The sequence below is a fragment of the Gracilinanus agilis genome, chromosome 1 (genome assembly GCF_016433145.1).
Source record: "Gracilinanus agilis isolate LMUSP501 chromosome 1, AgileGrace, whole genome shotgun sequence".
Taxonomy (NCBI): Eukaryota; Metazoa; Chordata; class Mammalia; order Didelphimorphia; family Didelphidae; genus Gracilinanus; species Gracilinanus agilis.
In genome coordinates this window covers 692,048,060-692,192,238 of record NC_058130.1, presented here as the reverse complement: position 1 = coordinate 692,192,238, position 144,179 = coordinate 692,048,060, and the positions used below count along the sequence as shown (strand labels likewise).

At 36.8% G+C, this 144,179-nt stretch overlaps 1 pseudogene; it reads right to left on the bottom strand.

The window, feature by feature from the left end:
* Positions 1 to 57,110: 57,110 nt before the first annotated feature.
* On the bottom strand, positions 57,111 to 131,744 carry LOC123255698 (annotated as a pseudogene).
* Positions 131,745 to 144,179: the final 12,435 nt, after the last annotated feature.

Genomic DNA, 144,179 nt, shown 5'->3' with positions numbered 1-144,179 from the left:
TACCATAGTGTCTAGTATGCTTGTCTTTATCTTATATTAGATTATCATTTCCCTGAAGGCAAAGATCTAGTCTTCTTTCAAATTTGCATTTCCAGAACCTTGAAAAGTACAGTGACTAGAGAAAGAGATTAATAAGGACAATAACTAGACTTGTGATTGCATTGGTAAAGGGAAAGCCCAAATGAATTAATTATGCTTGGGTGCAAAGAAAGGCAAAAAAGAACCCTTATTCTCAAGGAGCTCAGAGTCTTGTAGGGGAGGTGACTTGCAAACAACTACATACATATACAATATATATGGGATAAATTGGAGATAATCTCAGAAGGCAGTCATTAAGATTAAGAGGGACCCTAAAAGGCTTCTTGCAGAAAGTAAGGCTTTAACTGAAACCCAAAGAAAGCTAGAGAAGCTAGGAGGTGGAGATGATGAGAAAGAAAATGCAAGTTCAGAGGACAGCCAGTGAAAATACTTAAGAGTTGAGCAAAGGAGTAACATGTACAAGGAATAGCAAGTAGGTCTGTGTCACTGAACTAAAGAGCATGTATATGAATGGAGGGGGAAGGAATTCTAAGAGAAATTTGAGCTATGCATTTAAAAAATCTATCAACAAAAATATATTATTTTTTAAAGAATATGAATCAAGGATAGTGGTTTTTTTTATCCAGAATCCTTTGCTATCTTCCAACATTCTTGATGTGTTTATTGTAATCTCAGGATAATATTCATACTCCTTCCTTTTCACTTCTCAGTTATAAAATTTTATCTTCTATTAATTCATTGTACATAGTCTCAGCAAGGATTCTCCTACTTCAAAATTGTATTATTCTACCCTTATTAATACTAGTCTCATGATCCCATGATGTCAGTTTCAGAAGATTTTGTTATTGTTGTTGCTTTTTTCCAATGCTCTTCTTAACTCTTCCCTACCACAACAAATGACATAACCCCTGACAATATCAGGTACAAAATTGAGGCCATCCAACATTAGCTACCCTGTTATCTATTTTTTAATACCTTTCTGTAATATTTCTTCTAGAGACAATGATTCTACTTTCATTCTTGATCTCATTCCTTCTATCTTCCTCTAATACCTAACTCCAGTTTTACAGTTATATTCTCTCTCTGTCTCTGTCTGTCTGTCTGTCTGTCTGTCTGTCTGTCTGTCTGTCTGTCTCTCTCTCTCTCTCTCTCTCTCTCTCTCACTCTTCCTCACCCATCTTGAATCCTCCCCTTACTGGCTCCTACCCATGTGATGACACTCACTTGAAATGATCGTTGATCTCATTGAAGTGGGTACTTCTTCCAGTGATGTGTAGTACAAGCCATCCATGCCTCCTCATTCTGTAGAACTCTTATCTTTGTCTTCCCATAAATCCTCTACAATGAGTACATATAGCATGCTGAGAATTCCTTAAAATAGAACTCTTGACATTCTGTGGTTATGAATGGAATACACAGGCTGCCTATAGGTTATTTCTTTCTTCCCACATAATTGGCTCACCTTCTTTTCTGAAAAAAGCTGATCCTCTTTTCTTAAATGCTTGTAAAATGCTAAAACATCCTCAATGCCAAGTGAAAAAAAATGTCTTCCTTTGAACCTCCTACCCCAGCCATATCACTCCTTCCTTAAATGCTTCTTATAATCATTCTCTACTCAGCCTCTTATAATCAGGCTTCTGATTCTACTTTTGTACTTAAAATATTTTTCCTAAGATTATCAATGTCCTTATAATTGCATAATCCAATACCATCATTTAATATCTATTTACCTATCTATCTCTTGCCCAAGTTTTAGTCTTCAATTAACACAATATAATACACTATACCATAATTTTGGGGTACAAACCCAACAATGGTATGGCTGGATCAAAGGGCAGGAATTTTTTTATAGCCCTTTGAGCATAGTTCCAAATTGCCAGCCAGAATGGTTGGATCAGTTCACAATTCCACCAGCAATGCATTAATGTCCCAATTTTGCCACATGCCCTCCAGCATTCATTACTCTCCCCTTCTTTCATTTTAGCCAATCTGCTAGGTGTGAGGTGATACCTCAGTGTTGTTTTGATTTGCATTTCTCTAATTATTAGAGATTTCTTTCTCATGTGCTTATTGATACTTTTGATTTCTTTACCTGAAAATTGCCTATTCATGTCTCTTGCCCATTTATCAATTGGGGAATGGCTTGATTTTTTATACAATTGATTTAACTCCTTGTATATTTGAGTAATTAGACCCCTGTCAGAGTTTTTTGTTATAAAGACTTTTTTCCCAATTTGTTGTTTCCCTTCTGATTTTGACTACATTGTTTTTGTTTGTACAAAAGGTTTTTAGTTTAATATAATCAAAACCATTTAATTTACATTTTGTAATTTTCTCTAACTCTTGCTTGGTTTTAAAATCTTTCCTTTCCCAGAGATATGACAAGTATACATCGGCATGGGGGGGTGAGGGGGGTAAAGGGGAAAGTAGGAGCATGAATCATGTAACCATGTTAAAAATGAATATTAATAAATGTTTAAAAAAGTAATAGAATAATAAATAACACCAGTAGGGCTACAAAATATGAAAATAACAAGAGGTACAGAATCTATGAATAATTAATAGACTATTAGAACTGTACTATTTATATAATATAAATCCAAAATAATATAAACACAATCATGAAAATAATAAAACAAAAGTATACAAAAAAAGCCTATAATAAAAACCTATCTTGTATCCCAAAAAACTTGAATAATTTCAGTAGTCATTGCACTAATATATTTGTTTCTTTTCCTTTCTGTCTGGCTCTTCATTTTTTTGCCAGTCACTTTTATAGATCTCATGGTGAGTGAGATTTTTCCTGGATTCTCATGGAAGCCAGTTAAGGAATCTCCTACAATATCATCATCCTTACCTGAAATGCATTCCCTCTTTACCTCTCTCTAATAGAGTTCCTCTCTTCCTTAATGTTACTGTGAATCACCATCTTTTGCATGAACCTTTCCTGGTGCTCTCAGTTCCTAGAGCTTTCCTTCCCAAACTATGAAATATTTTACTAATTTGCACATATTTGTATTTATTTGTCTATGTGTTGTTATCTCTCAAAATATATCTCTATCTCTTGACATATATCAATTTAGCTTGATCCTTCATCACTTCTCGTGATTATTACAATGGCCTCATATTGGTCTTCCTGCCTTCCTTCTTTCCCTACTCCAATTCATGCTTTACAGAACTATTTGATTTCTCTTAGCTCCTTTCCCTATTTATAGAACTGCCAGTCTGACCATTTCCTTTGATTTTCATAGGATTAATTCATGATTTCAAAATCTTTCTCCATCTCAGATCTCCTTCTCTGGATGGTATCCATTTTATTAGTCTCCTGCCTCAATGTAAAGAATTGTGAGAAGACTTTGGTGCATTATTTGAACCTAGCTCATTGTGACTGTCAAGCTGAACCATCTCTACATGCTACTTAGAGATCCTCAAGGACCTAGATTTTGTTGACCAGAAGCCCAGTCAGGTCCTAAGATTGATACAAGGAGTTTTTCCATAAGTATATATCTCAGGCAAACTATCTGAAAACTGGCTCTATATTGATCAGTCAGTTATTATTTCCTTGTGAGCACCGTTTTTTTTTTATTTCAGGAAATTGTACCTATTTACTCTTCCAATTTGAAAAGTCCATAATCTTTAATTTAACTAGAAATCAGATGACCTGATTTTGTATTCTGGTTGTTTCTTTTTAATTAGTTGGTCTTATTTGATTGTTTTTAATATATAAAAATATGTCTTTCCCTGTATGCAGGGTTCAGTGCCAAAGCTGAGCAAAGCAATTGGTCCCTGTTTGTTAGGCAATTGTCACGCATTGCTGAATAAATTGATATGCTAGGAAGCTCAAACCTATGTTTCCTCAGTCATTTCATCTTTCACCCACCATAACTAGTCTCCCATGTTTTTATTGGTAGTTATCTTTCATGCTCATCTATTATTATTCAATCATCTCCATGCTTATTCTATCTCTAGAGAAACTCCTGTATTAATCATATGCTGTCAAGTTTCACTGCCACCATCCTGGTACATATTCACTTGTAAGCACCTGCCTGGGTATTTTTAAAAGCCTTCATTTATCCCCCTGCCATATTATTCTTTTTTCTACAGAGACTTGGTAATGTCACTCCTCTGTTTAAAAAAATCTTCAGTTCCTCCATAAAATAACACTCAAATTCAACTGCCTGAAATTGCCATTCATAATATGGTGTCTCCCATTCTAGATATTCTCTGCTTTCGCCAAACTAAACTGTTCTTTGTTTTCTTCCAAAATTATAAGATTCATGTAGTCTCCCTCCCTTCTTGTCTCCCCACTCCTGGAGTTGACAAGCAATGCAACCTGGGTTGTACATGTATTATCACTCAAAACATATTCCATATTATTCATTTTTGTAAGTGAATAATCTTATAAAATCCCAGATCTTATACCTAAATAAAAAGACATAAATTGTATGTTTTCATCTGCATTTCTCCAACAGTTATTTCCCTAGAAGTGGATAGCATTCTTTTTCCTAAGTCCCTCAGGATTGTCCTGGATCATTGCACTGCTGTTAATAGTAAAATCTATCACATTTGATAGTCCCACAATATTTCAACTACTGTGTATAATGTTCTCCTGTTTCTGCTTATTTCATTCTCCATCAGTTCACATAAGTCTCTCCAGTTCTTTCTAAAATCATCCTGTTCCATCACCATCATATATCACAATTTGTTCAGCTATTCCTCAATTCAGGGACATCCCTTTAATTTCCAATTTTTTGCCACCATAAAAAGCACAGGTATAAATATTTTTGTACAAGTAGGTCCTTTCCCATTTTTTAAAAATCTCTTTGGGATACAGACCTAGTAGGGGTATTGCTGGATCAAAAGGTATGCTTTCTTTTAAAGCTCTTTGGGCATAAATCCAAATTGCCCTCCAGAATGGTCTGATCAGTTCACAATTCCACCAACAATGGAGTAGTGTCCCAATTTTGCCACATTCCCTCCAACATTTATTATTTTCCTTTACTGTCATATTGGATAATCTGATAGGTATAAGTTGGTACCTCAGAGTTGTTTTATTTTTGCATTTCTCTAATCAAGAGGGATTTAGAACATTTTTTTCACATGATTATTGATAACTTTTATTTCTTCATCTGAAAACTGCCTATTCATAACCTTTTACCATTTATCAATTGGGTAATGACTGTTCTTTGGTTTCTAAACACCTCTGGAACTCTGCCACTCCTATCCTTTTGTTCAGACTATTTCCTATAAGTAAAATGTCATTTCCTCTCTTCACTTGTTGAATTTTTCTTTAGCCTTGATCTAAATTCACATTATCCATAAGTCTCCATGAAATTCAAAATTTATATTCTCTGTCATACTTCATATAACATTTTGTTTTGCATTTCCTTTTAGATCTAAGTCTATGTTTGTGTCTTTGACTCTCTGTGTCTATTTCTCTGTCTCTCCTTAGATACACAGATGTTTTATATGTATTCAACATCTATATCTATATATATTTGTTCCATATACATGTAGTATTTTATATTTTAATCATTCATGTTTGTGTCTTATCCCACAGTAGACATTAAACTCCATGAAGGCAAGAACTCTGTCTTATCTAAACTTTGTGTAGAGGGCTAAAAATGATGGGTCTTTTGTCAACCTTATGAGCTTTCATGATGATAAGTTTTTTATTGTATCTCATTGATCTAGAGATGAAATGGTTGATCTAAAATATTTTAGGTGAAAGCCATTCCTTTGTGTTGTTACATATAAAGAGGGTCAGTTGAAGATTTGCACTTTCCTTTTCTTTTTTCCCCCTTTTTACAGAGAACAGAGAGCATCAAAATTAAGATCAAAGCTAAGTGCAGAGAATGGGACAGAAGGAAAAGCTTATTAATATACATAACTTTCAATCCACACACCTTCTTCTTCCTTCCCTCATCGACTCTCTCCCCCTATTCCACACAGTCCTTCAGTCTCACAGCATCACTATGCTGTGTGTACTCTCTTAAAAAAGAAATAAATAACAACAATAAAAAATCTCAGGGCTTTAGAGAAGCATCCCACTACTATGTCATTGAGTCCATTTTCCCCCTGGAAAATCATACAGGCTTCTAGGTTTATTGTACTACTTTAGACCCCAGATTTCCCCAAGGAGAAAAATAAGCTTGCAATGTTAGAAAATATTTTTCCACATATGTCTGCCATGTCAAAACTACTAACAATGGTAGGAGAGATAAGGTTCCATTTTGGCTCCAGCAAATTCTACTTCTCTCACTGCAGAAAGTTAGATACCAAGTCTATTGAACCCCGGGTCTTGACAGAGATAACACTGAGTTTGATGCTATGCAATATTTCCCCTTTTCTCTACATTGCTAGGATTCCCAAGCTCTCAAAAATGGAATTGTTCCAAAGGCAATTGCAGAGCTGAACCTGTTCAGGAAATACCCCATTTCTCTCTCAAAGGCCAAATACAGACATATAAATCAAGGAATTCTTCTCTCAGGCCATGTAGTTTGAAAGCACATGTAGTTCCTATGTATTTTTGTACTAAGGCAGCTATTAGCAGTTCTGAGAATAGGGATGGAAGCTATGTACCTGCCAAATACTTTTCCTTCTGGGACTCAAGTCTAGTCTTAGCCCTGATGCTCTCTGGTCTTAAAAGGGGAGAAAGGGACAAAAGGCTGGCTACTAGAGTAAGACAACTCATTCATCCTCAACTGATTTTCAACACAGTCTGAGCAATTGAATTCCCAATCAATAAGACTATAATCAAAGTCTCAAATTCATACCCTGTAAACTCATCAATGTGATTAGAGAATTGACCTATTTTTTTTAATGTCAGTGCTTAGCAAAGTTATTTCTATACTGTAAGTACTTAATATATGTATTTTAATTGAATTTTTAATGGTCTTAAATTTTGTTCCAGAACTGTTGCATTAAGCCAGAATATCCAGAATGCTATGCATAGCATGCAATTGATAATGAAGGACTGATGCCTAGGAGAGAGAATGAGTCTGAGGGTATTTGGAGTCCTCTGCATAGAGATGATTTTTAAGGCTATGAGAATGGATGAGCTCATCAAAATAGATGATATAGACAAGAATTAATTAATTACATTTATTAAGTTCTTACTGTGTACCAGACACTATACTAGGGGCTGAGGACACATATACAAAGAATGAAGCAATCCCTATTCTCAGATAGCTTATATGTGAGCAGGGAGCCCAGAATAGAGATTTTTATAAATAAATAAAACACTTTACATACATGATCTCACTTGATTGATGGAGACAGATTTGCCAAAGGTTATGTGGTTTCTACATTGTATAGCTAGGAGTTGGAACAAGCCACACAATTGTTTCAGTTGTGTCTGACTCCTTGTGACTTCATTTGGGGTTTTCTTGGCAAAGATACTAGAATAGTGTGCCATTTCCTTCTTCAACTCATTTTATAAATGAGGAAACTAAAGCAAACAGGATAAGTGAGTTGCCCAGGGTCACATATCTAGTAAATGCCTGAGGCTAGATTTGAATTCAGAAAGATGAATCTTTGTGATATCGGAAATTTGGAGGTCCAACCTCAAAATTAGTTCAAGGACCCCCAAATTTCCAATATCACATTTTCCTGATTCTAGACCTATTGCCCTATCCACTGTACCACCTAGCTTCCCTGATATCCCTGGGTGGGCAAGCCATTTGGTACAATGGAAAAAATTGCTGGATTTGGAGTCGAAGATTTGAAGTTGAAATCCTGAATTTGCTTTTCACTATTTGTGTGGTCTTTGAGAAATCATTTAATCTCTAGGGACTTAGTTCCTTTACCTATAAAATGAGAAAGTTGGTTAGGATCTCAAAAATTTCTTTCAATTTTATTTTTTTATTGTTTTTTTAAAACATTTATTAATATTTATTTTTAGAAAACTTAACATGGTTACATAATTCATACTTTCCCCTTTACCCCCCCAGCTCCCCCCATCATGGCTGATGTGTATTTCCACTGGTTTTAACATGTGTCATTGATCAAGACCAATTTCCAAATTGTTGATAGTTGCATTGGTGTGGTAGTTTCAAGTCTACATCCCCAATCATGTCCACCTCAACCCATGTGTTCAAGCAGTTGTTTTTCTTCTGTTTCCACTCCTGTAGTTCTTCCTCTGAATGTTCTTTTCATAAATCCCTCAGAATTGTCCTGGGTCATTGCATTGCTACTAGTACAGAAGTCCATTACATTCTATTTTACCGCAGTGTATTGGTCTCTGTGTAGAATGTTCTTCTGGCACTGCTCCTTTCGCTCTGCATCAATTCCTGGAGGTCTTTCCAGTTCACATGGAATTCCTCCAGTTTATTATTCTTTTGAGCACAATAGTATTCCATCACCAGCATATACCATAATTTGTTCAGCCATTCCCCAATTGAAGGGCATACCCTTATTTTCCAGTTTTTTGCCACCACAAAAAGTGCAGCTATAAATATTTTCGTACAAGTCTGTTTATATATGATCTCTTTGGGGTACAAACCCAACAATGGTATGGCTGGATCAAAGGGCAGGCATTCTTTCAAACTACCAAAAAACTTTTTACTGAATTAGGAAAAACTATAACAAAGTTCATCTGGAATAACAAAAGATCAAGAATATCAAGGGAAATAATGAAAAAAATTTCTTTCAATTTTAAACCAGTTTACATTTTTCAGGTTTTCTAATCCCAATCCTAGTGCTCTTTCTGCTTGTTTACTTTAAGATAACATCATGCTTTACTATATGGGTTATCCTTGGGGGGTTTTTGGACTCCTCCTCTCCCCCATTCTCTTTATTTTACTAATTTGGTGAGGAAAATTTTCCTTCCTAAATATCAAGGTATCACTCATCCAGCATGTGTCTCAAGTAGTATGAATCATGCCTTGGAACTTGGATTAATGCAGTAGTATTGCTAGAATTATTTCAAATTGGAATGGAAACATCATTTCTGAGGATGATTATAAAATTCACTTAAACAAGGAGGGGGGTGCCATTACAAGGACAAAAATTCTATAAGTCACAACGAAAATAATTCTGTAATCTATTGTCAGAAAGAAAAAGCGGGAGGACATTATCTACATGCAGGAGCCATCTCTTGGCTTTCAGGAACTGAAGGTTTTCAGTGATGGTTTTATTTGGAAAAGGTCACGGTTTCCCACAGTCAAGCCCCAAATGAGAACTCCAGTGTATTTTTACTTATCTTAATTTAGCCTCTTCAATGACTGACTTTCTGGATGAGAGGCTAAATGCTAAAGTCAAAAAAAGTAGGGGGCACATGGAGCCAAGGGACATCTGGTCTTGAATCCTTCCTCTGGTGTTGTGTCTGATAATGGATGAGTCACTTAACTCCTCAGAGTTTACTCATATGTAAAATGGGGACAACAACATTGACCTCATTGGGACATTACTTAAATGGATTTGTGATCTCATTGGTTTGGATATCTCTTCTAATAATACTAATTGTAATCGATCCATGCCTCCCCACATTATTTATGTTCTTTAGAAAATTTGCCATGGTGGAGGGAGAGGTTAAAGTTGGGGGTTGGAGGTGGGAAACATTCCATAAACTAAAGATCTTCTTTGCTTTCTCCTAATCTCAAAAGGATACCAATGAAGTATTTAGTCTGTTCACCTCTCATCTCTTAACATGTGACCAACCCATTTTATTTTCTGTTGTTTCCCTGATGACATCCCTAGCTGTCCAAATAATCTTCCTAAAGGTCAAGAGCAGCCATGTCACTCCCCTACTCAAGAATCTTTAATGATTCCTTTTTGACCCTTGGAGCAAATACAATTTGGCATTTGAAAGCATTTTTCTTTTTGGTTCCAGCCTAATATTCCAATATCCTGCATTGTTCTCCCTTAATATTCCCTGTGTCCCAGTCAAACTGTCTGACTTCTTATACTTCGAATTTGCCAGTTCATATCTCATCTCTATGCCTTTGCCCAAGAAGTTATTCCTTCCTTATCTCTGCCTCTGAATCCTAAGCTTCTTTCCAGCCTCCTCATGCACCATTTTCCTGATTCCTTCTAGTCATTTATGCTCTCACACTCAAGTTATCTAATATTTATTTATATGTTTAATCATGGTATCTGCTGGTAGATCTCAAGCTTTTGAGGCAGGGGATATTTATCGTTTTATTTTAACCCTTAACCTGATGGTGAGTTTTTCCATTTAATAGATGTCCGTTGAATTGAATTCATTGGTGACCTCATATGTCATTGTTACCTTTGTGAAAAGTCAGTGTCTAATGAATTTATAGAGCACTGATTTCTCCCCTGAGCTATGGTTCCACATTTCCAGCTACCGTGTGGAACATCTCTAGATTCTACCCCTTCCCACCAATATCTTAAACCCTAAGCTGACTTCATCATTTTACTCATAATTAGACATCATCTTCCTACCAACATGAGATTTAAATTAATATCCAATAACTCCAAGTATTATATTTTATAAAGTTTATTAATACTCAGTTGAAGTAGAAAGAAAATAAACTAAAAGAAATAGAAGTTCAAACCTAATTCTCTAACAAAAAGTAAACCCACAGGTATAGATTCTCCTTTCTGGCATAAAGCCTGCTTTCACAGAGAGATTAGGGGAGAAGAGAGAGAGGGGAGGGATCACACACAAACTTTATCTCCAAAAATGTGAGGGCTTAACCTGAGAATGAAAGTGGGAATTTAGAGTACTGGAGAGCAGATTCTAATTATACACTAGTCACCTAAAGAGTATATTATAGTAATAATAATGATAACAGTACATTTACTTGACACTAAGGTTTGCAATGTATTTTACAAATACCTTATTTTATCTTCACAACAGCCTGCGAAGGTTGTTATTATCCCCATTTTATAGATAAGAAAACTGAGATAGAGGACTAAAGCAAATTCTTTAGACTTTTGCAGCTTGTAAGCATCTGAGGACAGTTTTGAACTCAGGTCTTCTTGATTCCAGGTCCAGAACTTTACCTGCCTCACAGACATAGCACTGGACTTAGAATTTAAAAGACCTAATATTTATTCTATTACAAAAATGAATAATAATGGAAATAGGTTTTGAGTGATAATATATGTATAACTCACTGGAATTGCTTGTTAGTGCCAGAAGAAGGGAAGGAAGAGGGGAGGAAGAGAATATGAATCATGTAACAATGGAAAAGTATTTTTTAAAAATAAAATAAAATTACATTAAAAAAAGACATAATCTTGGATTCTGCCTCAAGCACTTTCTAGCTATATCACCCTAGGAACATTATTTATTTATTTGTTTGTTTATTTATTTGTTTTTAACTCCTACCTTCTGTCTAAGAATCAATATTGTATATTGGTTTCAAGGCAGAAGACTGGTAAGGGTTAGGCAATGGGGGTTAAGTGACTTGCCCAGGATCACACTGCTGGGAGGTGTCTGAGGTTAGATTTGAACCTAGGACCTTCTGTCTCTAGCCTGGCTCTTAATCTACAGAGCCACCTTGCTGACCCCCTTAGGAACATCATTTAAACCATATTAGCTTCAATTTCCTCATCTGTAAAACAGGGATAATCATAATAATAGCAATAATGCAAATGGCCATCTGTGAATGACAACTACTATCAATTGTAATAATGAAAATAAATGTAATATGTAATAATTAAAATGCTACATGTAATATTTAGAAATTGGTTTTGTTAAATAATATTAGTAAAAAAATTGCTGTGGTTGTCATTTATAAAATTAACTCAAATCACAAGGATGCTAGTAGCTTTTAAGAATATAATTATAGTAAAAGAAATAAGGAAGGAAGGAAGTAGAAAATTATTTCTTAGCCTACCACCCTAAAGTCTGATCCATGGAATTTCAGCTCGCTCCCCAACAAGGTTCTGATCTCCACAGGGAAGTCCAGTAGTCTCTTCAGAGCAAGTCTTACCAGCCCACCAGAGTGTCTTCTGCCCAAGCCACCAATGCTGAATGGAGTAGAAGAATCAATCCCAGAAAACTCACACCAAAGACCTTGATCTCCTCTATGGTCTCATTTTTATAGCCCTTCTCTTCACGTCCCTTCCTGTCTCTCTGAGCTGGTCTATCACATCTCAGGAACCAATTAAAGTCTCTCTGACCCAGACCCGTAACCCTTAGTTCTGGGTCATGCTCCTGGGGCTCTTAACCTGTGACCTCTGTTCGGAGCAGTCCAGCCATGATAATGGGATGGGTCAAATGAGAAGAAAGTTCACAACCCTGGGAGCAAGGGGTTCCCTTTACACACAATAAAGCAGGGATGCAGCACAACTCCAAGGGCCTCATGACAAAAAAGCTATCATGGAAGGAATAGACAAGAGTCTGAATGCAGATTGAAGCACACTATTTATCACTTTATTTTCTCTCTGAATTTTTCTCTAGTGTAAGTGCATTGTGTCTTCTTTCACAACATGGTGAATATGGAAATAAGTATTGCATGATAACACGTGTACAACCCATATCATATTACCTGCCTTCTTGGAAAGGGGGATAGAGATGGGAGAAAGGAAGAGAACATGGTTTACAAAATGTTAGAAAATGATTACTAAAAATTACATGAACAAGTAAGTAAAAAAAAATGTCAAATTACTTAAAAAATAAAATGGAGATGATCATAGAATTTACCTCACATCACAGGGTTCAGGACCAACTTAAATAATTTTTAAATTATTTTAAATTTAAGTAAAACACTCCAAACCTTAAAGTTCTCTGTTACTGTGACATGATCCTAGACTTCTCTTTTCTTTTGACATTTTTTCTTTATTCTCTGTTTGTAAGCTTAAATGAATTATATAGCTCTCCTTGCCCTCTGCATGATATTAATTTTCTTCCTTATATATTGGTCAAAAAAATTCTAAAGTGCCCATTATATGACAAGTACTATGTTAAGTGCTTCAGAGCCTGCTGTGTTCTATATCTTTGAGTTATATAACAATAGTGATAGGGTACTGGTATTAACAAAGATAAGTCAATGTTTCTGTAAGAATCTTGGGGGGGTTATTAAAGGAGATTTACAGTTTCTTGAAGATGATTCAGTCTGATTTCCTCTAGCTGTTTAATTCTTGATCCATCCCATCCAATAGTCATAGATACGTATATTGGGAGACAAGCTTTATAGGGCAACCATCCAACTGTATATCAGAATTTGTGAATTAGACATCCTCTATCCACTTGTTTTTTTCCTATGTGTTTGTGTGTATGTGAGACAGAGACAGAAAAAAAGAGACACAGAAAGACAGAAACACATACAGAGACAGTCAATTTTCTCAAATTATCAACAAACAATAGATAATACAAATTTTGTCTCTTTAGATCCTCACAACATAAAAATGTTTTTTATTTAGTTATGAGTATTGGCATGTTATAAGGATTAAAGGTAGGACCTTGTTAGATCCAGTTCAGATAGCCTTCTAAGAGCTGATTTTTACATTTTCAGTGTGAACATTTATACTTCAGAACTCAGAAAAAATGTTTAAAATTAGGGCTTAAGTTATTGTTTTGTTGATTGTCTAAAATTAACAAAATGAAATAGAAAATATTAATAATGCATATTAAACTCATGTATCATATGCGTTTTTTCTGAGAACTAATTGTTAATATTTACCTGACTACCAGCATTTTTTTTGGCCTGGTGTGCTGCAATAGAAGCTTTATTCATCCCATCTCCTTCAAGGTTGAAAGAACTGTTTTTAAAGAACTTTGCATATTTTCAAGTTTGTATGTCAACCCTTATTTTCTTTTCTCACTTGATCTCCTTAGTGCACTCAGTAACTTTCAGTATTTACAATAATTCTGTTTGTATTATACTCTTTTTTTTGTCTTATCTACTCTATTAAATTGTAAGTTGCTTGTGGGTAGGGATAGTATTCTGTTGTTCAGTCATTTTAATCCTATCCAACTCATTGTGACCCCATTTGGGGTTACCTTGGCAAAGATAATGGAAAAGTTTGCAATTTCCTTCTCCAGCTCATTTGACAGATGAAGAAACTGAGATAAACAGAATTTAGTGACTTCCCAGAGTTACCTAGCTAGTAAGTATCTGAGGCCATATTTGAACTCAGAAATGAATCTTCCTGACTCTAGACCAAGTATTCTATCCACTGCACCACCTAGCTGCCCTAGGGATAATATCTTACATATTTTTATGTCTTCCCATACTACCTAGCACAGGGTTTTGCTCCTAATTGTTTTTCCAAATAATTCCTAATAATGTCTGCTTTAAAAAGGTTGATGATATGAATAAATGAAGAAATATATAGAAAAAACTTTAATATATCAGTCTTTTTCTGAAAATCCTTAATAGTTATATATAGCATAAAAATTAGAATTCTTTAAACTAGGTTTTTCACTATCTGGTTTCAATGTTTCAAGTTTTTTCCTATAACATGTCAAGAATTTTCCATATTAGCCATGTCTTTCTCTTTATGCCTGGGACATGTTCTTCATTCCTCTCTATTGTGATCCCTTTTTTCATAGCCCAGCTCAGATGCCAATTCTTCTTTAAAGCTTTTATTAGAATTTTACCTGAAAATCCTTTGTCTAGTTCTCTTCTTGTGCATTCCTAATATTATATTTCTTTTTATATATATGCTATATTCATTCCATAAACCAAGTGTGAGTTTCTTGAGGGCAGACTGTGTCTGATTGCATCTTTCTTTCCTCAGCATTGAGCACTTTGCACATAGTAGGTGCTAAATATGAACTTATAGGGATTTTTTTTCTAGGCAGAGAAAATAAGGTAGAAATTTAGTGGTTATCTGACTCTGTGATCAATGTAGCTATTTCAGGTGACAAAGCAGATTTCCATGTCTGAATCATCTAGTGTAGGTGGCTTCCTGCACTGACCAGATTTTCTGGGTAATTGTGATGTTCTCAATTCACTTAGTGCTATTCAGACCCAGAACATGGCTAAGCAATCCATCAGTTTGATGGTTGGCCAGCCAATTTCTGAGCATTGGCTTGGAAAGCCAGCCATTCCAATTTAGTAATTAAGCCAGTAGCAAGGACTGGGCTACAAATAGCTCTGGGTCTGCATAGGGTCACTAGCTGGTGTTTTAATAAGAATTGTCATCATCAGCATCATTCTAACTTACCTTCGCTGATGGTCTCTTCCAATATCTCCTCATGCCATTCAGAGGGCACTGTGTTCTCATGGGCCATGCCAGACAAGAACAAGCTTTGGTAGGAAAGAACATTAGATTTACATCAGAAAACATATTAGATCCCAGTCATTTTACTGAGTCCCTGTGTGACTTTGGTTAGCCTAACTCATTTCTCTGGGCCTCAGTTTATTCATCTTTACAATCAAGAGGCTACATTTGAAGATTTTTGAGAATCTTTGCAGATATGAGTCCCAGGATCTATAATCTAGGATGTGGGCCCTAACCAACTTAAAAGATATCAAGATTGGTCTGGATAATGGATTCTGTCTTTCTGTCACCTGAGGTCCACCCTCACAAAATGGGTGTGATTCATCCTTTAGAAATAATTGACTGCTTATCTGTTGGTGATGGAATACTATTGTGCTCAAAGCAATAATGAACTGGAGGAATTCCATGTGAACTGAAAAGACCACTGGGAATTGATACAGAGTGAAAGAAGCAGAACCAGGAGAACATTATACACAGAGATCGATACACTGTGGCACAATTGAATATTACTGACTTTGCTATTAGCAGCAATGCAATGATCCAGGACAATTCTGAGGGGATTATGAGAAAGAAACCCTAATGCAAATATCAATAATATGGAATTTGGTCTTGATCAATGACACATGTAAAACCCAGTGGAATTGTGTGTGGGTTCTGGGAGGGGGTAGGAGGAAGGGAGGGTAGAATATGAATCCTATAACCATGGAGAAATGTTATAAATTAATAAATTAAATTAAAAATAAAAAAGAAAGAATTGCTGCTGATGAATTTCATTGTCCACAGTAACTCATAAATGCCACATCCACTAAATCTTAGAGGGATTTTATTCTGTGTCAGTTAAGGGGTCATCCATATGGTTGAAATCATGGCTTGTTAAACCAATTTAATCATTGCTCACATATAGAGAGCACTGTGAAAATTATAATGAACTTTTCCTACAATATATTTATGAAGTGTCTAACATGTATTTTCCTCATTTTATAAGAAAACAAGGAACTTGTTATCATAAAACTGAGAAAATTTAGCCAAGATCACCAAACTGGTAAACAGCATCGGGGAAGACCCAAACCCAGCTTTAGTGATGCTTTGTCAGGTCTTCTTTTCTGCCTATCACTTGGGCTTTGAGATGATTGTGGAGCTCAGAGGAATAAACTGATAAGTTTAAGTTAATTAAGTTTGAGTACAATAATTACAATTCAGCAATTCCTTTTTCAAAGGACTTCCTCAGAAGGGTTTGTCAATCAGTCATTCACTTAAAGCCTTTAGTCAAAAAGTGACCATCCATTTGTTAGGAATAAAATAGGATCTGGCCAGAGGTTTAAGTGTTTATTAATAAAATGAGAAGGTGAGAGATAAGAGAGAGAGAGAGAGAGAGATTTGGCCTTATTAATTTAAGGTAGATCTGATTCCAGGGTTCACCAAACACTAACACAAGGAGTCAGTCTGCTCAAGAACAGATGTAGAGACCCTGAAATCTGCAGCAACCTCGGTTTTTCTAACTTTTTTCCAGCCCATAAACACTTTTATCAGTCATTCTAAGTGGGCCAACTGTTGCCCTCCCTCCTTTGTTAGGGTTGCCCAGGGGGCATTCTACCTGCCTTGTTGTGCCCCACCTTAATCACTGGCTTTTCCACTGACACAAGGGGCACCAGAGCTTAGATTCTATCCTTGTTGTTAAGATCGCCTAATTTCCTTTGTACATTCTTGGCCCAAGACTTTTGATGAAATGGAATATAGTCTCTGTCACAGCAGCTCCCTACATTTTTGGATATGTGTGATGACATTTTTCCTTACCTAAAGACACAGGACCAGTCTTGTTTATAGTCTCCATCTTAAACAACTTTCTATTCTACTTGAGGATATATGAGATAAGCACAGAAAAATGTCACAAGGGAAAAAATGACAATGGTGAAGGAGGGATCTAGGTAAAGTAGCATTTCCAAAACATTTTATGAGGGGAAAAATCACTTTCATTTTGGGAAATCAGGGAAACCTTCAAGAAGAGAGAGGCCTGGAAAGAAAGTAATGATTCTGAAAGCATGATGGGAATGCACTGTAGTCACTGGGAACAACCTGGGTAAATAAGTTAGCAAATGGGAACAACAGACTGGCTGCCAAATTCTGGGAATGGCTAATTAGAACATTTGTTGGGATTTCTTTACTCATCTATTCATTCCTAATTCATTCAGAAAAGCATATTGAATGGATTCTGTGTGCAAGATCGGATCCTACATACAAAAGAAGATGCAAAAATGTGTATCAGAAAGTCCCTGCCCGCAAGAAGCTTATAATTTAGGAAGAGGAATAGCATATACATAAATAATATTATATTAAAAAAGAATTTTGTGGGGGCGCAGTAAGTCTCATTTGACAGAAAGTATTGTTTAGAGAAGAAAAATGAAATGAAAATGGAAAAATGGTTTGAATTTTCTTGTAGATGTCTTTAAATATCAGACTAAAGTAGCCTATATTTTACCTTAGAGATAATAGGAATCCATTGAAGATTTGTAAACAAGGAAATATTATCTGTGAGTTGTGTCTTAGGATCATGATTTTGCAGAAAATAATGTAAAGGGGGGCAGCTGGGTAGCTCAGTGGGTTGAGAGCCAGGCCTAGAGACGGGAGGTCCTAGGTTCAAATCCAGCCTCAGACACTTCCCAGCTGTGTGACCCTGAGGAGCAAGTCACTTGACCCCCATTGCCCACCCTTATCACTCTTCCACCTAGGAGCCAATACACTGAAGTTAAGGGTTAAAAAAAAAGTAAAAAAAGAAAAAGAAAATAATGTAAAGGAAAATAACACTGAAATACTTCAGAGCTTTGATCAATTCAATGACAAATTATCAAAATACATACAACACATGTGTGCATGTAATGAGCTCCCTCTTCTCTTTTCTTCATCTCATATCACATATGCCTTCTGCTACTATTTTTCCTCCTTTCCCTTGCCTCACATGATGAAGTAGTCTTACTCCTTATTCCTAGCCTCTCTATCTGCTGAAATGTTCTTATTCTATCTGATCTCTTCTAATAGATTTTCCTCTGTCAATTTCAACCTATTATTTAGTTTTAATTTTTCCCTGACTCCTACTCCCTATTCCTAAATTTTCTACTTTATTCCCAAATTCTTACAACCATGCTATGCCTCCCACTCTGGAAAAAAAAAGAAAATCTCCCTTCAATCCCCCTATCATCGTATATTTATTCTGTCCTTTGTGGCTAAATTCCCCTCAAAAGTCAATCTATAATGGTTGTTGCTACTTATTATTCTACTGATAATGTTCTCTTACTACACTTACCAATGATCTGATTTTCCAAATTCACTGGCTTTAATTTCAATCCTGATTCTCCTCCACCTCTCTGCAGCCTTTATCACTGTTGATCACCTCCTCCTTGATGCTCTCTTCTCACTTGTTTTTTGGGATACCACTTTCTCTTTGTTCTCTTCCTACTCTTTCTCAGTCTACTTTGCTAGATTCTCATCCAGATCATGCAGTCTAATCATAGATATCCTACGGTGTTTTATTCTGGGCACTCTTCTTTGCTCCTTCTATAACACTTTACTTGGTGGTCTCGTCCACTCCCACAGATTTAATGATCATCTCTGTGTTGATGATTCTCAAATCTACCTATCCTACCCAAAGTTCTCTGCTGATCTCTAATCTCATGTCTCCAATTGCTTTTCAGACATTTCAAATTGGATATTCAATAGATATCTGAAATGTAACACTTCCAAAATTGAATTTGTCATCTTTCCTCCAATGTCCTCCCTCTACTCTTACCTTTCCTGATATTTGAGGGCAAAACTATCTATCCTCCCTGTCTCTCAGGCTCACAACCTAAGAGTCACCTTCATTTCCTCACTATCTCTCACTTCCCATATTCCAGCCTGTTGCCAAGGCCTGTCATTTTCAACTCTGCAAAATCTTTTGAATATGTTCCCCTCTCAACTCTGATAATCCTACCCACACTAGTGCAGATCCTCATCATCTCATGCCTGGACTGTTGTAAAAGAATACTAGTTGGTATCCCTGTTTCAAATCTCTCCCCACTCAAATCTATATTTTTTCCCATTCAAGCACCAAAGTGATTTTCCTAAAGCACAAGTTATTATGTCAGTCACCCTCCTCCCCACACACACACTCCCCTTCAATAAACTCCAGGGGCTCTCCATTGCCACCAGGATTAAATTCAAAATTTTCTGTTTGATATTCAAAGTCCTTTTAGCCCCCTACTGTATTTCTACTTTTTTTTACACCTTATTCCCCACCAGGCAGGCTTTGATCCAGTAAAAATGGTATCCTTGCTGTTCTATAAATAAGACATTTTATATACCAAATCTGGGTATTTTCTCTGACTGTTCCTATTCCTGGAATGCTCTTCTTTCTCATCTCAGCCTCCTGCCTTCCTCGGTTTTCTTTTTATCCCTGGCTTCCTCATCTTTATAGGAAACCTTTCCAAATCCTTCTTAATTCTGCGCCTTCCCTCTTAATTATTTCCTACCTAACTCATATATAGCTTGCTTGTGTGTGTGTGTGTGTGTGTATATATATATATATATATATATATATATATTTGTTGTCTCTCTCACTAGATTGTGGGCTCCCTGAAGGCAGGGACTGTCATTTGCCTCTTTCTATGCCTGGCACAAAGTAAGAGCTTATTAAATGTTTATTGATTGACTAACATATCATCAATAGTAGATGAATATCCCCTCAAAGGAGATCTTTAATATAAATATAGATGAACAGTATTGGAGATGGATACTATCTGGAGGAGATTCCTTATTAATTTTTGAGTTGACAGATCCTATGATCCTGTGATTTTTCAAGGTTGTCATTGGCTTTAGTAAGACTTAATAGAGTCAAGGAAGCCTCAAATTATCAATGTACAGTTACAGTTTAGGACAAGGGAAAAAGTAATAGCCTTCTACTCAAGATACCTGAGTTTTTAACCCAGGGCTAATGCTTTCTGTGACCATGGCCTCCTTTTAATACATCTGGTTTATTTTCCTTATGTGACCAAATGAAATAAAATATGGAAAGAAATTTGCAAACCTTAAAAGAGCTATGTAACTTTTGTTATTATCATATGCAATATGACAGTAATTGTTTATGCTTCCTACCTTAGAGTGTTTACCTCTGTGGTTTTTCTTAAAGTGTTCCAAATGTTTTAGATATTATTTCATTTCATATTTCCCTTTCAGGATATAACCTCTATAACTCCAGAGGCCATTTTTTATAAAAAAATATTTCATTTCCCCAATGCTCAGAAAAATAGCACGCACATATTAGGGTCACAATAAATGCTTACCTGGCTTGAAAGGGGAACTAAGGGACTTGCCCAAGGTTTTACTTTGAGTTAATGTTAAGATAAATGAATGAATAGAAAATCATATCTTAAACACTAATAATGTGCATAGCACTATTACAACCTATTGTTATAGATATTACTTGGGCTATGATCAGAAACCAGGTCTCTTGGACTGCTAGTCTAAAGTTCTCTTCATCTCCCCATAAGTAAACTTTGCTTCTGGGAAAAGTCACAAGCATTCCTGCCATGGTAGACTTATCTCCTGAGTCTCCATTTCTGGACATACATACCCTTCCTCTATTCTTTGCTTCTATAAATTTTAATTTCTCTTAGCTATAATTTCAAGAGTACCTCAAAAATAGTTATTTTATTATTAGATTTGTTCCAGAAAATTAGTTTTACCTGAGGCCAACATATGGTATTGAAGATTTTTTGACTACCATAAAGAAACCTCCAATTTCATCATGTGGTAATATTCTAAGGTAGGATGCTAAGAATTTTGTTGAATGATATATTAAATGAAAAATGGGTGGATTGATGAATGTGAATGAATAAAGTCAGGTTCTACATAGTGAGAATTAGTGGAATAGTGTGATTAATACTGAAAGTACTTCTATCTCCATTGCCATGGAAATCTTAATTCTGCCATTAGTGACTCCTTCTTTTGAGTTAAAAAAGTTTTCAGAGTTAAAATACTAATGCCATTTATAAGGTGTTTATACATTTTGGGCATCTTTAGATATTCAAATGAAACATGTTCAGGCCTTCCGAATACTCAAAAACCCTCTGATCTTTCTATTCTTTTCATCAGTTATTCCATTTGTTTCCTCTCTTTCAGCGTAAAATGTAGAAAATGTCCACACAAAATCCTCTTCCCTGTCACTCATTCCTCTGTGACTCCTCTACCTCTTAGAGTAAAGATTTTGCTATCTCAGGTTTAACAATCTTGCTCTGAGAACAAATTTTGCTCAGAAAGCATTTTAGGGCACAAAAGATTTATTTTTCCTTCAAAGAATTCTTAGGATCTTTTGGTAAGTGACTGATAGCACTCTGCTGCAAGCCAAGGTTCAGAGAGACAACTAGAAAGTATTTTTCACTTAGGGCAAAAACAGGTCTAGGGGAGACAGCAAGGGGAACCAGAGAATGATGGGGAAGTGATGGTAGAGAGGAAGCATTAGGAAGAGATAGTCATACCCACTGGTATGGTCATATTGGGAGAAGAGTTGATTCATTCTTTTCTGCTTTTCTTCTGTCCTCCACTAACTCAGGTCTCTGCTTCTTTGTCATCTTCCAAGACTTGCTGACCCTAATCCAAATCTGGATGAGATGTAGGCCAGCATATGGCATAGTCCAAAGTATGCTAATGAATAATGATTCCTTTGGGGAGAAAATATGCTTTTGTTCCTATGTCAACACCTAGGCTAAAGGTCTGGCCACCTCACCAATACCCTAGTTATGGCTCTGTTGAAGTTCACTCAATAATTACATTATTTTGTTCAAGAAAGAAGAGGTGTTTGATGAGAACCTTTCTGGTCTTTTTGGACTCATTATATAAATGAAAATCTGTTTTCAAATGACATCTGTATATTGAGGATGCAATTAATCAACAACTTTAAAAGATGTGATACAGGGGAACTGAATTCAAATTCCATTTCTACCTCTATAACAACACAAATTATTTAATCTAGACAACAATGGTATTTTGTTATTGTTTTTGAACCAATATGTTGTGGGAGAAACACACCCAAGTTTGTGGCAGAGTCTCCCAGAATGAGAGGCTCAAACTCCATTCAATCCAGAAGAAAAGAAGAGCTTTTAGGTGGTGAAATAGTCTAATAACTGGTAGAATATCCTGGGGACTAATCAGATAACCTTAGGCTTGATGGATTAGCCCACGTATTATTAGTAGCTTCTCTATAGCTGATGAAATAGCAGCTCCCCAAGTAGGGAGTAGCAGCTCCCAAGATAATGGAATAACTCACGGAGTGAGGGAGTAGTGGCTCCATATTCCTGTGGAGTAGTAGCTCCATCAATGGAGTAATAGCTCCGTGACCCTCTGGATCAGGGTTTACATATTTATTAGGATCTGGGGGCTAGTCTTCTCCCATTGCAGGGAAGTGTGAACTGTCCCCAAAACCCTGGAAAATAGGCATGGTCAAATTCAGGTGGAGATGTGATTTGATGTTTGACAAGTCATAAGTGAACTTAGTTGGGGCCACCATAAAGGGAATAAGCATGTGCAGGTTTGGGGGATTCTTCTGAAATGCCAGAGCCCTTAGTGAGCATGTCCCACATTTCCCCATGGTCTCATCTGGCATCATTTGTCAATATGGGAGATGTCTCACTACCCTCTTAGAATTTAGAGAGGGGATACAGCCCAGTAGATGATCACTGTAGATAAGTAATAAGGCCTAACAGTTCAGAACAAAGGTAAGTAAGGAACAATATGAATAATTAATAATGTAGAACAGGCACAAAGCTGATGCCCAGGATGCAACATTACAGATCCAGTCCAGGTGATTGATGATACAGAATGGGTAACTGATCAACAGTACAGATTCTGCAATTCGTACTTGACTGATGCTCAAACTACAGATTTTGCAGTTTATGCTTAACTAGTGCTAGCTGGTGAGAAATACGAGATTCCAGAAAATGAGAGTATTGTTTCTATTACTGAGGCTCACTGTCCACTGCCTGTCTCCATTGATTTCAGTCATGCCTGACTCTTTGTTATCCCATTTGAGGTTCTCTTGGAAAAGATACTGGTCTCGTTTGCCATTTCCTTCTCTGCATTGTTTTATAGATGAGGAACTGAGGCAAACAGGCATAAGTAACTTGCCTAGGATCACACAGCTAATAAGTGTCTGAGGCCAGATTTGAACCCAGGTTTTCCTGATTCCTGTCTTGTTGCTCTATCCACCGCACCAGCTAGCTTACCATCAGGAATGTTATACAATCATCCAACTCCAGAAACGTGTGTGTGTGCATATATGTGCATGTGTGTATAATGTAATTGGTATATCACAATCAAAGGAAGATTACATTCTTCAGATGCCTGTGAGTTTATCTTGGAATCCAAAAGTATGAAGACAAATGGGGTCCCTGAGCATCTAGAGCTCAGCACTCCATTCAAACTGAAGGTTTCAGTTTCCCCATTTGTAAAAAAACAAACAGTATTGGACTAAATGACCTCTATGCTCTCAATCTATGAATCTGTTTTCATCCTGAGTTCTAATCATATTCAAAAGTGGATGCACCCAGATTATGAATCTGTATCTCTCCCAGTTCCTGCTGGGAATATCTTTTTTTTCTTGTAGTCATAGATTCAAAAATTATATTAAATTTAGCAATACATTTGACATAACAGATACTCCTGAACAAACACCCAAACCAATCTACTTACAGAGTATAGGATCCTGGAAAAGAGTTAGTTTATCTTTGGTTAAGAAGTGAACGAGTCAAGTCAACAAGCATTTTGCAAATGTCTAACATGTGCCAGGCTCTGTGCTAACTCACTAGAAATACAGAGAGGCAAAAGGAGCATCCCAAGTCTCAAGGAGCTCACAATCTAATGGAGGAAACAAGGAAAATAATTATGTACAAACTGTCTCTAGATCGGATAAATTGGAGATAATCTCAGAGGGATGTGTCATCAGGATTATCTTGACTAGAGGCAATGCAGCTTTCCAGGGGTGAAGATCAGAGCTGTTGCTGGTAGTCTGCCAATCCAGAGGAAGCACAGGGAACTCATCGGCTACAGGAGTGGGGTTGGAGAAGGGGAGGGAAAGAACATGATTCATATAACCATGGAAAAAAATATTCTTAATTAATTAATTAAACTGTTAAAAAAAAAAAAAACTGCTGACTCCTAATATTGTCAATAAAAGGCACCAAGAGTGCAAAGGCCTTTGAAAGGTCAGCAATAGTAATAGCCTTAAGTTACCCACCAAAGTGATCTTCTTTCACATTTCCTAGCTTAATCAGCACTTGTGTCACTAATGAAGAAACACCTATGTGAATGATATGAGCATCTTTTTCTTTTTTGTATCACTTTCACTGTCATGAGATTTCTCTCTATAAAAAAGGCGATCTTCTAAGAATCAGGGTCTCTGGTTCTGATGGGACAAGGATCTGGCTTTGTGAAGTGGGCCTTCTCTCAATAAACCTATTATTTAGCTTGGAGTTCTGTATTGGTGTAGTAAATTTTTGCCATACCTAAAGATGTAACTTGGGGCAATGGATAAAGAGCTGATTTAGGAACAAATCACATTTAGATTCAAATTTCTCCTCCGATATGTACAAGTTGCATTATTCTTGTTAATCTCAGTTTCTCAATGTTCTGGGCAGGTACTGACCTGCTTTAGTAAAGGGCTCTTCCTCATTTGAGACTTCCCTCTGTACAATGAAATCATAGCTCTAGTCCCTATCCTCACTCTTTAATCTACAATAGATACTTATTAAATGTCTATCAAACTGAATTGTATTTATATCCAACATGAGGCATAGATAGATCATAGGATAAAGATCTGGAAGAGACATCATTGTATTTTAATTTAGTCAAGTCCATCTCTTCATTGGGGGTTTTCTTGGCAAAGATACTGGAGTGGTTTGCCACTTCCTTCAACAAATCATTTTATAGATGAGGAAACTGAAGCAAAATGGGTTAAGAGACTTGCCTAGGGTCACACAGCTGGGGAGTATCTGAGGTCACTTTTGAATTCTGGCCTTTGGGACTCTAGGCCATTGTGCTGCCTGGCTGCTTCCTGGAAAAGACTTTAGAATTCATCTAATATTACCCAGTTATTTTGTAGGTAGGGAAACTGAAATTCAGAAGGGCTAAGTTACCGTTGCAAGGACATCCATGAAACAGCCAGGTTGGTACTCAAATACCAGGTCTTTTGAAATCAAATCCAGTTTTCTCTCCATTATTATTTATATCTATTATTTCAATTTTGTCATTATTCTTTTCAATTTTGAATGTTGGCTATTTCAATTGATGTAAATAGAGATATAGTATCAGACAAAAATGTGTCAGTACCTATAAGTGAATAATCCTTAATTTGTCTTGGCATCTATTTTCTCAAAAACTTCATCTTGGATATTTAGTTCAAGACTTGAGACATACTATTGTCCAGTGATCTTCCTGTTCTCAGATGAATTTAGAATCAGATCATCTTGTTGGAAGGCTCTTCAGAGGTCATGTAATTCAACAACCCACAAGATACAGGATCTTGAGGTGCCAATCCATCTCTTATTAAACATCTCTGGTGTTGGGTGTTCCCTACTACAAAGCTGTAACTCGTCTTCAGATAGTTCAAATGCAATATGTCTAAAATAGACCTCATTTTCTTTCCCTCTAAACAATTTGCTTGTCAGAACTTCCTTATCTATCGCTGTCTAGGGCACCACTATCTTCCTATTCACCTTTTTTCTACAACTTTAGTAATATCCCTAAATACTCATTCATTCATTCATTCACCCTACATTTCTAATCAGCTGAGAAATCTTGTCTTTTCTACCTTCATTATATCTCTTCTATACATCCACTTTTCTCCATTAAAAAACAACAGTCCTAGTGGAAAAGCTTTCATTATCTAATCCAATCCAATCTAATCCAATAAACATTTAATGTGCTACACACTGGGGATATAATTAATAAAAAGAAAGGCAGTCCTTTTGCTAAGGGATCATAGAGTCTAATGGGGAGGAACAACACACCAAAAGAGGTAGGAAGTGGAGGGGGAAAGGGGATGTTACAAATCTGGTCTGGATTCCTGCAACTGCTTTCTAAGAATTCTCCTACTTCATGTCTTTCACCACTCCAATTCACCCAGCTCTCAGGTGTCCAGGTGATTTCTGTTTGGTTTTTAAATCTCTTTATATAACCTTGTCTCTTTTTTTACCTTTCTAATCCTCAAAAACTCTACTTCCCTTCATGTACTCTACCACCTAATAACACTACCTTTCTTCCTGTTCTTCTCCCACAACACTCCATCGTGAGCTTTTGTATACTCTGTCCCTCCAAACTTAGAATATTCTTACTTACCTCTGCCTCCTGGATTTAGCTTAAATCTCAGTTTAAACAGAAGGCTTTTCCTGATCCCCTCAATTGCTAAAATCTTCCCCTTTTTTATTACTTTCCACCTACTATGTATGAATGAATTGTGCCTAGTTATTTACATGTTATCTTCCCCATTAGAATGTGAGTTCCTTGAGAATAGGTACTGTGTTTTTATCTTTTTGTAGTTCCAGTACTAAGCACAATGATTTGCCCATATTAAGCCATTAGTAAATTCTTGTTGGGTTTAGGTAGTCAGAGTTTTATCCCAGAGCAGGAAATGTAGAATGCACAAATGTACAATATTTTCTCTTGTTCAGCAGAATGGGTAACCCAGCGAAGAGAAAGTTCAGCTTCTAGACAGGGGTGGGGATAGTTTAAAATATAGTTTATTTGTTCCCTCCTGCCCTCTCTTTTTCTCTCCCCTAAAGAAATACCAAACACTACTCTTCTCTTTCTCTGGTTTCCTTCCCCTTTCCCTCTCTCATTTGCAGATAAATCAATCTCCCTAGCTCTTTTCTTTTCCCTCCCTGGCCCTTCTCTCTCTTTCTCTGCCTCCCTTTGTCTCTGTCTTTCTCTCTCTGTTTCTCTCTCTCTCAACCCTTCCCAGCACCCTCTCTCTGTAGTAACTTTCCTGCCATAAGTAGCAACACTTACCCCAAGCAATGATGTGGAATGTTACTTTCTCTCCAGGATGTTCTGTGGGATGGAAATCCATTGAAGCCTGTCTGATAGAACAGAAAGAGAATATGATTCCCCATACCAGGGACTGGACTAGATTCCCTCCAAAGTTCCTTCCAACTCTATGACTGTCATCCTAAATGATTATAGTAATCATTTCTCTCTTCCATTCATTGGTTTTTGTCTTGAGTGTTTTTTGTGTTCATTCTACATTATAAAATGAGTTGGTGCTTCTTGCTTTGGGAACTATAATTGTTAGTGCTACCATTTGGGACAGTCTCTTCCAGTGTTGTTGAACCTAGGGCATGCATGCCAGAGGGGGCTGCTCCCTTCCTCCTCTCCACCTCACCTGAAGACATTTTTCACATCACTTACTCCTCTGTCCAGCCTGGGGTAAGGAGGTGAATTACATGTGACATGAGGGTTGCACTTGAGAAGGCACTTGGTCTCTAAAAGGATCACCATCACTGGCCTATTCCATAATTAGACAACTCTGAGGGAGTTTCTTTAGACTGAAAAGGCAGAATGGTATAGAGAGCCAACCTCAAAGCCATGATGATCTGGGTTCGAATCCCTCCTAGACAGGTCACTTAAACTTTCAGTATTCTTTAAAGACTATGGGTTACAGAAAAGATTCTGCCTTGATTTAGTCTACAGATTTTCCTCAGTTTGGTTTCTCATATCAATCAAAGAAATCACAGGTCTACTCCCTACTCTTAGATTTATCTAAAAGTATTCCTTCTATAACTTCCACCCTTTATTTCGAATTCTCTCCTCCAAGCCCAGAAATAACAAGCCTCATCTCTCTTCAATAAGGCAGTTTTTCAAGTTTTTTTAGAGACAGTTGTCTGCTCCTTAATCTTTTCTAGTCCTCCCTAGTGTTTTTCTTTTCACTCTACTAAATATGAGAGACTATATTTTTATTAACAAAACAGGGAGCAGAGTCATGTGATTTAAAATCTGTTCTGCTTTTCACGGAAGACATAATGTATCAATTAAATGGTTGATTATGTAATGGATATATGATTTTCATATTCATAATGCAATAATCTATTACTGAGATTGTTTCATTTAAATGAAAAAGATCCTTTATGTGGGAGGTAAATAAATTAGTTTTACATCAGTAGGGTGGGGATGCATTTTCTATGAAGCATCTAAGTCTTAATTGGGTGACTTTGTGATTTCAGCATCTCAATTTTATGTAAAATGCATTGTTTGTGAGAAGGTTTTCATTTTCTGCAAAATAAAATGTTTAAGCTGAAAGCTGTCTCTAGCTCATATTCCTCATATTTGACTTGTTCTGCTAATAAGCTTTGACATCTATTATTCTACTGAATCCTAGCCGACTCCCTGAGATATATAAATCAAGGATTATTTGTACTTATTTCAGAAAAGGGAAACAGATACAGAGGACCTGCCCATTATCTCTCCACCTGAAAGTTACCTTTTTTTTTTCTTTATTCTGACTTGGGGAATTTACCCCATTTTGTCTACTTAGAAAGTAAGAAAGCTTGTCACATATTGAGTTATAGTTGATAGGATGAGATAGTTTGAAATTGGAAGAAATAATAAAGATCATCTAGTCTGACCTCTTCATTTTATAGAAGAAGATCCAGAACTAAGGTCCAAATGTTCAAGTGACTTATCCAAGGTCATGTAGGTACTGAACAGTAGAGCTGGGATTTGAACCTAAGTTTCTGATTCCAAATTCAGAACCTTTGTTTATTTAGGTACATGTTTTACTATGCCTTACAAGACCATAAGCCCCTTGAGGGCAATGACTGTGTCCAGTGAGGCATTCTCTACATCGTTCTCAGTGTCTATTATATAGTTCCTTATATATAATGATATGAGCTAATAATCTAGATAGCACTGCAGGTTTTCAAAGTGCTTTGCATATTTATCTAATTTAATCTTCATATCAAACTAGTTAAGTTAGATGTTATTATTATATATATGGAAATGGAATCTGAGGGTGGTTAAGTGGAATACCAGAGTCAGAGCTAGTACATGTCTGAGATGGGATTCAAACTCTGCCTATTCACTAAGCCACATAGCTTTCTAGGCTTCAGTAAGACATAGATGTTTCAGAAAGGGCCTTCAAGACCATCTAATCTCTTTCTCTCATTTTGCAGAGAATGGAAGTGGCTGGTCCAAGATTCCATAACTAGCTAATAATGGCAGAATTTGGACTACAACCTAGATCTTCTGCTTTCTAATTCAGAAGTAAGTGCTTCATTATCAGGAAGTTACCTAAATAAATCAATGAATTCCAAGATACAATCCTTATGCCTGTCAGTTCCTCTTCACTACACCATGTTCCCTCTCTAGAACGTGCTTGATAATTATTTGTTGAATGAGTTATTTAATGAATTTGTCTAAGGCCTTCCAATTATTTAGTGACAATTGACGTTTTTGAATCCCAGAAAGGAACCAAATCAGTATCAAATTCCATAAAGTGATAAAAATGAAAAAATATCACATAAAATTATAGAATCCTGTTTAAATAAATTATTGATTGTCCAATATGAAAAAAATTGGTTAAAAGTAAGGACATTGACTCTGGATATACCTATTTTTAAGGAAGTTTAGTACAAAAAAAGTATAAGAGCAGTAAAAGAACCTCAAAACCAACTCAGTCAATAAACAATATGAAACAGAGAGGAATGTGATACACAGGAAGGAACAATAGGCTTGGAGTCATCACTCTTGCATTCACATCTTGACTGTTACTTTGTACTTGTGTGACCTTCAGCAAGTCATTTACCCTCTTTTGCCTTCAATTTCTTCATTTCCAAAATGAGAGAGTTAAACTATATGACTTCTGAGCTCCCTTCCAGCTCTAAATCTAAGATTCTGTGATCTTTGTTAAAGAGAAAGAAATGACATCTCAGGACAATGCCATTTTGACAGTCAAGTTAATTCACATAACTTTATGGAAGAAGGTGGAAAGTTACAAAGAGTATGGCTTTATAGAACAACAAAAAAGCAGTCCCTGGAAAAATGAGTGTGCAAGTAGTTTAATGAGAATTAAACCTGAAATTATTCAAAGATGAAGCTAGAAGAAGGATAACAAATAACTGTCAAAGGAACAGATCTGCTCCCATATGTTTAAGGGGTGATTTTCATCAGAGACAATAATAATTTAGAATTACAGATATAGATGCTCTCTCTTCAGTACCCAAGAAGGAAATGGAAAATAATCCATTTAGGATTAGGATGATAACCCAATATAAACAAAAGAAATCTATGCTGAAAATAAAATAATTTTAAAAGTACACAAGGATTAACTTTCAAGATATCTGCTAAAAGAAAAGATTCCAAAAGAATGAAAATGAAGACAGAACAAAAGCACACGAATGAGAAAATACCAGACTCTTCTAACCCATAGACCACTTCTAGAAGATTTAGGAGACAATGGCCTATGGATATATTGATAATATCCTGAGTGAAAAACAGAAGAAAGTTAAGGCAAACTTTTGCAAATGGCTTTCCAAAATTTCATAGTCATAAAGCCGATAGAGAGTTATCAAGAAAATAAGATTCTACTGTGTCAATTATATGTAGTCTATAATTAGCATTTATGGAATTATACATGCAAGCTAGCAGGTGCAACCATTAGGAATTAGTAAAAGCATAGGAATAGTAGAATATGGCCAATTAAAAGCATATGTTTTATGTATCCAATTAAATTTCCATTTGAATGCTGCTAAAGATGTGTGTGAAAGCAGAAAGGAGGATGGGGGAGATAGTATCAGAGTAGGCTCATTTCCTTACCAAAGGCAGAGAATGAGAAATGGGAAGAACTCAAACAGAAAGTATCACTCTTATACTTTCCAAAGAATTTCAAGGAGATTTGCTTGGTTTCTAATAGCTAGTTTTTTCTCAGCCAGAGCCAAAAAGGGGGATTCTTGAGGAGGGAGGTTGTGATAATTGTAGTCATCAAACCTGTAGCAACCAGGACAAAACCTGGTGGTAGAAATAACCCTCTCATGTCACAAAGGAGAGAATAGGGATCCTGTAGCCCTATCACTAGACTTTCTGGCAGCCAACAAGGATCTTAGAGAGTATCTAGTTCAATTTTTTTTTACATGAGAATGAGATGAATGCCAGAAAGTGGAAATGAGTGCCCAAAGTTTACCCCTGGAATTCCCTTTCCCTTAGAGATTGTAGAGATTCTATTCTCAGACCAATGCTTATTCCCATTAATCTAGAGCAATATCTTTGTAAGATCATCTTCTTATGTATATACAATCTATTTCCATGTTGCATTGGACTAATGGGGATGAGTGCTGCCCTGTTGATAAGTTCTCTGCAATCTTTAAGATACCTATATTTATTTCTAGATAGATATAGATCTATAGACACAGAAATACTTGGATAGCTATATCAGTGAATATAGACCACTCCATATATGTGGATTTAATTAGCTATATCTATCTACACAAACATTTCCACATATGTATATCTAAAACACTTGAGACATTAATAATTGTAGTTTCACATTCATGGTATGTTATTGTGAATGTCAACCATTGGACGATAAGATTCCTATCCACTGATAGCATGGAATGAAAGAGATGGAATACAGTATCTGAGCTAGAGGGATCATAGACTATAAGTATATTGAATGTTAGAATTTGAAGGACCTTAGAATATCAAATATTAAAACAGAATATAGAATGTCAGAGCTCAAGGGACCTTGGAGGCAAGACTGTTAGTCCTCTAACATTAACTTCAAAAAGAGAGAAAGTTTATCTAGAGTAGGAAAGTAACTTGCTGAATCTTAGCAATATCTTCTTTGTGGCATATACTGCTAGGGAATCCCCTAAACAATAGGACATAAAATAGTGAAAGAAAAAATAGGGAAAATTTTCTTGGGATATAATGTAGGGAGTTGAGAAGTCTATAATTGTGGGAATGAGAATGAGAAAATGAGAATGAGAAAAACTGGCTCTATGGCAGATCAGTTTTATTACAGACAAAAAATTTATTCTATTCTCTCTACCTCAAAAGCCTTCTCCTTATTTCTCAAGGAAGCGGTTCCAGTACACCCTCTTCCAAAAAAGTCTTCTTTGATTATGTTCTCTAACCACTCCATTTTTTACCCACTCCAACCCCCCCCCCCCAACTCTGCTCTTACAGCAAGTACTCAGCCTGAGCCACACAGTTTTAGTGTTTACTTAAGTCACTTCCAGAATCTCTGTGTTGGAAGTGTTCTTAGGGCTACCTGATCTAATCAATACCTCACCCAAATTCTCCTCCCCAACATTCCCTCCAAACTTGTTCAAAGACCCACTTCCTCTAAGTCAGCCTGTGTAATTGTTGACTAGATTTGTTAGAATATTTTCCTCAGGTTAAGTCCAAATCTTCAGAATTGTTCACATTAAGGGGAACTAAATAAAATCATTCAATGTATTGACATATATTATACCATATACATTTTTCATTTTTAAAAGCTTTGAACAGGCCATACGTCATAATTGTACTTTAATCACTCTTTATATGATTTGTCAGTGATTTCATGTAATTTGATGCATTCTTTAATTCATCATTAAAGCATATCACACTGGATATGATGTGTAACTTTGATGTTTAGTCTATCCCTGGCCCCAAAACTAACCTTAATCATAGTCCAGATCTTTTCAATGGGGTTTAATTAATTAGCCTTGAGTTTTCAGCCTATTGAAACATATTTATCTTAATCTCTTATATAAATTTATCAATCTTTCATGAAGTATGATATGGCACAAGGTTCTGTTGAAGTATTTGGTATGTGTTTGGAATTTTCATCATTTTAAAATAATTCTGCTTATCAGAGGCTTTTTTTCCTACTGGAAATGGTTTTGATATAACCTTAGGTTATTAAATTAAACATAAATTAAATTTTAATATAAAAATATGAGCTTCATCAATGAAAATTAGCTCTTTTAAATCTCTATTAATTTATTTAGTCTTTGTTTTGTCTTCACCACGATCAATAATTCCTCTCCATTAAAGTGATAATTAACAGCTAGTTTGAAAAACTTGTCTTCTCATTGTTCTTCCAACTTCAAAATGCCTGTCACATTCATAGAAGAATCAATAACAACTCTTCCAACTTCAAATCCCTCTCAGTGTCTTTGCTGGTTTTCTCAGGATTAAACACAGTTTTGAAACAATAGTTTCTATTATTATTTTTCATTTTCAACCACACTTTACTTTGTTCTTCGATGAGATCATTCTAGTTTCACTATAGGTTTAAATGATCCTTCAATAGCTTGACCTCCTCATACCAATAGCTGCTATAATATTTGACAAGCTATTTTTGTGTATTCTTAAAGAGTCTGTTAGCTCTTTATTATTTTTTATTTATTTTTTTCATTCCTTGGAATACTTTCCTTTCTTCAAAACCGCAAGATTAAAATCAAAACAATGAAGGAACCTGTGTGTCTGGCATGGAATTCAGCATTTAAGTGACAGAACTAACCAACTTTTCTATTTTAATCTGCTCAAGTTCCATGTCACTAGGAACATATATACCTGGTCTTTACTACCATAAAATGAATCTTTAACAAATTTATTGCTTGACCATGGTCATTTACACATCATTATACCTCCCTTTCTTCCATTGTTCTAACTGAATGTTCTAATCCTTCAGTATTGGTCTTGTTTCCAAATAGATTGTAATCACCTTAAGGTAAGGATTATAGAATCAGAGATTCAGCAATAGAAAGGACCTTAAAGGGCATCTAGTCCAACACTCTCTTTTTGTGGAAACTTAAGGGCTAGAAAGGTAAAGTGACTTATATGTTGGGAAATAAATTTGCTAGAGCCCTGCGGGGGCTCTCTACTCTGACAACTCTGGGCTCTCTCCTGGGTGTTTTGATCTGGGAAGCGTTTCTCTTTTACTAAGGCTATTTTTCATTGGCTTTAAATTATTATTATTAAATCTTATCAAAATAATACTTGGAGTATTGGGATTATTAATTTTTAATCCAACAGTAGTAAATGGCAGCAGCCTATGATGTCAAATCCAATGTTCTTTCCTCTGAACACACTGTCATAGAATATATTATCTATTTTTTATAAACTCTTAACTTCTGTCTTAGAATTAATAATGAGTATCAGGTCCCAGGCAGAGGAATGGTAAGGGCTTGGAAATGGGGATTAAGTGACTAGGCCAGGGTCACAAAGCTAGGAAATGTCTGGGGCCAGATTTCCATTAGGTTCTCACATCTGCACGTCTAGCTAGCTACCTCTATATAATATATTTTAAATACACACTATATAAAAATGAAAAAAGACACATTGTAAGCATCAAAATAATTTTTATGTATGAAGATGCTGATGGATGCTGTTTTCTAATTGTTTTATATATTATATCCTGTCACCACAGTGATATTGGAAGCTTCGTTACACAATCATCATTATTGTTTTTTTCTATTAGTAAGATCACTCTACATACACATTTTTTAGAAAAAATAACTACTTACTTTGCATATATCTTGTATCTATTTACATACATATTATATTCTCCAATAGTATGTAAACTCCTAGAAGGTAGGAGTTATTTTTTTCTTTGTAACCCCAGTATTTAGTACAATGACAAACACATAGTAAATTTTTAATAAATACATTTAAGGGCTGCTAGGTAGCTCAGTGGATAGAGAGCCAGACCTAGAGATAGGATGTCCTAGATTCAAATTTGACCTCAGACACTTCCTAGCTGTGTGACCCTGAGTAAGTCACTTAACCTTAATTACCTGGTCCTTACTATTTTGCCTTGGAACTAATATTTAATAATGATTCTAAGTCAGATGGTTTAAAATAAATTAATACATTTTAGTAATTGATTGGAGCATAAATTATGTGTAGGGGAGTAGTATGAAATAACGCAGAAAAATGGTTGGAAATATAGAATAGGGGAGTCTTGTCTTTTATAATTTTTCAACATTCATTTTTTATTATCATGTGGTTGTTCTTTCCATTTAAATCCTTTGGGATGTTGTGATTATTATTGACTTGACAAAACGTAAGTGGACAGAAGCAGGGCTTCATTTTCTCATATCTTAGTCTTGTTTAAATCCCAAACCCCCCCAAAAACAAACGAATAAATAAATAATTCAATCAATCAATCCCAACTCCAGGGCCCCAGGGACAAATTATTTAAAGTTTAGGCTTGGAATCTATGCCCAAAGGGGTAAGAGTAAAAAGTGACTCAATATTTAATGTCAATGAGGAATGGGATAGATATTTATTTGTGATAAATAAAAGAAATGCTGATGTAAATAAGATGAGTGTTATGCACTGATGGAACTAAAAACAGAATTCAGTAACCTAAATCAGTGATGGGTAAACTTTTTAAAGAGAAGGCCAAAGGAAATGCTTATCTGTCAGTCTGTTTCTAAGGTAACTCTTGAAGTTTCATTGTACTACTCAATGCACTCGTCAGGTTGTGGCCAAATAGAATGTTTCTGGGGGGCCACATCTGGCCAGCAGGCTGTAGTTTGCCCATCACTGACCTAAATAGTTCTAGAACAGAACAGAATGGCCTGGACATGCATCAACTTCTGGGATTTGGAGCTTTCCACTCATCTCCTAAGGCAAAGAGATAGTGTATATTTGGGAATTGAGGTGAAGCTAAAAGTTAGAATGGGATAAAGAAGAGGTGAGTAAAGGATGTGCTCCTCCCTATCCCACCCCATTCTCCAATCATATGGAACACTTGGGCAGCAGAGATGGCAACAGGGATGATCTCCCCTCAACCTCCTACCTACTAGAGAGGTAAAAGCTAAAGAAAAAAGAAGAAAGGTACAAGACTTTTATTGATTTTTTAAATGGCAAATGCTAGCTCTGATGATTAGAGTCTTAATAACAAATATGTACTTTGTGTGGATTGTAGCAGAACTTATCCAAACTAAGCATCTAGGGGGTGGAATGGATAAGAAGACCTCAGTTCAATTCTTGTTTCAGACACTATTTATATAACCCTAGACAAGTAAATTAATAGCTTCACTTCAATTGTTTTATGTGTAAAATGGGGATCTTAACACCAACCTCTTAGTGTTGTTGTGAAGATCAAATGAGATAATTTGTAGAGCACTTTGCAAACCTTAAAGCACTTTATAAACATTATCATCATCATCATCGATGTCATCATTGTTATCATCCTCTACCACAACCTAACTGAAGTTGGGTGCAAATGGAATTCATTCCTTTAAGGTTTTTATATTACTACTAAATTCTCCAATGAATCTAACAACATTTAATTATCATCAAGACAAACTATTTTGCAGAACAGCCAAAAAGGTATGACCACATTTCATCTTGTTTCTGTACTGTCCAGACAACTCCTAATCACCCATAAGCAACCTCCTTTGATCACCAATCAGCTCCACCTCATAGATATGATGAACCTCCAGACCTTTCAAACTCCAAAGGTTGCATTTAAACCCTTACATGTGTTGGATTTGAGATGTATTAGGACACATTCATCTCAAAGCTGTTAAGATGAATGGTCACTGGCTGGACTCCCAGAAAGGAAACATGAAGAAGAAAAGGCAGCCAGAGGCTAAGGCATGAAGTTTCCTCATCGAGACTCCTGAATTATCTACCATGCCAGTCCAGGTACCATGATTCTGGGTTGGAGAAGGGCCATAACTTCCCTACCCATCACCATTGCTACCTGAAGGGTCAAAGGGAGATAGCAAGCCTAGAATTTTCTTACTTTTTATCTGATTTAACACAATGATCTACAGCTTCCAAAGGACAAAAGAGAACCTAGAGACAGACCACTGAGAATTTTATACACCTTAGCAAAGTGGAAAGTCCTAGTAACTCTGAATCACCCAATAACAGAAAACAACTAGAAAGTTTATCACTTCCAAAATGCCCAAATGCAGGCTCATTATATCCATGGAGTTCTTGGAAGTTTCTAGGGGAGTTCCAGACTCATTCTCTCCATTATTTCCCCAATAGGCCAATTCAATCTCTACTGTACAAAATAAAGATTTGAAAAAATAGTCATTTTGGCATGGAATTGGAAACCTGAATAACTAGGAGAATCAAGAAGGGATTTTTATAAAGGTAGCACTTGAGCCTTATAGGGAGCTAGGGATTTTGAGAGGAGGAGAAGAGGAGATAAAATTATTTTAGGTATTGGATTGGAAGGGCAGACTATACAATAATAACTAATGACAGACTTCATATGCCCAAAAGAAGAGTTTGTATTTTTTTCCTAAAGGTAATATAGAGCCATTGAGGTTTTGTAACTAAAGACATGACAGGGTAAGACCAGTGTTTTAGGAATATTAATTTCACAGTCTCTATAGTAGATTAAAGAGGGCAGAACTTGGAGGCAGGGAATAAAATTAGGTGGTTTTTACAATAGATGTTGAGAGCCTGAATTAGACTAGGGACCATGGAGAAGGGGACAAGGAGATAGATTTGAGAGATATTATGGAAGCAGAATCTACATTATTTGGCAATTCATTATAAAATGGAGGAATGAATTCAAGACTTAGGAGTGAGTGAGTTTGAGAACTTGTTGAGAGCCTTTGGATGTAGAAAGCCATTGGAGAAATAGGATCAAATTTAGGGCCTGTTATCTGGATTCCCTACGTAGCCAATCTAGGCTGAGGCAGTCTTTGTGTTTGGTTCTGGTCACCTGAGCCCCGAAAAGCTCTGGTACCAGCAGGTAGGTTAATCCAAAAACAACTTGATCTCTCCAAGAGGCTATTAGGAGTCATTTAGAGAAACAGAGTCTGTAACAAATATTTTATCTGGATCCCATTACAAAATCATCGGCAAGTAAAACTGGGTGTATGATTTTTCTGCACTGCATGTCAGGACGCAGACAGAATGGGCCATCTAAGATAAAAATCTGAGGCTCCTCCTTTTGACTCAGTTTTAGATCCCCACCTTTCTTAGAATTCTTATTGGAGAGCTTTGAAGTGGCAGACCAGCATCTACTGAGTTGATGATTCCTCTCCTTGATAACTGAGAAGCCTGAATCCTAACAAACATTACTTAGATTAGATTGCATATTTAGATTAGAACTGGTGCCTATAGCAGGACTCAATTGGTAAGCATCTCCATGGGGTATTTCTGCTCCCAGAGTTATCCCCTACTAAATTGGTGGTTGGAATTTGGCCATTTGTCTTTGCACCTTTACTCTTTAGACTTCAATGGGTTATGTGTGATTTGTTACCCCTTCACAACTGTGACTCTTTTTTGTGTTCTTTGTTGAAATCAGTATATAATAAACTCCCAATCCCACAGAATTCAGAACAGCATGGGCTAACCACTAGTCTAGTTGTTCTCATTTTCTTTCTCCTGCCTTAACTATCCTATGCCACCAATGCCACTCAGGACCCCAAAACCATATAGAGGCTGGCCCCCTATAAGAACTTGGTGAGAGAAAAATGATAGAGCCATTGAGGGAATCACGGATGTTATGAATAAGGGTGGACTAGGAAGAAAGGTATTGAGTTTTTCTTTAGATATGTTGGGTTTGAGGTATCTTTAGAACATCCAGATAGAGATATCCCAACTGGTGGTAGGTCACTTGACCAGTTTCAGACTCAGTTTCTCCATAAAAATAGCACAATAAAAGTACCTACCTAACAGGATTATTATAAGGATCAAATTTTATATTGCTTTGCAAAGCTTAAAGTACCATATAAATTCTATTATTATTTCTATAATTCCTATTGCTATTGCTACTGCTGCTGCTGCAGCTGCTACTACTACTGCTCTACTACTACTACCACCACTACTATTACTACTATTACTACTACTACTACTCTACTTCTACTACCACCACTACTACCACTACTACTAGTACCATTTCTACTACCACTACCATTACTGCTTAACCATTTCTTCCACTACCACTATTACTGCTACCATTACTACCTCTACTACTACTACTACTACTACTACCACCACCACCTCTACCACCACCACCACCACCATACTTCTACTACTGATATATGATTAGAGTTCTGGGTAAATAATAGAATTAAATACATAGATTTGGGGGTTACAAGTTAGAGGTGATGGCTGAACCCATAGAAGCTAATGTGATCACTGAAAGACAATTTAAAAAAAAGAGAGGACAACTCCCTTCTTCCACTTCCAGGACTTGGCTACTAGTCCTTCCTAGGAGACTAAGAAAAGAAGTTAGGAGATGAATAAGAAAAGAACAGTGGCAAGAAACCTAAGGAAGAGAGGAGTATCCAGGAGCTGTGTGAGTGATCAACAGTGTCAAATATTTCTGAGAGTTGAAGAAGGATGGAGACTGAGGAAAGGTCATTGCATTGAGCACTTATAAGTCATTAGTGACTTCAGAGATGGAATGACAAAGGACACACAAGAAGTATTAATGACTGAACCCAGGTCATGAGACTCCAAATCCAATTCTCTTTTTCTCTGCAGTTAGGATAGAAACAATACACAGTCAAAGGAACTGGGCACTGCTATTTGCAAGGATATAAGTGATGTACTTTCAAACTGCTAACCCACAACTTATCTTCTCATTTATGCTTGAAGAAAAGAAATCACTAAAGGTATGTAGAGGTATGAAGTGAATGGATTAATCAGATTGAGTTGAAACTAATGCACCAAGGGAGAAAATGACAATTTGAACAAAAGTAATACAGTTCTATAAAAACCCTCTTCAAAAGATCCCAGGGAAAAGGAAGGAAAAGATCTGCATCTCATCCCAAGCACGCTTAAATTATTAGTCTTTGTACAGCGTTGCTTTTGTGAGAGGACTGCCTTTTTTCCAATTGGTCCCTTTGCTTCCAGACATGGATTAGCAGCAGCAACTAAAGCAAATCAGTAGCTAAATTCATAATGTGAGTTAAAATCCTTCCATAGATAAAGGAAAGGTTCATAATTCTTCCCTCATGTCTCTTTCCCCACCATACTTCATCCAATACAACCTCGGCAACATGACATCAGACAACAATCTTCTCTCACCACTAATTGCTGGCCCCTTGTTATTGGGCTAACTCAAGACCTGCCTCCAGCCACAAATAGATATATGTAGAGACAAAAAGGGAATATGGAAGTAAAGAGGGTAAGTGGCCAGTGCAATATTAGTTAGCATTAGCATATGAGTGCATGGAACTTGATATCTACCCAAAGTCAATTTTATATTGCAAGGAGTCTGGACTATTTTTAGGGTGATAATATCACCAATATAATATAGAAAAGAAGAAAGAAGTCTGAAAGCAAATGGATGATGGTGCTGGTGACACCATCATCCTTCATTTAGAAGCAAAAAGTCAAGTCAAATCAATAGCATTTGTTAAATATGTTCTGTGTTCCAATCACTGGGGTTTCAAAAGTAAGCAAAAATAGTCCCTGCACTTATAATCTAATGGGGGAGAGAGCATGCAAGCTAACCATGCACATACACAATAAATTGGAGAGCACTTCAGAGGGAAGGAACTAGCATTGACCTATCCTATAAAACTAAATTTTAGCAGAAATGGAGGAGTGGGTTTCTAAGCCAGATCATTCAGAGCTGTCCATGGCTCCCATGTTTTCCACACTCCTGGCATATTTTGGGCCTCCCTGTGAAGTTCATTTGGCAGGATTACCTACCCAAAAAACATCTTTGTCAAATATCACTACAGAAAAATGCAATAACATTTGTTAATAATCTTGTCCATTCTGAGTTATGAAAGTAATTGTACTAGAGACCTGAGGAACATATATCACTAAGAGAATTTATCAGTGATAGAAAAAGTGCCTATAGACCTGTCTTCCTGCTGCTCTGTCTAAAGCTTTTATCCCCTTGAGGGCAAGTCAAATATTGGTCCAGCAATATGAAATGCAGTTTCAAAAGCTAATGTGATCTTAGCTTGCTTCAGCTGAAACACAATCATAGACTTAGAGTTGGAAAGGATCATAGAAGCTATCTAGTCCGACCCATTCAGTGAAAAGAAGCAACTTGCCCATAGTTATGCAGCTAGTAAGTAGTAGTGCTAGATTCAAAACCCAGGTTTTATGACCTAATTCTAGTATACTTTCTACCATACTGCATTGCCTTTCTGGGAGGAATATGCAGATCAAGATGGTATAGAGGAAAGAGTTCTAGATAAAAGGATCTGGGCTTAAATTGTCAGTATGCCATTTAATTCCCACTTGATCTTGAACCAGTATTTAACCATTCTGGAGTTTTGTCCCCTTATTTGTAAAAAGAAGAGGTAAGAATAAATGATCTCTATGGATTCTTCCAACACTAAACTCATAAAACCCTAAGTCCTATTGTGCTAGAGCAGAGGCCCAGGGAGGTGACAGTTCCACTATTGTCTTCCTGGTCAGACTTCATGTTAAATAGAATTCAGCTCTGGAAGCCATATTTTTTAAGAGGGGCACAAAAAAAGATGGAGCATGACTAGAAGATGGTAATGGTAATAGCTAGCATTTATCTAGTACTTTAAAGTATATGACTTCTCATTTCATCTTTACAACTCTGGAGGCAGGAGATATTATTACTTTCATTTTATAGATGAGAAAATTGAGACTCAAAGAGGTCGTGTTGAATTACCCAAGATTACAAAATGAGGAAGTGACCAAAGTAGGATTTGAATTCAGGTTTTCCTAACTTCAAGATCAGAGCTTTAACAACCATACCAGGAAGCGGATCCATAATTTTAAAGAGATTCAAATCCACGTTTCCTAAATTTGAAAGAATGGAGACTTTTAGCTCAGAGACAAAAATATTTCAAAGGGAGTGTGATCCCTGGCATCAGTATAGAAAGGACTACCATGTAAAAATCAAAGATTCAGACAAATAAAATGGAATTCAGAATCCAATGAATCCAGGTCATACTCAGAGTCTCTCCTACCAAATCCCCAATTAGTTTTACCTGGAAAGATTTTTGTCTCAATTGTTGTTGAGTCGTATCTGACTCTTTGTGAACCCTTTGTGGGGTTTCTTGGCAAAGATACTGGAGTGGTTTGCCATTTCTTTCTTCAGTTCATTTTACAGATGAAGAACTGAAGCAAACCTCCAAACATTATTACTGCTTCCCTGCTATTTGTATTTCAGTTCACCATTGCTCCCAACATCTTCTGCCATAGAGAACATCTGCAAAAGAAGGGAGGAGAATGTGTTTTTTAGGAAAACTTTAAACGTATCTTGTATGTTTCTATTTATATACCTATTATATTCTTCAATGGTATGTAAGCTCCTTGAGTGCGGGAGTTTTTTTTTTTTTTCCTTTTTCTTTGTATCCTCATTATTGGCACAGTAACAAGCACATAGTAAATTCTTAAATAAATTTTAGAAGCAGCAAGATGACTTGGTGGATAGAGAGGTCTAGAGATGGGAGGTCCTGGGTTCAAATACTTCCTACCTGTGTGATCTTGGGCAAGCCCCTTATCTCCAGTTGCATAGCTCTTACCATTCTTCTGCCTCAGAACTGATACTTAGTATTGATTCTAAGGCAGAAAATTTAGAAATGAATACATTTTAGTAATTGGCTTGAGCCCATTAATTATGTGTTGGGAAGTAGCATGAGATAAAGAGTAACTGGGGCTACAGAGAAAGAGGGCCTTGTATATCAGTAGAAGAAATTAAGAGTTTATTGGGTTTATTATATGTCTTGCAAAAAGACTCAATTCAGAAAACTCCAAATAGAAAACAAGGGTTATGCCTCTGGGAGAATGAAATTTAAAAAACAAAAACCAAAAAACTAGAACTAATGTAGACCCTCCATTATATGGCATATGTGCTTGTGCTTTGGGTTTGACCTGAAAGTCATCGTGACCTTGTGGTTTGCAGCGAATTTCCCAAACACTTAAAATTTATTATAAACAAAGGATTTATGAATGCCTGTCCTGTCTGGAAAGAGTGCGCTTCTTTTAAGAGCAGTACAGACAGAGTGATAAGGGTCTTGTAAGCACAGCATAGCTCAAACATCAGACTACCTTTAAGAAACAACTTTTAGAGATCATTTAGTCTAACCCTCCCATTTTAATGATGAATGAACTGAGGTTCAGAGAATAGATTAGCTCAATGGCAGACAGCTAACCTGAGAAAGAACGCTTTGTTGAATGAGGTGGTTAGATGCAATGGCCTTCAAGGTCCCTTCAAGCTTTGAAAAATGCATTTATGATTTTAAAATGTGGCTGGGTATTTATATATATAGGTTATGACCACAGAAGGTTTTTTGAAGGAAATGTACATACAGACCAGCCTATCTTTTTCTGTCATCAGGCACTGACTAAGAAGTTGCCTTTGCTGGGTGTATTGTGCTGAATTTCAATAGCTTAATTCATTTTCAGATGAAAATGGATGGTGGCAACTGTAACAGATTTCATTTTAAAACTCTGCTTAATTTGGAGTCATCAAGCTTTGGCTGGTTTGTTTTTCCCCCAGAGCTTCAAGGCAATAAAAAATGATGGCTTAACCTTTGAATATCCCTTTAGAGTATATGAAGAATTTTTTTAATAACCCTTAACTTCTGTGTATTGACTTATAGGTGGAAGAGTGGTAAGGGTAGGCAATGGGGGTCAAGTGACTTACCCAGGGTCACACAGCTGGGAAGTGTCTGAGGCCGTATTTGAACCTAGGACCTCCCGTCTCTAATGAAGAATTTTTATATCAGTCATATCATGACCATTCTGTTGAAGTGGACTGGATAGAGCTTATTACCCTTTGATAAATTGGGAAACTGAGGCTCAGATAAGGAAAGAGGAAGAGATGAGGAAAAAATCGTCCAAGAGATACAAGTTACAATCAGTCACATTTCTATAGCAATTTTGGGGATGGGGGGTTGGTGAGGATGAGAAGAGAATAGACTTCTTTTTAAATTCATTAATATAAGAGGTTACTAGTCTGGAAATTCCCTCTACCACTGTAGATGTTATGACCACTTTTCTGAGACTCAAGATGCCTAGAAAAGTAGATTTTTATTTCTACTTTACCAGTCCTCTGAAATATTGATTGATCTTTTAGTTGGTCAGTTTTTCAAAATTGATTTTATAATATTGACATTATAGTATAGATTATTGTCTTGGTGTTTTCTCAGTTCACACAATGCCCCTGAGGTCGAGTGATATGTCCAGGATCACAGTCAGAATAAAGTGAAATTTGCACCCAGGTCTTCCTAATTCTGAGGCTACTACTTCGTCCAATATATCACTTTGTCTTTCCTATAGCACTGTAAGCTTTTCAAAGTACACTCCTAACAACACTGTGAAGCATGCAGTACAATGCAGTACAAGAGGCCCTAGGAAGAAAAGTGATTTTTTTCCCCCAGGTAACATATCTGACAAGAAGAGGAAGTAGATTGAAATGTAGTTATTCAGACTTCCTAAACATGGTGCTTTCTATTATACAATGTCTTTTGTTTCTCCCATAGAAAATCCTATCTGGTTTCATCAGGATTTTGTTTTATTCTCTCCACTGGCCCATGGAACATATTGAAATAAGTCTTCCACTGTTCCAGGGTAAGAAGGGGAGAGGTAATTGGGTAAGAAAGTGGAGAAACTGAATCTGGCTCTTGTGTCCCCAAGACGCTCTGCATTCTGATTGTGACTCAGTAGGTGGCATTCTTTCCTAGTAGTTAGCCCTTGAAAGAGATGATGCTTCACTGAATTTGGGTAGGTTAAGGAGAGGGGGGAAATAAACTAAGAGTCAAAAGACTTGATTCAAGAGCAACTTGGCCTAATTAGCTGTGTGACCTCATGAAAGTGATTTTTTTTCCCTCTCTGAGACACTTAAATAGAATGATGTTGGAATAGATAAATTCTAAAATTCCTTCTAATATTTTAACCTTCTTAGTTCTAAGATCCTCCCATTTGGAGAAGTGGAGACATCAAGGGGACCTAGAATCAGGAAAAGCTGAGCTTTAATCCTGGCTCAGTTTCTAGCTGAATCATCCTGGGCAACCTCTCGCAGCCTCAGCTTCCTCGTTGGTAAAATAAGGTGACTGGATTTTGTGACATTTAAGAACCCTTCTTGCGCCAAATCTCTATTTCATAACATAATTTCTAAAACCCAAGGTCTACTCTAGGGCTCACATTCTGTGTTCTAATATTTTTGGATCTAAGGATTTCTTTCTGCTTTCACCTTCGTAGCTTAAAAAATCAGGACTTCAGTGGTAATCTCAGGTGACTCTCATTCTAAAGATGGGGAAAATGAAGCCCAAAGAAACCACACAAGCTGTAACTAACAGGACTGATTTTCAAATCTGCAGCCTCCAACTCCAAATGTCATTCTCTTTCTTGTCTAAAACATTGTCTCCCTATTCCACCATTCAAATGGCAAAACAAGCCCAATATAAGGGCAGAATGAAAAGTCATTTCTAGGGAATGATCCAAGGAACACCAGAAGGCTTCCCTGCCATTACAATCACTTAGTATGATTTATGTCTTTTGGGGATAACATATCCTAGTCTTTCTCTTTGGTCTTAAACCTGAGATCACAGAGGCCATCTCAATAAAAGCAGAGGCTTGAGGAACTAAGACTGAAGACTGGTCAGTTTTGACAGCAGAGATAAGATCAGGAATAAGAATCTTTGCCTTAGACTTGATGGTCTATTCATATGGAGTTAGTTAGCAGGATAACAGGAAGATTTAAAGATTCTGAAGCATCTTTTGTAGGGCAGAGGATAAGGGAGATATCCTTTCTTCTGTGGTAGCTGACATCTTTTTGTTGTTGTTGTTGTGAGTGTCTTGGACCCATCCTGGATCCTTGCCTTATTGATAAGAGTTAAATCATTCTTAGTTAATCATCATATATTATCCTAAAGTATAGTTTAAGAGTCCTTTCACTATTTTGGTTGTCCTCCTTTGAACACTTCCCAGCTTATAATGTAAGGGTTGAGATGAATTGATCAAACAATGTCAAAGCTAGAAGGAACCATAGAGAATATCTGGTCTAATCTATACTTATTTTGGAGGTATGCCTATTGCTCAAAAAATATCTCCAAGGGATCATATAACCACCTATGATTACTTTTTGATGTTCCTTCATTGCCACGACGGCATCATCCATCCCATTATATTTTTGGACAGCTCTAATTTTTTGAGAAAACTTTCCCTGTAACTTAAACTTTTGACTTCTAGTTCTGCTTCTTGCAATCAAGCAGAAAAAGTTCAACCCCTATGTTGACTGTCTTCTAAATATTTGAAAATAGCTATCATGTACAGTGGATAGAACTCTGGGTCTCAAGTGATACAAGCCCTGGGTTCAAATCCAGCCTCAGACACTTACACACTGTGTGACTTTAGGCAAATAACTTTACTTCTGTTTACCTCAGTTTCCTGAACTCCAAAATAGGGGTTAGCACCTACCTCCTAGGTTCATATGAGGATCAAATGAAATAAAATGTGTAGAGTGATTGGCACAGTGTCTGGTAAATAGAAAGAGTTGTTGCTGCTGCTGCTACTGTCGTCTCTTTTTCAGAAAAAGTATTCTAATCCTTCAACTATATTCATGAAGAATAGTCTAAAACTATGCTACGTAAGGCATCAATTTTTTTTGTTTATAAGATTTCATGTCAAAACAAATTCAATATTCATTTTCTTATATTTTGCAATCCTTGTTCCCTCTCTCCCATTCCTTCCTCCTCGAGAAGGTAGGTATAACTTATACATATATTGTCATATAATATATATCTCCATGTTCTTTATGTTGCATAAAAGAAGACATATTATTTGCATTAGAGAAAAATTCATGAAGGAAATAAAGTCAAGAATGGTATATATCCATTTGCATCCATACTCTGTTCTTTCTATGGTAGTAGATATCCATTTTTTTTTGTCAAGAGTCTCTTGGACTTGTCCTGGATCCTTGCCTTGTTGATAATAGTTGTCATTCAAAGTTGACCATTATATATTATCTCAAGGCATAGTTTTAAGTCCCTTCACTATTCTGGTTGTCTTCTTCTAGACACTTCTCAGCTTAAAAATATTTTTTACTTAAATAAACTACTCAGATCTCCAGTTGTGGCTAATCAAGAGAGAATACAAGAAGATTCTAACCTCCCTTGACCTGGACTTTATGCCTCTCAAATACAGGCTAAGATTGTATTAGATGTTTTGATTACTACGTCATATTAATTCACTCATTATCTCTTGTTGTTGTAGAAGAAATAGGAATAGAAGGAGATAGATGGGGTGACTGAGGATGAATTTCTCTTAAATCCAGGGCATGGGGGTGCTGTAAAGGAGAAACAAAATGAAATCTCTCACTCAGTGATTAAGTAGAGTATCTCCTGGCCCACTTTCAAGGCTTGTCCTTTACCAGGAAAAGAGCTCTAATAGCACTGCAGTCATTTTATTTATTAACACAATCCTTAAAAAATGAAATGTTTGTATATGTATGTATATGTATTGTACACATATGTATAAGTTCTAAAACTTTGTTGAGTTAAAATTGTCATTTTCAACTCAGTATCCTTTTAAAATGTCACTTTCATAATTTTAAATTGACAATGGATACCATAAAAGGTGTTTTTAATTACTCAATTTAAAATATTAAATTTTAAAAGTGGATTTTTTCATATTAACTTTATTGTTTTACAGGTTCTAAAATCACTATTTTTTCTCTCCAGACAGTCAATAAATATTTGTTGAACTTCCATGATTTCTTCTTAATGGTTCTTAGAATGATGTTAGGGACGTAAGATGCCTGCTTCCCCCAAAAGGAAATATTATGTGCTCTAGTGTTCTCTGCTCCAAGGAAATTGATTATAAAACCAGAGGCCAAAGGAGTAAATACAGAAACAGAAAGCATTTTTCGTGTCATAAAAAGAGCAGTAGGAACAGTGAGAAGACTTGGACTTTACCGTTTCTAGGTTCTGCCATTAATTTTATGTGTGACTATGGGCAAATTTTTCATTGGTCCTCAATTTCCTTCCCTTTAAAATGGTGGGGTTGAATTGGATGATCTCTAAATGTCATACTCAATACTAACATTTAAGATTAGGATATTATATATTCTAGGGGGTCTTTACTATTTTTATTCCTTAAGGCCTCTTCTAAATTTAACATTCTATGTTTTATAGTCCTTTTCAGTGCCAACATCTTAATATTTTCTCTTTTAGCTCTAACATATATTCCAGGGCTGAGGTGTCAAACTCTGGAGTTTCTGAGTAAGGTCTAAATCAGATTAAAATGTAATTGAACAATATTTAACAAAATGAGTTAATAGATTACAATATAGATAATGTTAATTTGTGGTTTTTAAGTCAATATGCTGCCAAAAGGATTAGTTTTCATTTGTATTTGATACCATTATTCTAAGGTCCCTTTCATGGTAACATTTTATGTTCTAAGGTTCTTTCTAGTTCTAACAACCTATTATTCTACCATCTTTTCCAGCTCTAATATCCTATGTTCCCTCTTTTAGCATTCTCTGTTCTAAGACTTCATTCAGTACAATAGTAGTAGAGTTCATTGAATGTGGGACCAGAATTGCAAATAAAGTACAAAACATTTCAAAGAAGGAATACTTCTTTCAAACAACCAAAGTAAAATTCAAAAGCACACTCATGCCAGATGGAAGTCTCTGTCCCTGTCAGTCAGTATGTTGACTACAGAGTTGGACTGTAGAAATCAGATTTAAAATCACTTCTGAGCAATTTAGATAAAGCTCAAGCAGACCAAGGCTAGCTAGGGGCACAATGGATAGAACATTGGTTTAGGATTAGAAAGCCTCATATTCTTGAGTTCAAATCCAGCCTTGGACACTTGCTAGCTGTCTAACCCTGGGTAAGTCACATAATGCTATTTGCCTCAATTCTCAATTCCTTGTCTGTAAAATGAGCTGGAGAAGGTAACAGCACACTGCTCCAGATCTTTTCCAAGAATATCACCCAATAGGATCCTGGAGAGTTGATCACAAATGAAACAAAAGAACGACAAAAAGCAAACCAAATGGATAGGTCTACTATCTGGAAACCAAGATTTCTTTCTCCTCTTCTCCAAAAGCAACTGAATATCAAATTAACATGAAAATAAATGAGATCAACATTGACTTGTGGGGAATTTCTTTCCCTTTTTGAGTCCTGTTTCAGGTGTAGCATTACAGGACTGTTAGATTTATGTTACTCTTGAATACCTCAATAAGCCAGGGTTTAATAATAGTTGTTGCTCTTGTTATTTACTTATTTTTAAGCCCTTACTTTCTATCTTAGAATCAGTACTGAGCATTGGTTCCAAGACAGAAAAGTGGTAAGGGCTAGGTAATTGGGGTTATGTGATTTACCTAAGGTCACCCATCAAGGAACTACTGGAGGTCAGACTTGAATTTAGGAACTCTAATTTCTAGGGCTGGCTCTTAACCCATTGAGCTACCTGACTGTTCCCAAAATGGTAAAGGCTAGACTGTTGAAGTTATGTGATTTGCCCAGAGTCACACAGTTAAGAAGTATTGGAGGCTAGATTTGAACTCAGGTCTTCCCAACTCCATGCTTGGCACTGTATCCACTGTGCTACCTAGGCATTTCTACCCCTTATTTTAAAGAGGAGGAAGTAAGACTTACAGAGAGGTGAAAAAAATTTGCTAGAGGTAAGACAAGTAAGTGATGAGTTGGGATTCGAGCCAAGAGACTGACTCCAAATTCCATAATCTTTCCTTGCTACCTTATAGTTCTGTAATTTCTCTGCAAATTAAATAGATGATTTTAATTCTTGTTCACTATATTCCCAACCAATCAACAAACACTTTTTATTAAAAATCTACTATCTGGGAGACCATAGGATAAAAAGTGGGGATACAAATGAAAAATGATCTGATATCTCCCTTTAATGGGCATACATTTACTTGGAGATAATGCATTTTCCTTTTAGTTCCTCCATTTATTTCTTACCATTCTTCAAAATTCAACTCAGGTATAACCCCTTCCATAAAGCACTCTCCAATTCTCTCTGTCAAAAACGATCTTTCCTTCTAACCTCCCTTGGTACATGGTTTGCTCATTTCTTGTGCATTTACTGAATTCTAATTTGTACTATCTCACTCTGCACAGAGTGTCTTCAAAACCTTTTCATCTCTCCTTAAACCTTTCATGGTTCCTCCTCCCCTGATGTTCTCAGCTGAGAACTTTACCTTAAACTTTACAGAAAATTTTGAGGTGATTTACCAGGAACTCCTTTTTCTTGCCTCTTCCCCATCTCTTATAATTCTGCCACTATCCTTTTCTTCACTTCTATTTCATATGATGACATGGCCTAACTCCTTACCAAGGCTAAGCTCTTTACTTGTTCAAATGATTCCTTCCCATACCCATTCCTTCAACTAATTGTCCCCCCTGTCATCCATACTTTTGCTTATTTTCAGTCTTTCTCTTTCTCCTGGCTCATTCTCTACTTCCTAGAAACATACCCAAATCTTCCCACCCTAGAAAAGAAAAAAAAACCTTTCACTTGACTTTCCTTCCCTGATAACTTCATTGTATATCTCTTTTTCCCTTTCTCACCAAACTCCTCATCATGACCCATCTACAAAAGTACCTCTGCTTTCTTTCTTCTCATTTCCTTTTTAACCCTTAAAAGCTTGCTTATGATTTCATCATTACACTAGAGCTGGTCTTTGTAAGATTAGCAATGATCCCTTAATTGCCAAATTCAATAGTCTTTTGTCAGTCCTCATCCTTCTTGACCTTTCTGTAGCCTTTGATGTTGTGATCTCTCCTTCCTCAATGCTCTCTTCTCTCTAAGTTTTGTTATAAAATAAAGATGTGTATATAGATGGATAGATGGAGAGGGAGGATGAACTAACTAAACTGGATACTACCACTGGTAATTGTGTGAATGCAGTAGAGTCCAGATAAGTGTCTAGGGCAAGATCAACTGAGGCTTGCCACCTAGCTAGATGATGTGACACCTCCCTCCTTTATAACAGTGCCCAGGCAGGATCCTTCAAGTCAATGGATGGTATCCCTTCAGGTCCCACCTGGGTTGATTGATATTGGATATTGGGCTCTATCAGCTTTGGAAACGGTTTATCTGACTGCGTATCTCCCTTCCCAGAGAAGCTATGAAATAACCACTCCAGGAAGGTACTTGAAGGGCTTTATCTATAATTAGCAAAGAGGGGTATTGGGAATGGATAGAGGAATTGGAAAACCCTAACTACTTTATGATAATAAACCTTCAGAGCTGTAGGCAGGTAATTGATTCTGATAGTTAGCTCCTCTGGCTCAATCTGGCCAAAGCCAAACCAGAGTAAGCAAGCTGCTGCTTGATGGCTTTCAGCTTCTTCTTTCTGCTAGATGTTATGCCTAAACAGCCTTCAGGTATACCACCCCTTTCCACCCACTTCTTCTTCTCCTGCCCACTTCCCGGATCCCTCCTGGGCCCTGGAAAACCTAGATATCTACAGATGATTTGATTTCCTAATATCTAGGGGCAGTAGAATCAGAAGAGTGATGGTCTGGGTACAGGTTGACAGTGCTAGTAAGGTACAAGACAGGAGGATCTTGCAAGGTTGATCCAAGCAAGTCACCAATCCCCAAAGACCAGGATCCACAGATCTCAAGTCCAAGGGAAGGAAAGGAACCCAAAAGCCAGGGCTGCCAGGGTATTTATACCCCCTGGGCCAACTGCTTTCTCCCCTGTCCTCATGGCCTCTGGGAACATTCCAAGATCCAACAGACCTCACCTGTCAATCAAGGATGAGACTCTGCTCCCAGAGTTTCAATATAACAGTTTTCAAGACATCATTCTCTCCTGATTATCTTCCAAGCTTTCAGTTTCTCCTTCTCAGTCTCCTTTGCTGGAACCTCTTCTAGGACATATTCTCTAACTATGAGTGTACCACAGGATCTGCCTGGGACCTTTTTTCTTTTCTCTCTATTCTTTTTCACTTGGTGATCCCATTAGCTCATTGCAATTAATTATCTATCTGTTGACAATTCTCAAATAAACCTATTCTGTCCTAATCTTTCTGTTGACCTCCACTCTTACATCTACCTTTTAAACATTTAGAACTGGATGTCCAGTAAATGTCTTAAACCCAATATGTGCCCCAAAAGAACTCATTATCATTCCCTCTAAACCTTCCCCTTCTTCTAGGTTCCCTATTATTGTAGAGCAGTGATGGGCAAACTATGAACCTCGGGCCAGTTACAGCCCCCTGAAATGTTCTATCCAACCACGTGACATTATTCCTAATATGATGAATACGATGAGTAGGATAAAATACAATGAAACTCCTTAGAAACAGACTGACAGATGAACATTTCCTTTCCTTTGGATCCCTCTTTATAAAGTTTGCCCATCACTGCTAGAGGATGATACTGTCCTCTCAGTGCCTCAGGCTGTCAATCTAGGAGTTATTTTGGATTCCTTACTATCTCTCATACCCCAATTCTAAGCCATTACCAAATGTTGCTTTCATCTTTTCACCATTTCCTTCCTCTGACATTGCCACCTCTCTAGTGCAGGTCCTCATCACCTCAAGCCTAGACTATTGCAGTAGCCTGCTGGTAGATCTGCCTGCCTCATGTCTCTCTCTATCCAATCTATTAATCCATCCTCTATTCAGCCACTAACTTGGTTTTCTTAAAGTGAAGTTCTGGTCATTTCTTTCCCTCTCACCCTCACTCACTCAGTAAAGTCCACTAGCCCCCTGGTACCTTCAGGATCAAATACAAAATAGTCTGTTTGGCATACAAGATCCTTCAAAACCTAGACCCTCCTATATTTCCATTTCTCCTTATGTGTACTCCCTGATACATATTCTTTGATCCAGTGACTCTGGTGTCCTGGCTCTTCCAGGAAGGAGACCTTCTATGTCTAGGCTACAGGTATTTCCTCTGGCTTATTCTTCATGCCTGGAATTCTCTCCCTCTGTTGTTGTTATTAAGAGTTATACACAATAACAACACAGAGAGGGTGACTCTCTGTGCTGAACTTCCTGGCTTTTTTAAAGTCCCAACTAAAATCCCATTTTTTACTGGAAGCCTTTCCAAAAATTTCTTTTTTCTTCTGTTAATAACATCCCAATTATCTTGTAGATAGCCTTTTTTGTATATATTTGTTTTATGTTGTCTTCTTATTAACTTGCAAGCTCCATGAGGTCAGGGACTGTCTTTTGCTGCTTTTTCTATCTCCAATGCTTAGTATAACCCTTGGAATTTAGTAGATTTTGAATAATTATTTATTGATTGATTTTATCTGCCTTACAGTCATATACTAGAATGTACACATACATTTAACATGTTATGATATATATATATATATGTACATATATATATACACGTGTGTATATTTATACTTACCCCCAGATTATATTTGTACATATATGTGTGTGTGTGTGTGTGTGTTTTATATTTATTTACCATTTCAGTAGCATCTCTCTTTCTCTACCACAATGGAAATAGTGTTCTCTCCTGGGCCCCTTCTTACTACTGTTTAGCACATTGACCTGCTCTGTTTCTGAGTTTCTAACCTTGGTCAAGTCATCCCTTCTTAGGCAGCCCTTAGTATCCCTCTTCACCTCCTTCTCAGGAGTCTCTCTAAATTACTGCTGAATTTAGTTCTAACGCCTGAATACCTTAGCTTTACTACACCAAGCTCAATTAATCTGACCCACCAGCCTCAATCTCTTCAGTTGCAGGGATTATACAGGTATGCAACCCTCATGCCGAACTATTCTATGGACTATTTATGGCACAGAGGTAGATAAAATTTCTGAGGGGGAAAGAGAGGGATGTAATATGGTTGCTTTAGTATATACCATTAACTGGTCCAGACAATGATTCTTTCTCACATCCCATTCAATTATTCTCCCATCTACCTCTCAGTATCTGCTGATCTTCACTTTTATTCTCCTCCCTAAGTGACACAATGAGTGGAGGACATGAAGCCAGAAAGACTTATCTTCTTGAGTACAAATCTGGTCTCAGAAACTTATTAACTCTTGGTGGGTGACCCCCACCAATCACCTAACCTTGTTTGCCTCAGTTTCCTCATCTGTAAAATGAGCTGGAAAAAGAAATGGTAAACCATTTCAGAATCTTTGTCAAGATAATAGCAAATAGGGGGCAGCTGGGTAGCTCAGTGGATTGAGAACCAGGCCTAGAGATGGGAGGTCTGAGGTTCAAATCTATCCTCAGACACTTCAAATAGCCCTGTGACCCTGGGCAAGTCACTTGACCCCCATTGCCTACCCTTACCACTTTTCTGCCTTGGCGCCAATATACAGCATTGACTCCAAGACAGAAGGTAAGGGTTTAAAAAAAAAGATAATTGAAAATAGATCATGAAGAGTCATGCATAACTGAAAATTGACTGAATAACAACAGCATGCTCTCCACACAGGACCTGAAGCCTAGAACTCTATAGAAGGGTCTTCCTAAATTCAAGACTTTACTTCTGGAGGAAGTTATGCTATTCATATTTGAAGTCTCTGTTCTAGAGTCTGCCCCGATGAATAATGACAAAATCTGTACAAACTAGCCTACTTGGCCTGTTATATACTGGCTGGACCTAGACACCAGACCATGCTTTAGCTTTAACATACCATCTCACCTTCCTGCCACAAATATTTATTCCTCCTCTTCCACTTCTTTCTCCAAAGAACAAAACTCTTCCCTAGGCACTCTTCCCCAATATATGCTATTTTCTCTTATTTTAACATAAGTTTCCTGAGGTCAGGGACTCTGTCTCTGTCTGTTCATCTATTACTAAATATTTGTATCCCCAGTTCTTAGCCCAAAGGCTGACATATAATGTCTAATTATTTTCCATTAATTTTCATTCATTCATTCATTCATTCCATTCTCACTTTTAAATTTCATCCACTGGAATAATAATAAAAATAGCATTCATATAGTGCTTTAAGATTTTCAGATCTTTTAAATTTATTACTTCATTTGCTCTTCAAAAGAGCCTTGAGACAGAGGTACTATTATTACCCTCTTTTTTACAGATAAGGAAGTTGAGGCTGATATAGATTAAATGATTTACTCTGAGTCACATAACTATCATCAATCTAAGACAAGATTTGAACTCTTTTTCTTGACTCCTAATCTAACAGTCTACTCATTGTGTCAACTAGCTTCCTTGATTTTTACATTCAAAATCTTTTCTTTCCATGTACTTTGATATGACAACATGTATAAAAACATTATTCTTAAATTTTTATTAATTAATAAAATGTTGAGCCAGTTGCCAGCAACAACTTTATGTATGGCAATACTCAGTTGTTTTCATTATAGTTAATTTGCCAAATTCTCAAGAATACTTTGAATCTGTATTTTAATTAAAAGTTATTTATTGTTAAAACACAGCTAAGTGGCCCCAGAATTGTTGGCCCAAATTTGTTATCACTCAATCTTAAAAACAGAGCATACTGTACATAATAGTTTTAAGGAGCCCTAAGGTTTATAGAATTCTTAAAATATATAAAGCAAGCTGTTATAAGAGCTTAGTAAAAGCTGAAAAGTAAACTTGGGAGAGCAAAGCATGTAATACATCTTAATATTGTACTGGTATAATAGCAAGAACAGCTTTACAAATAGTATACTATATATATATACATATATATGTATATGTACATATATAATTGTGTACTCCTATACATCTGCCTATAGAACCTTCCCATTGAATACCTATTTTATAACCTTTTCAGTTGTTTGGTAACCAAAGAAGTACAACAGTATTCATCTTTTGTGAATTATCAAGTTATTTCTAAAATGAACACAGTACATGGAATAGTTATTGTAATCTTCTTTTATGCCTTGTAAAATATCATTCTACAATAAGAATGAACTGCTTCCTTCATGAGGATTCCCTTAGTTTTGACTTTCACAATAACATCCAACAGGTTTTATTTTGTTTATATATACATTTCACTTTTGGCCCACAATAGAATTGTCAATTCTATATCTAGTATCTATCCATTGTGAGTATTAAGACACTTGCATTTATATCTCAAAAATATGATTGCCCAAGAAAGGCCCCTAAGTTGAATAGTCAGCCTTGGAGCTTTAATGGGAATTTTCTAGGGCCCAAGTCATACTTGAGCCAAGGTTTGAACATTACTAGATGTTTTAAGAAACTCCCTAAACTGGTTTTTGTCTTAGGAACTTTCCAAAAATCCCATTCTTTTTTCATATTACAGCTTTTCCAGGAAAGATAGTAAGCTTACTAAAATTTCGTAACCCTGCCTTACCCTTGCTGTCCCCATTGATTCAATGACTACTGTTCTCATTCCTAGAATTGCAGAAGAGTTTTCTTGAATGACCCACAACCTGGCTTTTACTTAATGACAGTTTCTCCTATTCTTTGGTTAGAATACAGGAGAGAGAGCCTTGATCTCAGAGCTAAGTTTAGAGATCATGCAGCACTTGGGAGGAGGTATAGTAGGAGAAGTATAGTATCTTTTGAGGACTGTCCATGAAACTTCTTTTTGCCTTCTTGAACATGGAATATGAAAATCAAAGGGCTACCGGTGCATGATAGTGAGGTGGATAGTGAACCATACAAGATAGGGGAAGAGGTGTGTTCCACCTTTTAAGGCCATAAGGCTCCTATTTTTTACTTGTTTGGATAATGTTAGGTAGGGCTGCAATTTTTATTACCCTTTTATTGGTTGGGTGGCAAATGTAGTCATTAGAAATGACTGTTCTTAAAATGAATGGGATCTAATCTCTTAAAATATCCCATCATGACAAATTAGATAAAGAACATGACTGAAATTCAATTAAGCTTGACCATCTAGACAACCAAAGGCAAAGAACTAATATCCTATTTGGACATCTTGACTAATTGAAACAACTGGACAACATTTAGGATCCATACTATTTGCTATATTATCACAAAAGAGATGAATTATGAGTTTCTGTAATTCTTAAAAACCACAGGAACATTTATCTAATTTAATATTTATCTTCAAACTTGATCCATCGTTGTCATCAAGTGTACTCATCAAAGCTGCTTGTAGAAAGTATTGGAGCTTGGATTGGGATCTTTGAGTGAGCCAGCTGAAACTTTCACCATAAGACCTTGGTCATTATTGTGGGGTAAACCCTATTCCAGTTTCCTAATAAGAGGGGTTCCTCCTGGCCTCCTATCTATGATGACTTTCCTAAAAAGTCCCCTTGGATCCATTTGTCCTTTGCTGGGAATGATGATCATATTTGTAACCTGAGCTGATGAAAATTTGGATTGAGGTTTTAGGGTGATACTCTGAAGATCAGAGACTGTAACCAGGGCTTTTTGTTCCTTTGACAATGACAAGGTCTTACTCCCCTCATTAGAACTCTATGTCTTTAACTTTCCATTGAGCAGGTTTTTTAACAGTTATCTGCAAGGGTACATCTTGTTTGAATGGTGCAGCCTGAAGTGTTTTATTTCAGTCAGTTTTGGGGGGCAACAAAATTGGGGAGCCTTAGTGGAAGAGGCAGAGGTGGTGGTGATTGTGGTGATGGTGAAGGTGGAGGAGGGGGAAGAGAAAGAAGAGGAGGAAGGAGAATGTAGGCTGCTGAGTCACTGATTCTCAAATAGTGTTCTGAGTTTGAGCAAGATCCTCTGGAAGCTGAACCCCTGAGTGGCATGTTTTATGTTAGTCCTGGCAAGTGAAAAGCTCCAAAGCAAGGGTCTGAGAGGTCTTCAGTGCCTCCTGGAGCTTGTAGAATTCTTTTTCCAACTTGTAAACCTGCTGTCTGAGCCAACTGAGTTCCTGGAAGGTGATATGAGATGGAAATAGGTGATCTTTCAATATCTCTAAATTCTGTGTAATACTGCTCTGGCAACACCAATATAAAAACCACACCTTCTTTGCCTAGAATTTCAATGGATTCTTTAAGCTGGAAAATGAGATATTCCAGGTTAATGTTGGCCAAATTTGACCACAATCTGTATTTGTTCCAGTAAGGGCATCTATCATCTTTTCAGGTGGATGTAGAGTTAGAGATGATGGAGAGGAAGGAGGAGGAAGAGGTGGAATGCAATTATAGGGACCAGCTTTTCTCTTTTTGATGAACATTCTGGCTCTGGCTTTTAACTTCCTTCTTCTCCAGTATTTATGCTTGGCCATTTTTTCTGAATAAGAACCTGAGAAACTAAACAGAGGCTGGACAATGTCCTCTGTGCTTAGAGTCTGTATTTGCAAAAGGGGGCTTTGTATTTTCTTAATTCATGAAAGATATGCAGTTTCTGCTCATTCTAGTCACCTGATTTTGTCTTTCTAAATTCAGAAGGCTCTAAATTGCTGCAATTTTCAGTGGTCAGACACCATTTTTATCATTCATCTCCACACTTCACTGACTAGCCAGTTCAGCATCATTAAATATAACATTTCTATAATTTTTATAGCAATTAATTCTTCATCTTTATTCTTATCATCATCATCATCTTCATCATCATCATCATCATCATCATCATCATCATCATCAGTAGTAGCAGCAGTAGCAGCAGCAGTAGTAGTAGCATTTCTATAAAGGGTCTTTCATGGAGATATTCTATCTAGCTTACCTCCTCTTTCTGTCTAATTGAGTTTCACATTCACTCTGTATCAGTATAAATGGATTTCCAACTTTTTAAAGCTTTCTTTCCCTTTCTACTTATAGACTTTGATTAAAGGCCTAAAAACTTCCAAGTTGAATCTCTCAGTACATTTATCTAATACTTTCTTTCATTTCTATTTTCTTGATGCCTTACATCTTTTTTTTCCAATCATAGCTCCAGGCAATTATGTAACTGAATTTGATTGTAAAAACATTTACCACCAATCAAAATTAAACTTCAGGATTCAAGGACAATCCTTCATTTGTCCCCAAGTAAAATACTTTCAATTTAATTTCTATTTTAATTTCAAGATGTCCTTGATTTTATTTTACTTAGGCAATTAGATTCTACAAAATTATTCACAGCCTACAATTTTCCACTTTCAAAATATTTCTTATTGTTCTAAATTTACATTTGTCTTAAAAACTAGCCTCTGAGTTAGTTGTTAATACTTGTGCTAGGGATTCTCAAGCACAAGATGAAGCTTTGAAACTTCCAAATACAAATTAGCTCGTCCCTTTGTTTTTTTTAATGGAGACCAAATTTTTAGACTGCCTTCAGTTCAGTTTAGTAAAAAATGAGTAAGATTACCCTTTTCCTTTCAGTAAAACAATAGCAAAAATTTCTGGTGAATTGAATGGGAAGAGAGAGAGTAGGAGATGTTTGAGTGTTGTAATGTTGTAATGCAACTTCCATAGTCTTCACTTTTAATGGTCCAGAATCCATTAACTTATTTCAACATATATATTCACCGGTACTTCTAAAATAACTTGGAAATACATTTTAAGCAGATTACATTTCAGGTACAATTTAACCTCTAACTACTTTGCCATATTACCAAATGTCTTATTTGGCTATAAAATTTATTCAAATGGGGAAAGGATCTCTTATCTGTTTTACCCTGCATTTCTAATTTGGCTGGATTAGGGACCCAGAGATGAAGCTCTCTTGAATTTTGAAACTTTAGCAGAAAAGTTTTTACTTTTTGGTTTTTTTTCTCCTTTTTCCTTTGGCCTTTGATCAGGCCACAAGGAAAAAGTCAACAGGACTTAGACATGATATAAACAATGCTAATAGAATATACTCTACACTACATAGAATGCAAATACTCTTTTGAATAATGAATGAATGTGAATGAATACACCCTTACAATTTGATCAGTTTATTGAAACCCCCATCATCTATCCATTACTGACTAGGGTTTTCATTAGTTTATCAACTTCATATGTGATACAGGGTATAGTGTAAGAAGAAAGGCAACAAGGTCATTATGGCTAGGTCTTAGAGTTCATGAAGTAAAGTATAAGAGGATTAGAAATCAAATAATCAACAAGCATTTTAAAAATTTAATTAATTAATGCTTGTTATTTTAAAATTCCTAGGATCTCCCACCTTCCCCATTCCTCCTTGTAATAGGGGAAGCACAATTTAACAATAAAACATATATGTGTGTATATGTGCATATATATATATATGTATAATTTGTGTTTCTGTTATATCATTATATATATATATATTTATCATATATTTCTCTGGAGATGGACACATAGAAGTCATTCTTCAAACAATATTTCTGTTGCTATATAGAATGTTCTCTTTGATCTGCTCATTTCACTTTCATGTAGGTATTTCCATATTTTTAAAATTAGCCTGCTCATTGTTTCTTATGGCTCAACAGTATTCTATCGTAATCATATAACACAACTTGTTCAGCCAATCTCCTCAATTGATGAGCATCCCCTCAATTTCTAGTTCTTTGCCACCACAAAGAGAGCTGCTAGAAATATTTTAGAGCATATAAGTTCTTTTTCTTTTTACCTGATCACCTTAGGAAATAAAATCCTATTAGTGGCATTGCTAGGTCAAATGGCATACACCATTTTATAACTCTTATAACTAATAATTCCAGATTCCTCTCTAAAACGGTTGGATCAGTTAGTTCACAAGTGATTTGGTGTCCCCTCTAATATTTGTCATTTTACTCAACAAGCATTTTTAAAATCATTTACTACATCTTAGAAAATAGAGCTAGTACTTGAGATACAAAGACTATGAATAAAATATTCCCAACTGGCCAGGACCTTACATTTTAATGGGGGAGACAATGAAATATATTAAGTATACATAGAATAAATATAAAGAGAATAATATAATTTATGAGTACAAATTAGTTAAATATTAGGTAGTTTCAGTGGGAAAGCACTAGGAGTTGATGGAATCAGCAAGAGTAGGCAAAGGGCAGCCCTTACTCAGAGTAGGAGCTATACACAAATCTTAGGATTGTAGAATTATGTTAATACTCATTCAATCCATAGATGAGCTATTATTAACACTTTCTTAATTGCCTCACACTATGTTAACTGATGGGGGGCAATAAAGACAAGAATGAAATAGTCCTTCCTCTTAAAGAGGTTAAACTGTATTGAGAAGATACATATACATAAATAATTATACAAAAATAAATTCAGGGTAATTTTGAGGTGGAAGGTACACCTAGGAGAAAGAAATCAGTTTTCTTTAGAAGGCAGAGCAGAGTTTGTCGAAGAATTGTATAGACCAATAAGTGCACTGGGAATTCAGGGGAGGCTAAGAAAAGCCATTTTGGAAGGGTAAGGGAACAGAAGGGATGCATGAATTATGTGCTCAGACTCAACCTTGACTCAACTAACCAACTATTAATTGAATGTCCATTAAGAAGTAGATGGAGAATTTAAAAGTAGGATAGAGCTGCATTGTCCAAGGGCAAATTCTGTCACTGCCTACTTGGGCCTCAGTTTCCTTTTCTGTAAGATGAGGGGGTTGAAGATGACCTCTAAAGACCTTTCAGCTCTAATATTCTAGGATTCTAAATATTCCTGTTTTCCTCCGTACATATGCTCACATCTTTCTTCCCCATTCTAGGCTGCTCCCACACCCGCTTCCCAGGGTCAGCCTGCAGAAAGCTCTCCAGCCCTCTCCTTTGAGCCATGGAGGCAAACCGCGAGGGGTTGCTGCTGGTGGGAATTCAATAAACAACTCAGCTGAGTAGAATCTATGCACCTCAGCTCCTAGGCAGCTCAAGAAATACAGGACTGAGCATGCTCCGGAGGACCGGGCAGCATTCGATTGCAAGTAGAGGAAAATTTTGCACTGCACAGGGCAGCCAGAAGGTGTTCTGGCTTGGAGAGCCCGCCAGCCTCCTGCCTCTCCTCTCTCCGCCCAGTTGCTGGGGTTTTTGCCTCTGGCTCCTGTCCCAGTGCCATCCCTCTCTGGTTCCCTCTTGCGACAGCTTCTCTCCCCAGCCCAAGGCGACTGTGGCAAAGGCTGACTCCCCCCCAACCCCCTTCAGTTCCCCAATCTCCCTCTCTCCAACGCATCAGAGCTTGCAGGGACTTTAATCCTGCCTAGCCACACCGGACAGCAGGCAGGAGCCCTCGAGCTATAAGCCGCGGCACGAATCCTAGAAGCCCAGGTCCAGGCAGCCCCCGGAGCCGGCTGCAGGCTGCTGGCTGCTGGAGGCAGCTGTGTCTCCTTGGAGGAGAACAGGAGGAAGAGAACCGGGAAGGCTAGGAGAGGGAGCGCAAGAGGTGAGCCCAGCAGAGGAAAGGGAGAGCGCGTGCGCTTATTATTATTGTTATTGTTGTGCGGGGCCGGGAGGTGTTTGGTGAACCAAGGGGGTTTGGAGGGTTAATTTCCCTGCTTCTCGCACCACAGTTCGGCGCTGTGACTGGAGTCCGGGCTGGAGCAGCTGTTGCGCCGAGAGGGTGCAGCTGCTGAGTTTGATAACCATAGCAACCACATCAGCACCGCCAGCATCCTCCGCGCTCCTCCTCTCTCTCCTCCCCCGGTGGCGGCGGTGGGGACAGAGCCTCGGGATCTCACCGCTGCCTCGGACTGCAGTCTGCCGGCTGCTTTGCCTCTTCTTCTTGGGGCCTCCCTATTCTCCCTTCCTTCCTCCCTTTCGTGGTCCACCCTGCTGGAGCCTTTTCGCTAAGAGAAAGGGAGAGAGGACCTAGAAGGGAGAGTGCACTGGGTGGCTGGAAGAGTTGACAGAGGTGCACTGCAGAGGGACGTTACAACCCAGGTGAGAGAGCGCGGGAGCTAGGTCCTTGGTTGTCAACTCTTCCCTCAGGTACGATGTTGATTGTTCAAGCCTGTTGGAGAGTTGGATTGGTTTTTCACAATTTTGCTGGAATGTAGACTCAGTGATTCTTTTATTTTTTATTTTATTTTAATTTTTACTGTTTCACCTAGTCTCTTTCTTTACCTTCCTCTACCTCCTACCTACTCTTGGGGAGATTTCTAGAGAGAATCAGTGAACCTTACATGTACTAAGTGAAGGAGAAACTGCTCTCACTCTTGAAGTCTTGGAGGGAGGTTGAAAGAGCTGGGGACCATCGTGGGAAATCAAAAGGTGCTAGCCTAGTGCCAGCTTGGTATCCCTTCCTACTCTGGAGTCCTACAATCACCCATGTTCCTCACAGCCTAGGAACCCAGGTTCTGTTCAGATGATCTTTGGGACAAATGCGTTATTGAGTGTTTGAGGATGGACAGAATAGGACAGGGAAATTCAACTTGATTAGTTTATGCAGAGACCAAACCTAGATCCAGATTTATACAGAGATCAAACCTAGATCTAGTTTATACAGAGATCAAACCTAGGTCTAGAGGTGTGTGTGTGGTGTGGTGTGGTGTGGTGTGGTGTGGAATAGAGTTCCACTGCAGACCTCTCAGAGCCCATGGAGAAGTGATTAATCCCCACAAAGCACATAGATACCCATGGATTTCCTTCTTTCTTTTTGGCATACTGACTTTGGTTCAGATTGGGTTGGCCCAGAAGTTGAGGGCAAGTGGTGAACTATTTGCTATGCAGTGACTGCAGGGAGGTTTTTTCCTGAGTAAAAGGAGTTACGGGCATTTCAAATATTTTTTTTTTTTTTGCAGAAGAAAAAATAGACGTCAGCAGCCAAACCATCTTCCTCCTTTTCTCCATCATCCTTTACTCCCTTCTGTTCCCACCACCCATTATTATTCATCTCACAGATGGAGTTGTACCTGGCCATAATGACAATTAGCATCCTAATAATAAAGGCACCAGTCATTGGTAAATTTTCTTCCTGATGCAAATAAATAGGTACCACTTTAGCTGATTAGGAAGGCATTGTTCTTGCCCAGGTTCTGGGCTCTTGCTTCCATTGGCATCAAGTGGTATGGCCAAGTGTAGTTATAGCCATGTTGGATGTACACTAGGGTAGACTATTTACAATGTCTGTTGTCAGAGAGGAGCATCAAGGCAAGGACTGTTTTTCCCCCTCTTCATTTCCACATCCAGTGCATCTTTGGTTTGGGTCAGTTCAAAACAGTTATAATTAGATAAAGGCTTTGCATGTGAAAGTTCTTTGGTATAATTCACTTCAACAAATGCTTATTAAGTACCTACTATGTGCAGGACACTGTACTAGACTCAAGTGTATTTCTCTGTGGTATATAATATGTGGTTTCTCTTCTCTTTTTATAAGGTTACACCTATATAAAGCTATTGTTAAAAGGCAGTACAAATGCTCATATAAGCTTTTCTTGGACCCAAGTGTCTATTACAGTTATATCTTGAAAACAACAACAAAATTGCATTCTTTAAAAAAAATTGAATCATTAAACAGCCTATATATTTAAAGAGAGTAGAAATCTGAAGTTACTAAATTATACTTGGAAATTGACTTTCTTTTTTTTGTGTGATGGGAAAATACATACCTTATTTGTGTGAGAAAAAATCCTTTAATCTTTTATTCCTGTAAACAATTAAAAGTCAAGATCTTTGGCATTAACTGCAGTGTGGCATTTAGACTAGTTTGTGAGCAATAGTTCCTGGTTGCTAGAAAGTTGAGTTAAAAGGATTTTTGAATCATTGTTTTAGGACTGTAATGGAATTTAATGATCCTATAGTATAATCATCTCACTTTACAGATAAAGAAACTGAGATCCAATAAGGTATAGTGGTCTGTCCAAGGTCACACAGGTAGTAAGATGCAGAATCAGCATTTGTCTATGTATTTGTAACTCCAGGCTAACTTAATTGCTAACTATTTAATTTGTGTTCTTCTAGGAAGAGCTCGTACCAATGGGAGAGAGCTCAAAGAGATGCTATCTTTGAATCTTGGGTGTTATTACTTTTGTTTTTCCCCTTGTCTCAGTATATGGCCAACCTAAAGAATATTTCTTTCACACTTAAGGAATATTTTGGGCCATCCACTGAAGAAAAATGAAAAAGAGCAGAAATGACCTCCTTTTCCAAAAATACAGATGCTTGTTTCCCCCAAGTGACTGTCTTAGAAAAGCTGCCACTTTTTATCAGATATATATTTTATGATATTTAAAGGAACTATGGTAAAGATGGTAGATTTAGAGCCACAGGAATAGAGGGAAAAGACTTACTTTGTACCTTGTTACCTTTTTTGACCTTGAACAATTCTCTTCTCCTCTTTAGACCTCAGTATCTCTGTCTGTAATGTGAGAGGGTTGGCTGGACTGGTGATCTTCAAAACCAGTTACATCTCTAAATCCTTTATTAGATATATTTAAAATCCATAATTTAACAAGATGACTTTTAAAATCCTTGTATTTTTTCCTTTAATTTTCTCTTTTACTTTATCCATGGTCTAGAAGGCATGTCAAAAGCCTGTATCCATGAGGTCAATTCAATTTTTTAAAAGGTTTGTTTCCTCAATAATCTTATTTGGAAAAATTTAAACGACCCTCATCTTCTTCTTCATTTAGGTTCATGGGAAACAGCATAGTGCAGGAGAAACATCAAAAGAAAGGAGATTTCAGACCCTTCCTAACTATGTGATCCTGGGCAAGTCACTTAACCCTCATTGCCTAACCCTTAGCATCCTTCTGCCTTAGAAGGCAGAAAATAATGGTTTAAAAAAAAGAAAGGAGACTAAGAAGACCTGAATTCTAACTCAAGTTGTGCCACTAACTCATTGTGTGACCTTCTGACATTGTCTTTTTGAGACTCAATTTTTAAAAACTGTAAAATAAAGAATTGAACTCAATGGTTCTTTAGGTCCCCTCCTGCTCTAATATTCTGAGTCTGTAAATTAAACCATATCTCTGCTCACCAAGTTCAGGGTGTTGGCATTGATAGACAGGGGATAGAAATAAGCTTACAGTTTGTGTGAAGATTTGCCCTTCATTTTGGAATTCTCTTTATTCCTTCTCTCTAAGCTGCTTACCTCCCTGATAGCCCTCACTATTTGAACACGTACTCTTTCCTGGTGTGGATCTCTTTATTTTTCCCCAAGTCTTTGAGAAAGTTGCTAGGGAGTATACTCCATGTAAGCCTGGGAGTTAGGGAACTGACTTCCTACTTTGTTTTATTTCTCCATTGATTTCTAGAATTATAGAATCTCAGCACTGGCAGAATCATCAGGAGGTCATCTTGTCCAACCTCTATTTAACACATAAATTCTCTCTGAAGCCATTCAAAATTTGCTTAAAAATGTCTATTGTTAAGTAATGTTAATAAGATGATGTTTCTTATATTGAGCTGAAATCTTCCCTCTACCATGATAATAATATTCCTAATGATAAAATAACATTTTATAGCTGCTTTAATCACAAAAATCCTTTGAGATATAGCCAGGGAAAGTAGATAGGGTGCTGTACATGAGGTCAGAAAGACCCAGATTTAAATCCTTTCCCATAAAACCTTTCCTACATTTTAAGTGTGACTATATACAAGTCAGTTAACCTCTATAAGCTGTAAAGGTGCTGTATGAATGACAGTTATTGTTAGTTATTGTTAGTAGTAATATCCCCACATTATTGTTTAGTAATTTCAGTTGTATAATGACTCTTCATGAGCCCATTTAGGTGATTGTTGTTGTTGTTTTGGCAAAGATACTGAAGTGGTTTGCCATTTCCTTCTCTAGCTCACTTTACAGATGAAGAAACTAAGGTAAACAGGGCTAAGTGACTTGCCCAGTGTCACATAGCTAGTTAAGTGTCTGAGGCCAGATTTGAGCTCAGAAAGATGTCTTTCTGACTCTGTCCACTAAACCACCTAAATCCTCACTTTCAAAGAAATGAATTCATTAGGGTAAACTGACCTCCCCAAGATTACTGAGCAACTATCCAATCTGAAACTTGAACCATTTCTTTTGGAGACAAAGTATGATGTTCTTTCTTTTATGTGAAATGACTTCTTCCTATGATGTCCATCCCTTGATCTTAGCTTTTCCCTTTGGGGCCATTAATAACAAATTCAATCCACATTACAACTTTTCCCATATTTGAAGAGAGTAGCGATGGTCCCCTCTTCCCTTTTCTGATGCTTTTTTCCCCCCAAGCTAAGCCTAATCCAGTTCTTGTGTGACTTCAGGGGAATTTCTTGGCCTCCTTTAACTCCAGTATTTTTTTTCTTCTTGTGTTCCAAATGTAAGCAATCATCCTTACAGAGTCCCAGTTTATCCCAGAAAGCTATAGTGAAGATTCATGAGACATCTGCAAAACCCTTGAATATTTCTAGCAGAGAGGCCCTATCAAAACAAAATATTATCACTAGAAAATCATTTCCAAAAAACGTTGACTCTGATTTTTAAGAGGGATTCGTAACAAGAGTAAATGAATAAAGTTCCTAGTATTCCTGAGCAACATTTCTGGGCACCACAATGTAAAGGTTTGGACTATGCTCCCTTTGTGCTCCAGGATATGTCTTGGGAATGCAGATGTTTTTCTTTTTCTCTGTTCCCTTCAGGATTACCTTCCTATTCCTATCTTGCTGCATGCTTAAACTGATCTAATTATTCATTATAAATTAATAACTGGGAATTTTTGTGTCTAGAATAATTTTCTTTTTGGTAGGAGTAACATACAGAGGACAGTCTGCTTTGGTTGGATACAGTCATACTAGGACAAGAGGCTACCTGTTTCTTCAGAGAATCTAGCCCTACCAAGCCCCTGTGACACAGTTTGCCTGTAATACCTTGCAGAAGACTGGATGGAGAGTGAAGATGAGGGAGGTGACATCAAGTGAACAAGTGTTTATTAAATACCTATTCTGTATCAGAGACTGCTTAGTGCTGGGGTTAAAAGGAAAAGCAGAAAGACAGCCCCATCTCTCAAGAAGCTCACAGTCCAATAAAGGCAAACAGAAGCAAGACCCAGAAAAAAAGATGGTCCCAGACAAAGATGGAGCCCCTAAAGCATGGGATGGCAGGCTAGAAGACAGTTGTGGGGAAAAAGTTCCACCTACATCCTCAAACTTTGCCTTAGATCAGATAGAATTACTGAGAAAAGTCCCAGTCTCCCTGTTCTAGTTATAGTTATAATTTAATGTGCTTATTTTTTACTACTTGGTTTGGAGAGATCTTTCCCAGAAATGGGATTTTATGGAGGATCCAGGTTAAGATTACAATATTTGACAACTATGAATAACTAGTCCACTGACATTATTGCTCTTCCCTTTGGAAACTCACAGGAGCCCATGAAGACAAGATTCCTTATGGTAGGACATTAATAGAAAACACCACCAAGAACTTTAGATAGACATGTGATGGGAGATCTATGAGAGAACATTGAAAAAAACCTCACAAGATGAGAAGGAATCTACTTGATCCAATATTCGCTGGTGAAGAGCATACCCAACACAATTTATAGAGCACTGGATTTAATTATTGGAAGATCTGAGTTCAAATCCTGCCTAGAACACCTGCTAGGTGATCCTAGATATGTCATTTATCCTCTCATCTTCAATTTCCTTATCTATAAAATGAGCACGATAATAGCACTTGTCATCCTGGGTTATTGTGAAGATAAGATTAGACAATTTATATAAAGCATTTTGCAAACCTTAAAGCACTATATAAATGACAGCTATTTTTATAATGATGATGTTGGTGATGAATTAGGTCACAGATAGATTAATTATGAAAGGAGATGGTTGGTGCTCAATTCACTAAACATCTATTAAGTACTCACTATGTGCCAGGCACTGTGTTAAACACCAAGAATATAAATAAGAAACAGAGTTCTTAACCTCAAGGAGTTTACAGTCTAATGGAGGAAGAACTACACAAAAGAAATCTGAAAAGGGGTAGAGGTGTGACCAAGAAGGATGGGAAGTAGTGTTCTGTTGGGTTGAAGACAAACAAAGCCACTGATGGAAATTTCTGGCAATCTTCACCTGGGAGAGAATGGGGAGTGATGTTCCATGGAATTGAAGCCAAACTAATTCACCAGGTGTTTATTAATAATCTACTATATGCCAAGGATCATCCTAGACACCAAGGAATAGAAAGACAGAAACTAAACAGTCCCTGCCTTTAAGGAGCTTACATTTTATTGACAAGTGACTTTTTTTTGTGGGAGTAACTAATGAAAATTCTCCACTAGGTGTGGGTAAACTTGGACAAGATTTGGAGTTAGCAGATACCTGGATCCAAATCCTCAGTTCCATCACTGATGAAAAGCTTTGGCAACCTGGATATCAGTGGCAGGAGTGCCCTCAGTGATCTTTTCATCTGTTATTGTCATTAGGAGATTTCTAGAGATTCAATGTTATAACTCCAAAGAATCACTGTTGGGAATTTTTAGGATAGCAACAAGAATATTTGGGGCAGTGTAGAAAAAAGGGACTATTTTCTAATTCTTTAAATCACTTCTTAGAAACTTAGACTGGGAGATCCTTTAAGCTGATCTTGTTAATTTGCAAAGGAAGAAACTGTGACCCAGCAGTAGAAAGTGATCCAAAATCACAAGAAGTAGCAAATGATACAATCAGGAGATGAACTAACTCCTCTGACCCCAAATCTGTTGTTCTTTCTACAATATTGTAAAGATTTATAGAGGCTAAATTGAATTGTTATGCCAAGAAGTTGTAGAGAAAGACGGTGCGAATCATGGATAGGGCACTGGAATTGGATACTGGAAGACTTGGGTGCGATTTTCACATCAAAAATTTCACATGAGATACATATTAGTTGTGTGACCTCAGACAAGTCAACTAATTCCTCTGTGCCTCAGTTTCATCATCTGTAAAATGAGAGGCTAGATTTTTTTTCTTTTTTTATTAAGAAAAATTTTCCGTGGTTACATGGTTCATGTTCTTTCCCTTCCCTCCTCCCACTCCCCTTCCACAGCCAACATGCAATTCCACTGGGTTTTACATGTGTCATTAATCAAGACTTATTTCCATATTATAGATATTTGCACTAGGGTGATCACTTAGAGGCTACATCCCCAATCATATCCCCATTGAACCATGTGATGAAGCAGTTGTTTTTCTTTTGCTTTTTCTGCTCCCATAGCTCTTTCTTTGGATGTGGATAGTGTTCTTTCTCATAAGTCCCTCAGAATTGTCCTAGGTCATTGCATTGCTGCTAGTAGAGAGGTCCATTACATTTGATTGTGCCACAGTATATCCATCTCTGTGTATAATGTTCTCCTGGTTCTGCTCCTTTCACTCTGCATCACTTCCCGGAGATCATTCCAGTTCACATGGAATTCCTCCAGTTCATTATTCCTTTGAGCACAATAGTATTCCATCACCATCAGATACCACAATTTGTTCAGCCGTTCTCCAATCAAAGGACATCCCCTCATTTTCCAATTTTTTGGAGAGGTTAGATTTTGAAATCCCTTCCATTTCCAAATATGTGTTTCTGTGGTCAGTGTATGTGACTGAGATACCTCTGCTCAGGTTTCTTTGCTAGACTCTCCAATAGGTTCCTAGGGCACTAAGATCTTCCATATATCTAAATCCCCCAAGGTTAGGAAGAAATAAACTAAATAGTATCCTTCCCTTGCTCTAGGGAGAAGGATTACTTTTAGAGTTCCAGAGATGCCTGCAGAAAGGGGGAGTATGGTAAACCTAGGAACTCTTTCCTCTTTTATTCCTGCTCTGCCTAGAGCCACAATCCATTTACCTGTGCAATCAAAAAATCAACAAGAATTGCATTTGTCAAGGACCTACTGATGTGCTAGGCCCTGGGTATATAAAGATAAAAAATGAAACAGTGCCTGTCCTCAGGGAGCATATGGGGAAATACCAGGTTTACTTATGCAAGGTAATTGGGGTGGGGGTGGAACATACTAAACTCCACATAAGTTTCCAGAAAAGTCTTACAGAGTTGAACTGAGCTTTGAAAGAAGCTGAGGGCCCTACGAGGTAGATGTAGTAATAGAATGCATTCCAAGAATGCACAAAGGCCCAGAGATGGGAGAGGTAGTATTATGTGTTTGGAAGGGCAAGAAGGCTCTTTTGCCTGGGCAGTAGAGTACATGAAGGGAAGTAATAAATAATAATCCTTTTCATTTCCCAGGCTTCTTCAAACCTCAACTCTAATGCTACCTTCTACAGCAGACCTTTCTCAGATTCCCAAGCTCTGAGATTTCTCCTTGTCCATTCTTTATGTATCTTGTGTGTAGTTGGTTATTTACAAAGGAAGAATGTGAACATATATTTTTTTTTCTTTTGGAATTCAAATTCCTTTATATCTCCCACCTTCCAAGTCAGTTTTCTTACATCTCATGCCTTTTGTCTCCCACATATTCTTTAATCCAGTGACACTGGCCTCCTTGTTGTTCCTTTGCCAAGACATTCCAACTCTGGGAATTTTGTTTTCTTTTTTGGTTTTAGAAAACGAACATCTTGAGGACAGGGACAATATTTTTGCTTTTCTTTGTCTCTCCAGCATTTATCAAAATTTCTGGCATACAGAAAGCACTTAATAAATGCTTTTTTGGTCATTGACTGAATGGGAAGTTGGAGCCAGGTTGTGAAGGGTTTTAAAAGCCAAATAGAGGAGTTTGTATTTGATCAAACAAATAAGAAACTACTAGACTCTATGAGAGCAGTTGGATGGTTCAGTAATTAGAGTGCTGGGGTTTGGAGTTAGGAAGACTCAATTTCTGAGTTAAATGTAAGCCTCAGACACTCATAAGCTGCGTAACTCTAGACAAGTCACTTAACCCTGTTTGCCTCAGTTTCCCCATTTGTAAAATGAGCTCAAAAAGGAAATGGCAAATCACTCCTGTATCTTTACCAAGAAAAATCCCAAACGGGATCACAAAGAATCAGATATTACTGAAAATGATGAAATAAAATAGCTTTAGGAGCAGGAGTATGGCATGATTAGACTGGTATGAAGGAATATCATTTTGGCAATTGTGTGGATGACGTGAAGGAGAACGGAGAGATCGGAGTCGAGGATATCACCGTAGGATAGCACTGTGGTAAAGGAGAAGAGAGAAGAGTCCTGAGGAATGGACGCCTGGTTGTTGGGGCTGCTTATAAGGCAGTGTTAGGAGAGCCTGGGAAAAAAAGAGCCAGGAATAGGAGGGAAAGGACAGAGACAACATCCCTTCTGCACTTACCTCCTTCTCTTGGTGAGATGTATCTGGTAATTATCAGGAAGGTCTTCTTATCTTGATGGTCTTACCAGATAGCACCATCAATGCTTGGTTTATTGCTTAGAGGGAGAGACACCTGAGGATCACTACTCCATAGCATTCAGAGTTGAGAATATACTTGGAGGTCATCTAGAAGAAAACTTGTTACATAATTTTATTTAGTTTTTGGTGGTAGAGCTTATGGAATAAGAAAAAATAACAAGTTTTCAAATGCATAAAACAAACCATAAAGATTACAAAGGAAACTAATTATATTGAAATACACATAAATATTAATTAAAAGATGATAATTTTATGGGCCTCAGATTAAGAACCTCTGATCTAATCTAACCTTTCTCCTTGTTAACAAAGGAGGAAATTTTGCAGCTAGAGGAAAGGAGGTTTTTCTCAAGGTCAAGGAGGTCATAAGTGGCATAGATGAAATTCAAACTCATATATTCTGATTCAAATTCAAGGTCCTTTGTAACATACCTTGTTGACTCATGTCTCTATCATAGATCAAATGCCATAAAGGTGACTTAGATTTTGTATAGGAAGATGTAAGATCAAATGGTATTTTATTCAGAGTGTAAGGAGGCAATTTTACTTGGAATAGGTATGTGGGTTCTTGCTAAGAGCGAATTAATTTGGGGACAGCTCAGTGGATTGAGAGCCAGGCCCAGAGATGGGAGGTCCTGAGTTCAAATCTGACCTGTGACCCTGGCAAGTCACTTAACCCCCATTACCTAGCCCTTACCACTCTTCTGCTTTGGAACCAATATCCAGCATTGATTCTAATACAGAAGAGTTTAAAAGAAAAAAAGAGTGAATGAACTAAAAAAAACAGCATTGCACAGGTATATGGGCACCTTACTACATACCAGGCACCTTGGAAAGCATTGATGATATAAATATCAGAGAAAGATAGCCCCTGCCTAAAAGTTCCTAAATTCCAGTAAAGGAATGGTGGTTAAGGAAGAATGTGATGATCTGAGAGGGCACAGGGATGGTAAGTGGAGCCATAGGCTAGTCTACTAGCATATCTTTACCAGAAACAATGGAGATTTTGATTTTTTCCCCATTTTCCAAGAAAGTGGGGGTGAGTGTAAAGGTGTAGATGGGGAGGGTGTGGCATAGCTTGGCTAGAAGATGGGGAGGGGGAAACATGATTGGGGATCTGATTTGTACTAGAGAGAGATGGCTCTGAGTTTGTACACATTCACCCACTGAATCACTATAGCCTTATGGTGGGAGTTCTAAATCTGGGCGGTTTAGATCTTCCCACATTTGGCTCCTAGAGCTCAGGGTTGTTTGGCTATGGTAGCAGTGGTGGTAGTAGGGGTGTTACATAGCAGGAAGATAATTGGGGTGAAGGAAGACTTAATAGCTTCTTCAAAATTTGGAGTGTAGATATGACTTTATGAATTCAGAATCACTTTGTTTTTATTAACTTAAATGCTTTAATAAATATCTTATACTTAGTTTGAATTATAGTACCATTACCAAACCTCCACAGTCAGTAGAAAGGAAAGTAATTATTATCTTTATTATCTCCCTCTATCACATGTGACAGTTTCTCCTTTCATTATTTTTCCTTTTTTTTTTTTTTTTTTTTTTTTTTGCCCCTCTCCTTAGATCTTAGGAAACCTAGTTGTCGTCATTCAGTCATTTTAGTCATGTCCAACTCTTTGTGATCCCCAATTTGGAATTTTCTTGGCAAAGTAGTCTGCCATTTCCTTTTGGAGCTCATTTTACAGATGATGAACTGAGGCAAACCGAGTGAAGGGACTTGTCCAGGATCCCACAACTAGTAAGTGTCTAAGGCAGATTTAAACTCATGAAGATGAGTCTTCTTGACTCCAGGTGCAGTCCTTTATCTACTTCACCACCTATTTGCCCTTGGAAAACACTAGAGGATGATGATATATTGATGCTTCTCTTAAGAAGCCACATAGTATAATGGAATGAGCATTGGCTCAGAGAAAAGAGAGACCTGAATTCAAATCATGACAACATTATTTATAAAAATTGGGATCAAGGGGAAATTATTTAACTTTGGCCTCAGTTTAGTAATCTATAAAAATAATATATCCACTACCTACAGAGTAGCTGTAAGGAAACTTTTAGGCAGTAATAATTAAAATAACGATAGCAATAACTAGTGTTCATATTGTGCTTTAAGGTTTGCAAAGTACTTTACCTATGTTAACTCATGATTCTCACTATTGTCTTTTAAGGTTGGTACTATTATTTTCCAGATGAGGAAACTGAGTCTGAGAGAGGTTGAATGATTTGCCTGTGGTTACACACAGCTAAGTATTTTGGCATGATCCAATCTCAAGTCTTCCCAATTCTATCAAAAATATATTTACTGTACCACGTATTTGCCTGTGTGAATATGATGTTTAGACTACTGGGATTTCTACATTAATCTACTAGGATACATTTATTGACATCTCTAGCCCAAATCTTCACACAGGCTTTTTGTGCTTGACTTGTGATAGAGACTTCTGAGCTCTTATTAGTCTGATCAGCCCCACATGACACTTTGTACATCGACCCTGTCATAGTTTATGTCATTTTGGTACTCTTCAAGTATGAAACCCATCACCACTATGTTCTAAGCACTTTAAACATATTATCTCATTTGATCTTTCCAATTCTGCAAGGTAGGTGACATTGTTCCTATTTTACAGTTAAAGAAACTGAAGCAGAGAGAGGTTAAGTGATTTGCCAATGATCATACAGCCAGTAAAGGACAGAAGTTGGATTTGAACTCAAGTCTTCCTAACTCTAGTGCCAGTGCTCTTTCCACCATGGCACTTAATCTGCCTAGCTGTGGGAGCTGAACCCTGGAGTTCCAGCGTGTGTTGTGTCTTATGAGCCATAGGAATTGTTGCTCAAACAGGATCAATGAGAATAGTCAGATCTTATTTTCCATAACTGTTTTTCAATTATCTTCCTTTCTCTACCATCCAAAGTATACTGCAGTTTGCTCACTGTCATATTAAAGCCCCCCAAATATGATGGAACAAGGGCAGAATTCTGACTCTACAGTCAAAGGATATAGATTCTGATCTCACTTCTAACTTTTCTTACACAAGTGAATTTTTATAAGCCAACTACCCTGCCAAAATCCCAGTTGCCTCCTCTGTAAAATGACGAAGTTGAACTAGATAGACTGAGTTTCCTTTCAAATCTAGACCTCATTCCAAGATGCATTTCAGCCTATAAGACACACCTGCAGACATACCCTATAAGCATTCCATGAGCACTTATGAAAGCACTCACTGGGGACACAAATAAATAAGACAGTCATTGACTTCAAGGATATCACCATCTAATAGGAGGAGGAAACACATAAAAGGAAGCTGAAAAAAAGATGGGGAGAAGTTACTCATCAGGCCTGGGAGCCCTATTTAAGTGGGGGCTTGGGAAGGAGTTCTTTACTCTGCCCCTTGACCCTCCAACCAGAAAGTCAGAAGGTACTGAGGCTACTTATGAGATGTGAGTACCAACGGAGATACAGTCTCACAGGATGATAATCGTAGTGGAGTTCAGTCCAAGGAGTACAACTGGTGGGGAATGAATGATACCTTCTGGAGTCAAGATTCCATTAACTGTAGTTATCATGGTCAAATCACCATGCAGGGTGCATTAATAGAAACAAAATGAAGAGTTTTTAACATTTTGGAATTACAGAGGCACCACTTTAGGATGGAAAGAGCATGAGGGTAGAAAGGAAGGGAATAAGCATTTATTAAGTACCTACTGTGTCTCCACACCGATACTAGGTCTGTATCCCAAAGAAATCAAAGAGAGGGGAAAAGACCTACTTGTACGAAAATGTTTATAGCAGCTCTTTATGTGGTGACAAAGAACTGGAAACCGAAAGGATGCCCATTGTTTAAGGGATGGCTGAAAAAGTTGTGGTACATAATTATGATAGAATATTATTGAGCCATAAGAAATAATGAAAAAGATGAACACAAAAAAAACAAATAAACCCTGGAAAGACTTCTATGAAGTGATGCAAAGTGAAGTAAGCAGAACCAGTAGAATAGTGTACTCAGTAACATGAATGATGCATGATGATCAACTGTGAATAACTTAACTATTATCAGCAATCCAAGCATCCAGGACAATTGCAAGGAATTCATGACAAAAAAGGCTATCCACTGCCATAGAAGGAACAGATGGAGTCCAAATACAGATTGAAGGATACCATTCTTTACCTTATTTCGACCATGAATTTTTTCTGGTATAAGTGATATATATCTCCTTTTACAATAGGATAAACATGGAATTATTATGTAATAGCACACGTACAACCTAAATTATACTATCTGCATTCTTGTGGAGGTGGGAAGGAGAAAACGTGGATTGAAAAATGTCAGAAGATTAATATTAAAATTGTATTTCCATGTAATCTGGAAAAAATATAAAAAATGAAAGATGCATTATCCCCAAAGCCCTGAAACATATATATGTATATGTATATATGTGTACGTACATATGTGTGTGTTTCCGTGTGTAGGCACAAACAAGAATCTTTAAAACATATACTTTTAAAACTTTATTATTCTTGGATTTTTTTGGTCTGCATTTTCTTTTGCGACATGGTTAATATGGAAATGTTTTGCAAAACTGCACATATATAATTTATATCAAATTGCTTGCCTCTCAAGAAGAGGGGAGAAAATTTGGAACTCACAATTTAAACAAATATTAAAAATTTTGGTTTATGTATAATTGAGAAAAAATAAAATTTAAAAAATTAACAAGTAAACCAAAAATGAAATAAATAGCCATTCTCTACTCGGAAAAAAAGTACCTAACTATGTGTGCTAAACATTTTACAAATATCCTCACAACATTGAGACATGGATGCTATTATTACTCTTATTTTACATTTGAAATAATAGACAAAGGTGAAGTGACCTGCTCAGGATTATACACTAGTCAGTGTCTGTTTCTGAATCTGAACTCAGGTCTTCCTGATGAGGTAACTCCCTCTACCCATATATATCGGTACCTATTCTACCTTAGAAAGTTTCTTGGGAGTGCTGAGAGGTGCCCTAATAGTTAGAGAGTTGACTTCAGGTTCAGGAAGCCTCTGTTTAAGTTCCTGCTCTCACGTATACTGCCCTTGTGACTCTAGGTAAGTCATCTGTTACATGGGGATAATATTTCTTGTCCTCCTTACTTCAGGAAGTTGCTGTGAGAGTCAAGTGGATAATAAGTACTTTGAAAAGTTTTTTAAAGAAGCTTTGTAGAATTTGTGGCTTAAATCGCTCAAAAACCTCTTTTTTTTTTTGGTCCGTGTGGATAATTCTACCTCCAGGAATATTTCACTTTTCCAGGTTCATTATCTTTTCTATTTCCTTAATAAATAAAAGACATATTTATGCTTAAGATAGCCTTAACAGCTTAATTTACTAAGAAGAGTTCCTTTTCTTTGCCTTTGAGGGGTGAGGGTGAATGTTAGTCACCACTGCTCATTTCCAGCCTTTGCTCAGGCACATAATGAAGGAATGGGGTTCATTTGTTTTTATAGCTCTGCAAACTACTTGGCAACACAAATAAAAACCTTTTTAGTGACAAGTTAGAGTGGAATATAGAGGAAAGGAATGGCATCTAGACATCAGTGATTATAATTTAGGCTGCTAGGTAATGTAGTGGATAGAGCATGGACCTCTGGAGTCTAGAAGACCTGATTTCAAATCCAGCCTCAATTTATAAACTTTGTGACCCTGTGCAGATCATTTACTCATCTTTCTCAGTTTCCTCAACTTTAAAATGGGAATACTAACAGCATCTCCCTGAGGGTTGTTGTGAGGATCAAATGAGATAATAATTATAGAGCATTTGGCACAGTACCTGGCACATATTAGGTTTGTACAAATGTTTCTTCCCTTCTTCCCCAACCCCAAATTTTAGATGATAGAATAGTTATTATTTTCCCCATTTCAGCCATATAAACCATGAGAAATAATGCAAGTGGGGAGAAAATATTGCCCCATTCAAAGTTTGAAAGAGACATCCCCTTTCATATATGCAAAATGCTTTGCAAACCTCATAGCCTATATTTGTCAGTCATCATCATTATCATCAGCCTTTTAGAATATCATCTCCACAAGGGCAGAATATTTTTCAAAGTATTTTTAGAGTGTACGAAAAACATTTTTCATGCAGAAGCTTCATAATTTTTTTGTTGAATGAATGACAAAAGATGAAGAAAAGCCCTGCTGATGATAAACTCATTATACCCAAAATTAAACTTCACCATACCTTCCCCTCACCCAATGTGCCTATCTCAATTGAGAATCCTTCTGTCCTAGTCTGCTCTGCTAGAAACATGAGTTAATTTTGATTTGTTGTTTGTGCTATGGAAAAAATTAATCTTGGAGATTTTATACTAAATTTACAAGTATTTGAGAAAGAGAGAAATTAGGTTTCCAGCCTTTCTAACTTAAAGTAACATCAGTTCCCAGATTCCAGCCATTCCAACTGTTGTTGCTGTTCAATCTCTCAGTTGTATCTGACCCTTCATGATGCCATGGACCTCCTCCTCACATGCTAGGCCCTTCTATTCTCCACTCCCAAAGTCTGTCCAAGCTCATGTTCATGACTTCTATGACATTATCTATCCATATTACTCCTCTGCCATCCCATTCTCTTTTTGCCTCTAATCTTTCCCAACATCAGAGTATTTTCCAATGAATCCTGTCTTCTCATATGTGACCAGAATATTTAAACTTCAACTTCAGTATTTGATCTTCCAGTGAATAGTCTTAATTTAAGTATTGACTGATTTGATCTCTTTGTTTTCCATGTCTGAATTAAATTTTCCCATTTTTGCCCATTAGAGATCAGATATCCAAGATGCTGATGTTTAATCTTTCTGTGTTTGATCCCTTGCAGCTCGAAATGCATTTTTAAAACAATTTTAAACCCTTACCTTCTGCCTTATAGAGTATTGGCTCTAAGGCAGAAGAGTGGTAAGGGCTAGGCAATGGGAGTTAAGTGACTTGCCCAGGGTCACACAACTAGGAAGTGTCTGAGGTCAGATTTGAACCCAGGACCTCCCATCTCTAGGCCTGGCTCTCAATCCACTGAACCACCCAGCTTCCCCTTCAAAATACATTTCTTATACTACTTTCCTCATTTTAATCTGTATTATAGAGTCTTGTCCTTTTGCTAATTATAAATTTGACATCCAGAGCTGTTATTTTTCTTCTTTATATCACCTATACCTTTCACATGTCCTTGAACATAAAAGATGTTTAATAAATGTTTGTGGATTTGATTTGAAATTAGATTGGAAACATTGATTGAAGCCAGACCATAGAGGTAGTAGTAGTAGTAGTAGTAGTAGTAGTAGTAGTAGTAACTGTAGTAGTAGGTGTAGTAATTGAAGTACCTGATAATAATTGAGTCTGGGGTCTAGAGACATTAAGTTTAGGGTGCCTAGGGTCATACTTCAGAGCCCAGTTTTCTTGGATTCTCCCAGTTGACTAATTAAACTATCATCCTGCAGGGCCATATCATTAAGGGAAATTCCAAGGTGATACGTAACCCCAGGCCTTTGATTTGGTCTTATTTATTATTTGTAGGATGCTGACAGCTTGGAATTGCTCCCACAGAGCACATTTGTAGGTATAGTTCCTGCCCTCAGGCATTCCAGAGCTACAGAAAATAGACTATCTCATCCAGGCATAGAAGCTGCCTAAAGGGGTTGCCTGGAAAGGGGGAAGGGAATGGACAGACATTCTAGAAAAAATTTTTTCACTAAATAGACTGCAGAGTGATAGAATGCCCTTCCCTACAGCACCCTTGAAAAGGAGCTCTCAAGCCCTTTGGCAGCCGGGTGACGCGTGGTTTCTGTGGACCCTGTGTCATTGAAAGGAAACTGCAGCTCTCAGTGGGGTGACCTCATAACCCAGTTTTGAAGCTGCTTGGCTTAGCAAGAGGTGCTGTGCTGAATGGAAGAAATGCTTCATTTAGAGTCAGGGCTCCTGTTCCATATTCTATAGCCCTGACAATTCCTAGTATGGTGCCGTGGAGGGGATGATGGAATCAGAGTCAGGATTAGCTGGGTTCCCATCCTTCCTGATACTGATTAGCATCAGTCTCTCTGAGAGTCAATTTCCTTTTATTGTAAAATGAGGAACATGGGATATTTACTCCCTGTATGACTTCTCATTCCTACACAATGAGGAAATTGGTCTACAAAGTGCCTAAGGTTTCCTGCAGCTCTACACCTAAGGTCTTAGCTATGTGACTGGACAAATCATCTGACCTCAGTTTCCTTTTTTTGTAAAATATAAACTGCAGGCGATGATTTTCTCCGTATATGATTGTAGGCAACTTCCTATTTGCCTTGGCTCCCTTTTTTTCTAAATGGAGGGGGCTAGACTAGACCAACTCTGCTGTGCTATCCACTTAAAAATCCGTGGCTTGCTCCCAAGCCCTTTTCCATCAAGGGGAAATAAGCAAGTGAAAGAATAATTTCTTTATGGCATTTTTGCAGTTGCAACGAGGTTGTATTTTCTCTCCCAAAGGGTCGGTTTGACCTCAGCATCTGGTACATATTTGATATCGTTGTTTCTGGGTCCCTTAATGCCTACTTCCTACCCACACATTCTCAGACTTCTCTGATTTTTCTGATCATCTAGCAAACCTTCCTTATAAGGGGCTCCTTCTCAGGCTTCTTTTTTTGGACACCAGGAATGGGATCAATTGGAAAAAAGAAAAAGAAAAGGTTAGAATTTGGGGTGGGAGAGAAGGGATGTGAAGGAAAACTGTCCCAATCTGGAGAGTTAGAGAAGACAATATAGTTTGAAATGATCCCAGTGCTCTAGAATTTCTGTGATTTCACCTGCCTTTCTCCATCCTTTTTCATTTTAGAAAAGGTGGCACTGTGGTTAGAGTACTTGGACCCAAAGTCAGGAAGACCTAAGTTCAAATTTGCTCTTAGCTAGTTAGCTGTGTGTCCCTGGTCAAGTCACTTAATTTCTAACTGCCTCAGTTTCTTCATGTGCAAAACAGGGCTAATGATAACATCTACTTCACAGGGATTTTGTGAGTATAAAATGAGATAGTATTTGTAGAGTGTTCTATAAAGCTTAAAGAACTATTGAAGTGCTGTTATTTTATTATAATAATAATAACAACAATAATTATTATTATTATATAGAGGGTTTTCAGAAGTTACATTGGTGAGGTAGGGAGCTACCTGTCCCATTTGTTAAGAGAGCTGTACTTATTAAAAAGATAAAAGTTTAAATCTAACCTCATGCCCTTAATAACTATGGATCCCTAAGCAAGTCACTTAAATTCTGCCAGCCTCAGTTTCCTCATCTATAAAATGGATATAATAATAGCTCCTTCATCACAGAATTATATATATATATAAATTATATATGCACATACACATAGTTATGTGTGTATTTATATTTATATATATATATACAATGACTACTTTACATTCCTTACTCATATTAGAAAATAGTTTTCTGTTAGTCAGAGAGAAACTAGAAGACTGACCTAGTCCTCAACAAAAATAAAGCCAGTTTCAGGAGAGCTTTAAGGGTGACAAATTGCTTTCCTCACTATGAGTCTATACAATTGCTAGTATAGGATAAGGGGCAAAATCCTTTGCCTCTGGAGGCAGCTGGGTGGCTCAGTGGATTGAGAGTCAGGCCTAGAGACGGGAGGTCCTAAGTTCAAATCTGGCTTCAGACACTTCCTAGCTGTGTGACCCTGGGCAAGTCACTTAACCCCCATTGCCTATCCCTGACCACTCTTCTGCCTTGGAACCAATACACAGTATTGACTTCAAGATGGAAGGTAAGGGTTTAAAAAAAATTCTTTGCCTCTGGTCACTCAGCTAGTAGAAGCAACAAGGCTAGACTGTGAAACTAGGTCTTCTGACTCTTAGAGCAGTGCTTTCCCTCCCAAATATAAAAAAGCATAATATTGCCATGCTGTTTCTCTCTGTAACAATATTGATTGTTTTTACTATCATCATCATCATCATCTTCGGTACAGTGTCTGCCACATAGTAATTGCTAAAGAAATGTTTATTAATCAGTTGATTTGTTCATTTATTCATAGTTTATCACAACTTTCGCCTGCCTGTTAGATTATAAACTTCTCGTAGGTGGTAAATGTCTTTGTTTTTATTTGTCTTTATTCTCCTGGAGCTTAGCACAGGGACTGGCACATAGTAGGTGCTTAATGAGTGCACAGTGACTGATTGATTGACTGGTCCTGTTTCCAATTACTAGGTTTCTGTTCTATCTTTTCCTTGTGTCCAGATTCTTCCTTAGTTTCCTCCCCAGATTTTTTTTTTACATCAGGAACTAATCTTGCCCCTCATCCAGACATGCCTCAGTTGGGCCCCTGATGGTTCTTGGCAGATTTCTCTGGGTCTTATGACAGCCTGTACTCTACTTACTTACTGGGATATCATTTTAATGCCTGTTTCCTGCCCACATTGGCACATTTTATGAGTATTGGTTAAATGGACTGGGGTTGGTTAACCTGGAGAAGAAAAGACAAGATCACTAGCTGTTTCTGAATATCTGCAGAGATGTCAGGTGCAAGAGGAAGCTGACTTATTATTTTGGGCACCTAAGGAGAGAACCTTCCATTGGTAGATGTCACAGGAAGAAATTTCATAAGATCATAGGATGATCACTTTTCCTAAAATGAAACTTTTCATGTTATCTCCTCATTCAATAAACTCCAATAGCTCCCTGTTTTCTCTAGGATGAAATATAAATTCCTCTGTTTGACATTTAAAGCTCTTCATGCCTTGTCCCTTTCCTACCGTTCTTGGCTTTGTACATTTTTCTCCCTGCTAGGTACTCTGCAGTCCAACCATACCAGCCTACTTTCTGTTTCTCACACATGACCACACAAGATGCTCCATCATCATTCTCTGTGCATTTGTACTGGTTGTCTCCCATACCTGGAAGTCTCTTCCTCTTCATTCCTCCCTTTCAGAATCCCTGGCTTCTTTCCAGGCAGTTGAATCACCACTTTCAAAAGAGTTATTCCCTGGTTCTCTCCAATTACAAGTGTTCAGTCCCCTCCTGAGTTCCACTGAGCCTACCCTGCCGGTGTCTTGTATAGAGCATCTTATATATACTGTACCTGGGTATGTAAATGTTCTTTTCTCTCTTCCAATGTAAGGGGGCAAAAGATTTGGATTTTATCCAAGGTATCCTTCATGCCAAGCATAGTATCTGACCCTGTATTGTTCAGTTATTTCAGTTGTATCTGACTCTTGTGACAATTGGGGATTTTCTTGGGAAAGATATTGGAGTGGTTCACCGGCTCGTTTTATAGATGAGGAAACTGTGACAAAAAGGGTTAAATGACTTGGCCAGGTCACACAGCTAGTAAGTGTCTGAGGACAGATTTGAACTCAGGAAGATGCACCTTCCTGATGCTATTCCTGGAGCTCTATCCACTGTACCACCTGGCTTCCTTGGCACAAGTAGGTGTTTAATAAATATCTGTTGACTGGTAAAGTTGGAAATGATATAAAAGCCCATGTGGTCTAGCTCCCCTAATATACAGGACCAAACTGAGACTTATTAAGTTGTGAGTTGTCCATGGCCACAGAAGTCATAAGAAAGAGAGAGCTTTCACTCAGGGCTTCTGACTCCAAATCCAACACTCTTTCCACTCTACAATGTTTTGTCCCATTTCATGTATAAGGAAAAATTGCTTAACAAGTCACACTACCCAACAATGTGATAGATACAATTTTAAGGAAAGTGAGTCTAAGATCACCAGATATTTGAACAGAAGCTGGAGGAAGACTTCTCACAAATATCAGGGAGCAGAGGTGTCATCCCCTTGCAAATATGGGGCCACAAATAAACTTAGTTTTAAAATAGGATATTATTTATGTTTTATTGTATTTTTATCTATTTCATTAAATATTTCCCAAGTAGATTTTAATCTCATTTGGAGTGTTTTGGGCATGTGGATGACAGAAGCTTGTTGGACATCTCTGTTTTAGAGAAGTCTTGCTCCAGCATGGATTGGTGTAGGTGGCCTCTGAGGTCTCTCCCACTTTTGTTGGTCTGTTATTGATGGAGCTGCCAGTAAGTTTAGTTTCGTTTTTGTTCAGATTGCAATCATGTGTCTTTTTCTCCAGTTAAGTCCAATATGATTATGACTAGAACACATGGAAGTTTTGTATCTACCCTATGCCAGAATCATGAGGTCTAGAATGACCCTCTAGTTGCCATCGAGGCCCAACCTTTGTTGCTAAAAAACAAAACAAAACAAGAACAGTATTTGCACATGCCAGCACTGGGAGTCAGGGTACTTGGATTCAAGTCTCAGCTCTTCTACTGTAAGGATGGGATTTGTGCAAGGGGGATGGGCAAAAGGAGCCAGAGAAGGAGTGGCTGACAGTTGGTGACAGTTACTGGTAGTTGAGACCAGAGAGAATTCTGGGAAATTCTCCAGAGGAGGAAGGGGGAGAAGGCTTCCAGCAGAGGACTATGAGGAGAGAGGAGGTGGACAACCCAGCTTGGATACAGTCCTGAGGGCTTCCTAAGGATCTTCTAGTGGCAATTGAAACCCTGATTCCTTGGTCAAAGACATTCCTTCGCTTCTCGCCCATCAAGACTTCAACCATCCAGTAGGCTAAGTTTTTGGAATCCATTTTGGGAGCAATCTCTTAGTCTCCTTCTCTTCTCTCATTACCCAACCTTGCTGAGAGACCCTTTCTGGTCTAACTTATAATTATAGAAAAAGGATAGAAATAGAGAAATAGAAATAGGAGAAGGGGAAAGGGGAGATGCTTAGGAGTGGGAACCCCCAAAGTTCCCACCCAAATGACGGATCCCATAGAAATAGAAATAGAGGGCACTCCAAGATCCCTCTCCCTTCACCCCTTTCCCCAACCCTGAATTTCAAATAATAAAAGCCATTCATTAGTCAGAGTGCAGAGAGACAAAGAGGGAGAGGGGAACCACAGCTTGGTCTGGCTGCCTCCATCTTGGAGCCAGACCAACTGCTGTGAAGTTGACTGACCTTGGGGGAGGCTCGTGTGAACCCCGCCCTCATTCAGAATTGGATTGGGGTATCACATATCTCATCTATAGGGGAGCTTTGCCCCCAACTCCTATGGGGTGGCACAACCATCCAGATCACCCAGTTTTGGGGTGACACCCCCTCAAAGTCTCCCAGTGTATATTTGGCACAAGGGGAGAGCTAGAAGAGAGTCTCACTTCAAAGACTTTCTCTATCTCCCCTCTATCAAACATTGGTTACTTGGCTCTCATAGTTATTACACTACTCATTATGTGGTTTAGAGCTATGGAGGAAAGAATACTGGATTTGGAGTTCAAAGATACAGACTCATATCCTGGTGCTTCTTCCCTTTATGAGCTATATGAACTTAGGTAACTTTACTCTTCAGAGCCTCCAGTTTGTCTCTGTTATTTACAGAACTGAGACTTGAACCCAGTTCTGGCAATTAACTTTCTTTGAATGAAGTTCTTCAAACTTATCTCACCTGCTTATTGGGTGACAGATATGTGACCCATTCCTGGTCCATTCTGGAAACTTTCCCAAATGGCGATACAGCTTGTGCTCTGTGGATTTAGTGGTAAAGATCCCAAATTCACCTCCATTCATTGGAGAGAGAGGTAGAGAAGGAAAAGGAGTTTGGGAAGAACTTAGTGGATGTCTTTCTTGTAATTCATCTCCATTTCTGCTTTTCACTAGGAGAAATCGGCTCAATTCCTTTAATATTTCAACCTACATCTTCCTCTGTTCTTAGTAATTTAACTGCATATCTTTTTCTCCAGGTTGTCTCCTGTGGAGAAAACGTTTTCTGATTTCTGTTTCTGTTGTGATGCTTTTAAAGTATATTTTTTAATGTCACTGTTTCAATAAGCTTTCTAAAGCTGCTTGACAAACAAGTTGTGAAGTAACCACAAATTGTTTTTCCTTACATCAACTCTGTGTGGTATCATTCTCACTGGGATCAGCAAGATTTTATTAAATATTCACCACATGTCAGACACTGTGCTAAATGCTGGATATACACAGCTCACATGCCAACGGAAGGGAAAACATGCAAACTACGATATACATGCAAGATATAGACAGTGTAAATAAGGGGAGGTAACCTCAGAGGGGAGAGAAGCAATATTATCCCCAACTAGCAGATGAAGAAATTGATGCCCAGAGAGACTAGATGACTTTCCCAAGATTATTCCACTGGAGAATATTAGGACTTAGACTGAAACTCAAATCTTCTAATTCCAAGTCCAGTCCTCTTTAGGGACTATACCACACTCTTTCAGGGGACATGCAAGGTTTAGAATTTGATGAAACATTAAGTATTCTATACATATTGAAAGCTGTTCCCAAAGGTAGTAGAGATGGGGCGGGAGCGGATTATTTGGATAATAGAGGGAGAAAAGGACTGCCTTCTGATTTAGGAAAAGACATCTGGATTTCAGAATAGTAAAGGAAATGAGTTTGATATGGGGATCTTTTGCATCTGCCCACAGATAAAAAAAAAAAAGGTAAGAGTGAGTTGAGGACAAAGAGAGATGACAATGGAAAGAACATTGGACTTGAAACAAGAACTCTAGGTCCTAGATATGCCTCTTTGTTACCCTCCTAGTTTATCTTAGGTAAAGTTACTTAGTACACCGTGGGCCTCAATTTCCTCTTCTGTTAATTGAAAGTGTTCTAGAATTGTTCTTTGCTGTTGTTCAGTTGTGTCTGACTCTTTGTGACCCTCCATAGGTCCATACCTATCCATGTTCGTTTGTTTTTTTGGCAAGGATACTGGAGTGGCTGACTGTTTCCATCTCCTGTGAATCCTTTTGTCATGCAGGTTAAGTGACTTATGCAAGGTCACATATATTAAGAAATCCAATACCCACACTTTATAGGTGAAGAAACTTAGGGCTAGACAAAGAAAGGGGCATTTTGGTATTACAAATAGAGTGTCGGACTTGGAAACAAGAAGATGTAGGCTCAGATTCTGCTTCTGAAATTCAATTAGCTGCATGACCTTGGAAAAATCGCTTAATATCATTGAGTAAATGAAGTCATTATGCTAGAGGGCTTTTAAGGTCCCTTTTAGATTTAAATATCTGATTATGTGAAAGTTAAAAAAATAAAAGTAATATTTCCTTAATACTTTGGTTTAGGAATGGGTTTTCTGACAACAATTCCAGTATTGGTAGTACAGGTAGTACCATCACCCCCATTTTATAGCTAAGAAAATGGAAATTCATTGGATTGAAATAATTTGATTATGGTCACAAAATTGATAAGTTTGAGACTCGAAATTTTAATCTATGTGTCTCTTAACTCCAAGCCCAAGTCCAATGCTCTTATTGCCACCCCACACTGACTCTGAGAGTGACTTGCCAAAGGCAACAGAGTGCATTAGTTGCTGAGCCAAGGCTTAAGCCCAACTCTTCCCACCCCGGGTCCAGCACTGTTTAATCCACACCATGTAATGATTGCCTCTAACTACACTCCTCTGCAACTGCTGGGTGTAAAATGAATACTTATTCACTGATGGTAGATCATTAATTTGGTTTTCAGGGAGAAGATGGTTAGAGTTGACCCTAGAGCAGAGAATAATACAGGTACTTCCCAGGCAATCAAATTTATGGCCAGGGAATAGCTTAGACACTGGAGAGAAATTTTCTCTGTTTGTGTGGCCTTTTCTGCACAGCTGCTGACTTGACAATGATTCTTCTGTTGTTGGACCCACTAATTTTCTTAATTGCAAAATTGCTTTCAAGCCTATGATACCAACTCTTTTTTTGTTTGCTGTTTCCTCATTAATTATACTTTAACTACAGCTTGAGAACATGTGTGTTTATATGTTTAAAAAACCCTTGGATATGTGCTACGATTATGACTTCGTGTAAAGGTGGCTTAATGAAGCAGTGGAGGGGGAGGGTACAAGAATGTGCTGAATAGATGGGGGCTAAGCCAGAAAAGGAAGAAATCATAACCCTATATAAACCACCTAAGAGAGAGGCAGCAGTGTTTGGTTTCCTCAATATCTTTCTTTTTTAATGTTTATTTTTCCAGGTTGCATATTAATACAATTTTCAATACTTGTTTTTTTTTTTGTATTTCGTGATTCATGTTTTCTCCCTCCCTCCCATCCCTGAAAAACTTTTAATGCATTGAAAAATGTTGCTTCTTAGGCAATACAGTCTAACAACTCTACTATCCCTCATCTACCTCTCATAATTCTAGAATCATAGAGATTAGAGCTCAAAATGGTCTTAAAGGTCATCTTATTTTACAGGTACAATTGTGTGCTAATTAAGTGGAGCAAAGTAAAATAATCACGTTCAGTGACTTATATGATAAATCTTGTAACTTTTTATATCTCAAAAAATAAATCAGTCAACAAGCATTTATCAAGTACTTACTGTGTGCCAGACATTGTGCTAACCTCTGGCAGTACAAAGTCCAATGAACAGTTCTTGGCCTCAAGGGGCATACATTCTTATTTTGGACACAGCAGGTAAACAACTTAGATATGTATAACTGCAACTATGCGAAAGGAATCTGGAAAGGAAGATGTTCTCAACTGAGGAGAACAGGCAAGGCCTTCTACAGAACATAGTAGCCAAGGAAATTAAGAAATTGGGGTGAGGGTAGGAGCATTCAGGGAGTGGGGGACAACCAATGCAAAGTCATGGAGAAGGGAGATGGAAGAATAACAAGAAAGCTAGACTAATTGGATGGTGGAATGTCTGGAAGGGAATGAGGTATAAGAAAACTGGAGAGTTAGGAAAGGATTTGTTATGAAAACCTTTATTTGCTCTACAGAAGATTTTATAATTGATCCTGCTGGTGAATGGGGGTAAAATATTCAAAGATATGCATTAGAAAAATCACATTGGCCACTTAGTAGAGGTTGAATTAGAGTGGGAAAGACTTGAAGGATATTACTATAATATAGGCAAGATGCCCTGAATTAGGATTGTGGCTGTAAGAGTGCAGGAGGGACACATATAAGAATTGTTATGGAGACTAGAAATAACATTTAGCAATGAACTGGCTATGAGGGGTGAATGAGAACTCTTCTTTTGTTAGAATCACTTATTTTATGAGATTTGACATTGGATTTACAATGTTTTGGGCACAGATTCTCTAATTCTGCATTATGAAATGACACTTAAAGTATTGGATTTTAAGCATGCCTTTCACAGAAATTCAATCTCTCCCCACCTCAACTTTGCCTCATTTATATACCCAGAAGTTTTTAATGGAGTTTAAATAAGATCAGTTCCCAGGCTACAGAAGCATGTTGATCTCCATCTCTTGAATATATTTCTTAACATTTTATGATGTGATGTGTGGCAAAAGGGGAGGTTGTGTTGTAGGCTATCTCCATTTGGGAATTTGTGTAATTCTAGAATATTTTTTAGCATCTCAATATATTAACCAGAATTGATTAGTCCCATGAGGACAAAGCCCTCTGCAAACAAAAAAATTCATTCAAACATTTTGGGTGTAAATGTTTTGCAATCTAATGAAGATATCTAGATCTTACAGACTCACTTAGACTGCTTACAAGGATTTTGGTATATCTGTATTAATTAGAAATTTTGTACCTTTGGACTCCATTTCCCAGAATTCTTTTCTTGTCCCAGAATTCCTTTTCCCTTTTCATTTAAGTGTGTCTTTACATTATTGTTCATATAGTTCTGTAACTCCTCCCACGCTCTCTCTTTTTCTGCATGCCTGGATGGGAAGGCTGGATTTTTTCTCTAGCTTTTTACGTTAGTTATTATCAATAAGTCTTATTAAATATAATACTTAGAATATTGGATATTAATTTTGAAGCGTACATAGCCTTGAGTGAAAAAACCTGAGATTCATCTGATATGTGTATATGTGTGAATTTCTCTTCTAGTCTTTTTTATTGTTGTTGTTGTTGTTCTTTTGTTTCAGTCATGTCTGTCTCTTCATGACCCTGTTTGGGGTTTTTGTGGCAAAGATACTGGAATAGTTTGCCATTTCCTTCTCTTACTCATTTTACAGATGAGGAAACTGAGGCAAACAAGGTTCCATGATTTGCCCAGATCACATGGCTAGTAAGTATCTGAAGCCAACTTTGAACTCAGGAAGGCTGATTCAAGGGACAGTACTCTAAAACCTCTGTGGGCCACATACCTGCCTCTTTTTATCTTCTTACACATGACCACTAGTTTTTTCTTCATAGCAATAGGTAGCACTTGCTTTTAAAAATGTTTTAATTGGTTTTCTCAGTATTTTTGCAGCTTCAAACCTTCCAGCTGCTGTATCCTTCTGAAAGTCTTTGCTGGTTTTATGACAATTAATTAGTCTGTTTTATAGAAATGGTTTGTCCATTCTTGGCATTGTTTGTAATTTTTTTTCTTTACCACATGTTCCTTTGCCCTTCAGTGCAAGTGATGCTGTTTCATTATGACTTGGATGAGCCACGAAGTGCTTTTTTTTCCCCACGAGCATCTGCTGAAGCATCTCTAGCAGCCACTGAAGTATGTTCTTTTAAGAGCTACACCTTTTGCCTATTTCTTTGGAGTGAAAGTCATTCTTAAAAACCTCAGATGTAAATATTGTAAAAAATGATGAAACGCACATATATATTTAGACAAATATCCCTATCTAGGTATATACATACATAAATATATACTAGTGTGTGTGGGAGGAAATCCAGCACTCAAATGAAAGAACTAAACATGAGGAGACCAGCCCAGACAGGAGTTTCATCTGGTCAAGTTCAGATGCTCTTAGTCAGTCCAGTGTCAGGATGAAGTACGCATGAATAATCATTGTCATCTCATGATGGAACAATATCAAAAATATTGCTCGTCCTTAGTCATTCACTGTTGAGAAAACTGAGACCCAGAGCATGTAAATGACTTTCTGAAGGTAAGTTGGTAATTAGAAGTATGGAGACTTAAATCCATTTTCTTTCCATGATAACTCCTTAGATCCTACCCATATGTCCAGGACTGACTGAAATTCATTCTTTTTTATGCCATTTTTTTTTATCATGAAGAACCAGATAACCAAATGTGACATCTACATCTTTAAGCTAACACAGCCCTTATTGTCTCAACCATTCCAATTTCATGTCATTCATGTATTCATTCTTAAAAAGACATCCAGCCTTTTGGGCAGAATTAGGGCAGGGGTCTAGAAGTTAAAGGAGAAGAAGACAGATTTTGGTTTAATATGATAAATATTTAAATATATGAATAACATTTATATAATTCTTTAAGGTTTGCAAATAATATCTCATTTTATCTTCCCAACTACTCTGGGAAGGGGATGTAGGTGTAATTATTATTTCCATTTTACCAATGAGGAAACCGAGGCAGACAGATGTTAAGTGACCTGTCCAGGGCCACACAGCTAATAAATAGCAGAGGTTGGATTTAATCTTTGAGTCTTCCTGATTCTAGATCCAGCATTCTATCCACTCCTCCACCTAACACCCTAAGTGAACTCTGAAACATAGATAAACAGGCTGCCTAGGATGAAAAAGAGCTCCTTGACTCTGGAAGTATTTAGTCAAAGGTGAGATAATTGCTTTTGGGTGATGTTATAGGGAGGATTTATGTCTCAGGTAGGGGTTAACTAAAGGCTGGCCAAAATCTCTTCCAATTTTCAGGTTCTAAGCTTTATTGAGTACTTATTGTTTGCAAAATACTATAAGGATTGCAAAAAACCAGATAAACTATAATCCTCACCTTGAAAAGAGCTTATGTTATTATCTGCTGCCTTATATTGCTCCTGTTTGTAAATGGGGCTTATTTTTTCATCTTAGAGAAGCCATTTTTTAAGGCTTACTATGCTGACTGCCCTCCCTTCCTTACTCCCCATCCCTATGAGCAAGTTTAATGCACTTCATAGGTCCAATGAATGTAGCCTTACTGGACCATCTGTTTAGTCCCACTGTGCCTTTTGCTGTGCTAATTTTTCTGCTCTCGAGTCTCATCTTCACTACAGCTTGGATGCAAAAGGAGAGAGAAGCTCATATATTTCCTGCTCATCATTTCCCCCTTAATCCAAGTTTAATACTGTTTTGAACAGACAATCCTTCCTCTGACACTTCCAGTCCTGCCTCTATGACTTATTACATTCTTTGTGTCTTTTGGGTAAGTTAGTTAACTTCCTTGCTCCTTCAGTAAAAGCAATGAGTGTGTGCACGCTTATATGTGTGTATGAGAACGTAACAGAGAGAGAGAAAAGGAGAGGAAAGGGGAAAAAAAGAGAATAGAGGATAGAGATAGAGGAAAATTGAGAGAGACAGTGGGAGAGGGATGGGGGATTTGTATTGGAGAAGTCACTCCTTTTCATTTTGGAACCTAAGAACATTCAATTTTAGAATATTGGACACAGAATATTAGAGGTGGAAGGGACCTTGTAGTACAAAGTCCTCATTTGACAGGTAAAGAAACTGAGGTGTGATTCTTGAATTTGATAGCAGACTACCTATAAGTCCCTGCCATGCGTCTCTTTCCTTTGTTCCTATTGCTACTACTTTAGTAAAGTGTATTTTTTATTCACCTCATATTTGGGTACTCTAAAAATCTGGCTTCTTGGATTCAAGTTTTTCTTCTGCCAAATTATTCTACATATTGCTGCCATACTAAACTTCCTAAAACACTATTGCCATTATTTTTAAGAACCTTTCCTAATATGTAAATCTGAATTCCTTAATCAGTATCTTGAGAACCTCCATAACATGAGTTTACTTTAACTGTCCAGTCTTGTTTTCTATTATTCCTTTGCGTTTACTCTGGCCAAACTTTATTCTAGTTTGGTCAACTTTATTTTATGCCCTAAACTGTGAAACCAATAAAGGCCTACTTTTTAATTTTCTGTCAAGTATTTAAACAGACTATGTGATTTCCTCATTCTAGAATATCTTTCAGTTTCTTCTTTGCTTTTCCAAATTGTACACCGTCTTTGGTTTTAGACAAAGCTTCTAGTCTTCTTAAGTTTCTGAAGAGTTTCCAACCTTTTGCTGCTCCTTGCTTCTTTAAACTCTTAAGCTAGCATAATGCAGGGGGGAAAGTACTGTTTTTGGAGTTGGAGGTTTCAAAATCTGTCCCTGACTCTACCCATTTGACCTTGGACAAGTCACTTAACTTCTTGGGACTTTGCTTTCCCCATCTGCCAAATAAAAGGGTTGGATTAGTTCAGGGATTCTTAATCTGGGGTCTATGAACTTAAAAAAATTATAATTGTCTTTAAACATAATTGATTTCCTTTGTAACCCTATGTACTTACTTTTATGCATTTTAACCAAGGCAGGTAGGTAGCACCGTGGATAGAATACCAGACCTGGAGTCAAAAAGAACAACATTCCAATCCAACTTTAGGCTTTAATTAACTGTGTCATCCTAGGGAAGCCGCTTAACCTTTGATTGCCTCAGTTTCTTCATCGGTAAAATGTGGATAGTAATAGTACCTACCTCCTAGGCCAGTTTAAGGATAAGTGAGTTCAGACTTATAAAGTGCTTTGCAAACCTTAAAGCACTATATTAATGCCGGTGATCATTATTATTATTATTAAAGACAATATTCTGTGAAGGCATCCAGAGGATTTGTCATACTACCAGTTTCATGCCAAAAAAAAAAAAAAAGGGTCTCTGAACTAAATGACCTCCAGGGTTCCTTCTTTCTCCAAATCTATGACCTTATTTTACCTATAATTTGTCACTAAGTGTGTGTGTATTTGTATATATCTACATATATGCCAATAATTTGTCCCATAGTAGCATGGTGTAAGGTGGAGAGCACAGAATTTAGATGCAAGAAATCCAGGTTCAAATCTTCCTTTTTTGTTTAGTAGTCATGTGACTGACTCTGGGCAAACTGTTTCACCCCTTTGAACTTCAGTTTACTTATCTGTAAAATGGGAATAAGAGTACCTATCATGTCTGTCTTAAAGGATTTTAGTAGGAAAATGACTTGTAAGTTTTAAAGTGATACCAAAAAACTCACTTCATATTTCACATTCTTTCTCTGTCCTTCATAGGACTTCTCTGTGCCACAGGTTATTTTTGTTGAGAAGGGCTTTGGGGAATTTAATTAGTTTGATTACTGGACAAGAGACATTCCATCGATCTCCAGGAAGTATTTAGAGTCTTTTTGGCAGAACTTTTCTGTCATAACCTATGAGAAACCAGGAGTATTTCCACTTTATGATGAGACTTTAAAGGCCTCTTGAAAAACAAAGTCTTTTACTCATACTAACTCTTTAGATTAGTGTTTAGATTTAGATTTGATTGATGAGGGAGGAAACTGAGGTTGGTTTTATGATTTGTATATGGCTTTTACCTCTGAATCTAATACCTCATATTTATACTTTTTACTTCATTACTACAAGGACTCATAATTTCTTTGGTATGGTGATGCCCATCATTAATCTGGATCATAGTTTCTCTGTCACTTAGTAGATGGTCTTGGAGAATTCCTGTGGGTGAAAAATTCAACATCCTGCTGTGATGGGCATTTGTGAATTTATATTCCATTTGTCCTCAGGTAGTACTTGGAGCCTTTTGATTTTAGTAGGACCTGCACTTTGCTGGAATTTTGTTGTTCAGTTGTTTCTAATTCTTCATGACTCCATTTGGAGTTTTCTTGGCAAAGATGCTAGAGTGCTTTGGCATTTCCTTCTCCAGCTCTTTATAAATTGAGGAAACTGAGGCAAATAGGATTAAATGACCCAGGGTCACACAGCTAAGTGTAAGGGTCTGGAGCTGGATTTGAACTTAGAAACATGAGTCTTCCTGACTCTAGGTCTGTCACTCTATCTACCTAGCTGCACCACTTTGCTAGGATAGCCTATGAGAAATCAGGACTATTTCCACTACATAGAGAGGCATTGAAGGAGCACTCTTAAAATGCAAAGTCCTTTATTCCTAAAGAGTGGTGGCAGTGTCCTTATTTAACAGATAAGGGCAAAGATTGGTTTCTTGATTTGTGTCTTGTCTCTCATCACAGAATCTCTCATGGAACTCATATTTATGTAGCATTTTAAGGGTTATACATTTATTTTTTATGCCTTCCATATTTCTTTGCTAAATGTTTTAGTTGGTGAAGCACTCTGACATCTATCACATTTGAGCCAGAGCTTAGCATAGTAACTGACACATAGGAGGCACTTATTAAACATTTATTGGATTAAATTCACCCGTGTTCTCTGAGTAGGTGGGCATATGCCCATTTGATATATGAGAACAATGAAACCCAGAGAAGTAAAGTGACTCTCCCAAAGTCCCACAGCTGGTGATTTTCAGAATCAGAACCTAAATTCATCTCTAAATCTAGTGGGCATTAAATTGATTATATCTGTCTTCCATGATGGTTTCTAAGCTTTTCAGTCATGAATACACAATAGATTCACAATAGTTTAACTTCTTAGTTCCTAGTTGATTTGCACTGGGAATTTCCTGTGGTCCCAGTCAGTTAGTAAGCATTTATTAAGTGCCTACTAAATACTAATCTCCATGGCAGGCACTGATGATACAAAGGAAAGCAAAAGACCATTTATTCTCAAAGAGCTTATTTTTTTTTAATTTTTTTTTATTTTAAACCCTTAACTTCTGTGTATTGACTTATAGGTGGAAGAGTGGTAAGGGTAGGCAATGGGGGTCAAGTGACTTTCCCAGGGTCACACAGCTGGGAAGTGTCTGAGGCCGGATTTGAACCTAGGACCTCCCGTCTCTAGGCCTGGCTCTCAATCCACTGAGCTACCCAGCTGCCCCAAGAGCTTATTCTAATGGAGGAAACAGCTTATAAGTAGTTGTGTACAAATAAACCTTGGATCTTTCCATTAAAGTTTAAAGACAGAGTTCATATTCAGGGAATAAGCACAGAATTAAACTAGTTTGACATTAACATTAGCTCATATTTCCATAACAGGGACAATTTGCCAAGTTCTTTCCCTGTGAGGTAAATAGTATAAGTATTGTTATTGCCGGTTTAGAAATGATTTAATTAAGGCTTCAGCATCTCAAGTCATTTACTCAAGGTTATATATCTAACAAATAGACCTCTAGATGATACAATGGATAGTGTTGGATTTGGAGTGGGGAAAACCTAAGTTTAAATTCTACTTTATTAGCTACATGACTCAAGGCAAGTCATTTAACCATTTGGCCTCAATTTACTCATCTTTAAAGTGGAAGTAAAAATAGTACCTCAGTTTCTTTATCTATAAAATGAACTGGAGAAGAAAATGAGAAACCACTTGAGTATCTTTGCCAAGAAAAACCCAAAGAGTTGGACATGATTTAAAAAACTACAGATCATCAAAATAATTATGCCTATCTCAAAGGTTATTGTAAGGTTCATATGAGATAATATGTGTAAAGTGCTTTGAAAGTATTAAATTGTTATAGAAATGCTGCTGTTGCTGCTGATGTTGTCTAGCTTCTCCAGGTTAACTGATGGCTGTTTCTGTGCCATTTCTGTTTTCTATGCTACTTAAGAGTGACTACAACAAAACAACATTAACCAAAGCCCCTCATATATCCAGGTTGACTTGTAATGGTATCTGTGGCTTTCTCAGTGCTAATAAACTACTTATTCCCTTTAGCTATGCAGACACCATCAGCTTTTGGTCTGAGTCACTTTGCTGATGATTCATGTGCAGGTCAGGAGAAATCGAATGAGAAAAAGAGATGTGAATAAAAGCACTAAATAATCAATGTCAGCTAGCTGGTATTTTTAAAGCACTTACTATGTGCCAAGCACTATGTTAACATTTGGGATATGAAGAAAGGCAAAAGGCAGTCCCTGCTTTCAAAGAGATCACAGTTTAATGGAGGAGATACCAACCTAGCAACAATTCATGAACAGAGTGCAGCTAGGTGGCTCAGTGGATAGAATATCAGGCCTGGAGATGGAAAGTCCTAGGTTCAAATATGACCTCAGACAATTCCCAGCAGGGTGTTCTGTGTAAATAGAAATTTGATACATCTGAACTACATTACCCAGCACCCCTTTAAGTTATGTCCTTTCTTGGAGTCCTGACGTTTTTGGGAAATAAGTTTGCTGGAAACTAGCTCTCCCCTGGTGTGTGGTCTGCCAAGTTTGTTTGTTTTTTCTCTTTTACTGAGGCTATTTTTTTCTTTTGATGATGATGATGATGATTATGATTAAATCTTATCAAAATAATACTTGGAGCATTTTGGATATTAATTTTAATCCTATAGTTCCTTATTCAAGAACCTTTATCCCAGTTGCCTAGCCCTTACCACTCTTCTGCCTTGGAACCAATGCTCAATATCAATTCTGAGTTAGAAGATAAAGGTTTAAAAAAACAAAACAATATATGAACAGCATATATAGAGGCTACATTGGAGATAATCTCAGAGGAAAGGCACTAAGATTAAGGAGGACTAGGAATGGATTTTTATAGATGAGACTTTAGCTGGAATTGGAAGGAAAACAAGGAAACCAGGAAGTAATGTTGAGGAAGAAGAGAATTTTAGGTATGGGAAAGAACCAGTGAAAACACTTAGATTCCAGTTAAGACATGGGCTGTTATATGTGAGGAACAGGATCCTAGAGTGGCACTTGGTGGTAAAGCTAAATTAAACTCTGGTCCTTAGTTTCCATAGAGTTTATTAATATTTACTTGAATAACAGAAAGACAGAGAGAAGGAAGCCTATTCTAAACTAGCCACATGGGTGCTCTCCACATGGCTCTCTCCACCACCATCCCTTCACCATGCTGGAACAAATAGAGAGCCCTGACTTCCTGGAACCCCTTCTTTTTTATCTTCTCATTTACCCTGATCCATAACCTAGATCCATAACCTGATCCTTTCTGGGTCATGCCTAGGTCACTGTCCTGTGACCCACGATGGAGCACAGGGACGCAGGTCAGACCCAAATGTGTGATTGTAGGAAGGGTTTCCCTTGCACAATGGTAAGGTAGGAGTAAGGAATAAAAATGCTAGAAAGATAGTAAGGGGTCAGATTATTTAAAAGCTTAACAGAAGATTTTATATTTAATTCTGAAAAAATAAGGAGCTATTGTTGAATAAGAAGGTGATATGGTCAGATTTGTGCTTTAGGAAGATCAGTTTGACAGCTGAGTGGAGATTGGCTTAGCCTGAGGGGAGACAAGACAGGAGACCAAATGGCAGGCTATTGCATTAAGTCTAGGTATGAAGAGATGAAGGCCTTGCTCCTGAGTGGTGATAGTGTCAGAGGAGAAAAAGAAATATACAGAGATAATATGAAGGTAGAAATGATAGGATTTCTCCAACAATTTGATATCGGAAGTCAAGAGAAAGTAAAGAGTTGAGGATGTTGTCTAGGTTGGGAGAAGATGATAAAAGGGAAGTTGGGAAGGTGGGTCAGGGAGGAAAATGAGTTCAGTTTTAAACATGTTGAAATAAGATGTCTATAAAACATCCATTTTGAGATGTTTGATAGGAATTTGGAGATGTGAGATTGAAAGTCAGGAAAAAGGTAGTGGCTAGATAAATAGATCTGAGAACCATCAGCATCACTATTGAATCAATGAAAACATCAGGCAAAATTGTATAGATTTTGAGAAGAAAAAGGCCAAGTTCAGAATTCTTTTTGCCATTCACTACTAATAGGCATAACCTCAGTGAAGATCTGATGAAGAAGACTGAGAAAGAGTGGTCAGATAGGAGGAGATCCAGGAGAGAACAGTATCATGAAAGTCTAGAGAGAAGAGAGTTTCTCAAGAAAGAGGGTGATCCATCCTGAAAAAGGCTGTAAGGGAGTAAAAAAGTATGAGGATTGAGAAAAGGCCATTAGGCTTGGCAATTAAGAGATCATTGGATACTTTGGAGAAAGCAGTTTCAGTTGAGCAATGACTGCACAGAATTAATAAGCGTTAGCCTAAAGGGAGTGGAGTCATTCATTATAGATAAATTTAAAAAATAATTTTTTTAAATACCTAATATATATAAGACTATGTTATATGGGTTGGTGATGCAAAGATGTACAATGGTCCAGTGATCTTGCCTTCAAGGAGTGTACTATCTAATGGAGGCAAGGGAAAACATGTATATAAATAAGTACATTACAAGGTAACATGTCATCAAAGTTTTCTTGGGATACCTGAAGAGGAAGAAATCATTTTCATTTAGGTGATGGTGGGAGAGGACAAAGTGAGGGTGGATCATGTAGGGCTTAATAGAAGAGATGGCATTTGAGCTAGTCAAGAAGGATTTCAACATAGAGAAATCAAGTAGGAATACATTTCAGATAGATAACCTGTTTATACATACATACATATATATATACATATATATATGCACATATATATAAACACTCTATCATGGAAGGCATATAGGAAATGGCAGAAAGGAATTAGCACTATTTAAAAAAACACATGAGTCCCAGTCCAGAGCCCTTTATACTTAGTTGAGATTATCTTGGATGTGATAACCCTGAGGATTTTAAGAAGTTTTACATTATAATTTTTCTTCTTCAAATGCAGTTTCCTCTATAGATTTCCCCAGACAGTTACACCCTATTGAAATGCATCCAGTGGAGAATTTCTGGCTGGAGCTCTGAAGAACATTCTGAATTCCTTCAACATCCCTTTCAACCTCTAAATGTCTTTATGTATTCACCTATCCCCACTTCCTTCCTTCCAGTATTAGGGAAAGAAGTGTCCCTCCTCCTTGCCAAGACCAAATTCCCCTTTCTGAGCCCTTCATCATATTCCCACCGAATACCTCTTAGAGATCTAGAAGCTGAAAAAAGTTCATTTGATCATGGGCTGCATTAAAAGAGACAAAAATCTCGGGAATATGGAGATAATTATTCCACTGTACTGTGTTCTCATTAGACCAGAGCTGGAATATTGCATTCAGTTAGGGGACTGTGCTGAAACTAGCTCTTCCTCCTTAGTTTTCTATGCCTATAAGTAGACCTTTCATGTTTCCTAGCCACTGCGGTCTAGAACCTCTGTTAGCATTAATATTTTCTTTTTTAATTCATTTGTTTTTGTTTAATATATATTAATATATAAGCATATATAAATATATAAAATATAAACAACATAGTATTTATATCATATAAATAATATATATGAATATAGAAGCAAACTGATCAAATATCAAACTAATCAAATATATATTCCCATATATATATATTTGATCAGTTTGTTTCATATTCATTCAATTAGATGGGGAGATTCTTGAATGCAGAATGAAACACAAACACTGAATTTTTAACTAGATTTGGTTTCTAATTCAGACCCTAACACTGTCTTGCTGTGGTCAAGTTATTGAAGCTAATTATAAGTTTCTTAATCTAGAAAATAGGGTTGCTAATGTCTGTATTATCTTCTTGAATGGGTTTTTGTGAAGAAACACCGCTCCCATACATGGTATATACTTCTTCTCCCCCTCTGCCTCATAAGATCCCTCTCTTCTTTAAAGAAGAAGCTCAGGTACAACCTTCTACATGAAGCCTTCCCTGATGCCTAACTCCCTCCAAATTACCTTATATTTTAGCTTCTATGTATTTTTTTCATTTATGCTGCATTTACTTACATATGTCTTTCTTATCTTCCCTCTTCTTTAGAATGTAAGCTTCTTAACAATAATTATTTCTTTCTTTGTAATTATCCTAGGAAAGTACCTGGCACAGAGTAAGATCTTAATGAATAATTTTTGATTGACTGCTTGCAATAACATTTTAGAAAATGTGGCATTTCTTGTCACCGTTTAGGGGAAGGATGACTTTTCATTTATATTTTGGTCTTCTTCAAAGCTTGGCACAATCATCCAACAACTATGTTGGTGAATGAAGTCTGAATTCCATCAATGAAAGAGGTCAGAGACTCATAGACTTCTCAATAGCTTCACGCCCCCATGTCATAAATATTTTCTCGTCAGAGATTCAGAAGACAGTGTCTAAGAACCCACCGCCAAAGGACATTGAATAAAATTACACATAAAATATGAAACTGACTATATCTTAATGGTCAGGAAACAACTGATTACAGATGTAACAACCATTTCAGAGAGAATTGTCTGTATGAAATCAGACCATTGACTTGTTAGAATGAAGGTCAAAGTAAACATCAGGTAGAAGGAAAGGATAATGATGAGAAGAAAAAAACGGCATGAGCTTGCAGAGGTACCAAACTGCCCTGTTTAAATGCTATCAACTAACCCAAATGTGAACAGATTAAAGTAACATACCATTTCTTGCAGAAACTGAAGGCAGCCGTACCAGTCAATCAGGCAGAAAGCATTTATTAGACATTTCTCATGAGTAGGGTATAATGGAAAAAAAAAAAAAAGCCTTGGCACTGGAGTTGGAGGACCTGGATTCTAAAATCCAGTTTCGCCACTTAATAGATGTATGACCTTATTGAAACTGAGACCCTGGGTCTCAGTTTTCCTATTTATAAATAAGAAGGTTCGACTAGGTGATCTATGAAGTTTCATCATCTTCATGTCCTATGATTTTCTAAATTTAACCAGTGCAAAAACAGCTGCCATAATAGAAACACCTTTTTTTTTTTTTAAAAAAAAGAGCTACTAAAACAAACAACCAAAAAGCTCAGAAAATGCCTTTTGTCAATTATTTAATTTCTTTGCTAAAGGAAGAGCCTATAGAGGCAAGGCAAATATTAATGTTTAGTGGCATAGTGGCTTTCAAAAGTCACTGAAAGGGGAGAGATGAAGGAGTTCACAAAAAGTGAAAAATAAATTAAAATTAAAGGGAGTGGGGATGAAATTGAAAAGAAATTACCATTAGGTCCTGCTAAAGCAGAGAAATCTTTTAAGCCCAACAAATAGCTGCATAATGAGACAGATCTATCAGTATTTTTATCAACTTCTTTTGTCATTGTTTATGGTAATACCATTTACTGTCTTTATATGCTGATACAGCATACTGGGAAAAACAACAACACTTAGGAGCTCAGAGAGAATAGTTGTGCCTCTCTAAGTAATTTAAAAGAAAACTATTTCAGAGGCAAAACATTTGTAAAGAGACTCAGAGACTAGTTCTAAACATATAAGAGGAAGATTTCAAATGAATGGGAAAAAAACCACAGCAAAAAATAAAGGTGACTGAGAAGACATCAGTAGCTACTACCTAAGCTGACTTTTTATCTTTGTAAAATCTTTGAGAGTGGTCTCTCCAGCCATCACTAGGGAATCATTCATAGGAACATGAAATAGCAACTTGCAGGTTTTCACCAACAGTTCTGACCAGCAGGGAGAATCCTTTATGTTCATACTGAGAGGTGAAGAGAATGGATGATGCCTTTTGATTAATGATTTTAAGAAATCACTTGCCCAGTAGAATAAAATGCAGCTTTTCAGGACTCTTCTAGGACAAAATGCCTTTTATGTGTGTATCAAAATCATACTAGCTTCTAGGACAGACTTGACTACAGAGATCATTGTGTGAGGGGGTCTCCCCACCTCTTAGCTCTCACACAGTATTAAAAAGTGAGACTTATTTGAGCCAAAGATATTCACACAAGTCATGGATGCTCCATTATATAAGGACCAAACAATAAGAATTTCATATGGAGGGTAAGGTTCTTCTTGTTCTCTTTCTGTCTTTGCCTGTTTGTTTCTCTCTGTTTATGGGGCATCATCTTAAGTGTTTTAAGCCTCTAAACCCTACAAAGCCTTCTCAATGAAATTTCCAGTAGTGCAGAAGAGATTGGTCTAATCATCCCCACTTTCAAAATAAATAGATGAAAAGTATGTATTCCTCAGACTACTGGTATCAAACTCAAATGGAAACCAATCTCTGCAGCACATTGACGTAGAAAACCACAAATATGCATTATGTTGTATTATATTTTCATTTTAGGGGAAAAGGACCTACTTTTACAAAGATATTTATGCCCTTCTGTGGTGGCAAAGCATTGGTATTTGAGGGAATGTCCATCAATTGGGGAATGGCTGAGTAAATTATGGTATATGATGGTGATGGAATACTACTCTACTATAAGAAATGATGAACAGGATTAATTCATAAGCTGGAAAGAACTACATGAACTGATGTAGAGTGAAATAAGCAGGACCAGGAGAACATTGTACATAGTAACAGCAATATTTTACAGTGATCGATTGTGACAGACTTAGGAACTCTCAGCTATACAATGATATGGACAATTCTGAAGAATTTATGACGAAGAATGGTATTCACCACCAGAGAAAGAACTATTTGGAGTCAGAATGCAGATCAAAACATACTATTTCTCACACTAGTTTATTTATGTCTTTATTTTGGGGTTTTGGTTTTAAATGAATATTCTTTTACAGCAATAAACAATATGGAAATATGCTTTGTGTGATAATACATGTATAACCCATATCAAATTGCTTGGGCAGGAGGGAAGGGAAGAAGGGAGACAATTTCCTTCTTTTTTTGTAAATTCAAATGTATTATATATTTCTAATTACATGTAATAACGCTTTTCAACATATGTTTTCTGAAATTATAAGATCCAAATTGTCTCCCTCCCTTCCTTCCCTAACCCCTCTCAAAAATGGAAATTTGTTTTGGATTATACCTGTATTATCATGCAAAACATACTTCCATATTTGTCACTATTGTAAGAGAATATTCACATAAAACTAAAACCCCCAAATAAAACCAGAAATAAGCTAATGTTAAAGATATTATGGTTTGATCTGCATCTGACTCCAATGGTTCTTTCTCTGGAGGTAGACAGCATTCTTTGTTATAAATTTTTCAGAAGACAATTTGGATCTTATAACTTCAGAAAATGTATATGGAAAATTGTTATTACACATAATTGGGAAAAGGTTTTCTTGAAGGTCATTTAGGCCAACCCATACAGAAATAACTTATATAATATCCCCATAATGCACTCATATAATCTCTGTTTGATTGGCAGGAGGTAGTCAATAACTTCCAAGGCAGCCCATTTTACTTTTGCATAGCTCTCTTTCTTAGGACATTTTGCTTTATGGAGAGCCTAAATATACTTCTCTTAAACATCCATGCTTTGCCTTCTAGTTTAGTTTTCTGGGGCTAAGGAGATGAAGTCTAATCAACCCATTTAATATCCGAAGATAACTATGACCCCTTCCCTAAGACTAATAATGATAATAATAATAACAGAAATATGAATATTTATATGTAACTGAGATTTGCAAAGCTCTCTGAATATATTACTTTATATTTGATTATCACAACAAACCTGTGAGATAGATACTATTATTACTGTCATTTTACAGATAAGGAAACTAAGGAACAGAGAGGTGAAATGACTTCTCCAATAACACAGAGTTAATAAAGGTCTGATTGAGATTTAATCCTAATGATTTCAAATCATCACTCTCTTTATTAACTCTACCTTTTCTTCTCCAGGCTATAGATTCTTGGGTCCTTCATCTGAAACTCATAGGTCATGATCTTGAGGGTAATTCCCCACTTTGACCACTATCTTTTTCATGCACTCCAGCTAGTCTAAGTCCTTCCCAAATTTAATGCCTAGTCATCTGAATATGATTTTGACCAAGACAGCATGCATATGGAGCTATCATCCAGCCATCTGGAACACAAAGAGGTCCAGAACTGAGTAATAGAAAGGGAAACTGTTACATTTCTTGGATCTTGTGTTAATTTCATTGATCCCAAATTTATGAAGTAAATTCAGTATTTATTTTTTTTAGCTTAAAAAATTATTTTTATTTCCTCTCTCTCCTCTCCACACCATAGAAGAAGGCATCATCAAACAAACAGTTATGCATATATAAATTATGTCTTTTGTGTTTCCACTTCTCAGTTCATTTCCTGCAGGAAAATGTTCACAAGTTATTTTTCAAATATTAAATTTGTAGCTGTATATAATGTTCTTTTGGTTCTACTTGTTTCAGTCTTCATTATCTCATGTAGTTCTTTTCATGTTTTTGAAAAATTAATTTTCTCATACTCTCTGACAGCACAGCAGTATTCCATCAGAATCATATGCCACAATTTGTTCAGTCATGCCCCAATCAATGGACATTTTCTGAATTTCTGCATTGCTAGGTCTAAGGGGTATTTGTTGTTGTTGTTGTTGTTGTTGATGATGATGATGATGATGATGATGATGATGATGATTTATGGCTCTCTGAATGTAATTACAAATTGCATTTCCAAAATGGTTGGATCAGTTGATAGTTCCACAACAGGATATCAGTGTCTATACTTTTCCACATCCTTTCCAATATTTCTCATTTTTTCCTTGTGTTATTTTAGCCAATTTGATAGGTCTGAGATGATACCTCAGAATTGCTTTAGTTTGCATTTCCTTAATCAGTAATATTTTAGAACATTTTTTCACATATTGATATATGGCTTTTATTTCTTCATCTGAAAACTCTGTTTATATTTTATGTTCAATTATCAATCAGTGACTGACTCTTCTCTCATAAATCTGACAAAGTTATCTATATATTTTACAGATGAGTCCTCTATTTGAGAGATTGTCTATGAAATTTTTCCCGGTTTTCTGATTTCCTTCTAATCTTGGCAACATTTATTTTATTCGTACAAAACCTTTTCAATTAAAGTACTCAAAATTATCCATTCTACATCTCACATTGATCTCCAACGCTTGCTTACTTATAAATTCCTACATATCAATAAATTTGATAGGTAATATGTTCCCTTTTCTAATTTGCTTTATACATCCATTTTGAACTCATTTGGCTGAATCATGTATGATACTAGTTTCTACCTAGTTTCTGAAAAACTACTTTCCAGTTGTCTCAGTAGTTTTTATCAAATAGCAATTTTTTTTATCCCAGTAATATGGAAATATACTTTTGTCAAATACGAGTTTACTATAATCTTTTGTTACTGTTTGTTGTATATATGTTCTGTTCCACTGACCTTTCTATTTCTTAGCCAGTACCAGTTTTGATAATTGCTACTTTGTAATACAGTTTAATGTTTGATACTACTAGACCTCCTTCCTTTATATTAAAAAAAAAAGAATCCTCTTGATATTCTTGATCTTTTTTCTTCCAAATGAATTTTATTATTATTTTTTCTAGTTCAGGAAGACTTTTATTTTGTTTTCGTTAACTGGATTAAGATAGCGTGGAATAAATAGATAACTTTAAGTAAAATTGTCTTTTAGTTATATTGGTTCTGCCCATTAATGAACAATTAATATTTCTCTAGTTATTTAGATCTGACTTTATTTGGGTAAAAAGGCTTTTTTAAATTATGTTTGTTTAGTTTTGGGGTTTGTTTTGACAAGTATGTTCCCAAGTATTTTATTCTATCTGTAGTTATTTAAAATGAAGTTATCTCCTTTTTTCTCTTCTTACAGGACTTTGTTAATAATATATGAAAAGCTGATGATTTATTTGGGTTTATTTTATTTTCTACTACTTTATTAAAGTTATTGCTAGTTTCATCTAACATTTTAGTTGAATCTCTAGGATTTTACACAAAATGACAACAATTGTCTACAAAAAGAAAAAGTTTTATTACCTCTTTGCCCAATTGGATTCTTTCAATTTCTTTTTTTTTTCTATTGATATTGCTAGCATTTCTAATACTGTGTTAAATTACATTGGTGATAATGGACATTCTTGTTTCACTCCTGATCTTTTTGGGAAGGTTTCTAGCTCATTCCTTTTAAAAATAATTCTTACTGATTATTTTAGATAGATACTTCATATCATTTAAAGAAAAAACTCCATTCATATCTATGCCTTCCAGTGTTTTTAATAGGAATGAGTATTGTATTTTATCAAAGACTTTTCCTTTATCTTTTGATATAATCAATCATATGATTTTTATTGCTTTTGTTATTAATTTAATCAATTAATTATGTTGATTATTCCTTGTATTAAACTCTTCCTGCATTCCTGATATAAACAGTATTTTAACTTTAATGTTATTCTGTGGACATTTTTTTTAGTTATAAATCATGGGACACAACAATTTTAGAATAAGTAAAATTTCTATTTGAAGCCCAGGGGCTAAGAGTCAAAAAGACCTGAGTACAAAACCAGCTTCAGATACTTCCATCTTTGTGACCTTGGGCAAGTCATTTAACCTTGTTGTTCCTAGAAACCAGCTAGGTGGCTCAGTGGATAGAGTGCTGGATTTGGAATCAGGATGATCTGAGTTCATATCTGACATCAGATATTTCCTAGTTGTGACTCTGGTGAAGTCTCTTAATCTCTAATTGCCTGACAAAAAGATCCACTGGATCCACTGGAGAAGGGAGTATCATTCTAATATCCTTCCTGTAGATATGGTCCACGATGAGATCACAAAGAATCAGACATGACTAAACTGCTAAATAACAATGAAATATGTATTGGGTATCTGCAGGCCTTTACATGTTATCAGTGATGGATAACACATGAGATACTCAATAAAATACATCATTGAAGGTGTACGCAACCAGAAAAGGAAAGAAGGCTGGTCATGCAGTGAAAATGGAAGGCAATAGATGAACATCCCAAACAATATGTCAAAATCCCCAAGATGCTAAATGAATATAAAACTCCTCGGGTAGATCCTTTATGGAGAATTTGTGAGAACATATGGACCAGTTGGCACCAGGTGGAAAAGCCTGAAAGGAATGAGGTCTGTATCCATGCAGGGAGCAGCCTCATCAATGACCATGAATCTATCAAACCATTGTATTACCTTGTCTCAGAGTTATCTGTGTGTATGCCCTGAGAATACTGGCATCATCAGAGCAGGGACCTCTTCGTGTAATTTATAGTTGTATCTGTTATGGTACTTTGCGTGGGGTCTCACACACAACAAGTGCCAAATTCTCTCTCTCTCTCTCTCTCTCTCTCTCTCTCTCTCTCTCTCTATATATATATATATATATATATATATATATATATACACACACATATTAAGTGCTTCAAAAATGCTTGTTGATGGATTAGTACAATAACAATAGCTCAAATTGCAATATTACATTGATATTAATAGATCACTTTCCTTATGAGAGGGTTTGGATAAGATAGTGATTTAGGCATAGTGATTAAGGAAAGGGCACTAGGTTTAATCAGGAAGATCTCAGTTCAACTCTTAGACATTTACTATTTGTGTTACTCTAGGGTCAAGTCACTAGCTTTTTTGGACCTCAGCTTTTTTTTTTTCATCTGTAGCATGACGGGACTAGACTTCTTGGTCTCTAAAGTCACTTCTATCTCTAAATTTATCATTCTGTGATCTTCATTTAATAAATAGGGACACTGACGCCAAAGGAATATAGTTATTTACTTAATGTGACTTAGCTTTTAAGTGTTGGAATCTGAATTTGGACCCAAATCCTTCATTCTAGATCCATTACTTCGTAAGCTCTAGCAGAGAATGCTCCAGACCATAGCATTATTTTTTTCTCCCCAACAAAGAGTTTTTGATCAAAGTTTCTAATGCTCAACTTGGCAGCAATGTTGTTCTCTCTCTCTTTTTTTTTTTGCTATTGTTTTCGCCTTTACTTTTACTAGATTGAGAGGGTTTTGAAAGACATTACTTAAACACAATAACAAACAAGAATTCAATAAATATCAGCTCTGGTTTTTGTTGAGATTTGCTTTCTTTTTTATATATATGTATACAAAAATGCCTTGGGGAATTGGCTTAGTTTGTCAGGAAACTATAAGATGCAGAGGCAAAAAATGCAGCTATCAGCAGGCATCATTTTTCAGTAGTGGGACCAGTACATAAATGATGTGAGTTATGATGCTATGAGTACTCAATCAGTGTCTCTGCATGCCTTTCATCCTCAGGTGTGCTAGTTGCATTCCTATTAGTACAGAATAGACTATTAGAATTGGGAAGGACTTTAGAGATGATAAGGCTCATTCTTTCACCTCATACCATCTTTTGCAGAGGAGCAAACTGAAATTCAGAAAGATCTTGCCCAAGATCAAACAAAGCAGATTAGAATGTACCCTATTTATAAGGCATTTTTCTTATCCAGATAAAGAAATAATTCTATCAAATTCATTTGATCAGAGATATTTTGCTTTTCTATATGTTTCATTGTAAAATATTTGTTGGGTGGTTTTATCCTTGCTGGAATAAGTACTTAGAACTTCAGAGCCTACACTGGGGTGAAAGAGAGCAAAACTAATGAGATCAACATGGGACACCTTTCCACTCTCAACAAATTCTCCCTCAAAACCTTAGATGTGCATGGCAACATCTCTGTCTCACAGGATGAAATGGCCTTACTCCTAACCATTCTGATTTGTTCAAATGATCCCATTCTACCCCATCTCCTTTAACAAATTTCCCCCTTTTTCATCCCTCCTTTTTCTACCTTAAAAAACAAACCAAACCTTAGTTTCTATTTTAGAATTGATAGTATGTATTGGTTCTAAGGTAGAAGAGTAGAAAGGGCTAGACAATGGGGGTTAAGTGACTTGCCCATGGTCACAAAGCTAGAAAGTGCCTGAGGTCAAATCTGAACCCAGGACCTCCTGTCTCTAGTCCTGGCTTTGAATCCAATGCGCTCCCTAGCCACTTATTTCTAATCTCTCCCTCTCTATTGGCTCATTTCCTACTGTCTATAAAAATGCCCATGTCCCTACTATATTAGAGAAACCCCCACATCCACCCCTAATAACTATTATCCTATGTATCTTCTTCCCTTTGTAGCTAAAAGAGAAAACATTCTCTATAGTAGGTGCCACCACTTTCCTCACATTCTCTTCTTGACCCTTTAGACCCTGACTTCTGTCTTTATTATTCCACTGAGACCTCTCCAGAGTTACTTATGATCTCTTAGTTGTCAAATCCACTGGCATTTTCTTCATCTTCATTTTCCTTCACTTCTCTCCAGCCTTTAACACTGTTGATGACTCTTTCCTTGATATTTTTTTATCTTTAGTTTTTGGGGCACCACTCTCTCTTGGTTTTCCTCCCACCTCTCTGATGCTTCTCCATTTCCTTTGCTGGATCTTTCTCTAGATTTTGCCCTCTAATTGTTGGGGTCCCTTAGGGTTCTGTCATGAGTTTTTTTTTTAATAAAAACCCTTACCTTCCATCTTAGAATCAATATTGGGTATTGGTTCTAAGGCAGAAGAGTGGTAAGGGCTAGGCAATGAGGGCTAAGTGACCTGTCCAGGGACACACAGCCAGGAAGTGTCTGAGGCCAGATTTGAACCCAGGACCTCCCGTCTCTGGACCTGACTCTGAATCTACTCAGCCACCCAGCTGCCCCCTTGTCATGAGTTTTTTTCTCTTTTCCTTCTCTTCTGTTTCCCTTTGTAGTCTCATTAGTTCTCATGAGTTTAATTGCCATTTCTCTGCTGGTGAGTCTCAAATTAATCTTTCCTGGTTCTATCTGACTATTAACATCGAATCTTGCATCTCCAACCTATCTACAAACATTTCAAAGTGGATGTTCATAGACATCTTTTACTCAATATGTCCAAAACAGAACTTATTATTTCTTCCTCAACCTTTGTCCCCTCGTATCTTTCCTATTGGTATAGAGTGCAACATCATCCTCCAAGTTCCTGAGGTTCATAACCTACTCCTGGACTTCATTATCTTCAGCTACCATATTTAATCTGCTGCTAAGGTCTGCTGATTTCAACTTTTCAACTTCTCTTAAATATATCCCCTTATTCCCTCTGACACTGCTAGTGCAGGCCCTTATTGATTATTGCAATGTCCTCCTATTGGGTCTTCTAGCCTCAAGGTCTCTTCTCTTACCAATGCATCTTCCATGCAGTCACTAAAGTAATTTTCCTAAAGTGTTGGTCTGAACATGTCACTCACACCCCCCACTCAATAAACTCCGGTGCTTTCCTATTACCTCCAGATTACCCAATACAGAATGATTTATTTGGCATTCAAAGCCCTTCTTAAGTTAGATTCCTCCTACCTTTCTAGGCTTCTCACATCTTACTCCCCAACATGTACTCTTTAATCCACTGAAGCTGGCCTCTTAGTTGTTCTATAAACAAGACTCTGCATCTCTCAGCTCTGGGCATTTTCTCTGGCTATCCTTTAGACGTCAAATACTCTCCTTCCTCTTTTCTGATTATTGACCTTCTTAGATTTCTTTAAGTTCTGACAAAAACCCCACCTTATACTGGAACCCTTCCTCAAACTCTCTTCCAGATTGCACGTTGATACAATTTTTAGTAATCATTTTCTGACATGTTGCAATCCAAGTTCTCTCCCTCCCTCCATGGCAAATAACATATATTTAAAAACAAGGAATGGTTTCTATATGCCACTCATTGTGCTGGTCATTTGTGCCCATTTGTCCTTGAACTCTATCTGCTCAATAATTTGCATGATGTTCCCACTGAGGGACCATTTACAAAGTAAATGTCAGAATGGATACAAATATTGCAACTGCAACCAAAGACAAGATAATAATAACTCACTAGATTCCAAGTGGGACATTTGATAATATTACAGATATAGCCGAATATAAGGTAAAAGAAATAGGTTCAAGATCTGTCTCTCTTTCTCTCTTGCTATGGGAGACTGAGAAACTCAGATTACCACTCTGGGTCCCAGTTTAAATATATGCAAAGGTATATAGTTGGAAAATCTTGAACCCCTAGAATTGCATTGCCCAAAATTCCTTTCTGTATTACACATAATTCCTTTTGCTTTTCGTAGCCTTTCGTCATTATGTGGTCTGTATATAGTTTCATTTCACTCTGCCATGCTCTCTCTCTTCCACGTGGTGAACATTCCCTGTATTCTCTAGCTCTCTAGTTAAACATTAATAAATCTTTATAAATATCATACTTTGGAAATATTGAATATTAATTTTAAAATCTACAAAGGGAAGGGATTAGACTAGGTATAGGCAAACTATGGTCAGATAAGAATGTTTTTTATACTTTTAAGCAATCAAACTGCAATGTAAAATTAAAAAAAAACATGCAAAATTAGGGGGCTCTTGGATTTAACCCACAGGTGTAAGTTAGCTGACTCCCAGTTTAGAATAAATCATTTGTAAAGTCCCAGCTCTAGTATACTGGGATTCTAAATGCTAATGAAATTAGGTGATGTTTAGATTAAGGAATCCTTTACAAAGAAAAATTGAAATAATGAGTTTAGCTGTTTAAGATATGAGATAGTTTACAGTTAAAAGACAGAACTCATCACTCAATATGAATAGTGACAACAAGCACTTAATGTTATGGAAACCAACATTATCTTACACTGAGGTTAAGGCAGGGATTCTTAATTTTTTTCCATGCTTATAAACCTCTTTGACAGTCTGGCGAACATGAGAAACTCCTTCTTAGAATATTGTATCTTGTTCATATTCAAATTGAATGAAATATTGAATTTAAATGACGGGTTAGCCAAAATAAAGGTATATTATTTTTTTCCTATCCAAGTTCACATATTTCCTGTAATCTCTCCACTGTCAGTAGATCTAAGGTTAGGAATCCCTGACTTAAAAGGTTAACTTGTGACATTATACTAATTTAATTTTAATTATTCACAGAGATAGCTGGTACAATGAAGAATATTGGGTTTGGAGTTAGAGTACTTGAGTTCAGATTCAGATTCTCTAACATTCTCCTTGTATGACCTTGGCCAAGTCAGGTAACACCTCTTTAGGCCCTAGTTTCCTCATGTGTTGGCCTTCAAGCTTCCCTTCAGCATGCAGTCTTTTATTATATAGTCTTATGACTGCTGGACTTAGAAGCTGGAACACTTGGTTTCAAATCCTTCTTCCTATATTTATTAACTGTGTGACTCTGGGAAAGTTGTCTAACTTCTAAAAGCTTCAGATAACTTCTAAGGACTTAGATCCTAAGTTATAGATGGTTAAGTTCTCTTGATTGAGAGGTTTCTCACACTCTGAATTCCCCAAGATGATGGAATTTCTGATTCTCTTATATTTGGGTAACAGTAGCTCCCATTTTATATACTTATAGCACAGTAGCTAATTCAGTACCACTGAGTCAGGGTTACAGGATCTGGTCATCTTGTCTATTTCTTGGCCTTTATCTGCCATCATATTTTCCCCAATTTGCCAGATTCCCCAGGAGAGGAAACAGGCTTCCCGAGTTTTACATGTAAGGACTTTTCATGCCTTACCTTAGCTACTCCAGGGAAAGTTGCTACTTAGAGAGTTGCTAATTATAGAAATAGTTATGATTTTAAAGTGTAAGAATTCTCTTTAGCAAAGGATGGGGTTGGGAATTGAGAGAGGTGGGTGGAGCACCCAATATCAAATATAAATTTGGTAGGAATAGAGGAATTCCTCTTGAAGATGGAATTCTAACTAATAATGAATCAATAGAATAATTAGAACAGAATCCATTCACTTATCATTTCCAGCAGTTAATTGGTAGTCTAATATGCATGTCTAATTAGGATAGAAACAGTTTTTTATTTTTATTTTTCAAAAAATTTCTCATCATCTAGTTCATGTGTCACCTCCTTGGAGTGGAGTGTGAGCCAACACCACATGAGAACTTCTTTCTCAGATCGCCCTGCCCAGTGTCAAAGTGTTCCTTGTCACAATCCATATTGTGCCAAAGCTTTAGCAGCCTTGACACTTGCAGAAGATGCTGCCAGAGTCAATACAACTTGAAAGATTTCCAGGACTTTTCCAGGCCTCATATTGAGTGACAAGTTCTTTTTTATAACCATGCTCCACTTATCTGATATCCTAAACATGGCTAGTCTTACATTTTCAGTTTTTCTTAGTAAAATATTACTCAATGTAAACATCATCTAATTTCATTATTACAAGATTATAAGGTCAGAGTTAGAAAAAAGGAAGGTCAAAAGGAAAGCATGGCAGTTTAAGTCCTTGATGCTAGTCTCAGTAATTGAGTACCCCTAAGGAGTGTACAGGGCCCAGCACCCAGTTTTTCTTGCTCAGCAACCAATCATTTTTTTCTTAACTTTTTATTATCATGCAAAACACACTTCCATATTGGTCATTGTTGTAAGAGCAGGCTCATACATAACCAAAACTTCAAAATAAAACCATAAATACAATGATGTGAAAGACGACTCTAGCAGATTTTTCTCTAGAGGTGGATAGCTTTCACCATCGTAAGTATTTCAGAATTGTCCTACATCATTGCATTGCATAGAGTAGCCAAGTTTTCAAAGATAATCATTGTACAGTATTGCTGTTATTGTACAGCGTTCTCCCATTTTGCTTTGTATCAGTTCCTGTAGACTTTCCAGCTTTTTCTGAAATCATCCTGCTTATCATTTCTCATAGCATGATTATATTCCATCACCAACATGTACCACGATTTATTCAGCTATTCCCCAACTAATGGACACTCCCTCAATTTCCAGTTCTATATTCTGCTATAAATATTTTTGTACAAGTAGGTCATTTCCCCTTTTTTATTATCTCTTTGGGATACAGATCCACTAGTGGTATTACCAGATCAAAGGGAATACAGTTTTATTGCTTTTTGGTCTGCACCCCAATCTTGGGATTCAGTATAAAGCAAAGATTATCTCTAAATGCTCTGATCTCGAGGGTCATATTTAAAATTGTAAGGGGTCATATATACCGTTTTACTCAGTCTTTGCAATAGCTGTTCAAAGAAATTAGCATAATAAATATCATGATGAGAAACTCCTGCTTTGGGAAACCACAGTATAAGGTCCAGATTGCAATTATGCTATAATTGAAATTAAGAGATCTAGGTTCTAATTCTGGACTTGATACTACTTTTTTGGTAATAAAGTGGGAATAATAAAACTTGTACTAAGCTGCATAGTGTTGCCAACCTTTTGATACTATGCAAATGTTAAGTATTATTAGTAATAATGGTAGAAAGTATCTGATCTTCTGATTAAATCAAGGTCTTCAATCTCATAGTTCAGTGTTCATGCATCACGGGGCAAAGGAACAGGTATCCATAGCAAAGAGATTAGAAACTATGAAGTGTGGCAGAAAGAGCACTGAAGTAAAAAATCCAATGGACTTAACTTTAATTCATGGCTTTGACCCAAATTTTACTGCTTAACTTGGGCAAGTCACTTCCTTTGTTTGGGCATCCTAGAAGTTGGATAATGTAGTGGATGGAGTGTTTTACCTGGAGTTGGGAAGGTCAGAGTTCTACTCCTGTTTTAGAAACTTAGTAGTTATATGACCTTAGGCAGGTTACTTACCCTCTTTCATCCTCAGTTTTCTCATCTGTCAAATGGAAATAATTATAGTGCTGTCTTACCAAGACTCTTTTGAAGTTTAAATTAGGTAATATGTGAAACACTTTGAAAGCACAAACATTTACATAAACTCTACCTTATAATAATAATAACAATAATAAATGAAGGGATTGGATTAAACAATAGCTGAACTCTCTATCTCTGTAAATCTCGTTTCAATGAATATTTATTAAGTATCACTATGTGCCAGGCACTGAGCTTGGCTCTAGGAATACAAAGATAAAATTGAAGTGCACCCTGTCTTTAAAGTTATTGAGAGTATGACTTTTTCCCATAGAAAAGCAAATGCAAGGAGAGACAAAATAAATAATAATTTTGGGGAAAAGTCATTAATGATAGGTAGTGGAGGAAGCTGTTTCAACCTCTTTAGAGAAGACCTTATGAAGGAGGTACCTCTTGAACTTATCCTTGAAGAAAGTTAGGAATTATAAGAAGAAGCACATTCTAGACATGGGGGCTAGGTAATATATGCAGAGAATGTTATGTATAGACAATAGTAAGATGGACCAATTTCCCTGGAATAAACAGAGCATGATAAGATATGGTATAGTTGGGATTCTTGAGTAGATAGTTAAGATGAGATGGTCTTTGAGGTCCATTTTAAGTCTCAAGTTCTGTCATTCTTTGAATGATGTAAAATCATTATGGGAATGTCATGGGAAGATTGGGAGGTACGACAATGCCTCACAAACCAATAAAAAATTTTGTATTTACATTTTAATCAAACCCTTTTGTAAAGTCACATTAGGTCATTATGATGTTATTCATCCAATGTAAGAAATAAAATTAATATAGAGTGATAAAATAAAAAATATCATGGTTTCAGAGGGTTTATTGAAAGCCATTTAGAAAAACGAAGCCACGTGCCTGTTGAGTTAGTTCAAAATACACAGGCCCTGTTACCTCTTCCTCCTATCCTGAGTCCGCTCCAAATCACGAAAAAAAAGAGCAAGTACCAATGCTGTCCTCAGTCCTTATACTCCTGCTCATGTAATTACACTTCCTGCCCACCAGATCACATAAGAGGAATCATGGGAAATGTAGTTTGAAAGAGATCTAAATGTCCACAGGAAGTTTAGATCAGGGATCTCAAAATTAGTTCAAGGACTCCCAAATTTCCAATATGACACCAGTCACCTGATATTAGATAAGTCTTCCCTAGCTGACTTAAATTTTATATCCTTATTGTATTTTAAAGCGAATTTAAGGTGGATGTTCCTGATTCATTTAGATTCAAGTCATCAAAATAAACTAAGAACTAATTGTCCGTAAAGCCTTATAAATTGTCTCAAACCCTATGTTGTCTTCAGCTACAGAATTATGCTTTGTGGTAGTCTTTACTGATAACTTCATCTTTCATTTATATCTCCTTTCATAATATTTTGTATTTGTCTTGTTCAGTTTTTACATTCTAAAATCATGACATATTTATCTATGCACATGGTTCTATTGGAACCAGGAGATTGTAAGTCCCCAAAAGGCAGTGATTTTGATTTATTTGCCTTTCTCTCTCTTTCTTTGCCTAATAGAACTTGCATATACATGAATATGAGAAAGATCTGTGATTGGAATTAGTGTGGGGAAATTTTAGTAATGAGAATTCTCTAAAACCTCATCAGCTCAAAATCCCATGATACTGTAATTAGGACCCAGGGAGTTGCTTACATCTACATACCTTAGCTGGTAATTATCGGAGATGGGATTTGTCTAAGTCTTCCTGATTCTAATCTCTAACCACTAGGCAAAACCAATTCTGAATTGTTACTGTTGTTCTGGGGATGTTTGTTTGAATGAATGAATTGGATCCCGGGATACCTGAGAATTTCTGCTCACTCTGATGGTCCTTACAACAACCTTGAAAAGGTTATGCTATTTTCATCCCATTTCAGATGAAGGCTGGGTTGAAGGTAACCTTGGCTGAAATTACAATAAAAAGATTTGTTAAGCTGAAGTATTTGATATAATCAATTCAGTTTGGTGGCAGCTGGGTAGCTCAGTGGATTAAGAACCAGGCCTAGAAAAAGGATGTCCTGGGTTCAAATTTGGTCTTAGACACTTCCTAGCTTTGTGACCTTGGTCAAGTGACTTAACCCCTGTTGCCTAGTCCTTACCACTGCTCTTCTGCCTTGGAACCAATACAGTATTGATTCTAAGACAGAAGGTAAGGGTTTAAAAAAATAATTCAGTCTGATTGGCATTATTACTCATCTAATTTATCAAGGCAAGCAAAAGTACAAAGGGTACCCTCTTTTGGTTAAGGGGGCAATTTGTGAGCTCTGAGAAGCAGTGGATTTGAAGTGTTTGGTAAGACTGTGTATGTTCATTAATAACATGTTTAACAAAAATACCTGGATTTCCTTTTCAGATAGGACCAGTAGAGTGAGTGATGGTAACTGCCACAGCTATAGTACACCTCTGGGACTTCTGCAAGGCTTTTATAAAGTCTTTCAGAATTTTCTTGTGCATATAAGGGTATAGCTAGGTTTTACTAATGAGTATCAAAAAGGATTGATGTCATCTGAGTAGTTGACAGCTCTTACCAAGGAGGGAGGTCCTTAGAAAATTGCCCTGAGGTTCTGTCCTATCCAACAATGTAAACAATGAATTGGATAAAACCATAATTGCATACTTATCAAATTTGTAAGTGATACCATATTTGACAGGATATATGGTACACTGAATGTCAGAATCAGCATCCAAAGAAAGTATAGACAGCCTGGAAATGGGCTGAAGGTAAAAAGATAAAATTTAATAGGGAGATCGGAAAAGCATTGAATTTTGGTACCCAAAAAAAATTGGAACAATTAGAGGGTGAGGGAAATATGTTCACAAAACTATTCATATAAAAATTACCTGAGAGTTTTAATGAATTATAAACTTATTATGTAATAGCAGTACAGAAATGTGGCATAGTCAAAATTCTGACATATAATTGGCATCATAAAAATGCCCTGTCTAGAGAGATAGAATTCAAAGTCCCATTCCTAAAATCTGTCCTGTTCAGACTACATGTGGGATATTATGATACTCTGGGTATCAAAGGTTAGAAGTCATATTGCCTTGGCAATTTTCATCTGGAGGGAAGTGACCCAGGAGAATGAAGAGATTAAAATGAAAGATTTTGCTTTGCAAGTACCATTTAAATTCAGTTCAGTAGCTGAGTAGGGGTATACATGCCTGTATTTCTTGATACTGAGAGGGCAGAGCTGGTCAAATACTTGAGCTTGGGAACTTTGAGCTGTAGTAGAACTAAAGCCAATTAGGTGTCCACCCTAAGGCTGGCATCAATATGGTATCAGTTCATAGAGGCAGCTAGTTAATATAATGGATAATGTGCCAGATTTCGAAGTCAGAGATCATACAAGGTTGAATCTTACTACAGATACTTACCAACTCTGTTGACCTGGGAAAGTCACTAAATTTCAGATTTTTTTATCTGCAAAATGGGGGGTAGGTAATAATAGTATCTACCTTACTGAGTTGTAGTGAAGATCAAATGAGATAACATATATAAAGAAGTTTACAATCATTAAAATGCAGTAGAAACTAGTTTATTATTATTATAATCATTTTATTGTAATTATTATTAGTTATAGTAACAGTAATTATAGTAATAGTAGTAGCAGTAGTATATTACACAGAGGAGTACCTGCCTTAGCTATTGCTTGGACTAGGTGAATTTTGAGACTGAAGGCTTTTAACCTTTAAAATCACTTTTTTTCTATGTGAGCATCCATAATGTGAGTTGTGAATCATCTTGATATATTTATTAAAGAAGATCCTCTAGGATTTCTACTCCCCACCTCTTATTAAGGCAGGAGAACTGACTCTTTGTATTTCCAAAGTCTTCGGAATTGATTTTTAAAGTGTGTTAAATAATTTAGAATTTTTACAGTTCTCAAGTGGTTTCCCCACAGGAGTTAAGATAGAATTTAGAACTCTAAGGGACATTAAAGACTCTCTATTCCAAGCTCCAGATTTTTCAGGTGAAGAAATAGAAACTCAAATAGGAAGTAATTTTCCTTAAATTATTCCAGTGAGAAGTATAACTGGGATTATGAGTATGGGAGGTCTGCCTCCCAAATCTGGTATTATTTCCATAGTTCTGTACTTCCCTGTCATTAGTTTGAATTCCTTTAATCCTTGCAGACATCTAATATGTATAGTTTAAAGCCCTCATGTCCACATGTGGGGGTCCATTTAATTCTCTTCACATGAATAGCTGAGAAACAGTATTTCACACCTGAGGAGTATATAGGATTCATCCTTTCGTAGCTTTTGTTATCGTCCTTTCTAGACGAATCCATTCTCCACTATGATAATATGGTAGATATTGCTGGCATAAGGAGAGAAAAGTTTCTCCCAAGAGTCCCGTCTCCTGATCCAACTATATCTCTTTATACGTGTGAGCTAGGAATCTGGCTTCTCCATCCTCATGATAGGAAACTACATGGTATAGCAATAAGAACATTGTCACTGGAGTCACAGAACCTGTATTCAAATGTTACCTCTGACACTGGATATGTGTGACCTTGGGCAATGATGTAACTGTTAAGACTAAAATTCTCTAGACACTGTATCTTAATTTATAGTTATTTATTAAATAATAAAAAGGAAACCAGATAAGGCAGCCACCTCTTCCCTCAGCTGACTGCTCTAGCCAGCTTCACAGCCAGACCTCAGGTGCACTGGCTCCTGGGCAGCCCAAGCCTGACCATGTGTGTGCACTGGAGTTCCCCTCTCCAGCAGTCTCCTAGCTGCCTCCTCTTCTCCCCCTCAGTTAGCTTTGCAGCTGCACCATGGGCATACCAGGACACTCCTAAGCCATCTCCTCTCTCTTTCTTTTCTTAGTCCAATTTATACCCTTTGTTACATCACTTTTCTGAGCCCTTCTGATTTGTCAGACTCCAACCTCAGTTCAGAGGACAGGTGAGTATCCCAGGCAGCATAGGTTCCTTAGAAAGGAAGTACAGTATCAGGACAGAGTCTCCCCATGTTGTGGGGTGTCTTAAGGTGAACTCCCTGGATTCAGGAAGAGTACCCTTTGCAAGAACGTAAGACTCCAAAACTTAGCTTAAAAATAAAAAAGAGAAATTTATTAATTTAAAAGATAATGTTGAATCCGGCTAGGAGGACAGCATAGATGGAAAGCTGCCTCCCAAATGACATCCGTTCTAGGATTTTTATATTCTTTCCAACAGGTGATACGTGATTTGAGAAGGGTATGCACTCAGGCACAAGGGGGTGGTAGTCATCTGACAGGGGTCAGCCTGAAGACACAGGGGTGACCTTCATAGTTTAGGGAACAGATAGATATCTTAGATACAACCCCATGATATCAAAGCATAGCCTGGGGGTGTATCTCTATGTCCATCTCAAAACCTAAAGAAAGATCCAAGGGGAATAAGCCTCTAAGGGTTCTTTCCCTTTGATGTAACAGGGTCTTATCAGGAGTTAGCAGATGTTTTAGGGTTAGTAGTCACAAGGATGCAAGGAAGCAAAGGAATTTTCCTGCTTACAGTTTGGCCTGAAACACTTCAATAATTTTGGGGGGTACAACATCCCATGCCACCAGCATTGTAAGGAGGACTCTACTATCAGCTCAGAGAGCTAGGGTTAGAGGTTTGAAGTAAGATCCTTTGCTTTAAAACCCAAAGTTGCCTTAGCAGGCTAGTGTTAAATTTTCACATAATCATCTTGAGGCTGCGTTTCCTCCTTTGCAAATTGAAGGGGGATTGGACTAGGTGACCTCTAACCTTTCCTAGTTCTAGGTCCAGTTCTAGACCTATGGTCTATTCTTTTATGGGCTACCAGGGCAAGGCCAGCCCTTTTTTTTTTGGTATTTAGATAAATACTGGGGTACAAGGGAAAAAGAGGAGTGAAACACTTCTGTGGAGGGAGGCAGGGTGAGAATAAGAGAAGTAAACACAAACAGACATTTGATTTAGAGTGATGACAAAGTATCTATTTACAGTGCACCAACATCCAAATACTGAGACAAATGAAAAGGATATGGACCAAGTGGAGACAGGAAGATCTGAGTTCAAATCCAGCTGTAGATACTTACTAGCTGTGTGACACTGGGCAATTTAACCTCTGTTTGCCTTAGTTTCCTAATCTATAAAATGAGTTGAAGGAGAAAAATGACAAATAATTCCAGTATCTCTGCCAAGAAAACCCCAAATGGGGCCAATGAAAAAAGACTGAATAGCAAAACCTTATTTTTGTGGTTGCAGTTGGTGGCGGTGGTGTTCTTCAAGACTGAGGAACCGCCTAACATTTACAAGTCAGAATGTAGGGAATCCTAAGGAGTTGAGCATTTGTCTAACTCACCAGATTCCCTATAGGTTTTGGTGGTAGCTTCAATTTCCTATCTCTGCCTCCTGGAGATATTCCAGTGAGTCTTTGGGTGAAGTCATTTGCCCTTTTGCAACCTGGGTGGATACCCTCAGCCTTTTCTTTGGCTCCTAAGTAGGCTTTTGCTGTTCCATGCCAATATAATACCCTGCCACTTGAATTTTCCCATATCATTTCCTCCTTAAAATGATCTCTTGAGGTAGGTTGTGTATATACATACATACATATATACACACATGCATGCATGCATGTACATATCTATCCTCTACATATTTATGTCTATATTCAACATATATATATATATATGTATATATATATATTTATTTGTTTGTTTATGATAGGCCTCATTTTAAAGAGGAGAAACAGAGGCTCAAAGAACTGAAATGATTTACACAAGATGTAACTAGTGTTTGAGTTCAATTTCAGATCCAGGCTTTTTGAGTCCAAATCATTCTACAAACCTGCCGGCTATGGTCACATTCAGTAGTCCTCAGAACAAGGGAAATCCTTCAAAGGCCAGTATTTGAGGTCAACATTTGGGGCTAGAACTCTCTGTATGATGGATGAGGGAGTAAATGGGTCACTGAAGCATCCCTCAGTTCTAATAATCCACTCTACCTATTTCTGAGTCCTTTTTGCGTCTAGAGAATTGGTCCTTTGAAAAGAAGCAGGACCAAATTTAGAAGCTTAACTGCTGATGCAGCGTGTCATAAAGTAATTTTGAAAATTGGCCCTTTCCGCTTTAAAAGCAGGAGATTTAACAGGAGTATTGGCCTTACTGTTTCCTCTGGCTGTGTCCTGTCCTGGGCAATCCATTACTCCTCTTCCCCTACAGCTCACAACCCTTCAGAATTTCCCCTTCAGTGAAAAAACTACTTGCTTGTGATGGTGGTCAAGAGACAAACCTTGAGATAAATCAAAGTAAGCACTGTCTGTTCCAAAGACACTAGAAAGTACTACTATAAAAATGTAATGGGTACAAAGAAGTGAATATAACTTAAATGAATTTTTCCTGAACCAGAGATGTAAAGGTTAAACAAGAGAAGGTCCCTGCCCTCATGGATCTTACAGTCTGGTAGGTGAATAAAATAAATGTGGATATGCAGTATATTACTGTATTGTATGAGACAAATATTTTATTTATTACATTTTTATTGCCTTGCAAAACACACTTTCATATTAGTTACTGTTTTAAGAGCACACTCACACATAACTAAAACCCCAAAATGAAACCATAAAATACACTGATGTGATTGATGACTCTGATAGATCATGGGACCAAAGCTCCTTCTTCCCACAATTTCTACCTAAACCAACACCTCTCTCTCTAATACCTGCCAGTCCCAACAATTTCTGGCAGAACATCAGGACTTTCCTGTCAGGCCTAGACAAATGGCCTCCTGCATCACTGACCAACATACCTGAAACTTCCCACCCCCATGGACTGAGGTTCCCAACCCCTTCAGGGCCATCCAATGAACTTCACTCAGATAACCTACCCTAAACCAGTAGAAGCAACACAGATTTCCTCATCCCAGACAACCACCCTATAAGATATTGCTGCCTTTTTCACTCCAGCGGAGATCCATAGCCATCCACTGGTTCAGGGTTCTCCCCTTAACCTCTCAACCATCTACTGCCATCAGCCCCCCATTCCCCATTGCCCCCTCTTTTCCTCTAAAGAAAGCTTTGCTGTTTTACTTCACTCTCATCTCATTAGTCTTGGGTTGGACCCCTTGTCAACCATACTCCAACAGTTCTTTCTCTGGAAGGTGGATGGCATTCCGTGTCATAAGTCCTTCAGGATTGTTCCAGATCATTGCATTGCTGAGAGTAGCCACATTTTGAGAGAAAGATTTGTGAGATAGAAAACCAAGTGCTGAGTGAAGTAGGAGGCCAAGAATAGATGATTACAGATTGGGAGGGTCAGATTTAAACTTCCTAGAGGATTATGTTGCAGTTTTCTGTGTTTATGTGTGAAAGGGAATTCTTTATTCTCTTTGTCTATTTTGAATTGACTTGATTAACACTTTCTTTTAGTACTCCTACCTAGTACCTCATCAACCTTCAAGTAGGAGAATGCACAAGTCACTTTGCTTAAAGAGTTCACATCCTCAGAAACTCAATCAGTCAGAACTTGAGTCCTTTTGATGGAAGTTTACACCTTCAGAGGATGAGAGGTGTGAGTGAATAACTGGCTTTCCTTTCCTGACTTCTGGAGAGAGATTAATTCTGGTTGAGGGTTAACAAGTCATGCTCAGCTGAGTCGAGCATCAGAGCAATATTTAGTGTGATAAGCTAAATATCTTCTCTACCCTCTTTTTGTTTTTCTCAATTTTCACTCTCTCTACATATTTTGTTAATAAAAACTATTGAAAGTCATTTTGACTTGAGCTATAATATTTTAAATAGGTGATCACCATATTATTTATAATTTTTCATTTATTTTAGTCAAAGTCTTAATTTAAATTCCTTACATATGTCTTCTCTTAAGACTACAGACTCTTGTTCTGTGAAGACAATGATCAAATCTTAACTAAATTTAGTATTCCCTAGGGGCCAAAAAAGACCATAAACACAATAGGTAGTAAGAAATATTCAAGTTGAGCTTTTAAGGATAGGTAGCAAGGCAACACTGGAGAAGGAAATAGCTACAGTATCTTATCAAAAGATACAGTACAGTATCTTTTCAAAAAAATTCCATACAGAATCACAAAAAGTCAGGCAAGACTGAACAACTGAATGACAAGTAATTCATTAGGTGAAATGATGAAGGGTGTGATATACCAGATTTAGGAAACCATGTAAGCCATGGCATAGAGAGAAGATAATAATGGAGAAGCAAAGAATGGTTCAGTTTGACTGGACTAGAGCATGGAGTGAATAGATATTCTTATAATGAGATAAAACTGGAGTTAATTCGTGCTATATGGTAGAAGGTCTTAAATGTCTAGCAATGGGGCTTAAACTCTTTTTGTTTGACATTAGGGAGCTACCAAGGATCCTTGCACAATGGAGTAACATGGCTAGATCATCAGCAAGGAAGAGACTGGCAATATAAGAGTTGGATTAGGAAGAGAGTAAAATGAAGACAGGAATATCAATTATTAGACTATTTTAACAGTTTGAAAGAGGAAGTTATGAAATAAAACCTGCATTGTGTTATGACAATGAGACTAGAGCAGAGAGGACAGACAAAAGTGATGGAGATAGAATTAACAAGACTTGATAATTGACTAGATATGGGAGGCGAGTTAAAGGAAGAATCAATACCATGGTTTCAAATATATGAAAGTTGTCAGTGAACATAGAAAGCCCTTAATAAATGCTTGTTAAATTGAATTAATTATCTTTGCTACCTTTGGAGGGTGGGCAGGATCAACTTTTTTTTTATGCTACCTTGTGGCTTTTCCCCTCATATAATTGTCTCTTTTTACTAAACTCAACTTCTTGATATTCCATAAATATATCCTAGGATTTCCTGATTTGTTTTTGTTTGTTTTGGGGCTGGGCTTTTAGTGTTTAGCACAATGCCTGACACATAATAGGTACTTATTAAATATTTATTATATTGAATTGATTTGATTGTATAGAAAACTTCAGATGACAGAAAAAAAAAAGAAAAAAAAAAGAAAGGACAAAAAAGAGAAGGCCAGCCTGGCCCCTTCTCCAACTGAGGCTTCAGGAAAAATTATTTAATTTATTTATTTATGTATCTGTTGTTTCATCTCAAATAGAGAGCAACCACTTTGAGACATGCATCAGGTTTTATACCTCTTTGTATATCTTTCTGTACCAAGTTTTCTATCATTTTTAACAGATATTTAGTAAATGTCTACTATGTGTAACACACTGTGCTTGGACCCGTGGCTACAAAAATGAATAACTAACCACCCACAGTAATCTTATTACTTATAAAATCTTATAACTCATCTTTTAATCTTATATATCTCATAACTCATAAAATATGCAGAAATAACTGACATGAGTTAAAAAATGATAATTGAAAGTTTTAATCACACTTCAAGTGACCCTGGGCAAAAGGAGGGAAAAAAGAGAGAAAGGAAGAAGCATTTAATTAGTTCCTACTTTATGCCAGGCACTGTGCTAAGTGTTTTACAGCTATTATTTGATTTTATCCTTACAATTCTGAGAAAGAGGTGCTATTATTATGCTCCTTTTATAGTTGAGGAAAATAAGAGTCAAGGGACTGGAGGCTATTCCACTAATGTATATGAAGGGAGATGTAGATTTGAACTTCAGAGTTAGCACTGAGATGGGAAAAGGTACATTGAGGTAGAATTGGAAGCACTTGAATAATAGGAATGACATAGCCAGATGTCACATGGGATAGAGCACTGGGACTGATTTTGGAAGACCTGTCTTTAAATCTAGCCTGAGTTAGTTACTAACTATGTGACCCTGGGCGAAGCTGTCTACCCTCCATTTTCTCAATCATAAAACAGGGAAAATAATACCAAACTCATAGGGCTTTTGTGAGGACCAAATAAGATATCTATAAATATGATTCATTTGTAAATAATCTGGCAAATAAAAGGTACTTAATATATGCACTTAAATTAAAATTGCCTTTCTTCTTTCTTCCCTCCCCACATTAGATGACAGAGGGATGTGATGGGGAAAAGGCCAAGGGAACTAGAATTAAAAGAGCAATAAGTGAAAGGAAAGAAGAACCAAAGATGAATGAGGTTTTTAGTGTGAATGAGGGGACAATAGAAGGTAGAAGCAGATACAGGAAATTTGGGGGATAAGTAAGTACCACAGGGGATATCATCAACTTAACTTCGCACTTGTTTAGTTTAAAATAATGATGAAACTTGAACATAGGATGTGTCAAATAATAATTAAAGGCAACAAATATCTGTAATATACCTATTATATGCATGTCATTGACTAAAGGTATTATTCTTTATAGAGAAGAAAATTTCTGAGAAATTGCATTATTTTGTACTTTAAATTTTTCTATGAATGGATCAAAAGAAATTTATATTTAGAGGAATCTTATAATGAAAGTTTTTGCTTATAAGGTGAAGAATTTTTCTGTAAAGCAAATAGCCATCCTCTTTTCAGTCATTTTATATTCCTAATTGAGTCTTCATGATTGCATTTGAGATTTTCTTGAAAAAGATACTGGAGTATTTTGCTGCTTCCTTCTCTAGTTCATTTACTGATGAAGAAACTGAGGCAAAAAGAGTTAAGTGACTTGCCAACAGCCACAGAGTTAATAAGTGTCTAAGGCAGTAATTCCCAAAGTGGGCACCACTGCCCCCTGGTGGGTGCAGCAGCAATCCAGGAGTAAGGTGATGGCCACAGGTGCAGTTATCTTTCCTATTAATTGCTATTAAAATTTAAACAAAATTAATTTCCAGGGGTGCTAAGTAATATTTTTTCTGGAAAGGGAGCGGTAGGCCAAAAAAGTTTGGGAACCACTGGTCTAAGGCTAGATTTGAATTCAGGAAGATGTCTTCCTGACTTAAAAGGCCCAGTACTCTATCCATTATACCACATCTTTTCTAAATATTGATTTTTATTTTTTATTCATCTTTTTTGCTTGATAAACCCATACTCACATCACTAACACTAGATGGGACTCATAACACCTTCCTGTGAACTTTTATATTGTGATTTATTCTCCTTTGATGGTGGCTTTCTACAGTCTTTGCCTCTGAATGATTAGTTTTTACCATATCTCTAGGGAAGGATTAACTTGTGAATCTTAAGGACATTTGATGAGGAAAAAAATCTGTCATAGAATTATTAGAACTGGAAGAAACTTGAAATATAGAAATGAGAAAATAGAAAGTTATGACTAGGAAGGTTGTTAGAACATGGCATGTTAGGAAAGTAAAATATTAGAGCTAGAAAAGATAATAAGTTCATTTCATCCATTCCTTTTTATTACACGAAAGAAACTGAAGTACACAGGAACCAGAGGATTTGGATTTGGCCAAACAACTGGAAGAAAGAAACATTTAGAACTTGATCCCAGGTCTTTTTATTTCTAGTCCAATGTCTCACCTGTTAAGGCTACATTTCCTTACTCTATATCTTACAAAGTTGAACATTTTTACTTTTACACCTTCATTTCTGAATACATCTTTTCCCCTTCCCACCTTTTTTTAATTTCCGTTGTAATAGTCAGGAAAGAAAGGAAAAAAAATCAGTGCAGCAAGACCAACCAGCTCCTTAATCATATATGATTATATGTAGTATTCTGTTTTCCTTGCCCCTACCTCTGCAATGAGGTGGGTTTCCCTACTCTTGTCTTAACTGAGCTGGTTTATTATAATCACAGTGTCTGAATTTGTTGTTTTATTCTTTGCATTAACTTGTAGTCATTTTGTATTTTTTTTTCTTGGTTCTGCTTACTTCCTTCTGCATCAGGTTATATACATTCTGATTTTTCTTTGTCCATGATATTCATAATTTTTTATAGTGCAATAATATCCCTCTTACATTCACATACAATGATTTCTTTATCCCAGTTGATAGACAGACTTTGTTTATTTTTTTTTGCTACTCCAAATAGTGCTGCTATAACTACTGATATACATGTCTTTCTTTCTGACTTTAATTAGCAATTGGTTTATACTTGGCATATCCCTGGGTCAAAGAGTAGATAATTTTTTTTCACTTTTTAAGACTAATGTCAAAAAGTTTTCCAGAATAATTAAAATAATTAATAATCTTCCCAAGAGTGAATTAATGTACTTGTTCCCCCCCACCCTAACTCCTCTGACATTAACTATTACTATCTTTTATTATCTTTGCCAATTTGCTGGGTGTGAGATGAAATCTCAGAGTTATTTTGATTTGTATTTTTCTTATTATTAGTGATTTTGAATCATTTTTTATTAGTCACTAATAGTTTGCAATTCTTTTGATAACTGTTCATCTACTTTGACCATCTTCAGTACTGGAAAATGACTCAGTTTTCTATATTTGTAAATTGTTATATATATTTACAACAATAGTATCAGATTTGTAAAATGTAAAGGGCTTTGTTTTTTGGTCTACATGAACACTTTCCCTTCCTTATTTTAAGAGGACAACAGAACATCAGTAATATCTACTCTTCTGTTTTTATATAACATCTGAATCCAATGTCAGGAAGGATGGGATCCATGTGCTTTAAAATAAGCACATGAGGAATGCCGGCTCCTTTAGTTTGGGATGATTGGGATGTTGTTGATCATTATTCTTTCCAATTCCCCCTGAAGCTAGCTCTCCATAACAGTACGACAATTTCACACATAGAAAATGCAAAGCAGAGAAATTAAGAGATGAGGTTGTCATGGTAGTCAGTGACATTGTGGAGATGGCAAAGATGAAAGTTTCAAACCCTCCCAGTTTCTGGAATCAAGGACCATTTGATCTCTGTATAGTTTAGGATGCTGAGATGAATTCCTTCTTATTTTGAAGAACATGGATGTTAAAGAACTTGAAACCATTTGGACTGATTCTCTCTCCTACTCTGGTCTCTCAAAGATCTTATGCTCTAGAAGTGGAGAAGACATTCATACACATTAACTGTAATGGGAGACAGAGTGTGATGAATGCTAAAAGAATTCCTTGGAGGGAGAAATCACTTCTGGCTAGAGGATTTGATCAAGATCTATAAATCATGAAATCATCAATATAGGGATAGAAGGGAAAGAATAAGCATTTATAAACCACTAATATGCCAGACACTGAGCTAAGTGCTTTATATATTTTACTCACAATAGCTCTGGGAGGTAGGTGCTATTTCTATACTGATTTTATAGTTGAAGAAACTGAGGCAGGAGAGATTTGCTCAGCATCAGTCACATATATAGTAGAGGCCAGATTTGAGCTCAGATCTTTTTGATTCTGGGGCTAGCTAGTACTCTTTTTTTTTTGAGACATTTTATTTTACTAATTACATGTAATAACAATTTTCCACATGTTTTCTGTAGTTATAAGATCTAAATTATCTCCCTTCCCTCCTTTCTCTCCCCCTTTCCCAGATGATAAACAATTTAATCTGGATTATACATGTATCATCATGCAAAATCTATTTGCATTTTGTTCATTGTTGTAAGAGAATACTCACATAAAATCAAAATCCTAAACTAAAAATCCAAATAATCTAAAGTGAAAATTGGTATCCTTTGATCTATATTCTAATTCCAGCAGTTCTTTTTCTGGAGGTAGAGAATATTCTTTGTCATAAGCCCCTCAGAATTGTCTTGGATCATTGTATTGGTGAGAGTAGATAAGTCTTTCACAGTTGATCATCCCACAATATCTCAGTTACTGTGTATAATGTTCTCCTGGTTCTGCTTATTTTACTCTCCATTTGTTCATGTAGGTCTTTCCAGCTTTTCCAGAAATCATCCCGCTCATCATTTCTTAGACTACAATAGTATTCCATTATTACCACACACCACAGTTTGCTCAGCCATTCCCCAGTTGATGGACATCCTCATAATTTCCAATTCTTTGGATCCACAAAAAAGGTTTCTATAAATATTTTTGTAAAAGTATGTCCTTTTCCCCTATGTTTTTTAGCCTCTTTGGAATACAGACCCAGTAGTGGTATTACAGGATCCTAGCATAAGCACAGTTTTATAGCCTTTTGAGCATCAGGCCTACTACTCTTATCTACTCTATCACCTAGCTGTTTTTTTGATATGGGACTGAAAGAGACCTTAGGAACTCTACAGTCCAACCCCTTCGTTTTCTAGGTGAGTAAACAAAGGCCCATGGAAGTCAAGTAATTTTTCCAAAGTCACATAGGTAGTAAACATTAGAGATTAGTTCTGAAACCAGATCCTTGGATACCAGAATCATTGTTTGATCTGCTTTATCATGTTGCCTTCTTTTAATTCAAGGTTGCATTAGAGCAGAACCAATGAATAAGTTTTCAGCAGGTAAGCTTTCAATTTTTGCTGCATTCTATTATTACTATATTTACTCCATTTATACTCAGTGAATTCTTTCTCTTTTTTCTTGATATTTAAACTTCAAAATATGTTGCTGAGGTCATTTTTTTATTCAAAGCATTGCTTCTTTGCTCCTTTAATCATTCTTTTATAATTTTAAACTTCCTAATCTCTCCAATCTCACCAGACTTTCATTCTGTTCCTCCCTCTTCTTTGGTTTAGGTCATTAAAATGAGCACAAACTTCCTGGAGTTCACTGAATTTTGATTCATCTAAGAAAGTTACAACTCTTGCCTTAATAAATGAATGAATGAATGCTAATAAGTAATTGCATGAATGAAATCATGAAGTGCTTATTATATGACAGGCACTTATTGATGACTAGAGATACAAATATAAAAGTCACAACTATCTTCACCCTCAAGAAGCTTACATTCTAAAAGGAGGTGAACATATATAGGCAAGTGGAGAGATAGGAGGTGGCAATTTGGTCAGGGAAGTCATAAAGGTGATGAATGGATAGGAGTTATAGGATAATTGAATGATCTATCCTTTTCAGGAATGGTAGTGTTGATTGATTACTCTCCCTAGAGTTATTGGTGGAGTGTGTGTGTGTTGAGAGTTACTGAAGGGAAACATCCAAAAAGCATGAAGATGATGTGGTTTGATCTAGTTATGGTGAGAACCCTTCTGTAAGAAAGCCAGGGCCTCAGAGAAAGACTTGGGGTAATACTGATGGGAATAGAGCATGGCTGGGAGCCATTAGTTACAGCTTTCATGTATGTGTGTTGGGAAATAAGTGAGTATCATTTAAGGAATACCTATGGCAAGAAAAGTCACAGGAGACAAAATTGAGTAAGTTCTTGTTCACATCTTTAGGTGAGGATGGGCTAGGGACCCCTAGAAAAGGGTGATACTGTGACCCAAGAAAGATGATGGAATAGTCACATCTAACATAGCATAGGAGCATGTAAGCATAATTTGACCCCAGATTAATGTAATTCCATCTATTAGCATCATAACTAAGATGGCCCATTAGAAGACAAATACTCCATGACTTGGCAAATTATCACATACCTGATAGATCTTTACCAAGGTATGCCCATTCTTCTTGGCTTCTGGATGCACCAGAGAGGCCTGATAATCTATAGTATCTGGTATCCCCATGTCATGACTAAAGAAGCTGAGGCTGAGAGAGGTAAGGAATACTTTTCTCTAGATCATATACCTTTTATTTTTTAAAATTAATTAATTAAGAATGTTTTTCCATAGCTACATGAATCATGTTCTTTCCCTCTCCTCCCCCCCTCCCATAGCCAATGAGCAATTCCACTGGGTTTTGCATGTGTCATTGATCAAGACTTATTTCCATATTATTAGTATTTGCACTAGGGTGATCACTTAGAGTCAATATCCCCAATCTAATCCCCATTGACCCACGTGATCAAGCACTTGTTTTTCTTCTGTATTTCTACTCCCACAGTTCTTTCTCTGGATGTGGATAGCATTCTTTCTCATAATCATGAGAATTGATTATGACACAAAAATGTCAGAGCCAGAACTTGATTCTAGGTCTTTTAATTCTCAGTCTAATGTTCTCTCCATGTCTTCCTTCTTCCTCTGCTAAGATAAACATATACCGAGAAATAGAAAGGATACAAAATTCTTGAAGATCATAAAATTATACTTATGAACAAAAAAATCCTTATAGGTCAGTTAGTTTGAATTTCTCCTTTTATGGAAGAAGACATTATGAAAACTCAGGCTCTTTCACTTTTGATCCATTGCTTTCCTTGGGAGTTTGCAGGGTGGTGTAGTGGATAGAGTGTGGGGCCTGGAGTCAGGAAGATCTGAGTTCAAATTTGATCTCAACTACTTCCTACTTGTGTGACACAGGGGAAGTCATTTAACTCTATTTCCCTCAGTTTCCTCATCTTAAAATGAGCCAGAAAAGGAAATGGCAAAACCTCTTCAGTATCTTTGCCAAGAAAACACCAAATGGGGTCAAGAAAAGTCAAAGAGGACTGAAACAATGCAAAACAGCAAATTCAATAGATTCATTATGTAGAATATTGGAACTGAAGAAAACCTAAGGGATTATAAGGCAACCAGATGGTTCAGTACAGTGTTGGACTTGTAGTCCAGAGGAAGATTTGAGTTAATATCCTGTCTCAGATACTTATTAGCTGTATGACTCTGGACAAGTTACTTGACTTCTCATTCTCAGTTCCCTTATCTGTAAAATGGGGATTCTAATAATAGGACTCCCTTTACAAGACTGTGTGAGGACCAGACATAAAATGCTTTGTAAATCTTAAAGTATTACATAAATACTACCTATTTAATCAAACCCTATCCTCTTTTTTCAGATGATAGTCCTGAGGCATGCACAAGGAAAATAACTTTCCCGAGCTTATCCAGCTAACTAGTGACAGAAATAGGATTTGAATCCCTGTGTCTGGGGCACTGAGACTTCACCCTTGACTTTTACAAGTTGAATCTTATTTATAATGTCAAGTGTCCAAAATAAAATCCTCCATAATGATAAGATCAAAGAATTTAGAGTAGAAAGGGATCTTAGAGATGCCTATCCCAAACTTTACATTGCATAAATATGGAAACTTAAAGTCAGAAATATCAAGTGAATTAACAAAAATTACACTGGTAAGAAGTTTGTAAAATATTGTTTATCCTTATTTTTTCTTACCTGTCCAACTTTCTTCTGTATCTCAGAAACATGAATCGTTTGTTTGTCTCTTCAACTTTCCTTTGTTAACTTGTCTTTAAAATATCTTTACAATATTGAGATTGGACTATATGATCTTTAAGCTCCCTTCTTTATCTGTGTAGCTGTGATTACCTGTATCTACCTCTTCCCCTCATACTATGTCAAGCCCTCCCAACACATCTTGTTTATTATTTTTTTCCTGCCTCAGATTCCAAGTCCTATATCTTTGATATCCCATACAAGTTTTATTTTCTCCAGGAAATACTTTGTGTTCAATACAACTGTTTAGATCCTAAATCTGGTCATTTCTATTTCTGAGTTTTCTCTTACCTGGAGACTAAGGATCTTCATGCTGATTGTCAAAACTCTAATCTCTTGATATCATGCTTACATTTCCTTAATAGCCTCTTAATTGGTCTGTCCATCTTTAATCTTTCGTTGTTTGAAACTTTCTAGCCAATGCTCTTAGATCAGTTTTCTTCTAAAACAGCTTGGATATTATGTTTTACCTTTTTGGAATACAAACATTTATTCATTCCCCATGGATTTATGGAAGGCAATATAGACTCATTAATCTGACATTCAAGGACCTTAGTGGCATTGTAAAAAAAGAAAAGAAAGGTAACAGAAGAATGTGTCCTAGAAGTCCTAAGAAGTAAACTCTAGAGCCGGAAGGCCTAAAGGCAAGTTTCTTGACCTCAACTGTCTCAAATGTAAAATTAAAGGGTTGCATGAGACAATCCTTAAAGTCCAATCTAACTTTAGGTTGCAGAGGGGATAGAGTATTGTACTTGAAGTTAGAAAGACCAGAATTCAAATCCTAAATTTGTTCTTTTAGGTTATCCTCACTGTATTGCGAATTCCTTGAGAGCAGAGACTATTTTTGCAATTCTTTTTCATCTAGGGTCTTAGCACAATACCTGGCACATAAATGCACATTATATGTATTTTGTTTTGTTTTGTTTTGTTTTGTTTTTAAGACTGAAACTCCAGTTATCCCCCAGGGTGGTGGGAAAAAACCCAACAACAAAAACCCAACAACAAAAACAAACCTTGGTCACTCACCAGCTCAATACCATTACTAACTGACATGGAATCTTCTCTATTTCTCGCCTTGCCAGTTTGCCCTTTCTTCAGCAGCCTGGTGGCTCCCTTCCCAACCATGATGGTTCCAGAATTATTTGGGACCCCTGCTAGGCTCAGCATATTGTAGTTCAGAACTCCTGAACTCAAGCAATCCACTAGTCTCAGTCCTCCTCAGTACTAAGAATTAGAAACTGTGCAACCATAACCATATAAGGATTTAAGAAATATTTCTCATTCAGTCATTTTCTAGTCATGTTCACCTCTTCTTGACCCCATTTGGGGCTTTCTTTGCAAAGATACTGGAGCAGTTTGCTATTTCCTCCTCCAGCTCATTCTACAGATGAGGATCTGAAGAAAACAGGGGTTAAGTGACTTGTCCAGGGTCACATAGCTAATAATTGTCTGAGGCTGGAACTGAAGTCATGGAGATAAATCTTTCTGACTCCAGACTCAAAACTCTAATTGCTGGGCTACCTAACTTGATATATACCTGCTGTATGACTGTGAGCAAGTTACCTGAGTTGTACAATTCTGTGAGCATCAAATACATAATGGAGGTAAAACACTCCATAAATATACTAGCTGTTATTATTACGAATATTCTGTGATTGAATCTACCTTTCCAGCATTATCTCCTAATCCACATTTTTTTAAAAACCTCAATACTGTGTATTGTTTCCAAGGCAGAATTGCTGTAAAGGAAGAGGGAATGGAGGTTAAATGACTTATCTAAGACCACATAGCTAGGAAATATCTGAGATCAGATTAGATCCCAGGACCTCCTCTCTGGGTCTGCTAATCCACATTTTGAAGTATGCTCCATCCCACCCAGATTATAGTATAGAACTTTAGAGAATGACAGAATTTTAGAATTGGAAGAGACCTCAAAAATCATTGACATGAACCTCAGTTTACTTTTCTAAAAGACATCTTCCTCTTTTCCACCTGTGTCTTTACTCACATTGTTTTCTCTGCTCACAATACCTTCTGTATCTTTTTTAGTTTCTCTATCTTCCAAAACCCAGCTAAGAATGTCATTTTCTCCATGAAACTTTCCTTAATCCCACCCCACTACTAAAGTGACTCCTCTGTTCATTGAAGCCCTACAACTCTCTCTTACTGCTCATTTTAACGCATCTCTGTGATGCAGATGGTTATTTCTGAAATCCTACTATCTTATCTTCCTATCTAATCTATAAACTTCAATAATAGGTGGCTGTGTTTTAATTATATTTACATATAATTGTATCCAGTGCAGCCTGGAGTCAAGAACTGAGTTCAAATCCAGTTTCAGACACTGACCAGCAAGTCACTTAGTTTCTGTCTGCCACACTTTATCTGCAAAATGGATATTGCCTACCTCATAGGGTCATTATGAGGACCAAATGAAATGATATTCATAGAGTGTTTAACACAATGCCAAGAACTCAGTAAAAGCTCAATAAATGCTTGTTTCCTCTTCCTTCCTTCCCCTTCCCCTTCCCTTCTTTTTCTAGGCCAAGACACTTCCTATCCTAAGTTCTTAATAAATGCATGCTGAATAAATAAATAACAAATGTCCCAACAGATATTTGTGAATTGTATTGAATACAACTTTCCTTATTCATGTTTAAAGATAGCATCTAGTGTGGGATTTAAATATTTAAAAATCTAGAGCATTTTCAACAAATGATTATTGGCAGCTGGGAGTTGACATTGGGCCACTGTTCTGTATCTTAATTAAAAGCAAGCCATCTTTCTAGCCACAACAGGACAAAACCTCTTGGGAGTAATTCTTTACAACCTTTTGATTAGTTAATAGGATTACATTAAAATCGATCCTTTGTGTTCTCTTCCATATAGAGTTGCAGACTTGGATGGGGCCAATCCCTGCTCTCCTCTGGGACAGCAGTCTCCCCATCATCCTTTATGACTTTGTTCTTTCATTATTATTGCACAGTGCTTTTTATTGTAGTGTTCTTAGGAGTCTGTGCATTTGGAAAAAATAGTTATCCTTTAGGGTCAGTTCTCTTTGAAGTGGCTTACTATTTTGTCTGTTTGTTTTTAGGGTAACACATTTTTGTCTCCTCTCTACGAGTCTGGTCCTTTTCGTCACCAGTAGTATATGTTCTAGTATTCTACAGGGAAGGGTACCTGCTATCTCAAATTTCCATCTGATGTAAGGAAAACCTTCCTAATGTTTAGAACTCTTCCAGAATGGAAAGACAGCCTAGAAGGAAAAGCATACTGGAGGATTGATTGCAAGCAAAAATCTAAAGACCACTTTTTAAGTATGTTGAAGAATGGATTGTTTTGTTTTTGTGTGTGTATGTTTTTTAGGCATGGATTGGACTTTTTTTTTGAGATACTTTCCAGATTCTGTGAATTTAAAACTCCAATAGCCTTCATATTAAGCAGTCTACATTTTAAGGTTCTATTCAGCTCTAACATTCTATGATCCTATATGTCCTAGAGTTGCCCAGTGTTTTTTCTGAAGTTGCTGTAGCATTCTCTCATGACAGAGGAGGCACTTAAGTAGCACAGTGGACAGAGTGCTAAAGCCTGGAATCAAGGAAGACTCATCTTCATGAGTTCAAATCTGGCCTCAAGACACTTATTAACTGTGAGCTTGAACAAGTCACCTGTTTTCCTTAATTTTCTTATCTGTAAAATGAGCTGGAGAAGGAAATGGAAAACCACTCCAGCATCTTTGCCAAGAAAACCCCAAAAGGAATCATAAAGATTTAGACATGACTAAAACAACTAAATGACAGAGTACACAAGGTAAGTGGGGGTGGGGGGACAAATGAGAAGGGGTTCTCAACATATTTAGTCAATGAAATTATGTGTTGGCCTGGGATAAACCAAATGCCTTTCTTTTGTTGTACATCTCAGTTCAAGGGATCATCCAGGCGTGATGTGAATGGGAATCTTCCCTCATTCCATGGACTACAGGTTCTGTCTGTCCATGTCCCTTCCATCTATAGTAGAAATTTTAATGTTCTTGATTTGTTCTATGAATCAATATGAAATCATCTTTAGGGAAAATGAAAGGCAGAATCTAGCATTTTTCTTACAGGCTTATAGGAACAACAATCCAGAGCTGAAAAGGACATGAAAATTTATTGATTCCAATCCCCACATTTTATAGATAAGGAAACTAAGGCTGCATTATTACTTAGATTAAGGAATTTGTCTCTCATCACACAAGAATTAAGGGGTAGATCTAGGATTGAGCTTCAGATCCTCTGACTCCAAGTCCAATGTACCTTCCATGCTACATTATGGATTATCTTTTCAGAATACATTAGCTAAAATGACAATTAGTAGAAGAGGTTCAGGGTAAGAAAGCTGAGTTTGCAATTTTGCCCTGCCTTGTATAAAAAAACTCCAAATTGGCAGGAAATCATCCAATTCACTTGAGAAGTTAATTGAGAAACATATTTCTAAAGGGTAATAGCCTGATGAAGGATATTCTGACCTGAATGGGAAAATTGTCATTTTTTTTCTCCCTAGGGCAATGATGGGCAAACTATGACCTGCAGGCCAGATGCAGCTCCCTGAAATGTTCTTTACAGCTTCCTGACATTATTCCTAATCTGACGAATACAATGAATAGGACACAATACAATGAAACTTGGAAAGAGTTGCCTTAGAAACAGACTGACAGATGAGCATTTCCTTTCCTTTGGCCCCCTCTTTTAAAAAGTTTGCCCATCACTGCTCTAAGGGATTGGGGCCAATTTGGGATGACCTGTCATACCTGCCAATTGTGGCTTATTTACTAGGAAACTTAGAAAAATTGCTTATAAATAACCTTATTCTTGGTTTGTGTACCATCTCTCAAACTCCACGCCTTCCATCCATACTTCCAACCAAATTATCAAACTTCATAAAGGTACTGTGGCAACCAGCTGCTTATGGCATCAAAGGAGAAGTCACCATATTGATTTTTTAAACCCTTACCTTCTGTCTTAGAATCAATACTGTGTATTGGTTCCAAGGCAGAAGAGTGATAAAGGCTAGGCAATGGGAGTTAAGTGACTTGCCCAGGGTCACACAGCTGGGAAGTGTCTGAGGCTGGATTTGAACCTAGGACCTCCTATCTCTAGGCCTGGCTCTCAATCCACTGAGCTACCCAGCTGCCCCCAGAAGTCACCATATTGAGAGAATGGAAATCAAGTGATTTTAATGAAAAAGATTAAAATTTAAAGTCAGGAAATCAAGCATTGCTCATCGATATGTATACATACATACATATATGTATTATATATGTATGTATATATACAACTAATTCATTCAGCAAGCATTTATTAAATACCTACTGTGTGCAACATGTATTTCTACTTACTAAGAGTACAAAGAAAAGAACAAAAATGTTAGCTATACTCAAAGAGATTGTTGTTGTTTAGTCAGTTCAATCATTTCCAACTCTTTGTGACCCCATTTGGGGTTTTCTTGGCAAAGGGTGTGGTTTCTCCAGCTCATTTAAAAAAGATGAGGAAACCAAGGCAACCAAGGTTAAGTGACTTTCCCAGGGTCACACAGCTAGTAAGTATCAAAGACTAGATGAAAGACTAAAAAAAAGTTAAAATATGAAACAAAATGAAATACAGTAAATTTTTCAATAATAGAAATTATTAGAAACAAGATAATTGTGCATAACTGCTTGAAATTTATTAAAAATGTGCAAAACAATGTATCTACACATCTATATATGTGTGTATATGTATATGCATATATATGCATATATATATATAATTAAAAGAAAAAATAACAGAATGGGAATTTTTTTAAATTGTATCACTAAAGTATACAAAGAATTATTAAAATAAAATTAGGAATTCCCAACAGATAGCGAATAGTCAAAGGACACAAATAGCCAAGTTTCAAGAAAAAAAACACATTTTCAATCATCACCTGGAATAATTCTTTTATATTACTGTAAAGAAGAGCAACTACGTAGCTCAGTGATTAGAGTGCCAGGCTGAGAGTCAGAAAGATTCATCTACCTGAGTTCAAATCCAGCCTTACACGTTTACTAGCTGTGTGACCCTAGGCAAGCCACTTACCTCTGTTGGCCACAGTTTCCACATCTGTAAAATGAGCTGGAGAAGGAAATGGTAAATCACTCCAATATCCTTTCCAAGAAAACTCGACACGGAATCCTGATGAGTCATACATGACTGAAATGACTGATCAATAATAATAAAGTAATGGAAAACTTATGGTATGAAAAATATAAAGAAATCTGGAAAGATCTTTATGAATAAGATGCAAAAGTGAATTAGAGGGGCAGCTGGGTAGCTCAGGATTGAGAGTCAGGCCTAGAGACGGGAGATCCTAGGTTCAAATCTGACCTCAGACACTTCCCAGTTGTATGACCCTGGACAAGTCACTTGACCCCCATTTCCCACCCTTACCACTTTTCCACCAAAGAGCCAATACACAGAAGTTAAGGGTTAAAAAAAAAAAAGTGAATTAGACATTGTGATTACATAAGAAGAAAAGTGAATGAAAACAAATAGAAAAAGAATCTTGATGAGACCTTATAGAGGGAATGCCTGAAGAATTGTCATAATATATTGGCATGAAAATTAATTTATGTGAAATCTTTTGGATTTATTGATGTAAGGTATTAAAATTTGGTAAATTATTAGAATCAAACCAAAGGTAGAGTTATATTTAATTATAAAGAAAAGTCTGTGATTTCATTCACGTCAGGTCTGCCATATTAGAAAACTCCCTCTCTATATACAGTATGAGTCCTCTTAAGGAACTCTATAACTCATTTTAGATAGTTGTCTATGGCATTTAAAAGTTAAGTGACTTGCTTAGGGTCACTCTTTCCAAATCCAGGTTTCCCTGTCTTCGAGGCTGGTTCTGTATCCATTACACCTTGTTCTTTCATGCTCAAAAGCTGGCGTTCTGTTCTCTAATAGTCCACATCCTCCTATCTATTTAAGATATAATATACTATGCTCCACAATCAAAGGGACATTGACTCCTCAAAGTCAGAGTTGAAAGAGATCTGAGATTGTCCATCCTCTACCTAATTCATGAAGTCTGTGAATCATGGGAATCAGGTTTTGATTCCATATTATTCCTTTTCTTCCCCAACACTTGTATAGTTTAATCTGGTATGCCTGCAAGAATTTGTTTTTCTTGACCTAGACATGGTGAAGAAAACATAGTAAAACCTTGTTCATTTTCACTTCACTAATTTGTCACTCTACAGGCATTTATTAATTCTTGCTGGGGAAACAAAGAAAGATAAATAATTCCTGCCCTCAAAGAACTTACATTCTAATGGGGAAAACAACATGTGAACACCTATATACGTATGAACTATATACAAATTAAATGCAAGGTAACCTCAGAGGAAAGGTAGAAGGTACAAGTTTAAGGTGTTTGGGGGGTGGTGTGGAAGGAGGAGTGGCTCAGGAGAGGGACCTGAGAAGGCCTTTTAATTAATTTGGAAATTTCATTGAGAGCCAACTTCCAACTATAAGGACAATAGGAGGAAAAGATGTGAGACCCTTACTAGATAAATTCATTTATTCAGTTGAGAAAATAGATCCTAGATCTAGAGTAATAGGTTGTAGGATCTTTAGACATGGAGAAATAGTATATGGGTTCAAGGCCCAGATCTCTCTAAATCTAGACTGAAAACTGCTATGTAACTTTTTAAAATTAACAATTTCTTTGAGCCCAGCTTCCTCTTATATAGTGATTTTCTCTTCCCTCACAGAGGTTTTTCATAGCCTTTATATAGACCTTTGTAGCATCTCCCTGAATTTTTGCCAAAGATTTAACTGGTCTTCCTGCCTCTATAGCTAAGCTTTGTATGACTGCCATGTCGATTTTTAATAAAGCCTTAGTTTGACTATTGAGTGACTCCCCGTTACCTCCAAGATCAAACATCAACACTTCTGTTTGATGTTTAATTTCTTCATAAACTGAATGTTTCTTAGTTTTCCATTCTTTATGCTTTGCTCCCTTCTACACATTCTATAATCTGTTTATATCTGATGACTTTCAGGTCCCATATTTGTCTTCCATCTCCATTCCTTCACATTGGCTATGTCCCCTTACCTTTCCTTCTATTATCATCCATTAGTGTAGTTCCTGGAATTTAGTAGTTAATTTTTGGATGGATGATTGATTGTACCTAGCCCTTTACATGTTTTCTCCCCCATTAGACTGTGGGCTCCTGGAGGGGAGGGATCGTATTTCTATCTTTCTTTGTTTTCATGAAGGTGAAATGTATGTCTGTGTAGCTACGGAAAAACTTGCATACTTGTACTTGTGCATGCCATATCCATGTTGTACCATGCATACAGGCGTGTGTGCATACACACACAATTAAGTGAAGGAGGGAGCTGATGGACTGGATTCACCATTAGGAGCAGGAATCTTGGAGATCAGCTAGATGACTTCATATACAGAGAGCTGGGCCTGGAAGTCAGGAAGACCTGAGTAAAAATCCACCCTCACACATTTACCAGCTATGTGATCATGGGCAAATATTTACCCTCTATTTGCCTTATTTTCCTCAACTATTAAATGAAGCTAATAATAGCACCAGTTTGCAGGGTTATTGTGAGAATCAGATAAGATAATGATGGCAAAGTACTTAGCACAATGTCTCTCATTTGGTAATCAGTATTTAAATGTTGTTGTTGTTGTTATTATTATTATTGTTATTATTATTATTATGGCCCTCCCAGTGATGAGGTATACAACTTTCAGCAAATTCTCTGACATCTCTGGATTTTCTTCATCCTTAAATTAGGGATGATAATCTCCTCAAGAGATTATCTCATGGAGTTGTTGCCAGGAATAAACAAGACAAAGAACATGGAAATGATTTGTAAACTGGAAGAACCCAGGATAAGACTCTCTATTTTTTCACTTATTAATTTCTGTGGAAAAATAGATTTAGCTAAATCAAGTTATCTACAATTTTATCTCCCCAACCCCTCCACCCCTTACCTGATTTGAACTTTTCTTAACTTCTGAAAAAATTTGGCCCTGTTTTCTCTGAAAGATTTTTACAAGATAAGAAAACAAAGCATAAAGAGAAAAGAAATCTCTTGTTCTGGGAAAAGAAAAACTGTTAGAAATATATATATATATTAATCTGTGGCAAATTTCCCTTACATTTTCCTTCTGACCAAAAAATATCTGAGCTCATTCATATGTATCTTCTACAATCCCAAGCAAATTCAAGATCTTAGAATTTTCACTCTGGAAGGTATTATAAAATATAGAATGTTTGACCACACGCTTTTCCAGCTCCCTTTTGTTTGTTCTCCCATTTAAACGTGAGCTATTTGATGGCAAAGACTGCTTTCTTTTTGTACCCTTCCAGGAATTTCAAAGAAGGTAGCACTTAGAATATTAGAACTGGAAGTGACTTTAGAGATCATTTTTTTTTAATGTACGGATTTTTAACCTGAGGTTTGTTATAATTTTTAAAAAATTATGTATATACATATATACTTAAATATTATGTATTTTACTTATTTTTAATTAAACATTTTAACATCCAAATTTTAATATAATTGATTTCCTTTTTAGTCCTATATACTGTATTTTATTCATTGAAAATCATTTTTCTGAAAAGGGGTCAGTAGACTTCATTAGGTTGTCAAAAGGGTTCAGGACATACACAAAAAGTTAAGAATTTATTTATTTACTTTATAAATGAATAAACTGAGGCTTAAATTGCATCTGTATTTATAGCTAAAGTGAATTGAGGGGATTTGTTAAGAACTTGGAGGGAAACTCATTAAGACTTGCATCTAAAATTTTTTTCCCCACATAAATTTTACATAGATAGAAAAGGGCAAAGCCCAAGTGTTATGGCCTTAGGATAGAACTTTCCATTTTCTTCTTTAGGAAAATGAAAGAGTACTTCTGGGCCAAAAAAGAAACGATGGAGTTGCTAGGGAGTCAATCCTTACCATCTAGATGAATATTAACAACTTTGTGGTAAAATATCCCTTCATACTTTTAGATTCCTAGATTTCTGGCACATAGTAGGTGCTTAATAAATTTTTAATTGACTGGAAGTGATTTTCATGGTCACTTCCCCAAAGCAAAATCTCTCTTTATCCCAGGAGAAGAAAATTCACTGTTTGTACAGAGCCATTAGAAGAAAAACTTCAGTCTATTAGATTGATTTATTCATAAAACATAATTAACTTCATTCCTCCTCCTCCCTTCCATCCTTTCTCTCCTCCCTACATTGTGGTAATCACAGAAATGGGAGGAATCTTAGAGTCATAACCCATACATAAATACAAAATTCTTTCTCCATCATACCCAATACATGATCCTCCATGCTAATAGTTGAAGGTCTTCATGAAGGTGGAACCCATTGTTTCCTGAGACAATGTGTTCCACTACTGAGTTTTAACTTACCAAATTCCCAAATAAATCTCTGTGCTCTTCTCTTTATTAGACTAATCCCTCATTTATACCAAAATCTTCAAATATCTGAAACTCCTTGAAGGGTGCTAAATGATGGGGATACAAATACATTCAAAAAGTAATCAGTCTGCATTCAAAGATATACATTTGAATGGGCTAAGGCAAAACACAAAAGGGAGCTGAAAAGTGTGTGTGTGTGTGTGTGTGTGTGTGTGTGTGTGTGTGTGTGTGTGTATAGACGACACTCACATGGAGCGTTTAGCTCTAAAGTCCAGAAAAGGAAATAAAATTTGACTAGTCAGCCCCATCCAAAAAAAGGTGGCGCTTGAAAAGACTAGCCAATACACAAAGGAGACCAGCATAGCAAAAGT